This window comes from Typopeltis vanoorti, chromosome 2 (assembly GCF_054136105.1).
Source record: "Typopeltis vanoorti isolate ZY-2024b chromosome 2, IOZ_Tvanoo_1.0, whole genome shotgun sequence".
In the NCBI taxonomy this organism is placed as follows: domain Eukaryota; kingdom Metazoa; phylum Arthropoda; class Arachnida; order Uropygi; family Thelyphonidae; genus Typopeltis; species Typopeltis vanoorti.
In genome coordinates, this window is record NC_143550.1 from 64682562 (window position 1) to 64817517 (window position 134956).

The 134956-nt window shown below is 36.5% G+C and overlaps 2 protein-coding genes and 16 non-coding genes across 20 annotated transcripts; 17 read left to right on the forward strand and 1 right to left on the reverse strand.

Moving 5' to 3' along the window:
* Positions 1–5460: 5460 nt before the first annotated feature.
* LOC150109095 (uncharacterized) lies at positions 5461–94222 on the reverse strand. 3 transcript variants are annotated; one of them, XM_090411673.1, is made up of 7 exons: positions 94114–94222; positions 79198–79331; positions 21619–21757; positions 14451–14623; positions 14265–14351; positions 9208–9290; positions 5461–6196 (listed from the first exon to the last, which is right to left on the reverse strand). In XM_090411673.1, exons 4-7 carry the CDS (start codon positions 14532–14534, stop codon positions 6184–6186), a joined length of 267 nt encoding a protein of 88 aa, XP_090267799.1. In that variant the 5' UTR covers positions 14535–14623; positions 21619–21757; positions 79198–79331; positions 94114–94222; the 3' UTR covers positions 5461–6183. The 3 variants fall into 3 exon arrangements, with proteins under 3 accessions (XP_090267799.1, XP_090267792.1, XP_090267786.1); XM_090411666.1 differs by lacking the exons at positions 14451–14623; positions 21619–21757; positions 79198–79331; positions 94114–94222 and having other exon boundaries at positions 14265–14316; XM_090411660.1 differs by lacking the exons at positions 14265–14351; positions 14451–14623; positions 21619–21757; positions 79198–79331; positions 94114–94222 and adding an exon at positions 13855–13925.
* TRNAD-GUC (transfer RNA aspartic acid (anticodon GUC)) lies at positions 44466–44537 on the forward strand. The gene has a single exon. It is a non-coding gene; the product is annotated as a tRNA-Asp (tRNA).
* Positions 44641–44712, forward strand: TRNAD-GUC (transfer RNA aspartic acid (anticodon GUC)). The gene has a single exon. It is a non-coding gene; the product is annotated as a tRNA-Asp (tRNA).
* TRNAD-GUC (transfer RNA aspartic acid (anticodon GUC)) lies at positions 44816–44887 on the forward strand. The gene has a single exon. It is a non-coding gene; the product is annotated as a tRNA-Asp (tRNA).
* Positions 44991–45062, forward strand: TRNAD-GUC (transfer RNA aspartic acid (anticodon GUC)). Its single transcript has one exon. It is a non-coding gene; the product is annotated as a tRNA-Asp (tRNA).
* On the forward strand, positions 45166–45237 carry TRNAD-GUC (transfer RNA aspartic acid (anticodon GUC)). Its single transcript has one exon. It is a non-coding gene; the product is annotated as a tRNA-Asp (tRNA).
* TRNAD-GUC (transfer RNA aspartic acid (anticodon GUC)) lies at positions 45341–45412 on the forward strand. The gene has a single exon. It is a non-coding gene; the product is annotated as a tRNA-Asp (tRNA).
* TRNAD-GUC (transfer RNA aspartic acid (anticodon GUC)) lies at positions 45691–45762 on the forward strand. The gene has a single exon. It is a non-coding gene; the product is annotated as a tRNA-Asp (tRNA).
* TRNAD-GUC (transfer RNA aspartic acid (anticodon GUC)) lies at positions 46041–46112 on the forward strand. Its single transcript has one exon. It is a non-coding gene; the product is annotated as a tRNA-Asp (tRNA).
* TRNAD-GUC (transfer RNA aspartic acid (anticodon GUC)) lies at positions 47091–47162 on the forward strand. Its single transcript has one exon. It is a non-coding gene; the product is annotated as a tRNA-Asp (tRNA).
* On the forward strand, positions 47266–47337 carry TRNAD-GUC (transfer RNA aspartic acid (anticodon GUC)). Its single transcript has one exon. It is a non-coding gene; the product is annotated as a tRNA-Asp (tRNA).
* TRNAD-GUC (transfer RNA aspartic acid (anticodon GUC)) lies at positions 49190–49261 on the forward strand. Its single transcript has one exon. It is a non-coding gene; the product is annotated as a tRNA-Asp (tRNA).
* Positions 55436–55507, forward strand: TRNAD-GUC (transfer RNA aspartic acid (anticodon GUC)). Its single transcript has one exon. It is a non-coding gene; the product is annotated as a tRNA-Asp (tRNA).
* TRNAD-GUC (transfer RNA aspartic acid (anticodon GUC)) lies at positions 55611–55682 on the forward strand. The gene has a single exon. It is a non-coding gene; the product is annotated as a tRNA-Asp (tRNA).
* TRNAD-GUC (transfer RNA aspartic acid (anticodon GUC)) lies at positions 55960–56031 on the forward strand. The gene has a single exon. It is a non-coding gene; the product is annotated as a tRNA-Asp (tRNA).
* TRNAD-GUC (transfer RNA aspartic acid (anticodon GUC)) lies at positions 62137–62208 on the forward strand. Its single transcript has one exon. It is a non-coding gene; the product is annotated as a tRNA-Asp (tRNA).
* TRNAD-GUC (transfer RNA aspartic acid (anticodon GUC)) lies at positions 62312–62383 on the forward strand. Its single transcript has one exon. It is a non-coding gene; the product is annotated as a tRNA-Asp (tRNA).
* LOC150109112 (ectonucleotide pyrophosphatase/phosphodiesterase family member 5-like) lies at positions 91834–117215 on the forward strand. Its single transcript, XM_090411649.1, has 3 exons — positions 91834–92461; positions 107370–108097; positions 116729–117215. Exons 1-3 carry the CDS (start codon positions 92209–92211, stop codon positions 117038–117040), a joined length of 1293 nt encoding a protein of 430 aa, XP_090267775.1. The 5' UTR covers positions 91834–92208; the 3' UTR covers positions 117041–117215.
* The last annotated feature ends 17741 nt before the right edge of the window (positions 117216–134956 follow it).

Genomic DNA, 134956 nt, shown 5'->3' on the forward strand with positions numbered 1-134956 from the left:
AAATCTCCATAGTTGAAGCCCCATATACCCATATACTCGACCTGTACTCATTGTACTAAATTGGCGATGCATGTCTCCAGATCATCCGTGGAACTCCTTTGCCTATAGCAACAACCAACTGTATATTTTGTCTTACTGGCCTTACTCTCGCTCCAGACTTCTTCAAATGAACAGCCTGTCTCCTATTCTTTTTGGCTGCAGTTCATCCACTATCATCAGCAGTATCCCCCCCCCCCTTCCCTAATCCTATTTTCTCTATCTTCTTTGAAAATACCAAACCCTTCACATTCAATCCCTGTAACTACATCATCTGCTGTTAGCCAAGTCTTGCTAATGCCAGTATCATCCCTTTAGTCCCCAAACACCTTTACTTCCTGAAATGACTACGCTATTCAATATTTTCACTTGAGAGACTAGATTCTGCACTTGTTGGTCATTCTCATTCACCTAATGGGTGAATGACACACCTGCATCCATCCAAATTTCTTAAATTTTCCTGAATTTGCCTTCAGCATGTGTGGTCACAAAGCTCTCTCTCTAGACATCAAACGCCAAAACCATTTAGGAGCAGTCCAGGAGCATTATACAAATACTTCTTTCCATCAGACAAACCACAGGTCCGCAAATCCTACATTATTCCTGCACAACCTGCTTATCGATTCATTTCCTATCAACGTACGCCTCCTCAGTTCGACTCGATCATAGAATGGCAGAAGACTTGCAATCTTCACCTTCTTGCTCTTCATTTTTGCTTCGTCCAACTCCTTCACGTCCTCTCTCATCGAATACTTCTCTCGGACCATTATTGCCAACCAAGACTGTTAGTTCTTTCGCCTTATCGTTTTGCATTAGGATAGCACGACTAATTATTTTTTACGCCAATAAAACTAGATTGTTATAATTTCATTAAGTAGTCCTCTGATTAGTCTCTGTACATAATATTCTCCTTACCTTGTTTTCTCTTTTGTTCATGTGATCTCGATTCTTACCTCGAACCATCTGCTTCTTTCTCTTCTCAGCACTAAATTACATATCAGTATAAAACAAAAACTACAATGAGTTATATAATATTAAGTAAATTATGAAAACATTAGATATTTCAGCAGCGCTAATACGATGCAAATCCTCCTTAGTTCAATCAGTATAGACGAAGCCCTTTGGTCGGAAAGATCTGAGTTCGATTCCCGTCCATGACGTGAGGAACCTTCATCTGGTCTCTTTCGACTAAAGGTGAGTTAGCTAGACTCATACGGATGTAAGGGTTTTTCGTCCCCCCAGAACGCTCCCATGAACACACGGATCTTCAGAAATCAACGAATGTAGTAGAAAATAAACGAATCAAAAACCGAAGTCATGATAATTTCTAAAAAAAAAAAAACATATTAGGGGTTATAACCACAAAGCATTAATACAAAGAAATCAGGGAATTAGTCGCAAATAGAATGGTAATGTTGAATTAATTGTGGGTTTCATGTTTAAAAGCCATCCAGTTGAAACTGGGTGGCTTTTAAACGTGCTGGGGAAAGCGTCTTATATGAGACATTCGAGTCAAAGACAGTCTTAGATTCCATTTACAAAATCGATTAATCAAACATCCAGTGTAAAAAATTGTATGGGATAAAATCCAGAAATGAAAGGTAGATACAAACTGTGTGTCTGCCTTTAAATATAATGGATATGTTGCTGATCCTAAAGCCATTGCCGAAACTTTGGGAGATCATTTTGCTAGAATCTGAGCAACAGATTGATGTCGTCCTAAGTATTTAATATCAAAACGAGAAACAGGAAGCAAACTTTTCTACTTTGCTCTAGAGCCATATCATCAGTCTTTGGTTGAGGAGGAATTAAAAAGACTCTTCTGCTCTATCATGCCAATGAAATAAGTCCTGGCGACATCCATTATGAGATGATAAACACACTTTCCATCGATCTCCTTCTCTTACTCTCATCCCATTCATGTGCCGTCTCCTATCCAGGAGGTTAACTACCATGATGTGACTCATGGCTAACCTAGGGCATAACGACATGTGGTGAAGTCCCTATCTCTTGCACATATTGTCGTAAGTATTCAGGGCTGTAAATTCGTGTGTTCACGGGGCCGGTTTGCCTGTTTCGAGGGACAAAAAAAACATGTTTTGGGGGTGAAAAAAACTCCCTATCACCGTATGAGACCGGCTAACTCATCTTTCGTCGAAAGAGACTGGATAAAGGTTCCTCACCTCATAGACGGGAATCGAAACCAGTTCTTTCCGACCAAAGGGTTTCGGTTATACCGACCGAGCTGCGGAGGTTCTCTTCTCTTACAACAGAATACTTAGAGGAAGAGTTTCCGAATTCTTGGCTTAAGTCGATTGTCATTGCCATTCCAAAACCTGGAAAGGATCCAGCACAAGCAAACAGTTATCGTCCTCTTACTGTGATCAGCTGTCTTGGTAAGATCTTAGGAGAAAGGGTAAATACTAGATTTCTCTGGTACTCAAACAGCAACAAACTTCTTTTCAACGCACAATGTGGCTTTCGTAGACACCAATCAACCTTGGACCATCTTGTCCATTTAAGAACAAGTATAAGAGACGCTTTCTTCAAACGAGAACATCTGATTTAACATCTTCTTTGACATGGAAAAAAGCTTATGACATAGCTTGGAGATATAGCATATTAAAAGACGGCTAGGACCTTCTTGGAAGACAGAGTCTTCCAAGAATCTTCTACCGAATAGGGCGCAGATCGATCTTCATTGCTTCGCCTTTATCCCGCGATTATACGTTCCAAGCTGGATTATGTGTCTGTAGTCTACGGTTTTGCATGGCAGAATAGCTTACAATGGTTAGATCCTATCACCTATCATCATCAGGATATATGAATAGCTACTGATTCCTTTCTTACACGATCCACTCAAATTCTTTATGTTGAAGCAAATGAACTGATTCTATCACTTTAGATGGAAACAGTTGCCTCTTAACTCTGCCCTAAAATATAAAATCTATTCCATAGTATCCTATGTGGACTAGTATCGTTTTTCTGCGTTCATAAACTCAATATCACACACGTCAAGCTGCCATACGTCATTATTGAATGCATGTTAAAAGAGACCCAAGCAAGCTGTTCGTATGAATGTTGACAAAATTACCTCACCACACTATAAAAGCATTCTTCCATGCAGGTTTTGTACTCCATCTCACAATCCCTCACTTTGTCAGTTACAGAAGTCTCATACTCTTTTCTATCTACCTGCAATTGTTCAATGTCCACACAGCAACCCACTCTGATTTCTTGCCCACCTATGCTGATGGCTCAGGAACTGATACCTGTGTTGACTGTACAGCTGGGTTTCCAGATATTATTATATCCAACCAGATCCGCTTCAGTACAATAATTATACAGGAGAGTTGCATGCCATTCAGCTTGTACTTGTGCATATAAAAGGAAACCGCTGGTAAAAGCATGTACGAGTAATTTTATACAGACTCATTGGGTTATTTACAGGCTATCGCTTCTCCTGTGTATAATCCACATCTAATAATGTGTGAGGTATTACGCCTGCTGTACAAAATGAAGACCCTTAAGTTTAATGTTCGGAGCAGTGTCACCATAAATCAACTAACCAACCAACCTTGGTCATCATTCCAACTATAATATAATGAACAGTTTGAGCAGTTGTATTTTTGCATTTGCCGATGGAAGAAGATGGTTTTATCCTTCGGAAATCAGAACTTAAGCTATTTAATAGTTTATTCCGATTTTGCATTTAGTTTGATACTATTTTGAAGTTTTCATTCATACTTTTTCAATCAACAACTGCAAATTTCAATATTTTGCCTCTTTAGCATGCATCTTTTGATGATTAATGTCAGCCTTTTCAACGCTCACTTGAAGTTTCTGATCATTGCTGTTCGTTCTTAAATCAAATACAATAACACTGGCCTCTACTACAGTTCAAAGAGCTGTTAATCCCATATCTATCAAAGTACTGTATAATTATAGTAATAATAGCAAGTCTACTTCATAAAATTTTCAAAATTTCACACCGTCATGGGAACAGATGAACTCAATACTGTTTATCTGGGGAAAACATATATAATCTTGTAAAGATGATACATGTTAGAAACATTTCTAAGCCTAAGTGCTTTAAACCTTTGTTATTATTTCCTTAGTGCCCCAAAGCCTCTGTTAATTTCCTTTCATATGGTATAAAATATTGCCAATGGAATTGTTATGTAATTCACTGCTTTGTAATTCAGTGTCAATTGAGAGAAAAAAGTATTTGTCAAATGTGTGCATTCATCACGAGAATGAATCATAATACATAAAGTATTATGATTCATTCTCGTGATGCACTCGATCAGCTGCTCCACTATAGTTGAGTTGTTCGAAAACTCAGTGTGGATTGTGGACAATGTAATGTTTAGATGGTAAATTAGGTAGTGTAGGCATGGACTGCTGTAAAGTAGCCTGAATCGTTTGACGCCATGGAAGTGGCGCGTGGTAGTACTACTACTAATAAACTCACACCAAGTTGGACAACATTTTATAACAATTTCATTCGTTACTTTTTAAGTGCATTTACACGTGCATTCGCATTATCATTTGTTCGTTAATTACACGTAGATTAAATGACTAACTGTACGTAATGTGTCATGTTCTGACTACTCTCGTGTTGTTATCAAATATGCTGGAGCCTTTCGATTTAAATTATCCTTCATTTGTTGATTTGAATATAAATCTAATATCTCGTAAGAAAGTAGCTGAATTTATTTTTACATTTTATAAATAATTCATACAGAAGTGCGATTTTTATAAGTGCGGAGTAGCATGTGGTCATAATAATTTGCATAACTTTTAAACAAGCATGGCGAACTTTTTTTTTTCCCCAAACATATAGAATTAAGAAAGAGTGAGTATTTCACTTTTAGCCCATAAATAGTACATGAGTAAAAATAAAAATATAGAAGGCTGAAACTTGAAGCATTATCGGTCGCGTAGCTAAATTGGAAGGGAACAAAGGGCCTTTGGTTGGAAAAGACTTGCGTTCGATTGTCAAATGTATGGCGTTAGCGTTTTCAATTGAAGGTGAGTTAGCCGGTCACCTGCAGAAGTTACAGGGTTTTTTCCTTCTGGAAACTCGGGTTTGTAAATCCCGTATACAGGCAAACTGACCCTAGTTTACAGACAAAAAAAAATAGTGTTGGTTGCTTGTGTTATGTGATGGATGGCGGAACACTGTGTAGATAGCAACGTTGTATTGATGAAGGTTTAAAGTAGAGTGAAGTGCCCTCCTGCGGTGAGTCCTTGAAATCATTGGAGATGTCTTACAGTAATAATAAAGTATCCGTGAATAATGCACTGATGGTAAATATATCCTCTGATTCTACAAAAAGATACACACTCAAAAATACTAAAGTGTAGAATTGAAAAAAAAAAAAAAGAAAGAAAGAAAGGAAGAATAAAATAATAAATTAATTACTGATAAAACTTTTGTTTATATTCTACTTTAAATTACAAAATTGAAAACAACAAAGAAGACAACAAAACTACATGACCTGTTTGTTATACAGGAAGGAATACATACGAGTGTATAGAAATGCACGAGGTTGTGTTCTCATTAACTTAATACAGCAGAAAATTGAAACGGTTATTTAAGGAAGATTTCAGGGATCACCGCTTTTGCTGTTAATCGCATCTTTTGTCTCATTAAGCAATATCTGTATGCTGATTAATCTGCTTAAGTGAGTGGCTATCCAGTTAAACGGTCCGAATCCTGTTACTTTTCTTTCGATGTCGTTCAAATCGGAAATCCTCAAAGTACGCACCTTGACTATATTAGAAGGCTTAAATGCTTCTATTGTAACCAAGAATTCCGGATTTTTCGTGCTTATTTCGAAAGTGCCGTGCCATCCTACATTGAACACCTTCACTTCCCATTGATACGTGACGTTTAAGTAACGGAATTTGATCAGCGACGAAAGTTTAGCTGACGAAGTCGTACATTCCACAGATGCTTCTCCACTTCGACTGATTGTGGATAATCCCCTGATGTATCCATCGTGCAAAGTAATTCTGTTTTGTTTGTCTGGGAGTTTCAATGGATCCGGTATGGTCTGGCGTTCTCGTTCGATGAAGCTATCGATCTCTTCATTAACTTTCAAGCTGTCGTCGCATTCGCCAAAAGGAAAGGCTTGTCGTTTAGTTCTCGAACCTGGAAAGTAGAATGCGATTACCAAAATGGAATCTAAAAAAGTTACTAATATAAATTATCTTAAGCAATATAGTTCACTGATATATTTCATTGAATTGGTTTCTTCAGATGGACCGATGGTGTAGTTAGCCGGCATTATATAGTCCGTTCTCTTTAGGTATAGCACTATGCTACTGTAGTTTTATCGTTGCCGATCTGTTTTGGGTCGAAAATGAAATTTAAGCTCTGGTTTTCAAGACCACAGCTTAACTTTTATCGAAACAGCACCGATAATCTCTTGATACGTACATACTCTAATGATTCAATAATAATTTTCATTAGAAATATGTATACTATTCTCAATGCTCGCCTGTTTCACTAAGTTTAATCATGCAGTGCATGTTTAAGTACCGTGAATAAATGACTGGGTATGATCATCGTGAAGAGAATAGTCCATTTTGTGAAGAATGATTTGCCATTCTCTTATAGAACTTCTAGGCCGAAGTGAACAATAGCCATTCGGGACCTGACCAATTAAATGTTTTTATTGAAAAGTATATCGAAATCTCGGGAGTTGCTTCTAATAGTTTAAGCAATACTGATACGAAGTTATCCTAATTCAAGTAATATCCACATAGGGAAATGTTATCCATACTACATGTGTATTACTTTCATGAACCTGCACATTTTTTTAATCATCAGAAATACGCGCTTTAATACTAAGACGATAATGTTGTTGCAAGAATGCATTAGCTTTTTTTTTCTTGCTATGTCTGATATAAATCTGCAGAAAGATGGTTTGGAAAGTGCACGAACACAGTTCTGTGTTTAGTATTGCATCTGACCCACAGTATGTATTATTGATTTAAAAAAAAAGCCATTGATAAAGCTTTGCAGGTCATAACCTCGTAAAATAATATGTTATATTAAAAACCTCCAATATAACTGTAGTTGAGAAGGTATTATGTGCTTTCCTTCTTAGCCCCTTCATGTGGGGTTCCAAATCGTGGTAGAAGGGACCCCTTTGTGATAGTGATAGTAGTTTTCATTCTTCTTCTTCTTCTTTCCTTATTTTTCTTCTCGTATTCTTCGCTCCCCTTCTCCTGAATCTTTTATAACTTTCACTTTATTCATACCATCACTAGGATTCAATACCCTGCCGTTGTTATTACCTTGCGGTCCGATCTGTGGACATCTGGAAAGAGGAATCTGATGGTAGACATGCATTTCTTTGTCCCCCCCTCCTCCCCGCTTCAGCAAGATGAGTGGTCCTGAATGGTTCTCCCAGGATCAGTCTGTTGGTGGTATACAGAGGTGAACGGCATCTCAGTTAGTATCTTTCTCCATGATTCAGGGGAAGGGCTGAAGGTTTGCTTTGGTTCTGGTATGGTTTCAGGTAGCCTTGCTGTCACTGTTTGTAGGATAAGGGATGTCCGTGTGCATCTCCGTAATAGATGGGAGAGGGAGAGCTATCAGAACTTGTTGGGACCTTGCGAGGGCTCTGACAGAAGATCATTTATCCTCAAAGAGAATAAAGGATTCATATCCAAAGGAGATAAAGATTCAGATACCGAAAAACAGTAAATAACATGAAAATAAGAAACACAAAATAGAAACATGTACTAACAAAATGGTGTTCAATCGTACACACAACAGATGAACATCATATTGGGAAAATGTTATCTTTTTTTTTATCCAGAAAGGTTTGAAATGACTAGGAGTTCCATAAAATCAGTGATAAATTCCATTCAGGTGATGTTCTAGTTCAACACATTTAAGAAACATTCAGACCAACTCCTCCGTGCAATATCAGTTGAGGGAGTACCAATTATGGTATCCTTCACAAAATAAACTACTTTAGAGGAGAACTATTAAGATTTCACTTCTTCCTCGATGTTCCAAATTGCAAAATGAAGGGGTGACAATTATAAGACGAATTCTGATATGCAGGGATGGTGATCTTCTACCAATTAGAAAAATTATTCTTATATTTAACACTCCCTAGACTTTGAATATCAGCGAAAGCAAGCTACCTCAATTGTTTTCAGGATTTGCATTCGGAATCACTTGGAGATGCTTCAAATGCAAGAAACTGCCCCTCGTAGCTTTAATATCTGCACCCAATGAGGTAATAAAGAGCAGGAAATGAAAATAATTACACGCAAAATACTAAAATGGGTGAAAACAGCCAGCTAAGACCTGAGTAAGGCGAAAGAACGAGCAGATCCAAAAGATCAAAGCAACATAAAACATTCTATTGTTCTATGCTGCTCTAAGATCGGGCCTTATACAGACAGGTAGATGTTCTTGTAATCTTAGATTTATCAATAAATCTAAGATATATTTGTATATGAGGTCTTTTAATTCAGAAATATTATATTGATTCGATCGTTTATATTTCAGTTTTACACTATGCTGTACTTGATATATTTCTTTATGGTCATATTTTAATATATTTAACCGTAAACAATTGGCACATTATAGCATAAGGAAGCTAATACCTCATTCAAAATCATGAGAATAACAACAACAACAACAATCGCTTTCTTGATAAGACCCAATAATATTCTTCATTTGCGTACATAGAGATAAGGGTTAAAATAGTTCTAGTATACCTCATCATTTCTTTTTTCATTTAAAACGCACGATAAAAAATGATTCATTATCTGCAGACTTGATTCTTAGCTCCCTTTTCCTCCGCACTACACAAGTTTTCAAAAATACAAGTCAGACTGAAATATATCGTAACTTGAAGTTCACTGCTGCATTCTGCCAATACAAGTATCGCCACGAATTGACAGATTTGTTTGATTATATTACGAAAAGTATCTCTCGCTTGTTAGAAAAATGCTCCAAGTTAATCTCATCATCACGAACGATGGAATTTGAGAAGATCTTGAAAAAGGTTTTTGAATTTGTTTTAACACACTTATAACATGTAGATAAAGGAAATATAAATGTCATTTTTATTCCTCATCAGTTATGCCAAATTGAAGAAAGTGCAAAATACCGAATTCAAATAATGTTCTTACCGTTGATCTCCACCAGCAGCAGCACAAAGCAAAATACCAAGGATATCCAACCTCTCATGATTATGCTTGCCTTTGTTTGTAATCTATAAAAAAAATATATGCATGAATAATTTTATATCTAGGTTATTTTTAATATGTATATATAGACTATAGAATATGCGCTATATAAGTATAAATATTATACTAGTTAGGATTAGGAACACGAGATGGTAGCAGTTTTTTGCCATATCCTTTTATCACTTTCATCTGTTCACTAACTGCATTATATTTGACACAAAATTATATTCTTGTCTACATCTGTATTTTACTACCCTTGTTTACACAGTGTTTGAACCTTTTTCGTGATTAGCTGTAAATTCTTTGACGTATTTTATAAACTAGCGTTTTGTAAATCAGAGCATTTATAACGAAATGCGCTATTTTAAAAGCTTAAGGAAAGTATATTTTATTATAAGTCGCCTTAGGTGACCTATGTAATACACAGAACACATCCAGGATTCTAAGATTTATACCTGTTACGATTGCTCTCATTAGAAGTGGAAAAATATGCGAACGCCTCTTTATTCAGGTCTGTTCAGCGAGCATAAAATTTCTATTTTCATTATACAAAGAGCAAAATGGTGTATTTCTTTATAAACACAAGATGATTCTTTCCATACAAAAGAATCATCTTGTTTTTGTTCATATTCATAGTTTGCCCTACCGTAGGCGAAGGTTTGGTACTTTCTTATAAGAAATTCGACTTTTCCTCTCAAATTAATTCAGCATCTCCACTGTTGAAGCTTCCCACGGACGAAACAATCAATACTGAAGTTTGTCTGGAGAATGACAGTATCCCATAATGCACAGCGCGCTTTGTAGGACTAGTATTATATGCTATAATATGGAAAAATTTGCTTCCCACATCAGTTTCAGAATTTATTACGTCTAATTCAAACCTTTCGTTTATGGTTTTCTTGCACTAAAATAAAAGATCAACGAAAATAAGAATATAATTTCTTGGCAAATATATCTAACTTTGTAAAATAAACACTCTGAAACATCACTTCTTTAAAGTATAATAATATAGGAGAATATGCCATTTCGATATTTATATACAAGAAATATGACTTCCATTATTGCCGTTCGTTTACATTAACTTTTAGTGCAGCGAGCTGCTTTGATTTCACTAGTCAACTAGTTAATGGAAATACACCTAAACCTCTTTTTACGCGATAGATACGTTCCTAAAAATTACGCGTAAATAGAATTCGCGTAAAAAGAACTACTGACTCCATAGAAAGAGTGAAGATTGGTTCCAAACCTGAAATATAAGCAAAATAATGGGGGGAAAAAAACATCAAATTCGTTAGGATCATAAGATTTTTATTTACATTTCATGAAGAACACACATACATATAATGAGTTTTAATAACTTAAAAAAAATATATACGTTTCAATTCTAAGGATTATATAAAAAATTACGTTATTCGCTATCAGTTTCTGACAATAAACGCGAAAGCTTTCGTTTTCGTGAGACTGTAATATCACTAGAACTACTAGAAATGGTATTATCTCATCGACTTCTGCTTCAACTTGTGGAATTCTTCTTGTCATATCTTGAGAAAAAGTACCACTGGTTGTTTCAGTAGTTTTAGGCATGAACTCGGTTATTAATCGCTGTGTTGATGCTTTGGATAAGTCGCGATATAATTCTCTGTATGAAGACATTAACAACTTAAGCTCACGTGAAAACTTCCCAGCATGTTCTTCATTTGGATCATGTCGGGCAAAATAATTGCCTAAATTACTGGCCAGTTTAAGACCTTCTTTAATTATATCAGCAGTAAAAGTAGGATTATCTTGATCATCATCATTAACGTCTTCGCTTTCAGGAGTCACAGAAACAATCTCCACTATTTCGTCTTCGCTAAGAGGTTTATCAATTAACAATTCTTCGATATCTGCCGAAGTAAGATCATCGAATCCTTCTCCGCCAATTTCACACGCCAAACTTTTTATATTGGGGAATTCTGCAGTATGATTGAAGGGAACAGGAGCATTCTCTTTAACGCATGCGGGCCAAATAGATTTCCAGCATGCATTCATAGTTTCCGGTCTCAATTCAGATAACGATAACCGAACCTGATCAATACAATCCATAATTGAAAAATTTTTTCCACACTGACAGTGTTTCATCATCATTTAGCTTGTTCAAAACGTATTGAAATGTTCGTCTGACGTAATATGTTTTAAAAGTCGCAATTATATCCTGATCTAGAGGTTGTAGCAATGATGTGGTATTGGGCGGTAGAAAAAAAAATTGCACATTTGAGTGTTCTATGGTAGGATGACCGGGTGCATTATCAAGAATCAAAAGACCTTAAATTCGAGGTCCTTGTCATTCAAATTGCGTCTAATTTCTGGCACAAATTGTTTGTGGAACCACTCAGTGAAAATATCAATGGTCACCCAAGCCTTTTTGTTAGCCATCCAATGAACTGGCAATTTTTGAAAATCTACGCCTTTCATTGGCCGTGTCTTAATGATCGATTTTAACATCCGATCTCCTAAAGCGTTCGAACAAAATAGGAGTGTTATGCGATCCTTTGAACCCACCAACAGTTTTTTTTTTCATTTTTGATACGTAAGTTCTGTTTGGCATTTTTTTCCCAGAAAAGGCCGGTTTCATTCATATTCCAAACTTGTTCACGAGTGTAACCTCCATCTTCAATTATTTTAGCAAGTTTTTGTGGAAATACTTTAGCAGCTGTGTCATCAGCAGAAGCCGTTTCACCTTTAATTTTTATATTATGAAGAGCATGTCTTTTAATAAACTTAGCCAGCCAACCATTGCTTGCAGGAAATTTTTTCCTCGATTGAGATGACGTATCTGGCTGCAGTTTTTTTAATCTGTTCATAAAATCTCACTGATTGCTTGATGGAATTTCCGTCAACTGATATTCTTTTTTGTACATTATCTTCTATCCACATCACTAAAGCTTTTTCGGCCTTTTCTAGAACAACATCTCTTGTGTATGATGATAATTTTGCACTCGATTTTGTACCAGAACATACCGCATTTCTAATAGACTCTTCATTTTTCTTTATTGATCTGACAATTGATTCACGGACTCCGAAATGCTTACCCACAGCCGTTGCACCTTCCCCAGTTTGAAGACGATCTAAAATTTGAATTTTTATATCCAAGGAAACGGCTTTCCTTTTTTTTTTTTTTTTTTTTTTTCAATCGGCAACATCATGTGAGGGCTGGATTAAAATCTTCGGTTAATGAAATGAAAATTTGAAAATTACATATAGCTTACCATTTATTATTTCTTGGCAAAATGATTAATTTTATAATGCAATTTTTATTTTGATTTCACTTAAAAAATGCAAATGCAAAAAATGCGGTAACTGCGTTGTCTACTCAAACACTAAATAATTCAAACTGCTAAGAACTGCTTTTTTATGCGCAGTCAGTTATGTAATTCGAGGAATTCCCAACAAATAAAATTCGTAAGAATTTATAATTTTCTTAATAGAAACGAGAATGCAATTCAACAAAATTCTCAGAATTTTCTACGGATTTTTTCCTACCTTAGACTTTAGGTTGGGCGGGTAAAAGTGAATGAAAATCGCGTAAAAAAAATTATTTTTGATATTCCAATTCGCGTAAAAAAAATTCGAATAAAAAGAGGTTTAGGTGTACTATATAAGTATTAACCTGATCTCGAAGGGAAAATTTATCTTTATAAAACAGACTTATTATATATACTAAATAAGAAAATCTTAATATGAGACAGTTCACATGTATTCTCCAGAATTTTTAAAAGGAAGTGAAAAACGCTTTAATAATAATAATAATAATAATAATAATAATAATAATAATAATAATAATAATAATAAAAACGAATTGTGGATCCAAGCAACGCTTTCGCAAAATACAAATTTATTTAGCTGAAGAGAAATTTAAAAAATTAAATTACACGCCTTTCGTATATCTTTATTTTTCAGTATCGTGGCTGTAGCAAATACGTTAAAACATAGCTTTAATTGTCATAACAAAGAAATAAACTGTTGAATTTTAAAAACCTTCATTTCAGTGATTCGTAGTAAAAATGGACTTGCCATCTGCTGTTCATACAGCACTGAAAGTAAACTGATTGGATCTGTTCACCACTGATCTCAGAGAGATATGAAAGGAAGATCAAACAATATGATGATGACTTACAGCTTATCAATATGGTTATGCGGATGATGTCGACCAACCATAGATTAAAACTTTTGCTAAAGACAAAACAGTAGCATCATTAATCTTAAAAAATAAAGTAAGAAAAAAAATCAATATTGAGGGCTTTTGATCTTTAATCTAATGAAGCTGACTGCTACATTTTAAAAGCATATTTACCCTTTTGTGTTTATTTAATCTACCTACATTTCATAATACTATTTTAAAAGATTTCATACGTAACTTTTAAAGTGTTAATATGAACGACTTGTTTCTCTATCAGGTTCGTTGACATAATTTGAATAATAATTTATAAAAATTAACTGTTTCCATTATTTTCTCAGTTTTCTTTCGACACTAAATAGAAACACGTGATGATATTGAGATGCAATCTTTCTTGTGGTGATTTAACAGAAAAATAAATAAATAAAGCTCACCTGTACCAAACTAAGCAGTCGTTGAAAATGTTTTCGGCCTGTTCCTCTCAGAATGCTGTATATGCTTATATACGAAAATTATTATTATATACAAAAACTTGCAAAACAAGAAAGGCGCATGCTCGGTTCATTTACCAAGAAATCGAAACATATTGTAGTTCGTCAAACAAGCAGCAGGTAAAAAAAAAACGGAAGTAAGATAGTCAACACCTAAATCAGGTGTGTTTCCCAAACACCGCTACAATTCCAAGAATAAAATTATCTTTATTTGCAAGCCATCCTGTTTAAGATATTCCGATAGAGATAGCCCGATATTTATATATTTTTTAAAAATATATAAGAGTTTCTAATGGGATGGGACAATGCACAAGAACTTAAACTATTCCTACATTAGTTTTATGAATACCTACTTGAAGTAATAAACTGCTCCAAATTATCCTCTTGATGCTCTTCATACCACCATCAGCACTCGCCGTCGTAACCGTGTACTTTCCTCTCTGCAATACACAAGATTTAACCTTTTGTGATCTTCTCTGTGTTGAACTCCGTACCGATCAATCAGCATTATTTAAGTAGACGAAATAAAAGTTACTGACCTGAATATCGTTTAATCTCAATCGATGTGACCTCAATCGTTCCGTACATGAATTGTGAACTTTGCTGCATTCAAACCTCCTCATCAAAAGAAAGTAATTATTATAACTGGATTCTCATAATTTAAAGCATCAATGAAGTAAAGCTTATGTTTAAGCTGTAAAATTTTACGATTCTGCAAATTAAAAAAATAAATAAAAATAATTTAGGGCTTTAACTATAACTTATAATTATCATTTTGAGAAAATTACAACGTATGCTGAACTGAATATTAATTATAATAACTTTAATTAATACTTACAATATTACGAAAAAGTTAAATGACCATCATCAGAGAACGCAGAACAATATGGGCACGCAGGCGCTAACACTGGGTAAAGGATAAGTTGATGAAATTTTTCAATAACATTTTATTTGCACATGAAAAGTTGAGAGAGGAGAAGGGGATGCTCGTGGAAGTTAAGTTTGTGTGCGGTTAAGAAAGGGCTGAGAGCTAGATTTTTCTCTCAGAGTAACGTGAGTGAGTGAGTGGAAGTTTACCTGTTGAAGTAGTGAGTGAGTGAGTGCATCTATCGTGAATGAATTTAAGAGAAGTTTATAACACCTTGCATGGGTGATGCCCTCTCTCCACGAAGTGAGATTCATATAAAAAGTTTCTGCATTTTTAAAAATCTACTCACGAATGAAACACCGTGAGTGGTCTAAGGACTGGGTAATCCATTTTTTTCTTTCTGAACTAGAGACCGATCACGGAACTGTTATTGTGCCTTTGGGAGAGCTACTTCAAGACGCCATAAAATAAGGTGCCCCACACTGTTTGACGAAAATGGTGTACCACATAAAGACTTGCGAAGACTTGCACAAATGCCCATGCCATAATGGGATTAGAACACACAGCGAGATTTGCATTTAAGTTCGTATCATCGGAACTTAAATGCAAACATTTATTATACTTGATGAAAAAAGCAAAAGTAAGTAGGTGATGAGATATCAGCACGTGTGCTAAAAGATCATCTGAACATTCAGATGATGTTCAGATGAATTGAGCATTCCTTTGACCAGGCTGTTTAATATGAGTCTAAGCACAGAGACGATTCCTCTGGAATGCAAAGAATGCATGGTAATTCCATTGCACAAGGGTGGTGCAAAGACCGATGTATCCAACTATCGACCAATTAGTATCTCAGGAGTGGTGGTTAAGATTTTGGAAAAATTGTTTAGTGCTCGTATTCAGAAATGGGGTGACGGTGAATCTCTAATTTGCAATGAGCAACATGGGTTTACGAAGGGAGGGTCATGTTTTAGCAACTTGCTCACATTCTATTACAGTGTTACCATTGAACTAGACAAGGGAAATGGATACCATGATACTTTTGGATATTGCTAAGGCTTTTGACAGAATACAGCATGATAGACTGTTGCATAAATTGGAGAAAATGGGTTTGGGTTATACAATATTAGTATGGATAAAAGGATAGCTGACTGACAGATATCAAAAAGTGCTATATGGGGGATATGAGTCCGCGAGATTTAAGGTAACCAGTGATGTACCACAAGGATCAGTCCTTGGTCCACTGTTATTCAATCTGTACATTAATGATATTGAGAAGGACATGACAAGTGACATACAGCTATTTACTGATGATGCAAAGATAGGTAGGGTAATCAGGAATGCCTCTCATATGCAGTACTTGCAGAATGATTTGAATAGGCTGGAATTGTAGGCATGGGAAAATGGATATCGGATGTCAGTTCAATGTCAGTAAATGTAAAGTCATCCACTTTGGCGTGATCCGATGTCGTATTATATTGGTGGGATTATGCTAGAAGAAACTGATGAGACTGGAGATCTTGGAGTGTTAGCAGATAGGAAGTTGAAGTTCAGGGGGCCATGTAGCAAATATTGCAAATACAACTCAAAAGATAATTCCAATGCTGAAACGAACGTTCACATGTAAAGATAAGTGTCATTTTGCCTCTTAACAAGGTCTTGATAAGACCTCCCTCGGACTATTATGCGGAGGTCTGGTCTCCTGGTTTCTGTTGTGATTCTGATATATTAGAGAGAGTTAGGACTGGAAAGTACAAAGCAAAGTGTTAAAAATGATATCAGGATTGCGGAATACTGATTATGAAGACAGATTGAGAATTTGTAGACTGCAGACACTAGCAAACAGGAGAAAGGTGGGGGGGGGGTATGATTGAGACTTACGAACTTCTGAAAGAATCATACAGGATTTCAATTGATGGAATTTTTCAATTTATGGAGGGTGGGGAAAGGACGAGAGGGCATCCTTGGAAGCTGAGAATGAATGCTGCTAAAAAGGGGCGAGGGGTATATTTTTCTCTCAGATGGTGGTGCGTGATTGGAATGGGTTGCCATTGGATGTTGTGAGATGCAAGCAGTGTGAATGAATTCAAGAATAAGTATGATAGCCGGTGCGTGTAGTCCCTGACTCCCTGGAGGTTCTCACTTATAATAATAATAATAATAATAATAATAATAATAATAATAATAATAATAATAATAATAATAATAATAATAATAATAATCAGACCACGCAGGAAGTCAGGAAACAAACTTTAATTATTGGCTCCTAATATGGATTTAACACAGAGATAAGAAGCAAATTGAGTCAAGATCTGAATCAAGAGCTAGCAATTATCAAGAATGATGACATCATGAGGGTTGATGAATCGTGGGACAAATTGAAATCTGTCTTCATAGAGAAATGTACCAATACCTTATGTCCTAATAGAGAAGTAAAAGAGAAAGATTGGATGACTGATGAAATTCTTTCTCTCATGGATCAACGCAGATCATATAAAAATCATAATCCAACAAAATATACAGAGGTTCAGAAAATTATTAAACACAAGATCAAAGAAGCAAAAGAAATCTGGATGAATGAAAAATGTAAAGAAATAGAAATTCTACAGGAAAAGCATGACAATTTTAATCTACACAAAAAGATGAAAGAGACCTCAGGTATATGTAAGAAAAAACAATTCTGTATCCTTCGAAACAAAAAGGGGGAAATTATATCCAAAAAGGATGACAAAATGCAAGAATGGGTGAAATATGTAGAAGAACTCTTTACTGATAACAGACAGAACTCAAAATACTTGTGCACATATGGAAGGTCCATGCATTCTAAGATCAGAGGTAGAATGTGCACTAAACTCAGCTAAAAATGGTAAAGCCTAGGACCAGATGGAATACCAGCAGAAATAGTAAAGCTATTAGAAGGTGACAACATTAACATATTAGTAAAGCTATTTAATAAGATCTACGATACAGGCATAATCCCTCAAGACTGGTTACAGTCGACCTTCATCATGCTACCTAAAAAAGTAAATGCGAAAACTTGTAATGACTATAGAATGATCAGCCTAATGAGTCACGTTCTCAAAATGTTTCTGAAAATAATTCAAAAAAGAATATACAGAAAATGTGAAGACACCATCAGTGATATCCAATTCGGCTTTAGAAACGGCTTGGGAACAAGAGAGGCCCTTTTCTGTTCTCAGATCTTATTTCAAAAATGTATTGACCAAAACAAGGTAATATTCATTTGCTTCATCGACTTCGAGAAAGCATTTGACAAAGTCCAATATGCTAAAATGATTGTACTGTTAAAAAGAATTGGATTAGATGGTAAAGACATCAGGATCATTGAAAACTTATATTGGAACCAAAAGGCATCTGTTCAAGTTGATGACATTATTACAGACTCCATTAACATCAAACAAGGAGTAAGGCAAGGATGTGTGCTGTCATCTCTTCTTTTTAACATCTACTCAAAAGCCATATTACAAAAAGTCTTGGAAGGAAGAAAGGAAGGGATTAGTGTAAATGGTGAAATCATCAGTAACATCCGATAGAAGATCCTGAATATCCTGAATATTGTCAGATACTGACAATATTCAGGATCTTCAAAATCTTTTGGAACTAATAAATGAAGAGAGTGAAAAAATGGGATTAAAAATAAATATCACCAAAACTAAATTCATAGTCATAAGTAAGAAACCAATTCTTAATTTAGCATTTTCTTTAAATAGAAAACAAATAGAAAGAGTGGCAAAGTTTAAATATCTCGGATGCTGGTTAAATGAAGATTGCAATCCTGAAATAGAAATAAAAATTAGAATTGAAATGGCAAGAAAAAATTTTCTCTTGATGAAATCAACACTGTGTAACCGCAGTTTAAACTTAGAGCTTAGAGTACGCATTGTTAAATGCAATGTATGGTCTGTATTGCTGTACAGTGCAGAAACTTGGACCTTAAAAACAACATCAATAAAAAGGCTCATCTCAAAGGCTTCGAGATGTGGCTATACAGACGAATGTTAAAAATACCATGGACAGCAAAAGCGTCCAATCAGGAAGTACTGGAACAAATGGGGAAATCACGTGAACTTTTAGATACCATAAAAAGAAGGAAAACTGCATATCTTGGTCACCTACTTCGTAATAAAAAATATAAGATACTTCAACTGATTATAAAAGGGAAGATAAATGGAAGAAGAGGACAAGGAAGACGAAGAAAATCTTGGCTGGCAGACATCAGACAGTGGACTGGTATGAACTCTGAGAGACTGCTCAGAGTAGCTGAGAATCGCTCAAAATTTGCCAAGGTGGTCGCCGACCTCCGATAGGAGATGGCACTCAAAGAAGAAGAATATGGATTTAATTACTAGATGGTATCGTTCATAGAATTCATAGAAATTCACATTTCTATGCAAATGTTTTTTGAATTTCTATTCACATTGCATAGAAATTGCATTGAAAAAGAAATGGGATTCAACATGTCATTCTTATTTAGAATTTTAACGTCTTATCTTACCAATGCGAACTTTGAACAAGGAAAAGACTTCAGCGGTATATAATATTTGTGTAATATTGTAAATATTATTAGTGCAGATTTCATCTGCACTAAGATTTTGGAAAGATTGGGCAAATGATATACCCAAATTAAAATTATCTGTAACGAAATATAATTGTGATTATCTTATTTTATTAAGACAAGATGCTTGTGTAGCTCTATGGAAATGGTGTTTGCATTCATAGCATAGGTCTCCGAAAGAAAGACCATTCTAAGTTCGATTCTGGTTTCTAAGTAGACGTTTTCTAAGCTTTTCTTCGACTGGTTTCCGAATAAGTCGTTCTCTGCCACTGGGATATTTTTCTTCCCGAAAACTCCAGATTTTCATCCCGTAAATTCAAGAAAATGGAACGCCGTGCTCACACAGACAATAACATATAGTATTAGCGAACCACGAGAGCGGCAGGTTGGTGTCGTACTCTCCTTTCTGCTACCAATTAAAATCACTAATACTCCTTGGCTAGCTACTGTGTGATTGGCTAAGGGGAAGTATGTCCACTATTATTCAGAAAGTTAGTCAGGGCTAAATGGCCTTACTTATTCCCACTGAGGAATAAAAGGCGTTAGCGGAAAAAAAAATTCTTAGAGACATCTATGCAAGCAAACTTCTCAAAAAAAAAAAAAAAAAAAGAAGGCGAAGAAGAAGCGTAATAGGTTAGTGTCGTAATTGTTCAAATAAGAAACAAAACTATCCTTATGTATGCTTTTTTTTTTTTTTACCTCAAAGATGTTAATCAAGTTACAAGATTATGTTTAAGAGACTGTTTCAGTGTGAAGAGCCTTCGTAACTTAGTCGGTTTTGACGAAGCATTCTGCTTAAAAAGAATGGGATTCGAATACAGTCTATGAAGCCTTTATAGAGGTAAAGGTAAGTTAGCCGGTTTCAAATGGAGGTGGCAGGATTTTTTCTTCCGAAACTCTGGTTTTTCTCCTCCTTCAAAATATGCAAACCCGCCCCGTGAACACACACACACACACAGTTGTAGAGATATAAAATACTTTTAGAGTGACGCAGCAGAGGAATGGCAAGCCGGTTGCACTAAATTGAATAAAAACCAGTAATTAAGACTCAACCCGTCTGAGACACGGACGAGAATTGGTTGAATGGATAGTTTCACTGTAAACGATATAAAAATCATTGTAGTTTTGGAATACTCGGCAGATGGCAGGTACGATCGCGTTCTTTACAGATTTGTGATTAGCATGTCAAATAATTTCATTCACTGGACGAGACTTGGAATGCCATTACTTTTCAGTCTACTGAAATTCATTTATCGTTGTTTTAAGCCGTTGACCAAAATTACATGTAAAAAAAAAAAAAAAAAAAAATTTAAAAAATTGATCTTTATTTTATCATTATTATTTGTAATCAACTGCCGTACATATCACACGTTTCTAATCGCGAATCGTTATTATTCCTAAATTATCGAAGGTGACACATTTCCTTCGGCATTTATTTTCTGTCTATTCTTCCGCATCGTTTCTTCCTGTGTGATATCAAACAGGAACTTCACAAAGCAAGTTCCGGTTGACTTCTAGCAGTGCAATCCTGTTGAATTTCTCTCGTTTTATTTTTTATTTTTGCTGCTGATAATTTAAAAGAATAACTATTTCCGTCAAAAGATACCTTAATCGAAAACAGTTATTTAGTTTTGTTTTAATGTTATATTTCAATGCTTGAAAGAAATCGATGGCTTTCTGTATATTCCTGTGCTTCGGTGCAGTCACATGACTGCATTGTTTTTCTCAATAAATGCTAGTTCAGGAGATGAACCTTTATATATGGCGATAAAACATACCCGAAGTATTTATAATAATAATTTTTTTTTTTTTTTTTTACATTACATACATTTGTTACAGTTATTATATACATTACTTACATTTGTTTACATGTGATATTTACATTACGTTCATTGGTTTACATATAATATATACGTTACATACATTGGTTTCCATGTGATACGTACATTACATGCATTTGGTTACATATGATACATCTTGGATGAGAACTAATTTCTTTACTTTCATCCTCGAAGCTTATATGTAAGCTTATCTGAGGATGACACCAGTTGGGTATTAGGTATTGGTTTTTTTTTTTTTTTTTTTTTTTTTGCTGTGTTGGGAAGCTACGAAATCTTTGATTGAGAAATTGTAATAATAATAATAATAATAATAATAATAATAATAATAATAATCCTTTTGTCGGAGCATAAGGTAAAGTACAACTACGTACTCAATATAAAGTAAACGCATGTTAAAAATCTAGAAAAAAGGATTTACTTACGTGAGAATATCTATTAATTGATATAAGACTGTGGTTTGGCATCAAGAATATTTTGAGTATAATTGCAGTTAACTAAAGACAGAACAAATTCTGCAGACTTGTCCTGATAAAGATTTTGAGTGCAGTATGATCGAACGTGCTGGGGAAAAAAAAAAAAACTCTTGTAAACAAATCATATAAGGAAGTAACATAGACAATTATTCTAACTGAAAAAAAAAAAAAAAAAGAAAAAAGCCACTTATCATTAAAAACAAAAATTGAAAGCCTGTTCATTTCATTCTAGTCCAATTTATCACGTCTATATTTTCAATCAAGTTCTGGTGATTTTTACGAAAATATTTGTTACCCTTTGTGTGTATTAAGGCGTGTATGAAATAGTTTCATTACACACAGAAATATTGAAAAATTCAGACATTAAATTCCATTATTGTTAAAATGCAATATGCTTGTACTAGTTTTATATTTGAGGGATATTGAAAAAAGGCATTCTTTCCGGTGAACTACAATCTATCCCTATATAATGCTGCTCTTTGCACAAATAACACACAAAAATATGACATGCATGAGGAGGGAAGCCTCAATTGATAAAAAGGGCGACTGCATGTCCTTTCATCACTTGTTGCTAATAGAGACTACGACTAGTGTCCCCATCCCCTACACACACACAACCACACTCAAAAATCTTTTCTTGAAACTATCGAAAGCTTTCATTTCATCTTGTTTCGGTTTCAATCTAGTCGGTCTCTATTTCAGGTACGGTTCAGTAAATACCAAGGCCCTACGTCAGAGCATTCCATTTTTTTAATATATTTTTTTTGTAATTTTCAGAAATGTACATAATAGTCTTATACAGAATGTGTAATAAACAGAAATTTCGGGTGTATGGAAATGTTGAGTATGCTGTATTATAAGAGTTATTATTATTATTATTATTAAGCAGCCTGTGCAGTCACCAGTATTACCTTACCCCAGGTCTACTGAGGACCGTTAATGCTGTTCAACAAAGCTAAACAACATGGAGCATTCATTTCTAGTCAAAAACTCGAAGAATTTTATTTCCTTTTATTTTGTATGATGTACCCACGAAAGGCCCATAGCTTGCAGTACAGTATTACAGGTGCAGTGGGTTGACCTAAGGTTAGATGTTCCAGCTTACTAGCTTTAAGGACCAAACATAGTTTTCCCAAGCCCATTTCATGGTTTCTTTAAGTGGGTCGCCTCACCATGAAGAATGAAAATCATTTACTGCCTAATAACATTCACAAACGGCCATGACTTAAGTGGGATTCAAATGATAGCCTCTTGATTACAGAGCGCCAAAGTCTATCCTCTCGGCCATCCCGGCTTGCAAGTATACGCACCTTAGTGCGTAATGATTTATAAATAAATGAATTTATGCGATGAAAGATTCGAACGTTCAAAAACTTATAAAACACTTAAAGTCGGTTACTGTACCTGTATGTTCCGTGAGAGGATGAGGCGACATTAAAAATAGCAATTCAATGCTATTTTTAATGTCGATAGCATTGAATTGCCTGCTGGGATGAGGGCCATCCCAGCAGGCAATTCAGTCACAAAGACCTCTGTTACAAAGTATCAATTATAGGTTCGTTACAACCTCTTAATATCTGAGCCATTGTCTGCATGCTGCTCCTGAAACCTGAAAGAAAGGGACAAGAGGGCGTCCTCCCCCCCTCCCACCTCGAGGCTAGCTACCTTGAGCTGGCCTACTCTGCCCATGGTTTCATACGACCACCCTACTCTAAAGATATTACGTTATACATTGAATTACTTGCTGGTTCTTCTGAAGTTACTAAAAGAAAATAAATTGAAGTGTTAGACAAAGTTGAAAGCTGTCATTGCTTAGCTTGCATAGCATTGGTAGTTTGCGCCAATATAACTTGGAGTATAACTGGATTGCTTGCTGAATTTTGTGCATCCTGTTTCTGAATTCTTCATAAAGGGTACTTGTATTCTGTAATTAAAAAGATGATGATTTTGGCTTTGGTAGTGATTGGTGGAAGAAACTGCAGAACTACGACCTCTTCTACTATTAACATAGGAACATGCAGAGTACTAAGGCGAAACCAGTTACATCTTATTAAGAGGACAGCAATAAAATAAATGATTAACTGTTTCTGTCTTTTGTCTTTTAACTGTTTTTGTCCACATACGGAGCAAGTTCAATTGTCGGTCTGAAATTTACTGCATTCTATCCATTTCACTGGAAAATTCCGTGTGCCAGAACAAGTTTTGCCTCGATGTGTAGTAACAAAGTTTGTAGAGGCTGCTTGCAAAAATTCCTGGATCCTTTTCAAGTTCGGTGCAAGATGATCGTGAAATTTGAATATTTTTGTGTACAATTGTTTGGATTTTAGAGATAACAGATTTATTCCTTCGATGTTTGCTTAATAATATGGCAAGTAGTCACATAATGTTCGGGATTAACTTCTGCACACGTGCTTCTTTGTGGTTACTTATACCGAAGTTAGAAAATACCCAAAGTAGATTCGATCATTGAAGGGACTGAGTACTAGACCCGGGTCTAAAGGTATATCAGTGTTGAAACAATGCAGATTTTATATATATATTTTAAGTACAAATAAACAGAAAGGATTATTAACTTATAAATAAAAAAACAATGGATTAGATTTAATTATAGAAATTTTTTTTAAATCAGCTGCAAAATAAATTCTACTTGCCCAAAAATGCTCTTTTAATTAATCTTTTATTCTTGTGTTTATATAATTCTTGGCACTAAAAACTTAATCTGTGTGCAATATGAAACGCTCAACATAAAATAACAAAACAAAACATGAAAAATTAGTTAAAATTAGAATTTTCATGCACATTCGCACGAAAGTACTCTAAAATAGTTCGAAATTCATTATTGTCGATCATTGTCTTAAATGTTTTGCTACCTTTTTCTGCTAAATCAAATGCAGTAAACACATATTGTACGTCATCTAAGGCTGAATCTGAAAGATGCTTTGTTACAAGTGAGGGAGAATAAACGAAGGATGGAGAAAGTGACAATTTAAATCTTGCTTTCAATCCCTTTGCTTGCTTTGTCAGATGAAGACCAGAAAGTTTCTCAGAGCAAAAAAAAAAAAAAAAAAAAAAATGCCAGTCACGTATGAGACCTGCTAATTCACTTTCATTTTTAATTCCTCCCAAAGGGGATTATTGTAGTTAATATTCTGTCTTCGTTGATTTGCATGTGCTGAAAAATAGTATTTATTTTACTTTTCATTTTAACCTTGAGAAGAGCATCAGTTAAAAAATGGTCCCAATCACGCTCGGTTCCTCTGAGGCTCCGGATGTTCTGAATGCATTCCTATGTCTTTTACTGATTATGAGAGTCTATTTGATGGAGTGTATGACCATCAGTCATACACTCAATCCCAATTCTTCTTTTCCAATTTTTGAACTGCTAATAAAATGATTATATCCTATCGTGGAATTTTTTCAAGGATTAGTTCCAGTTTTTCATAGAATTCATCTTTGGTTTTCCCCTCTTCAGCTTCTGTAGGTGCGTGTGTATTAATAAAGGTTATCTCGAACAATTTTGTTTTTCTACTTTTAGTTTGCTTCTTTTTTCATGACAGCTTCAAATTCGATCAGCGATTATCACAATTTTTCCCAATGAAGAAACCTTCCAAATCCATTTTGTTTACAGAGTTGTTTCCACCGGAAAGTAATAGAAGATTCTCTTTCTTCAAATTATCTTCCCCTGTCTCTTTTGTATTGCTACTATTACTAAATTCATTTCATCTTTATTTATTGCATGATTTTTTGAAAGGTCCCAACTCTGTATAAGCTTCTCACATATCAAGAACCTATTCGAAAACCGTTATTTTTATTCCAAGGCTCGGATCAATATCCATCTAAATCCGAGACGCGAAGATTCCTTGGTACATGTTTTGTGACCTCGATTTTTTATGAGATGAAGTTGTCGGCCCAATGCTTTGGAAGACAGGGTGATTCTCTTTGTCTGACCCCTTACCTTTAACCTTGCTGGCTTGGAAGGCCCTGTTGAAAGCAATGCCACAGTCGGTATAGTTCACTGGATCATTGGAATGGCAACCCCCCCCCTACCACGACAAGGTGGAGACACCATTCGGGGAAGGATGCACATAAAAATAAAGAACTAAATAAAAATCTAAGAGCTTATCGAAGTTTTTCTCATCAAGGATTGGGCACATGCATACGTGTTCAGTTGTCTTTCCATCTTGCAGCTGGTCTTCTGCTTCTTCTTCCTCTCTCTCTCTTTCTCTCTTGTCTATATGTATCCACTTCTTTTCATAGCCGATATCTTACAATCCTATATAAATACTCTTTTGATTTCTTTCTATCTGGCTTTCTATTTTTATTTACACTACAAATATCTAACACTCTTCTAATATCTTTAAGTTTTAAGAGATTTAATTTCGTTCTTCTTTTAATAATCCTTAAAAATCTCATTTCTGCTGTCTCTGTCTTGCTACTAATTGTCCTTTTAAACAGTCCATATATATCTGAACCATATAATAGACTGGGAGTGGCTATCACGAGGTAAAATTTAAGCTGAGTTTGTAGTGTTTTTATTTATTATTTTAATTCAGTGTCCTTTTAATAATTCCAGAGATTTTCTGCAATTGATTTATATTTCTCATCAATATCTTTCTGTTTTAAATGTTATTATGCAACCCAAATAATTAAACTGTGTTTCACCTGTTCGCTTATTCTCTATCAAATTTCCGGTAGTTTAAAGGTTGTGCTAAATTGACGAGTCAGTAATGTAGTGGTTAATATCACACGAGAGACCGGGGTTCGATCACTTGCGAAAAAAAATTTTTTTTTGGCTCATCCTTTTCTTAGTATATTATGTTTTTTATATTTTCCCATAGTCTCCATCTAAATTAATTCATACTGAATCACTTTTAAAAACAGATAAGGCAAAAAAAAATTATTATTATATTATGCTGTTCATTTACCACAAAAAATGGCGGTAAATCCTACTGTTATCACAATGAATGTCATCACTAGTGTTGGAATGCTATTGCGAAAAGTACCTTCTTCAAGATTTTTGTGCCATCACTTCGTTAATATTCCTTCCTTTTATTTTTCTATCCATGAATTCGTACTGATAAAATTCTTACTTAAAAAAAAATAAGTAATCATCATGTTCTTCAATTTCTTTATATTCTTCAACATGCTGATACTATTCATCTACTAAAGCTAAGGCAAACCGTCTCGCCTTTTGAGTTTAATCCATTAAGTTAAAAAATACGTGATAATATTGGAGTGTAGAGCTACACATCACATTTCCACACATTTTTATGTAAGATGGAGAAATTGCAATGAATGTTTTTAAAATAATTTAATTGCAGGTGTGTCATTTCCTTGTTAAGCTCATTACATTTTGAATTAAAATATCAAATTTGATATTTGAATGTCGAAATGAAAACTCATAACAAACAAAAGATTCTTTTGTTATTTAGACTACTTTTTTTTTAAATTTTCTCGTTTAACAGCTTGCCAAGACAGGAAAAGCCGAGTTCAGTATGTAATGCCAATCAATTATAAGTACACTTCACTCTTTTCGGGGTGGGGTCAAAAAAGAGAATTTCTGAGATAAAAAATCAGAGTCACTTCTGGATAAGTGCTGGCTAACTCACTTTCAACTGAAAAGTCCTAAATATTTTCCGTGTATTCTCGGTTCTCTCAAACAAAAGACAGGTGTCATTCTTCAAATTAAACTACAGAGACGCCCTATTTTATTGAATCTTTCATGCGATAAACTGCGCGTCTAACCACAGCGATAGTTTGAGGTTTCGCTTTGGAAGTTGTCATGAAAAGAAATGCTACACTGAGATCAAGTGATTTTCGAGTGATATTTCTGTTTTCATTCTTCACAGTTAAAAATAAGTTTTATATTTCTCGCATCACACTTCTTTCTTGTTACTTTCGTTTAATTTTCCCTCTTAATAATAATTCAGACATGATTATTTTGCATTCACGAGTTCAGACTTCTGCGATAAACAAGAAGCCATGACTTTTCGCATCTCGTAATTCTTTAATCATTTTACCAATGTGAAATAATTAAAGAATTATCCGATTGTAAGTATTTCAGAATAGTTAGCCTTTTAAAAATTCCATCACATCCCATGCTTTCCAATTATCAGTCTTCTCATTGGTTGTAATTCCCCTTTTGCTTTCACTCCTTTTGCATAAATTTCCTTCGGTGTCTTTTCTAGATCGCTTAAACACGTTGAGGACTTCATGGACTTATTCACCTCACCTCAGGTACCAGTACGTAGATGAAACCATCGCCTACTAAACCTTTTCCTATTATTAACAAACCGATCCGAGAAATTCATAAAGCCACGATCATATGCAGAGCATAACCTACTTGGCATCCAGTTAGCTGCTGTTGCTCTGACCATGCATCAGACATTACATTAACAGAATTTACTTTAAATGTTTGGATTTCGTAAACTAATAAGTGTGCTAAAAATTGTTCAGTGCCTCATGTAGTTCTTTACAACACACACAGACACACACACATACACGTGTGTGTGTGTGTGTGTGTGTGTGTGTGTGTGTGTGTGTGTGTGTGTGTGTGTGTGTGTGTGTGTGTGTGTGTGTGTGTGTGTGTGTGTGTGTGTGTGTGTGTGTGTGTGTGTGTGTGTGTGTGTGTGTGTGTGTGTGTTCTATGAAATATATGAAAGTGCCGGCAAAGGTTGGTCGATTGGTAGAGCCTCTGCTACTAATGGCTCAGTTAAGTAAGGTTTGAGCGCGGTTAGTATTTGGAAGGGGAACTAATCGTTCGATGCTGTTGGCACACTCTCCCTCGATGAGTCTTTGGACTCCCTGGAGGTGTCATATAAAAATAATAATAATAACAATAGTAAATTTTATTACAGCGACAACAGCAACATAATAGAAATAAGTGTATTATGTGTTGTTATGCGTACTCGCTATGTGTGAGTATTGCGGGAGGTTGGGGAATTGCATTGATACTTAGAAGAAATTCTGCGTTTGTTACCGATGTAAAAAAGAAGCATTTCTTTTACCATAGTTTATCTCTTTGGGGAGCTCTCTCTCTATCTCTTTTCGCTCAAGGTTTTCAAGAAAAAACTCGTCTCGTAATCAACGGGTGGCTCCATCTACCGAAGAAGCATAACAACACGCCATGAAATATGAGAATTATCTTAAAATACAGTATTACGAATTCCATAATTTTTCGTTATTTTTATTTTCTTCAGTCATTCTATCTATATATATATAAGTATTTGTTATGTGCAATGTATTATTCATTGAATAATTATTATTTCTGGTAGATGCTGGATGTTTTTTGGGGAAAAAAAAATTGATGGATAATAATGATACGCACGCGCCTCCCAGATGTTCATAGGGGGTGATTTGGCGTTAATACAAAGAAACTCAACTTTAAGTTCATTTCGTCTAAGGTGAGCCTGGATCTTCCGGGTGATTGATACAACGCAGGAATTTTACTTGAAAATTATTCTCGTTATCCACAATTTAATTATCTCAAACTTCCTGATTTACGTTTTATGCATAGGTCCGTACTTTATCGCGCAGGTATTCGAACTAAAATCAGACGGAATTAGAGTGGTCAATCCTTGTTCACGTAGTTTCCTGTCGGTAGATTGCATGAGTTCATTTGGACGATTTGCCTGTTTTTAGAGAAGAAAAACCGAATTTCCAAAAGGAAAAACCCTCCACTTCTGTAAGAGAATGGTTAACTCGCTATATGATTGAAATGGCGTTTGACTGAAAGAGAGTTTCCAGGAAAAAAACTGCTTTTGCCACTTTTGGATCAGCACTGACTAATTCACCTTCAATTGAAAAGTCCTTCTAAATGTTCTCCTTCTCTTGGGCCCAGATCTCTCAAAACGAAAGACAGGTGTCCTTCTTCTGCTTGAAGCTCTGTGGTTAGATCTTGTTGCATTGATTTCTGCATATCTGGCAATACCTTAAACTGCATCTCCATTCACTCGCCTCTGGTGTTTCACCTTGGAAGTCGTCAAGTTAAATTTTATGTTTTTTCGAAATATTCTTTTCTTCTTCTTTTCTTTTTCTTTATTCCTTTCCTTTCATTGTTTCCCTCTTAATAATTTTTCAGACACGATGCATCTTATCTCGTGTTTACAGTTCACATTTCTCTAATAAAAAAACAAAGAAACGTCTTCCTTGAATACCTCGTCAATGTCTAATCCTTTTCTAATGTTAGCTTTCTTTCTTGAAATTCCACTTTAGAGTTCTCACTTCCCTTATTAGTCGTAATTCCTATCTACTTTCAGTCAGTTTCTATAAATTTCCTTCAGTGTCGTTTCAAGTCTTAAAAATTTCGACAACTTTTATGGCCTTACTCATCTCGTCGGATCGACCTGTACGTAAATGGATAAACATGATCATTCAAAGAATTTCCGATTATTGACAAGGTCGTCTTCTAAATTATTAAAGCGACAATAATATTACGAGAATCAACTATTCGAAACTAAATTGCAAAACCCACATTTACATTAATAAAAGCAGCAATTAAACTTTTGATTTAACAAACTAATATGAGTGCAAAGAATTCTTCTGTACGTGCTGTAGTACAACAACTACAGTTAAAAATCAATCTTACCTCACTAGTATATAAAAACTTCAAGGATTTTTATATACTAGATCCGAACAGTTATCTTCGCTTTTTGTATTCGTAATCCATTCTTTTAATTCTGAGTGTGAAAAACCTTCCCAGAAGCTTCTTTATCTGATAATCTGAGGAATAGAGTGATGTGAATTAGTATTATTAGAATAGCCATTCCAATAATAATTCACCCTTCAATTCCAGTCTTATTATGCTGCACTATCAAAAAAAAAAAAACTTTAAAAGAATAATAAATGAAAAATAATATTAAAAAATCTCCCTTTGATTTTTACAAGATATTAAGAAACACGAAAAGATATATCACGGGATGAGTCATTGATCTTTATCAATGATTCAGGTAAAAGGAAAGAGATCGGGGGGGAAATGACATTACATTAATAAGTATTAATGCGAGTAGGCTCTTAATAAATTTTATGAAGTAGAAATAATTATACGAGTTCGATTCTGTTGTCATTTAGTAAAGGAACCTTTTTGTACGACTTCTTTCAGCTGATTCCAGAATTATTCGCTCGATAAATATATATATATATATATATATATATATTTTTTTTTTTTTTTTTTCGCATTTTCAAGAGTAAATAAATATAAAAAAAAAATAAAAATTAAGAACCAATTGCAAAATTAAGACATGCAAGAAATTCACAGATTATCTTAATCACGCACTTCATAAATATCAAGTGCGTGATTTTGAAGAAAATGACTGGGGTTGATTTTCCATGGCTGAAAATTTGGTTGGAAAAAGACCTGGATTCGAATTTCGTCCAGGACGAGGAGAAGAAACTTTATAAGCGTGTTTTTTATGTAAAGGTAAGTTAACTTTGCTATATTACAAGATGTGTTCATAAATATGAACTTTAATTTTCATCTGATTATTTGGAGAATTGAAGAGTTTCGTTATTCATACGACTCTAGTCTGAAAGGAAACGCCTCGCAAGGAATTCACAATTATAAGAAAGCGAACAAGACAAATAAATAAATAAAATAAAAATGAAAAATAAAATAAAAGAAATTGGAAATAAAAAAGTACTCAAGGTACTTTTTAAAACGAGTATACCTGGTAAATATTGTAGAGTACTTTTCCAGCTACGTATGTGGGAAATATCAAAAACATGCAATTCCTTGGATTAATCATTGTGTGTGTGTGTATGTGTGTGTGTGTGTGTGTTCTAACCAAGACGAACTGTCGAAGCCATATAGAAAAAAAAATACAAATATCTACACCGCAGATACGGATTTTTTTAGTTTTACTTCTTTATTTTTTTTGGTTTGTTTATTTGTTTGTTTGGGAGGGGGTTTATAAAAGCACATATTTTATGAAAGTGGCAACAGCACGAATAATAACGTTATTCATAGTATGCATTTCATGTGAATATAACGTGGAGGAGGGGAAGAATGATAAACGGTACTAATATGCGGAATAAATATTGTATTAAGCAACGTTTGTTATGGTGGAAATTTAGCTGACAGGCCATCTCATGTGCTCACGTTACCTGTACGTTGGCTTAAGAAACCAGCCAAAGTTAACGTCTAGCGCCATCTATCGAATCATCATAACACCAGGTTATCAAACGCAGTGTAAGGAAGTTATTTAAAAAATCTGGAATTCCATTAGCATTAGCACTGAATATGTGATATCATAAATACGCGTAAACGTTGCAATATGATATTCTCTTTTTGAAACTTACAGGATGTTATCATGATTATTACCGTGATAAGATACTGACTAGGTAAATGTTTCGATCTGAATTATTTCATACGATATATAAACTAGAAGTTTCCGCCTGCTAGTTTTAGACAGTTTAGTTGGAACTACAGCGGAAGTACGTCAAACTGTATTATGTCTATGAATTGCGTGTATTTGGCCGATTTGCATGTAGAATCAGAAGCAAGATTTTCCGGGGAGAGAAACTGTTCGCCTCTGTATGAGATCGCGAACTCGCCTTCACTTTGTTTTGTTATTCCGCAGGCTTGTTTGATCTTGTGGAAGCGTCTCGTGTTTTATGATGAAAGACCTCTTGAGTGTTTCATCATAAAGTCATAAGGTCTTTCATCATGACGTACTTCCGATGATGAAAGACCTCAAGAAGAAATTGTCAGTTTAGGTTCTAATCTAGTTTAGTCTCCTAGACTATCTTCCAAAGGTCTTACAAATCATCGATAACATGATTTGTTATTAGTCTGTTACACAAACAGTTACTAACTGATTTAAAAAAAAAAATAGGCTTTGAATTTTTGAATTCATTGAAGCACAACTCTCTGAGGCAGCATGTGGTAGCAACAACACGAAGATCAAGGGTTCTGGATTATGTTTACTTCCCTAGGAGATAAGGAGAAGTGAGTAGATTTTATTATTATTATTATTATTTTACAGGGTGATTATAATTAAAGTTCACATTTGCAAAGGCTGCAACTGAGTAACTCAGCTGAACGATTTATTAATTAACACGATGATGTGTGCGGCAATGGAATTTTATTCTGCACAAAAAACAACGTTAGTTCTAAAAGTTGCCACTAAGGAGATACATGGCGTGTGGGTAATTCAAAAAATCTCACTCGTTGTGTGGTTACACAACAAGAACATGTTCGATATGCTGTCCTCCGTTGTCAGTAACGTGCTAAAATCGCAAAATCGTGCTCAACAACAGAACGTAGAGTTTCTCTCGAAATGTTGTAGATTATGGTGTGCGATGCTGGCTTGAGTTCCACTAAGTTGGCTATGTTTCTGCGATAGACAACGTCTTTGAGATGACCCTACAACCAAAAGTCGGAAGGATTCAAATCCGGCGAGTGTGCTGGCCACATTGTACGAAAATGGCGGCTGATGATTCTCTCCTCAGTAAAATGTGTCTGAATCAACTGCTGGACAGGGGGGTGGCAATGTGAGGAGGAGCACCGTCATGCATAAACTGTTCAATGCAGGCACTGATGCAAAAGAGATGCATATCCCTGGCCATTAACAGTGCAGGTAAACGAGACCAGCAGGACCGACCTCCGCGAAAAAGGAAGGTCCGATGATGAATTCCACTGTAAAACCACGCCAAACGGTGACCTGCGGGGAATGAAGCGGAATCTGTTGCACGACGTGTGCGTTTGCGGTTGCCCAAATTCTACAGTTGTGCGTTTTCACAGCACCATCCAGATGGGCTTCGTTAGTCCAGGAGATGTTCCATGGCCAGTCAATGGGCAATCCCTTGCACCCCACCCTTCAGGATTAAACAGTTGCTGAAGATGGGAAACCTTGTAAGAATAAAAGCGTAGAATTTGCCTTACGACTTTGCAAACCGTGCTTACGGGTTTATCCAAAGACAGTGCAATGCGCTGTGCGCTGCTGCTTCCTACCACCTTTGACATCCTTTTTTCCTCTAACTACTTCCTCGGCTTTCTGCCGTTCGATAGGCTTCCATCCTATGCTATGTTTGACATTTAAGGAATCTGTCTCTTCAAATTTTCGAATTATTTTGTAAACCATTTGCAGTCATAATACCCGTTTTTAATCCCTTTAATGTTCTGAACTTTCGCAATGCTGTCAAGGCACAGCTGTTAATTTGGTAAAACTACACGAGAAATGTGGAATCCACCTGTCATTGACTTTTAGTGACCACTACTTAGTGAAGGGCAAGCCTTTCCCTAACGTGTACACCAACAGAAAGTACCCTCTATGGAAGTTAAAGAATAGCATTATCCACACATAAATTTACAACAGAAATAAAACGAATATTAGACAATATAACAGAAACAGAAAATCCAGTGCATGTCTGGAACAAATTCAAAATACAAGTCAAAAAGGCTGCTTTAAAAATAGGGAAACAGAAAATACTCCACAAACAAAGAAAAAATAAGTGTAATTAAAGAACTAACACGAAAATACAACAGGCAGAACCCTCATAGAAGATAAAATAGCCATTAATGCGCTCGAAGGAAAATTAAAACAAATAAAAATAAACGAGACTGAAGAGACCTGGATACGAGCTAAAAATTAAAACAATGGAGCACGATGAAGGGAAGACCAAAGCTGCTTGGCTCTTTCAAGAACATAGAAAACAGAAAACCACCATTAATAAAATAAAACACGAGGGGACAGAGGTCGAGGGAGATGCAAACCTCCTTCGTTTCTTCCACTCGGAATACACAAAAACATTCGCCAAAAAAAAGGTAACGACACAATACAAACTCAGACCTACTTAAAAAGCCTTCCAAGACTTATACAGAGAGAAGCAGAAGAAACAGACTTGTCAGTTACGTTATCCGAATGCAAGACAACCATAAAAACGCCTTCGTCACACAAATCTCCAGGATCAGACGGCCTAACGGTCGAATTCTACAAAGCATATTACCCCTTGTTCGAAACACTATTTGTGAAAATGCTAACCTAAATTCAGAAATCGGAAAGCATCCCAGAATATTTCAACCTCGGCTACATAACACGAATAACCAAACACAAAGACACAACAAACAAAGAAAACCCACAATGGAGAGCATTACACTCCTCAAACACATTTCAAAATTTTATCCAAAAGAATAGCATCAAGAATTCAAAAACACATAAACAAAATAATATCAGAATCCCAAACCTGCGGCATAAAAAACAAGAAAATCGAAGGCAATATTCTCCAAGCGAGAAACCTTTACAAGCATTATAAGACAACACAGTAACCATGTTTACTGATAAGTAAACATGGTTACTGTGTCAGGGCCGGATTAAGACCCATAGAGACCTTAGGCACTTAAAAGATTTTGGTGCCCATACATATGTAATTCAAAATATAAACAATAATAAACCATAAAATAAATTTTTATTTTTCAAAATGAAACAAAACTTATAGTAAGATGGAAAATAATGTTTATTTTTGTATACTTCAACTTTATTTAGATTTGAAAAAGTTTTTCTCCTCTTTTTTTAATTGCAAACTCTTTGATCAGATCCCCGAAATTAATCTTACGTAACACATCTGCTTCTATGCTTAGTAGAGATAAGGCATTCAACTTGCTTTGTTGCATAGTTGTTCTGATGGGATTTTTAATATACTTCACCTGAGAAAATGAACGTTCAGTTGAGCAATTTGTGACCATTAATGTTAAAAATATACGAAAAGCAATGTCTACATTTGGAAAGGCACACTCAATATTGTCTTCTACAATTATTTTATAAAGTTCAGCATGACTGAATCTTGTTTTTACATTTTTGTTTGCTCTGGACTTATGGCGCACATATGAGTGAAACTGCTGAAGCTCAGCTGAGAAATTAGTGTTCAAGTCCGCTGAGTAAGCATCAATCAGCTTTTGACAACACTGAGAATACCTTTCGATTTCAGTAGATGATGAAGTCACTGAAGTAGCATTATGTGGCACATCACTTAGAAAAGAAAATCTCTCTGATATTTTTTTGTATATCTCTCCTCTTCTTCTCATCTCAGCTTCAAGTTTGTCAACAATTGTGTAAAAGGTGGTGATACGAAATTTATCTCTGGCATTCAGATATACTTCTGGAGCATCTCCTTCATTGGGTACCTTCTTTCTGATACGTTTGCGAGTTTGAGCTGCCTTGTAATCAACATCTGGTAGCACTTCTTTGTAGCTGCTTCATATCTTTCAAATTCATTTCGTGAAGTACACGATTGGTCTGCTAATGATCCATACAGATCTGCACATGTTTTTAAGTTCACATCCTCATTCTGTAGTACTTGGCTTACTCAATGAAAATATTGCAAAATCTCATCCCAAAAATTGAACATTAAAACGAATTCTAGCTCTTGCATCTTATTTGCAATATTATCTGCTTCTCTTCTAGTGTCTCCCTTTTGTGACTGGTCTTCGGCTATACAGTCTAACGCTTCTAACATTTGAAGGAAAGATTTCGAAATTGCTGCTGTTGCCATAGCATGTGCCTCCCACTGGTATCAGAGAGGGATTTTAAGATATTTTCATTTCCAATACAACCTTTAAGAATTGTCCACCGGTTGGTTGAGGCTGAAAAAAAAAATAGAGAGCAACCGCACTGTAGAGAAGAAATTAACCGCCTCTTGACAGCAGTCAACAACACTTCAGCCTAACAAATTTAGTGAATGAGCTGCACAGGGCACATATATAGCAAACTTGTTTGTTTCTAAAAATTTTTGCTGCATCACCTTATAACGCCCAGACATGTTAGCAGCGTTGTCATAAGACTGACCCCTATATTTTGAAAAGTTTAGCTGACAAACTTTACATAAGTACTGCAACAGCTAATTTGCCATTTCCTCACCGGTATGGCTTTTCATTTCCAGAAAGCTTAAAAAGCGTTCAATAGGCTGTTCATCTTTTAAGTACCTAAGCACAACATTTAACTGGTCGATATGTGACAGATCTGGTCTTGAATCAACTAAAAAACTAAAATAACCAGAAGATTTTACTTCATCAACAATAAGCACGTGGACCTTTTGAGCCATCAGTTGAATGAGTTCCTCACAGGTGGCTTTGGACAGATAAGAAGGATTTCCTTTGCCACAATTTCCATATTTCGCAATGTGACCTGCTAAAAATCGATTAAACTGACTTATGAGCTTAAGCAGCCCTAAAAAGTTCCCATTTTACAATGATCCAAATCTTTCTTCTGTTCCTCGAAAAGCCAAGCCACGTTCAGCTAACGTACGAATAACAGCTATGACAGGCCTCAGGACATGTTCCCAGTAATCACACTCTTCCTGAATTTGTTTTTCCAACTATACCTTGTCTGCGAGTTAAGTATGTTAGCATAGAGTCTCGGTGAGTAGTGCTTTTTTCATGTCAATATGTTAATATTGATAATATTACAATAGTATTTCGCCAGTCACTGAACCCTTCTCTTGTAACAAAATGTGAGAAATTTTTAGGAGCAAACAGTTTACAAACAAAACAATAACCTGATCCCGTTGATGGTGAATATAATAACCACTCTCTTGTATTCCTGACCATTGGCTTTTGTCCCAACAAAAAGTTTCTGCGAACAGTATCTTACTGGTTTGCCACTACTGAAATATCGGTAAGACTTGTCAAATGGCCCATTGTGGTGTTGATAGTCACTGGGTCCACAAGCAGTCCAATAATCCACGTCATCAGCAGAAAAATCAAGCTACAACCCTGGATCTTTTGCAGACTGAATCATTTCTACACCATCATCATGGCCCACTAAACTTTCATTTTCAGCAATTATTTCAACCTCAGAATGTTTTGTAAAGCAACTTGCATCAATATTTGCAGTAGAGATATCAAGAGAATTTAGAGACAAAGTGAGGTCAGTAGTGAGACATGTGCTAGATGAACCTACTTGTGACACCTTGATGATTCCACATCATCATATTTTGATTTAGAAGTGATCAAAGTGGTATTTGTATCCATTTCTGATGACGGAGATTGGCTCTGATCAGGAATTGGTATATAATGTTGTGGAAATTGTGTGAAGAAATCAGTCAGCTTTGCAGTCTTGGAATCTAATTCCAAAGTCTCCTCTTGTTTTCTTTTTTAGTTTTCGCTTTTGTGCATCACTTAACTGAACACGTTTCATCTTGGTTCTTGGAATCTGTTAAATCCAGAAATAAAAAGATTATTTTGTTGAATATTAGGTGGCAATCAACACAGTTACACATATATCACAGGCAAAATCATACGAACAATTTAATTTTCGGCTTACAGCTGAATCTTGTCCTTTCGTGCTTTAATTAACTCTTATTTTACCGGAGTCGCACTTCTGCGACAGCTAGGCCTTTTAACGGAGGCGCGTTTCTGAGATTTGATTTGATTTGTTCTATATTTGCTTCTATAGCCTTTTATAAGACATAATTTAGTAAAACAAGACCTAAAACAGGCAGGAAAATAAAAAATAAAATGGTTACGTTAAGTATAAAAAATTACCTCATTTGACGCAATGGTAGTGCCAGAAAGTGTCGTGAGCGATAATACGGTGTAAACGAACCGTCATGCACGTGCTTAGAGTTTTATTCGGCCTTATACACGTCATTATTTATTGAAACAAAGTAGGTAACAGTAAGAAAAGATAAAAACAATGAAAAACTAATTAAAAGTTAATTTAAATTAAATTCGTCATCTAACTAAAGCAGAAATTGTGTGGTGCACCCTTTTCCATGATGCCCTAAGCACGTGCTTATTTGCTTAATGGTTAATCCAGTCCTGGTCTAGATATAGAAAAAGCTTTTGATTCAGTTAGTCACCACTAGCTGAACGAAGTTATCAAAGCCGCAGGATTCGGGAAGAAATTCCAAACCCTAATATCAAACCTATACAACACAGCACAATCCCACTTAATAGTCAACAGAAAACTGTCTCCACCAGTAAGAATTGAGTGCTCGATCAGACAGGGAGACAGCTTTTCTATGACCCTCTTTGCCCTTACCTTAGAGGCATTAATAAGAGTTATATCTGAACACCCTGGCATAGAAGGGGAATGAAGTACAAAAGTACTCGCATATGTTGACGATGTAACACTAACCCTGACCACAGCTGAGCCATTCGCACTAGCTTGTAAGGTACTAAAAGATTTTGAAAATTCATCCGCACTAAAAGTTAACATTGCAGAAATGTCATGAGATGTTCGTCAGCAGGTGGGAAAAGAAGCCAACCTTGCCAAGCGAAATGAAAATAGACGAACATCCTCCACTTTTGGGGATCACCATAGGAGACCAAAATCAACACAACAAACAATGGAAAGTAACACAAAAAGTCACACAAATGAAAAACAGAGAACTATCAATAACAAGCAAAGCAAAAATATGCAATCAGTACTTATTATCAAACATCAAGTAATTATAATAAATTTAGTTTATTATAATTACCCAAGTGTAAGATTCCTTTATCCAAATGTAATCAAACAAAGTTTGCACCTGAAGTATCTTCAGGGCAGAGGCAACTCATAGTAAAGGAAGACCAAGCTCTCATCACTTGTCTTAGGATCTCCATTAATGCAAATACATCTTCTTGCGGACATGTATAATGCTATGCATTAAGGGAAGGGCCACTACCCAGACCGGTTTCCCTGTTTAAGTGTGGGGTTACCTCTCCAAAAACTCGTGAGATCCCCTGGATCACCCAACAATTAGCGAACCGCAGAATCAAAAACTCGGCGTTCTTCTCCGCAGTAACAGGCTCACCCTGCCACTGAGAAGAACTCTAACGTTTGCCCTACCCAGTGGCTGGATCACCCTACCACCGAGCAGAGCCCTCATATTTCATCTTGGGGGTGAGAGCAACACTCACCTCAGATAACTTCATGGGCTACAGAATTGCATTCATTACCCCCCCCCCTTACCTGGGTGATAGCAACAGAAACATCTTTTCTTTGCATCATGCTTTGTACTTAGCGGGATTGCATCATTTTTGGTTATTTGAGAAGTTCCCCGGTAGTATAGTGGTAAGTATCTACCCCTTGTTACGGAGGAGAACGGTTCGAATACCCGCCGGGAGTACTTTCTTTTTTACTTAAACCATAGATATATATCAACAACTTTTTCCTTGCAGCACACTTTGAACTTGGCGGAATTGCTTCGTTTTTTGTTACATGACAAGTTCCTCGGTAGTATAGTGGTTAGTTTTAACATAGAAGGAGAGGGTTACATTTTGCCAGATATTTGAGTTACCCACCGGATCAGCAAAATGTCATCAAGTTCTTCCACTATATAAACTGTCATTGACATTTTTTGATACATAAAACTAAACTACTACCTCTATAATTGACATATATTATGCATAGAATTACAACTAATTATAGCATAAAGCAATTAATGTACAAGTGGTTATACAGCTTAATGAAGAAGTTTACAATATGCTTTTCTTTCGCTTATATATATTTTATCGTGTATATGGTTTTTTTTTTTTTTTTTTTTTTTTTTAATTATGGTGGGTCCTTTATTTCTATGATTTGCAGTTGTTCTTCGAATTCTGAGATGAGACCTATTTGTCGCCATTGGTGTTTTGTTATTTTGTTTCTGTTTATGGTATCTGTGATTGTTTCTTTTAATATGTTGTTTATTTTCTTCAGTATGTCTGGTCCTGTTTCCCTTCCGTAAATTTTGTCGCATCTGTATGTCCAAATCGAGTACATGGTTGTTATAATAATGATTGTTTTAGTTGTGTTAATTTTCCCTTCGTTTAACCAGTATAACGTGTGTTCTGTAAAGGGTTGTTTGTGTTTTATGAATGTTTGAACTATGTTCCATATTCGGGAGGTGGGAGGGCAGTACATCATTAAGTGGTAAAGTGTTTCTGGTTGGGGGCAAAAATGACATCTGGCGGGGCCTTGAAGAGGGATTCCTTTCGCTGTGCACCACATTTTGGTGGGCAAACAAGCGTGGTGTACTTTCTAGTAGAAGGTTTTTAATTTGGGGTTTATGGGCAGATTGAAAGCTTTTTTAAGTGCCTTTGATAGTCTTAGTGTCCATCTTTCAATCTCCCGGTGTTGTGGTGGTGGTATAACTGTGCGCGTGAGTTTGATATGTGCTGCTTTAGGTCTCATCTTCAAGAATTCGTTTATTCCTATGTATTTGTTAATGAAGTTGTAACCTTCCGCAATCTCGTGGAACATTCTGAGTGTTTTGCCACTCGAGCGCGGAAGGGAACATATTACTTTGTCGGGCATTATCTTCTGCATATAATATATTATATATGCGCTCCATGCTTTTTCCTCTGTGTAAGCTCTCTCTATGATTTTTGCTCTCGCACTTAGAGTTTTTAGGTGTACGTTTATTAAGCCGAGTCCTCCCGCCTCGATGTCATGGAATATTGTGGATCTTCTGATGGGTTCGTATTTGGAACCCCAGATGAACTTTGCGCATTCTCTGTGTATTCTGTCTACTGCTTGACCGTTGTAGTTGGTATTGTTCATGAGGTACCATATCTTAGACAGTAGGTATTGATTGCATATTTTAGCTTTACTTGTTAGTGATAGTTGTCTGTGTCTTATCTGTGTAATTTTCTTGGTTATTTTTGTATGTGCAAGCTCCCATTGTGTGTTGTGTTGGATTTGTTCTCCTATGACGATCCCCAGTAGTGGTAGGTGTTTGTCTAATTTTATGTCGTTCGGCATGGTAGGCCTTTTTACCCACCTGCCGACGAACATCGCTTGGCACTTGTGAAGGTTTACTTTGAGTGCTGACGCTTTTTCACATTTTTTGAGTATGTTGTATGCGAGTGTGAAGGACTCGGCTGTAGTTACGGTTAGTATTACATCGTCGGCATAGGCGAGCACTTTTGTTTTTCCTTCACCTCCTATGTGAGTGCCCGCTATGCCGGGATGCTTAGATATTTCTCGTATCACCGGCTCTAAGGCGAGACCAAAGAGGATCATAGAGAGACTGTCTCCTTGTCTGACCGAGCATTTAATTTTGACCGGTGCAGACAGTTTCTTGTTTATGATTAGGCGAGACTCTGCTTTGGTGTAAATATTTGAAATCAGATTCTGAAATTTTTTCCCCAAACCTGCAGCTTTGATGACTTCATGTAGGTAATGATGACTCACTGAGTCAAAGGCCTTTTCAATGTCGAGACCTACCAGTAGACATGGTTGTTGTGTTGCCTGGTAGTGCTCGTATATACATCGAATTTGAAGGATGTTGTCCTCTATTTTTCGGCCTTTTATTCCGCAGGTTTGGGATTTGGATATGATCTGGTTTATGTGTCTCTGCACTCTTTCGGAAATAATTTTAGTTAAAATTTTTTGGTCTGTATTGAGAAGTGTAATTCCTCTCCATTGTGTCTCTTCGTTGTTTGCCGTGTCTTTCTTTTTGGGAATTAATGCTATGTAGCCGAGGTTGAACTGTTCTGGGATGCTCTCCGAATTATGTATTTCGGATAGCATTTTCACAAATAGTGTCTCAAACATGGGGTAGTACGCTTTGTAAAACTCCGCAGTGAGGCCGTCGGGTCCTGGGGATTTGTGTAATGATAGGGATTTTATGATTTTCTTGCATTCTGTTGGCGTGATTGGTGAGTCTATGTGTTCTGCTTCCATGTCTGTGAGTCTTGGTAGTTGTGTCAAGAAGTTTTGTGTTTCTGTTTCGTCATTTTCTTTTCCAGAGAATGTATTCGTGTATTTTGAGTGGAAGAATCGGAGGAGATTTGCATCTCCCTCGATTTCTATCCCTTCGTGCTTTATTTTATTAAATTGAGCTTTCTGCTTTTTTTTGCTCTTCAAAGAGCCATGCAGCTTTGGTCCTTATTTCATCTTGTTCCATTGTTTTTATTTTAGCGCGAACCCAGGCCCCTTCAGCCTCTTTTATTTCAATTTGTTTTAGTTTTGCTTTGAGTGCATTAATGGCTATTTTATTTTCTGGAAGGGTTCTGTCTGTGTTGTATTTCTGCATTAGTTCTTTAATTATGTTTATTTTTTCTTTGTTTGTGTTGTATTTTTTTTGTTTCCCTATCTTTATGGCGGCTTTTTTTACTTGTATTTTAAATTTGTTCCATGCCTCCGTTACATTTGTTATTTTTTTTATGTTGTCTAGTATTTGTTTAATTTCCGATGTAAATTGATCTGTGTTAATAATGCTGTTATTTAGTTTCCATAGTGGGTAGGTTCTGTTAGTGTATATGTTGCTGTCTAAGGTCTCAAGGGACAGTTTAGCCTTGACCAAGTGGTGGTCACTAAAAGTTAGTGGTGCATGACAAACTTCCTTAACAGTGGACTTTAGATGCTGGCTTATGTATATTCTGTCTAGCCGTGAGGCATTGGTGGGGGAAAAATTTGTGTACTCCCTCCGTGTAGGATATAGTATTCGAAATGTGTCCTTTATATTACATCGTTGTATTATGTGTGTGAAGTTGTTCTTTGTTGAAGTGTTTTTAATTTCCTTGTCTATATTGTTGTTTTCAGTAAAGTTCATGTCCCCGGCTGCTATGATGTTTTTTATGTTTAGCATTTTATTTCCAAGTGTTTCCCAGAAGTGTTTTTTGTTGTTATGATTGGTAGGGCCGTAGATGTTTATTAACGACACTATTTGATCTCCCCAGACCACTTCAACCTCGAGGGCTCTGTGTTCTATTATGGTGCTGTGGGATATGATTTGTATGTTGCTTTTTTTTCTTATGAGGGTTGATAATCCTGCAATGCCGTTACCTTGTGCTGGCTCGCCAACGATGTAGTAATGACATTGCAGGCTTCTGTGAAATTTTTTTTTCTGTTTCTGAGTCTGTGTTTAGTCTCGTGTCTTGTAGCATTACAATGTCTGTGTGGTTCTGATGTATCATGTTTCTTAATAATTTCTGTGAAAAAAAAAAAAATTTCAAAGCTACAAACTAGGTAAATAAACATACATATATATATGTATATGTGTGTATGTGTATATATATATATATATATATATATATATATATATATATGTGTGTGTGTGTGTGTGTATATATGTGTGTGTAGAAAGTACTTTTAAATTGGGTATAATTATGTTAAAGATACCAAGCAAATATAAGGGTATAAACGTACACCTAAATGTATATATGTAATAAAAATATTGTGAATATGTAAATAGCAACTTAATTGTATGTAAATACATATAAGTACATGAATAAGTAAATAGCAACATAAGAATGATTAGATGACTATATTTATAAGATATTGCATTCAACAGATACTGTATATGGGTAGTTTAAGACATATATTGCCAAGATACATGTGTGTTTTCTTGTATATAAACCAAAGTATATATGTCAATTGCAAATTATTACAATGTAATATGTTCTATAAAATCTACAGCATATGTTAGACCAATCGATGTATAGCGAGAGAGATGATAACAAAATATATGTAATTCTAAATGTATCTCCAAAAACAACCACTGTTTGTGTCCAAAATAAGCTGTGTATTTGAATTAAATTGAACTAATAGTACATTAAGCAAATTGCAAACTATGATATAGTATGAAAATATATCTATATCTGACTGTATATATGTATAGTTGAACTAATAGTATATTAACCAAATTGCAAACTATGATATAGGATGAAAATATATCTATAAATGATAGTATATATGTATATTTTTATATATATGTAGACAAAATCCATGTACATATGTTAACATATACCGTTAAGTTCTGTTAACATATCAGTCTTTTGAAAAATCAGCATGACAGAAATTACTAAAAACTCCGATCATTTCAACAACTTTTTTCTTTGCAGCATACTTTGAACTTGGCGGAATTGCTTCGTTTTTTGTTACATGACAAGTTCCTCGGTAGTATAGTGGATAGTATCCCCGCCTGTCACGCGGGAGACCGGGGTTCGATTCCCCGCCGGGGAGAGATTTCTTTTTTACTAAAAACTCCGATCATTTCAACAACTTTTTTCTTTCCAGCATACTTTGAACTTGGCGGAATTGCTTCGTTTTTTGTTACATGACAAGTTCCTCGGTAGTATAGTGGATAGTATCCCCGCCTGTCACGCGGGAGACCGGGGTTCGATTCCCCGCCGGGGAGAGATTACTTTTTTACTAAAAACTCCGATCATTTCAACAACTTTTTTCTTTCCAGCATACTTTGAACTTGGCGGAATTGCTTCGTTTTTTGTTACATGACAAGTTCCTCGGTAGTATAGTGGATAGTATCCCCGCCTGTCACGCGGGAGACCGGGGTTCGATTCCCCGCCGGGGAGAGATTTCTTTTTTACTAAAAACTCCGATCATTTCAACAACTTTTTTCTTTCCAGCATACTTTGAACTTGGCAGAATTGCTTCGTTTTTTGTTACATGACAAGTTCCTCGGTAGTATAGTGGATAGTATCCCCGCCTGTCACGCGGGAGACCGGGGTTCGATTCCCCGCCGGGGAGAGATTTCTTTTTTACTAAAATCTCCGATCATTTCAACAACTTTTTTCTTTCCAGCATACTTTGAACTTGGCGGAATTGCTTCGTTTTTTGTTACATGACAAGTTCCTCGGTAGTATAGTGGATAGTATCCCCGCCTGTCACGCGGGAGACCGGGGTTCGATTCCCCGCCGGGGAGAGATTTCTTTTTTACTAAAAACTCCGATCATTTCAACAACTTTTTTCTTTCCAGCATACTTTGAACTTGGCGGAATTGCTTCGTTTTTTGTTACATGACAAGTTCCTCGGTAGTATAGTGGATAGTATCCCCGCCTGTCACGCGGGAGACCGGGGTTCGATTCCCCGCCGGGGAGAGATTTCTATTTTACTAAAAACTCCGATCATTTCAACAACTTTTTTCTTTGCAGCATACTTTGAACTTGGTGGAATTGTTTCGTTTTTTGTTACATGACAAGTTCCTCGGAAGTATACTGGATAGTATCCCCGCCTGTCACGCGGGAGACCGGGGTTCGATTCCCCGCCGGGGAGAGATTTCTTTTTTACTAAACACTCCGATCATTTCAACAACTTTTTTCTTTGCAGCATACTTTGAACTTGGCGGAATTCCTTCGTTTTTTGTTACATGACAAGTTCCTCGGTAGTATAGTGGATAGTATCCCCGCCTGTCACGCGGGAGACCGGGGTTCGATTCCCCGCCGGGGAGAGATTTCTTTTTTACTAAAAACTCCGATCATTTCAACAACTTTTTTCTTTCCAGCATACTTTGAACTTGGCGGAATTGCTTCGTTTTTTGTTACATGACAAGTTCCTCGGTAGTATAGTGGATAGTATCCCCGCCTGTCACGCGGGAGACCGAGGTTCGATTCCCCGCCGGGGAGAGATTTCTTTTTTACTAAAAACTCCGATCATTTCAACAACTTTTTTCTTTGCAGCATACTTTGAACTTGGCGGAATTGCTTCGTTTTTTGTTACATGACAAGTTCCTCGGTAGTATAGTGGATAGTATCCCCGCCTGTCACGCGGGAGACCGGGGTTCGATTCCCCGCCGGGGAGAGATTTCTTTTTTACTAAAAACTCCGATCATTTCAACAACTTTTTTCTTTGCAGCATACTTTGAACTTGGCGGAATTGCTTCGTTTTTTGTTACATGACAAGTTCCTCGGTAGTATAGTGGATAGTATCCCCGCCTGTCAGGAGGGAGACCGGGGTTCGATTCCCCGCCGGGGAGAGATTTCTTTTTTACTAAAAACTCCGATCATTTCAACAACTTTTTTCTTTGCAGCATACTTTGAACTTGGCGGAATTGCTTCGTTTTTTGTTACATGACAAGTTCCTCGGTAGTATAGTGGATAGTATCCCCGCCTGTCACGCGTGAGACCGGGGTTCGATTCCCCGCCGGGGAGAGATTTCTTTTTTACTAAAAACTCCGATCATTTCAACAACTTATTTCTTTGCAGCATACTTTGAACTTGGCGGAATTGCTTCGTTTTTTGTTACATGACAAGTTCCTCGGTAGTATAGTGGATAGTATCCCTGCCTGTCACGCGGGAGACCGGGGTTCGATTCCCCGCCGGGGAGAGATTTCATTTTTACTAAAAACTCCGATCATTTCAACAACTTTTTTCTATGCAGCATACTTTGAACTTGGCAGAATTGCTTCGTTTTTTGTTACATGACAAGTTCCTCGGTAGTATAGTGGATAGTATCCCCTCCTGTCACGCGGGAAACCGGGTTTCGATTCCCCGCCGGGGAGAGATTTCTTTTTTACTAAAAACTCCGATCATTTCAACAACTTTTTTCTTTGCAGCATACTTTGAACTTGGCGGAATTGCTTCGTTTTTTGTTAGATGACAAGTTCCTCGGTAGTATAGTGGATAGTATCCCCGCCTGTCACGCCGGAGACCGGGGTTCGATTCCCCGCCGGGGAGAGATTTCTTTTTTACTAAAAACTCCGATCATTTCAACAACTTTTTTCTTTGCAGCATACTTTGAACTTGGCGGAATTGCTTCATTTTTTGTTACATGACAAGTTCCTCGGTAGTATAGTGGATAGTATCCCCGCCTGTCACGCGGGAGACCGGGGTTCGATTCCCCGCCGGGGAGAGATTTCTTTTTTACTAAAAACTCCGATCATTTCAACAACTTTTTTCTTTGCAGCATACTTTGAACTTGGCGGAATTGCTTCGTTTTTTGTTACATGACAAGTTCCTCGGTAGTATAGTGGATAGTATCCCCGCCTGTCACGCGGGAGACCGGGGTTCGATTCCCCGCCGGGGAGAGATTTCTTTTTTACTAAAAACTCCGATCATTTCAACAACTTTTTTCTTTGCAGCATACTTTGAACTTGGCGGAATTGCTTCGTTTTTTGTTACATGACAAGTTCCTCGGTAGTATAGTGGATAGTATCCCCGCCTGTCACGCGGGAGACCGGGGTTCGTTTCCCCGCCGGGGAGAGATTTCTTTTTTACTAAAAACTCCGATCATTTCAACAACTTTTTTCTTTGCAGCATACTTTGAACTTGGCGGAATTGCTTCGTTTTTTGTTACATGACAAGTTCCTTGGTAGTATAGTGGATAGTATCCCCGCCTGTCACGCGGGAGACCGGGGTTCGATTCCCCGCCGGGGAGAGATTTCTTTTTTACTAAAAACTCCGATCATTTCAACAACTTTTTTCTTTGCAGCATACTTTGAACTTGGCGGAATTGCTTCGTTTTTTGTTACATGACAAGTTCCTAGGTAGTATAGTGGATAGTATCCCCGCCTGTCACGCGTGAGACCGGGGTTCGATTCCCCGCCGGGGAGAGATTTCTTTTTTACTAAAAACTCCGATCATTTCAACAACTTATTTCTTTGCAGCATACTTTGAACTTGGCGGAATTGCTTCGTTTTTTGTTACATGACAAGTTCCTCGGTAGTATAGTGGATAGTATCCCTGCCTGTCACGCGGGAGACCGGGGTTCGATTCCCCGCCGGGGAGAGATTTCTTTTTTACTAAAAACTCCGATCATTTCAACAACTTTTTTCTATGCAGCATACTTTGAACTTGGCAGAATTGCTTCGTTTTTTGTTACATGACAAGTTCCTCGGTAGTATAGTGGATAGTATCCCCTCCTGTTACGCGGGAGACCGGGTTTCGATTCCCCGCCGGGGAGAGATTTCTTTTTTACTAAAAACTCCGATCATTTCAACAACTTTTTTCTTTGCAGCATACTTTGAACTTGGCGGAATTGCTTCGTTTTTTGTTACATGACAAGTTCCTCGGTAGTATAGTGGATAGTATCCCCGCCTGTCACGCGTGAGACCGGGGTTCGATTCCCCGCCGGGGAGAGATTTCTTTTTTACTAAAAACTCCGATCATTTCAACAACTTTTTTCTTTGCAGCATACTTTGAACTTGGCGGAATTGCTTCGTTTTTTGTTACATGACAAGTTCCTCGGTAGTATAGTGGATAGTATCCCCGCCTGTCACGCGGGAGACCGTGTTTCGATTCCCCGCCGAGGAGAGATTTCTTTTTTACTAAAAACTCCGATCATTTCAACAACTTTTTTCTTTGCAGCATACTTTGAACTTGGCGGAATTGCTTCGTTTTTTGTTACATGACAAGTTCCTCAGTAGTATAGTGGATAGTATCCCCGCCTGTCATGCGGAGACCGGGGTTCGATTCCCCGCCGGGGAGAGATTTCTTTTTTACTAAAAACTCCGATCATTTCAACAACTTTTTTCTTTACAGCATACTTTGAACTTGGCGGAATTGCTTCGTTTTTTGTTACATGACAAGTTCCTCGGTAGTATAGTGGATAGTATCCTCGCCTGTCACGCGTGAGACCGGGGTTCGATTCCCCGCCGGGGAGAGATTTCTTTTTTACTAAAAACTCCGATCATTTCGACAACTTTTTTCTTTGCAGCATACTTTGAACTTGGCGGAATTGCTTCGTTTTTTGTTACATGACAAGTTCCTCGGTAGTATAGTGGATAGTATCCCAAGCCTGTCACGCGGGAGACCAGGGTTCGATTCCCCGCCGGGGAGAGATTTTTTTTTACTAAACACTCCGATCATTTCAACAACTTTTTTCTTTGCAGCATACTTTGAACTTGGCGGAATTGCTTCGTTTTTTGTTACATGACAAGTTCCTCGGTAGTATAGTGGATAGTATCCCCGCCTGTCACGCGGGAGACCGGGGTTCGATTCCCCGCCGGGGAGAGATTTCTTTTTTACTAAAAACTCCGATCATTTCAACAACTTTTTTCTTTGCAGCATACTTTGAACTTGGCGGAATTGCTTCGTTTTTTGTTACATGATAAGTTCCTCGGTAGTATAGTGGATAGTATCCCCGCCTGTCACGCGGGAGAACGGGGTTCGATTCCCCGCCGTGGAGAGATTTCTTTTTTACTAAAAACTCCGATCATTTCAACAACTTTTTTCTTTGCAGCATACTTTGAACTTGGCGGAATTGCTTCGTTTTTTGTTACATGACAAGTTCCTCGGTAGTATAGTGGTGAGGACTTTTTGCTTGGACTCTGACCAGAACAGACGTGTTTTATTGTGCTCCGCGTCCATAGTGTTTAGTGCTTTGTTGAAGAATTAAGAGCGTCGCAAGGCGATTAGCAGTGCCCTCGCCTACGATTGCTAAATGCTTTCCGTGAAAATGGCTACTGTCTCGGGAACATCGTCAAGTAATCCGACCGTCCCTAGTCTGGCCGTTCGTCAAGAGAACTCCACCAAAGTAAACGGATCGAAAAATAATTTATCGGGAAACGCTACAGTTTCTTCCATGGATACCAATGTAGACATCATATCTTCAATAAACCTGCCAGAGGAATTGGACTGGAGTAAGGCCTGCATCTTACAGTGCGACCCAGCTGGAGCTCCGTACACCGAGGAAGACATCATCGAAAGCCTCAAATCCAAGGTAAGAGGTTCAGATGTCTGGCACCTCGGTGTCCTCAAATATAATTATATTTTCCTTATTTCCTTTAAGTCCATTGCTGTGAAAGAAACGTTTGTAAATCTTAAAGAATTGGATGTATGTAAACGTAAATGCAAAATCCTGCCAATATCTAAAAATCGTAAGGTAGATATTATTATACACTGGTTACCCCCCCAAATCCCAAACAGACTGGTGTCAATGCACTTCGAAAAATTTGGAAAAATCGAATGCATTGAACAAGTCACCAGTAACACCAGGGACAAAGAGTGGGCACATGTCCTTTCTAACAAAAGAAAAGTAACCATCACCTTGAACGAAGGCGCCAAAACTGAAGAAATACCGTATGTCATTAAAGTTCAAAAAATGACGGGAATAGTAATCATCCCAGGACGTCCCCCTGCATGCTTTCGCTGCAGGAAAATTGGTCACTTAAGGAAAGAATGCAGTGCTCCGAAATGCGAGCAGTGTAACCGAATAGGCCATAACATGAAAGAATGTCCTGGGCAGACATACGCATCGATGTTAGCCAAACGAACGGCTGCAGACCAGCCAAGCACACAAAATGAGCTGGAAAAAGCAGACGATGTTCAAGAGAACAACTTAGAAGACATGCAACTGAAGAAACTAAACGAAAAAAATACATCCGAAGATACTAGCAAAAAAATACTCCCAAATAAGCAGCAAGAAGAGGGAACACCATGTGTAACCTCTGAAGAAAATATATGTAGAGAGGACATTACAGAAGAAAAAAAAAATGCCGGAAAAGATGAACTGCAAGAAGCCGAAACATCTTGCATAACCTCTCAGAAACAAAACTGCAGAGAAGACATGGCAGGAAAAAAAGAATTTGTCAAGAAGAATGATAAAGAGGAGCTTACTATAAGTCCAGAAAATCTGGGTGGAAATGGAAAAAGTCCAAGTGCTTTCACCCCACATAGAAGGAACAAAATGAAATTTACACCTAATGTAAAAGCAAAAAGAGAAAAAGATAAAGTAAAAACTCAGAGAGGAAAGAACTGCTGATTTCAAAAATTATGAAGAAACCAATTAATATAGTGAGCATTAATTGCAATGGTCTAAACAGTCAGCAGTCACAGAAATTATTAAGAAACATGATACATCAGAACCACACAGACATTGTAATGCTACAAGACACGAGACTAAACACAGACTCAGAAACAGAAAAAAAATTTCACAGAAGCCTGCAATGTCATTACTACATCGTTGGCGAGCCAGCACAAGGTAATGGCATTGCAGGATTATCAACCCTCATAAGAAAAAAAAGCAACATACAAATCATATCCCACAGCACCATAATAGAACACAGAGCCCTCGAGGTTGAAGTGGTCTGGGGAGATCAAATAGTGTCGTTAATAAACATCTACGGCCCTACTAATCATAACAAGAAAAAACACTTCTGGGAAACACTTGGAAATAAAATGCTAAACATAAAAAACATCATAGCAGCCGGGGACATGAACTTTACCGAAAACAACAATATAGACAAGGAAATTAAAAACACTTCAACAAAGAACAACTTCACACACATAATACAACGATGTAATATAAAGGACACATTTCGCATACTATATCCTACACGGAGGGAGTACACACATTTTTCCCCCACCAATGCCTCACGGCTAGACAGAATATACATAAGCCAGCATCTAAAGTCCACTGTTAAGGAAGTTTGCCATGCACCACTAACTTTTAGTGACCACCACTTGGTCAAGGCTAAACTGTCCCTTGAGACCTTAGACAGCAACATATACACTAACAGAAATTACCCACTATGGAAACTAAATAACAGCATTATTAACACAGATCAATTTACATTGGAAATTAAACAAATACTAGACAATATAATAAAAATAACAAATGTAACGGAGGCATGGAACAAATTTAAAATACAAGTAAAAAAAGCCGCCATAAAGATAGGGAAACAAAAAAAATACAACACAAACAAAGAAAAAATAAACATAATTAAAGAACTAATGCAGAAATACAACACAGACAAAACCCTTCCAGAAAATAAAATAGCCATTAATGCACTCAGAGCAAAACTAAAACAAATTGAAATAAAAGAGGCTGAAGGGGCCTGGGTTCGCGCTAAAATAAAAACAATGGAACAAGATGAAGGAAGGACCAAAGCTGCGTGGCTCTTTGAAGAGCAAAAAAAGCAGAAAGCTCAATTTAATAAAATAAAACACGAGGGGGTAGAAATCGAGGGAGATGCAAATCTCCTCCGATTCTTCCACTCACAATACACGAATACATTCTCTGAAAAAGAAAATGACGAAAGAGAAACACAAAACTTCTTGACACAACTACCAAGACTCACAGACAAGGAAGCAGAACACATAGACTCACCAATCACGCCAACAGAATGCAAAAAAATCATAAAATCCCTATCATTACACAAATCCCCAGGACCCGACGGCCTCACTGCGGAGTTTTACAAAGCGTACTACCCCATGTTTGAGACACTATTTGTGAAAATGCTATCCGAAATACACAATTCGGAGAGCATCCCAGAACAATTCAACCTCGGCTACATAGCATTAATTCCCAAAAAGAAAGACACAGCAAACAACGAAGAGACACAATGGAGAGGAATTACACTTCTAAATACAGACCAAAAAATTTTAACTAAAATTATTTCCGAAAGAGTGCAGAGACACATAAACCAGATCATATCCAAATCCCAAACCTGCGGAATAAAAGGCCGAAAAATAGAGGACAATATCCTTCAAATTCGATGTATATACGAGCAGTACCAGGCAACACAACAACCATGTCTACTGGTAGGTCTCGACATTGAAAAGGCCTTTGACTCAGTGAGTCATCATTACCTACATGAAGTCATCAAAGCTGCAGGTTTTGGGAAAAAATTTCAGAATCTGATTTCAAATATTTACACCACAGCAGAGTCTCGCCTAATCATAAACAAGAAACTGTCTGCACCGGTCAAAATTAAATGCTCGGTCAGACAAGGAGACAGTCTTTCTATGATCCTCTTTGGTCTCGCCTTAGAGCCGGTGATACGAGAAATATCTAAGCATCCCGGCAAAGCGGGCACTCACATAGGAGGTGAAGGAAAAACAAAAGTGCTCGCCTATGCCGACGATGTAATACTAACCGTAACAACAGCCGAGTCCTTCACACTCGCATACAACATACTCAAAAAATTTGAAAAAGCGTCAGCACTCAAAGTAAACCTTCACAAGTGCCAAGCGATGTTCGTCGGCAGGTGGGTAAAAAGGCCTACCATGCCGAACGACATAAAAATAGACAAACACCTACCACTACTGGGGATCGTCATAGGAGAACAAATCCAACACAACACACAATGGGAGCTTGCACATACAAAAATAACCAAGAAAATTACACAGATGAGACACAGACAACTATCACTAACAAGTAAAGCTAAAATATGCAATCAATACCTACTGTCTAAGATATGGTACCTCATGAACAATACCAACTACAACGGTCAAGCAGTAGACAGAATACACAGAGAATGCGCAAAGTTATCTGGGGTTCCAAATACGAACCCATCAGAAGATCCACAATATTCCATGACATCGAGGCGGGAGGACTCGGCTTAATAAACGTACACCTAAAAACTCTAAGTGCGAGAGCAAAAATCATAGAGAGAGCTTACACAGAGGAAAAAGCGTGGAGCGCATATATAATATATTATATGCAGAAGATAATGCCCGACAAAGTAATATGTTCCCTTCCGCGCTCGAGTGGCAAAACACCCAGAATGTTCCACGAGATTGCGGAAGGTTACAACTTCATTAACAAATACGTAGGAATAAACGAATTCTTGAAGATGAGACCTAAAGCAGCACATATCAAACTCACGCGCACAGTCATACCACCACCACAACACCGGGAGATTGAAAGAGGGACACTAAGACTATCAAAGGCACTTAAAAAAGCCTTCAATCTGCCCATAAACCCCAAATTAAAAACCTTCTACTACAAAGTACACCACGCTTGTTTGCCCACCAAAATGTGGTGCACAGCGAAAGGAATCCCTCTTCAAGGCCCCGCCAGATGTCATTTTTGCCCCCAACCAGAAACACTTTACCACTTAATGATGTACTGCCCTCACACCTCCCGAATATGGAACACGGTTCAAACATTCATAAAACACAAACAACCCTTTACAGAACACACATTATACTGGTTACACGAAGGGAAAATTAGCACAACTAAAGCAATCATTATTATAACAACCATGTACTCGATTTGGACATACAGATGCGACAAAATTTACGGAAGGGAAACAGGACCAGACATACTCAGAAAAATAAACAACATACTAAAAGAAACAATCACAGATACCATAAACAGAAACAAAATAACAAAACACCAATGGCGACAAATAGGTCTCATCTCAGAATTCGAAGAACAACTGCAAATCATAGAAATAAAGGACCCACCATAAATTTAAAAAAAAAAATAAATAAAAAAAAAATAAAAAAAAAAAAACATATACACGATAAAATATACATAACCGAAAGAAAAGCATATTGTAAACTTCTTTATTAAGCTGTATAACCACTTGTACATTAATTGCTTTATGCTATAATTAGTTGTAATTCTGTGCATAATATTTGAACAATTATAGAGGTAGTAGTTTAGTTTTATGTATCAAAAAATGTCAATGACGGTTTATATAGTGGAAGAAGTCGATGACATTTTGCTGATCCGGTGGGTAACTCAAATATCTGCCAAAATGTAACCCTCTCCTTCTATGTTAAAACAAATACTACATATGTATATAGACATTTGCAATCTGAAAGTGATAAGGTATATGTAAACAGCGCTTAACACTTCATGATAAATTAATAATGTATAATCCCAACTATATCTGTATAATCCCAACTATATCTGTATAATCCAAACTATAATCTGTATAATCCAAACTGTATAATCCAAACTATAATCTGTATAATCCAAACTGTATAATCCAAATGTATAATGTACAATCCAAAATGTTCACAGCCAAATGTAAAAGTGTCAAGTCAAACATAACAAAGGGCTAAGTTATGTTACATTAAAAGAAAAATACTGCTCAACTCATGTAAAAAGGACTGTAGGAAGAAGCAGACACTGAGCAGATTACTGATGTTAAAAATAAATTGTACATAATATATTATTAAGACCAAGAATGTAAATCAAAATGCCAATCAAAATAAGCATTCTATGTACAAATGTATATATATTTATTTGGAATGTATGTAGATGCTTTATGGTTAATAAAATATTATAGTGGATAGTATCCCCGCCTGTCACGCGGGAGACCGGGGTTCGATTCCCCGCCGGGGAGAGATTTCTTTTTTACTAAAAACTCCGATCATTTCAACAACTTTTTTCTTTGCAGCATACTTTGAACTTGGCGGAATTGCTTCGTTTTTTGTTACATGACAAGTTCCTCGGTAGTATAGTGGATAGTATCCCCGCCTGTCACGCGGGAGACCGGGGTTCGATTCCCCGCCGGGGAGAGATTTCTTTTTTACTAAAAACTCCGATCATTTCAACAACTTTTTTCTTTGCAGCATACTTTGAACTTGGCGGAATTGCTTCGTTTTTTGTTACATGACAAGTTCCTCGGTAGTATAGTGGATAGTATCCCCGCCTGTCACGCGGGAGACCGGGGTTCGATTCCCCGCCGGGGAGAGATTTCTTTTTTACTAAAAACTCCGATCATTTCAACAACTTTTTTCTTTGCAGCATACTTTGAACTTGGCGGAATTGCTTCGTTTTTTGTTACATGACAAGTTCCTCGGTAGTATAGTGGATAGTATCCCCGCCTGTCACGCGGAGACCGGGGTTCGATTCCCCGCCGGGGAGAGATTTCTTTTTTACTAAAAACTCCGATCATTTCAACAACTTTTTTCTTTGCAGCATACTTTGAACTTGGCGGAATTGCTTCGTTTTTTGTTACATGACAAGTTCCTCGGTAGTATAGTGGATAGTATCCCCGCCTGTCACGCGGGAGACCGGGGTTCGATTCCCCGCCGGGGAGAGATTTCTTTTTTACTAAAAACTCCGATCATTTCAACAACTTTTTTCTTTGCAGCATACTTTGAACTTGGCGGAATTGCTTCGTTTTTTGTTACATGACAAGTTCCTCGGTAGTATAGTGGATAGTATCCCCGCCTGTCACGCGGGAGACCGGGGTTCGATTCCCCTCCGGGGAGAGATTTCTTTTTTACTAAAAACTCCGATCATTTCAACAACTTTTTTCTTTCCAGCATACTTTGAACTTGGCGGAATTGCTTCGTTTTTTGTTACATGACAAGTTCCTCGGTAGTATAGTGGATAAAGCAGAGTGGCGCAGTGGAAGATTGCAGACGTGTTTTCTAGTGCTCCCTGTTGTTAGTAATCCGCGCGACCCTTGCCCCGACCTCCAAGCTGCAGGCCGCAGAGGAAGACCGAAGATCAACCGTAGCTTCGCAGGCTAATGCGAAGGTTAGAAGGAACTGTAAGTACCTCTTGGTTTCAACCGTTTCGTGATATGAATAGCATAATGAATAGAAATAACAATTTTGAACCTAAATTAGATAGTGAACAAGAAAATCGGTCTGAAGGCTTTAACTCGCAGGACCTATTAAAATCTTTAAACTTACCACCCGAAATAGACTGGTCTAAAACTGTTATTCTTAAATGTGACACAAAATGCGGTCCTTACACCGAGGAGGACATAATTAAAAGCCTTACGGAAAACAAAGTTAAAGGAAGTGATGTGTGGCATTTAGGTCATCTAAAATACAATTATGTTTTTCTATTGTCGTTCAAACAACTGACCGTTAAAGAACGATTTGCCAGCATGGGGAACATCCAAGTAAGGAATGGCACCTCTGAAATTATTAATATAAATGCATGTAGAAAATTAGAAATTTTAATACACTGGATGCCACCCCACATACCAAATCACTTGGTTGCTCTCCACTTTGAAAGATTCGGAAAAATAGAATTTTTGGAAAATATATCAACAATTAAGAATGATGACTGGTCTCATGTCCTAAGCAACAAAAAAAATTAGTCATAGAACTCAACGAAGGTGCAAAAATTGACGACATCCCATATACTATAAGAGTGAAAAAGGTTACGGGAATAGTCGTGGTCCCAGGAAGACCGCCATCCTGCTTCCGCTTTAAAAAAATCGGACATCTACGCAGACACTGCAATGATCCGAAATGTGAAAAGTGCAACCGCATAGGTCATACAGCAGATCAATGCAAGGGTAGCACGTACGCTTCCATACTGAGGCAAAACGAAGAGTCCCCAGACATAGAAGGCGGAGAAGAGGATGTGCAAGACACAGATGGGCATAACAAAGGTAAAGAAGAAAATAGGGAGAATAACAAAGGTAAAGAAGAAAATAGGGAGAATAACAAAGGAAGCAACAACTCATCAACTGACAAGGAAGAAAAAAAAAACTTCACGTTACAAAACGACAACAAAACCACTGTTCCAGAAATGTCTATATCAGACGATAAGAGGGGGGAAGGCAGAGAAAGTGAAATTCCAGAAAGTCGCCCTGAGCCATTACCAAGGGAAGAGATTAGTGGAACGAACTGTACAGGTGACAAGCAGGAAATCTCAAATGAGTCACTAATAACCTGTAATCCGAAATCCCAAGGGCAAACAAGTAGCAAGTCGCCAGCAACACAAAACGTAGCTCCTAAAACACAGCGAAGAACAAAAATTAAGGTCACGCCAAATACCACCAGAGCCAGAAGCAAAACATAAAACTACCCGAATAATTGTAACAGAACAAATCAGAACCAAAATGAAGTTAATGAGCCTAAATTGTAACGGGATAAATACCAAAGAATGCCAAAACCTGATGATCAATGAAATTCACAAAAAATTGCCAGACATCGTAATGCTGCAGGAAACAAGAATTCTCGCGCCAGAGCCAATAATACGACTAGAAAAAAGACTAGCCCATCACTACATCCTAATCAATGAACCTGCCAGCAGTAGTTCTAGCGGTGGAGTAGCTATCCTTATCAAAAAGGCACCACACATGCAACTGCTGTCCCACGAAGTCTCTGTCAGGCACAGGACCCTAGAAGTTGACATACATCTCGACAATCAAATAATAACCTTAATGAATGTGTACGGTCCAACAAAACGTGAAGAAAAAACAACATTTTGGCAGATAATCAAAGAAAATCTGCAACAGAAGAACATAACAGTAATTGCAGGTGACATGAATTTCGTGGAACAGCCCTTCATTGATCAGGAGAAAGTGTCACAAGCGCCACAGAAAGGACACATCAAGACCTTTGTAGATTGCGGGCTAACAGATGCCTTCAGATTCTTGCATCCAAAAAAAAAGGAGTTCACACATTTCGCTCCTGGGAACGCCTCAAGAATCGACAGGGTTTACATGTCCCAATACAGAGGCTTCACTGCTAGCAGTGTTGAACATATCCCTGTAACTTTCAGCGACTACTACATGGTAATAGCAGAATTTCAACCCCCTCACAAGGAAAAAAGAACAAAATTCGTCAACAGAAATTTCCCACTGTATAAATTTAATCAGAACTTAACGAAAGATGAAGAATTCAACAAAGAAGTACAAAATATAATATCAGACGTAGAAAAAATAGTCAATCCAATAATAGCCTGGGAAACTTTCAAAAGAAAAATTAAAAACGCAGCCATAAAAATTAGCACTAAAAGAAAACACCAGCAAAACCAAGAAAGAGAGACAGATCTAAAGAAACTATGCAGCCTGTACTACATGGATCGGACCAAACCAGAAGTTAAACAAGAAATAAATCTAATTAGAGAAAAAATTAAGGCGCAACAGCTTCAGGAAATAGAAGGAGCATGGCTCCGCTCCCGGTTAAGAACCATAGAAAATGATGAGGGCAAAACATCCACAGCTTGGATTTTCGAAAAAAGGAATTATGAAAGAAAGAGAATAGAATGTTTACACTACGATGGGAAAATCATTCAAGAAGATGCAGAACTACTGCATGCTATTCACGAATACTTCGCAACACTGTTTTCGGAAAAACAAAGCGAGGAACGGGACAGAAACAAATTCCTCCCCTTCATACCTAAGGAAGTAGTGATTTAGTATTACTTATGAGAATGACCCAAGAAATATACCAAACACAAATAAAACCAGACAGATTCAGCACAGGGTACATCACACTTATCCCGAAAACTTCAGACACAGAAAAATTAAAAGACATAAAGCAATGGAGAGGAATAACACTTTTAAACACCGATTACAAGATCATCTCAAAAATCCTATCCAATAGAATCCAGAAGTACCTACAGAAATTAATATCTCCCGCACAGACTTGTGCAATTAAGGGCAGAAATATAGCAGACAAAATTACTCATTTAAGATCAGTATACGAGTACTACAGTCTGACTAACAAACCCTGTGTCCTACTAGGCTTGGATATAGAAAAGGTGTTTGATACCATAAGCCACGTATATATATTCAAAGTTGTAGAGGAAATGGGATTTGGCCCAAAATTTAGGAACTGGCTGCAAACTTTCTACGAGAATGAAGAAAGTCGAGTAATCGTGAACAGGAAGCTATCCGCATCTTTTAAAATGAAATGCTCAGTGAGACAAGGAGACCCCCTCTCTATGGCCCTCTTCGTCCTTGCACTAGAACCAGTCATCAGAGCGATCAACTCCAACAAAGAAATCAAGGGAACAAACATTCATGGGGAGAGCCAAGCAAAAATATTGGCATATGCTGACGACATCACATTAACCCTAGAGACGGAAACATCCATTGAAGAGTCAATGAAATTACTAGACGCCTTGCAAGAGCTTCTACCCTGAAAGTAAACCTAAATAAATCTCATTGCATGCTAATAGGAAAATGGAAAAAGAACCCTAAGATTCCTCAAGGCATAAGAACTCAGGAATACTTACCGGTTCTGGGAGTTAAAATAGGCGGCCCAGAAACGTATGAAAAACAGTGGAAAGAACTCCACGCAGCTGTTGTGTGGAAAATAAATACTATGCGCCCAAGACAACTATCTGTAAGAGGAAAAGCGCGAATATGCAATATATATTTATCCTCTCGCATCTGGTACAAAGTGAACAACATCCCGTACCATGGGCAATGGGCAGACAAGATCCACAGGCTGTGCGCCACCTACATCTGGGGCTCTCGGTACGAACCGATGAGGAGAACAACACTCTTTCACGAATTAGAAGCAGAAGGTCTAGGTCTAATTAATATCCGCTTAAAAACAGTTATCAACAGAGCGAAGACGGCAGAAACAGCAAACATCAAGTCATACCACGGATATGCAATAGCATTCCTACAGAAATGCCTTCCACACAGAATAATCAGCACAATGCCAAAGATTCACGGAAGAGTTCCCAGAATGTTTACAGAGATGGCGGAGGGATACGTATTTGTAACAGAGCGCATCAACACTGAAACCTTAATAAGCCAAAAAACAAAAGCAACATACTACAAACTAAGCAGAACAACCATTCCCATACCACAACATAGAGAATTAAGAAGAGGACAAATCACACTCAGCCCGGTATTAAACAATATCTTCAAGCTCCCAATACATCCAAAGTATAAAACCTTCTTCTTTAAAGTACACCATGCCTGCCTACCAACCAAGATGTGGATAGTGGCTAAAGGTATACCCCTTGAAGGGCATGCAACATGCCAGTTTTGCCAGGAACCGGAGACACTATACCACCTAATGTTATATTGCAAGGAAGCAGAAGTAACTTGGAAAGCCGTTAAAAGATGGCTTCCAGAAATCAAAGTAATCAATGAAGAAATGTTATTCTGGCTAAAAGGAAAACATATAAACAGGGTGCAAACAATTGTTCTAATCCTAACGATGTACGCAATTTGGGCTCACAGATGCGACCAAGCGTATGGAAGGGAAGACAGTCCCGGAACAATATCGAAATTACATCACTACATCCAGGAGGAGATCACCAATTCGGTTCAGTCCAGAAGAATGACTACAGAAGAATGGACACACTTAACCTCCAACCTTACATCAGACGAACCCTCCAACCAACAACAGAACGACACCTTCATCACTCCTAGTGGAAATGGGGCAAATCAGAAGTAAATTCGGAAGGATACTAACTCTCCACCTCCACCAGAGGAAACAGCACCTGAGTCACTTGGAACAGATCTCCTACCGCAGAAAAAAAAGTGCTCTCCTACTTCATTGCATGCGAATGTTATTTCGCTGTACAGATGTATATATGATTTATCTTGTAGAATATATAGATTGTTAAATATATAATAAGTGTGATATATAATTATATATATGGTATGTAAATAGAATTAACTGTATATTTAAAAAAAAGCTGAATTACACCTTAATTGATGTAATAGAGAAAATAATGTGTCTGTAACTAACAGATGAGATTCCCTGTTTATAAGCAAATGAAGTTAAGGCATTTTAAGAGAACAGTAATGTAACAACTACATTATAACATGATGATATAATATAAAATGAAACTTCGATTGAAATAATGGTATAACAAATGTATATATTGTATATAGAATTCATTATGATGTAAATAATTGCAAAAGTTTATAATAAAGTTGTATAAACTGAAAAAAAAAAAAAAAGTATAGTGGATAGTATCCCCGCCTGTCACGCGGGAGACCGGGGTTCGATTCCCCGCCGGGGAGAGATTTATTTTTTACTAAAAACTCCGATCATTTCAACAACTTTTTTCTTTGCAGCATACTTTGAACTTGGCGGAATTGCTTCGTTTTTTGTTACATGACAAGTTCCTCGGTAGTATAGTGGATAGTATCCCCGCCTGTCACGCGGGAGACATGGATTCGATTCCCCGCCGGGGAGAGATTTCTTTTTTACTAAAAACTCCGATCATTTCAACAACTTTTTTTTTTGCAGCATACTTTGAACTTGGCGGAATTGCTTCGTTTTTTGTTACATGACAAGTTCCTCGGTAGAATAGTGGATAGTATCCCCGCCTGTCACGCGGGAGACATGGATTCGATTCCCCGCCGGGGAGAGATTTCTTTTTTACTAAAAACTCCAATCATTTCAACAACTTTTTTTTTTGCAGCATACTTTGAACTTGGCGGAATTGCTTCGTTTTTTGTTACATGACAAGTTCCTCGGTAGTATAGTGGATAGTATCCCCGCCTGTCACGCGGGAGACCGGGGTTCGATTCCCCGCCGGGGAGAGATTTCTTTTTTACTAAAAACTCCGATCATTTCAACAACTTTTTTCTTTGCAGCATACTTTGAACTTGGCGGAATTGCTTCGTTTATTGTTACATGACAAGTTCCTCGGTAGTATAGTGGATAGTATCCCCGCCTGTCACGCGGGAGACCGGGGTTCGATTCCCCGCCGGGGAGAGATTTCTTTTTTACTAAAAACTCCGATCATTTCAACAACTTTTTTCTTTGCAGCATACTTTGAACTTGGCGGAATTGCTTCGTTTTTTGTTACATGACAAGTTCCTCGGTAGTATAGTGGATAGTATCCCCGCCTGTCACGCGGGAGACCGGGGTACGATTCCCCGCCGGGGAGAGATTTCTTTTTTACTAAAAACTCCGATCATTTCAACAACTTTTTTCTTTGCAGCATACTTTGAACTTGGCGGAATTGCTTCGTTTTTTGTTACATGACAAGTTCCTCGGTAGTATAGTGGATAGTATCCCCGCCTGTCACGCGGGAGAACGGGGTTCGATTCCCCGCCGGGGAGAGATTTCTTTTTTACTAAAAACTCCGATCATTTCAACAACTTTTTTACTTTGCAGCATACTTTGAACTTGGCGGAATTGCTTCGTTTTTTGTTACATGACAAGTTCCTTGGTAGTATAGTGGATAGTATCCCCACCTGTCATGCGGGAGACCGGGGTTCGATTCCTCGCCGGGGAGAGATTTCTTTTTTACTAAAAACTCCGATCATTTCAACAACTTTTTTCTTTGCAGCATAGTTTGAACTTGGCGGAATTGCTTCGTTTTTTGTTACATGACAAGTTCCTCGGTAGTATAGTGGATAGTATCCCCGCCTGTCACGCGGGAGACCGGGGTTCGATTCCCCTCCGGGGAGAGATTTCTTTTTTACTAAAAACTCCGATCATTTCAACAACTTTTTTCTTTCCAGCATACTTTGAACTTGGCGGAATTGCTTCGTTTTTTGTTACATGACAAGTTCCTCGGTAGTATAGTGGATAAAGCAGAGTGGCGCAGTGGAAGATTTCAGACGTGTTTTCTTGTGCTCCCTGTTGTTAGTAATCCGCGCGACCCTTGCCCCGACCCCCAAGCTGCAGGCCGCAGAGGAAGACCGAAGACAACCGTAGCTTCGCAGGCTAATGCGAAGGTTAGAAGGAACTGTAAGTACCTCTTGGTTTCAACCGTTTCGTGATATGAATAGCATAATGAATAGAAATAACAATTTTGAACCTAAAGTAGATAGTGAACAAGAAAATCGGTCTGAAGGCTTTAACTCGCAGGACCTATTAAAATCTTTAAACTTACCACCCGAAATAGACTGGTCTAAAACTGTTATTCTTAAATGTGACACAAAATGCGGTCCTTACACCGAGGAGGACATAATTAAAACCCTTACGGAAAACAAAGTTAAAGGAAGTGATGTGTGGCATTTAGGTCATCTAAAATACAATTATGTTTTTCTATTGTCGTTCAAACAACTGACCGTTAAAGAACGATTTGCCAGCATGGGGAACATCCAAGTAAGGAATGGCACCTCTGAAATTATTAATATAAATGCATGTAGAAAATTAGAAATTTTAATACACTGGATGCCACCCCACATACCAAATCACTTGGTTGCTCTCCACTTTGAAAGATTCGGAAAAATAGAATTTTTGGAAAATATATCAACAATTAAGAATGATGACTGGTCTCATGTCCTAAGCAACAAAAAAAATTAGTCATAGAACTCAACGAAGGTGCAAAAATTGACGACATCCCATATACTATAAGAGTGAAAAAGGTTACGGGAATAGTCGTGGTCCCAGGAAGACCGCCATCCTGCTTCCGCTTTAAAAAAATCGGACATCTACGCAGACACTGCAATGATCCGAAATGTGAAAAGTGCAACCGCATAGGTCATACAGCAGATCAATGCAAGGGTAGCACGTACGCTTCCATACTGAGGCAAAACGAAGAGTCCCCAGACATAGAAGGCGGAGAAGAGGATGTGCAAGACACAGATGGGCATAACAAAGGTAAAGAAGAAAATAGGGAGAATAACAAAGGTAAAGAAGAAAATAGGGAGAATAACAAAGGAAGCAACAACTCATCAACTGACAAGGAAGAAAAAAAAAACTTCACGTTACAAAACGACAACAAAACCACTGTTCCAGAAATGTCTATATCAGACGATAAGAGGGGGGAAGGCAGAGAAAGTGAAATTCCAGAAAGTCGCCCTGAGCCATTACCAAGGGAAGAGATTAGTGGAACGAACTGTACAGGTGACAAGCAGGAAATCTCAAATGAGTCACTAATAACCTGTAATCCGAAATCCCAAGGGCAAACAAGTAGCAAGTCGCCAGCAACACAAAACGTAGCTCCTAAAACACAGCGAAGAACAAAAATTAAGGTCACGCCAAATACCACCAGAGCCAGAAGCAAAACATAAAACTACCCGAATAATTGTAACAGAACAAATCAGAACCAAAATGAAGTTAATGAGCCTAAATTGTAACGGGATAAATACCAAAGAATGCCAAAACCTGATGATCAATGAAATTCACAAAAAATTGCCAGACATCGTAATGCTGCAGGAAACAAGAATTCTCGCGCCAGAGCCAATAATACGATAAAAAAAAGACTAGCCCATCACTACATCCTAATCAATGAACCTGCCAGCAGTAGTTCTAGCGGTGGAGTAGCTATCCTTATCAAAAAGGCACCACACATGCAACTGCTGTCCCACGAAGTCTCTGTCAGGCACAGGACCCTAGAAGTTGACATACATCTCGACAATCAAATAATAACCTTAATGAATGTGTACGGTCCAACAAAACGTGAAGAAAAAACAACATTTTGGCAGATAATCAAAGAAAATCTGCAACAGAAGAACATAACAGTAATTGCAGGTGACATGAATTTCGTGGAACAGCCCTTCATTGATCAGGAGAAAGTGTCACAAGCGCCACAGAAAGGACACATCAAGACCTTTGTAGATTGCGGGCTAACAGATGCCTTCAGATTCTTGCATCCAAAAAAAAAGGAGTTCACACATTTCGCTCCTGGGAACGCCTCAAGAATCGACAGGGTTTACATGTCCCAATACAGAGGCTTCACTGCTAGCAGTGTTGAACATATCCCTGTAACTTTCAGCGACTACTACATGGTAATAGCAGAATTTCAACCCCCTCACAAGGAAAAAAGAACAAAATTCGTCAACAGAAATTTCCCACTGTATAAATTTAATCAGAACTTAACGAAAGATGAAGAATTCAACAAAGAAGTACAAAATATAATATCAGACGTAGAAAAAATAGTCAATCCAATAATAGCCTGGGAAACTTTCAAAAGAAAAATTAAAAACGCAGCCATAAAAATTAGCACTAAAAGAAAACACCAGCAAAACCAAGAAAGAGAGACAGATCTAAAGAAACTATGCAGCCTGTACTACATGGATCGGACCAAACCAGAAGTTAAACAAGAAATAAATCTAATTAGAGAAAAAATTAAGGCGCAACAGCTTCAGGAAATAGAAGGAGCATGGCTCCGCTCCCGGTTAAGAACCATAGAAAATGATGAGGGCAAAACATCCACAGCTTGGATTTTCGAAAAAAGGAATTATGAAAGAAAGAGAATAGAATGTTTACACTACGATGGGAAAATCATTCAAGAAGATGCAGAACTACTGCATGCTATTCACGAATACTTCGCAACACTGTTTTCGGAAAAACAAAGCGAGGAACGGGACAGAAACAAATTCCTCCCCTTCATACCTAAGGAAGTAGTGATTTAGTATTACTTATGAGAATGACCCAAGAAATATACCAAACACAAATAAAACCAGACAGATTCAGCACAGGGTACATCACACTTATCCCGAAAACTTCAGACACAGAAAAATTAAAAGACATAAAGCAATGGAGAGGAATAACACTTTTAAACACCGATTACAAGATCATCTCAAAAATCCTATCCAATAGAATCCAGAAGTACCTACAGAAATTAATATCTCCCGCACAGACTTGTGCAATTAAGGGCAGAAATATAGCAGACAAAATTACTCATTTAAGATCAGTATACGAGTACTACAGTCTGACTAACAAACCCTGTGTCCTACTAGGCTTGGATATAGAAAAGGTGTTTGATACCATAAGCCACGTATATATATTCAAAGTTGTAGAGGAAATGGGATTTGGCCCAAAATTTAGGAACTGGCTGCAAACTTTCTACGAGAATGAAGAAAGTCGAGTAATCGTGAACAGGAAGCTATCCGCATCTTTTAAAATGAAATGCTCAGTGAGACAAGGAGACCCCCTCTCTATGGCCCTCTTCGTCCTTGCACTAGAACCAGTCATCAGAGCGATCAACTCCAACAAAGAAATCAAGGGAACAAACATTCATGGGGAGAGCCAAGCAAAAATATTGGCATATGCTGACGACATCACATTAACCCTAGAGACGGAAACATCCATTGAAGAGTCAATGAAATTACTAGACGCCTTGCAAGAGCTTCTACCCTGAAAGTAAACCTAAATAAATCTCATTGCATGCTAATAGGAAAATGGAAAAAGAACCCTAAGATTCCTCAAGGCATAAGAACTCAGGAATACTTACCGGTTCTGGGAGTTAAAATAGGCGGCCCAGAAACGTATGAAAAACAGTGGAAAGAACTCCACGCAGCTGTTGTGTGGAAAATAAATACTATGCGCCCAAGACAACTATCTGTAAGAGGAAAAGCGCGAATATGCAATATATATTTATCCTCTCGCATCTGGTACAAAGTGAACAACATCCCGTACCATGGGCAATGGGCAGACAAGATCCACAGGCTGTGCGCCACCTACATCTGGGGCTCTCGGTACGAACCGATGAGGAGAACAACACTCTTTCACGAATTAGAAGCAGAAGGTCTAGGTCTAATTAATATCCGCTTAAAAACAGTTATCAACAGAGCGAAGACGGCAGAAACAGCAAACATCAAGTCATACCACGGATATGCAATAGCATTCCTACAGAAATGCCTTCCACACAGAATAATCAGCACAATGCCAAAGATTCACGGAAGAGTTCCCAGAATGTTTACAGAGATGGCGGAGGGATACGTATTTGTAACAGAGCGCATCAACACTGAAACCTTAATAAGCCAAAAAACAAAAGCAACATACTACAAACTAAGCAGAACAACCATTCCCATACCACAACATAGAGAATTAAGAAGAGGACAAATCACACTCAGCCCGGTATTAAACAATATCTTCAAGCTCCCAATACATCCAAAGTATAAAACCTTCTTCTTTAAAGTACACCATGCCTGCCTACCAACCAAGATGTGGATAGTGGCTAAAGGTATACCCCTTGAAGGGCATGCAACATGCCAGTTTTGCCAGGAACCGGAGACACTATACCACCTAATGTTATATTGCAAGGAAGCAGAAGTAACTTGGAAAGCCGTTAAAAGATGGCTTCCAGAAATCAAAGTAATCAATGAAGAAATGTTATTCTGGCTAAAAGGAAAACATATAAACAGGGTGCAAACAATTGTTCTAATCCTAACGATGTACGCAATTTGGGCTCACAGATGCGACCAAGCGTATGGAAGGGAAGACAGTCCCGGAACAATATCGAAATTACATCACTACATCCAGGAGGAGATCACCAATTCGGTTCAGTCCAGAAGAATGACTACAGAAGAATGGACACACTTAACCTCCAACCTTACATCAGACGAACCCTCCAACCAACAACAGAACGACACCTTCATCACTCCTAGTGGAAATGGGGCAAATCAGAAGTAAATTCGGAAGGATACTAACTCTCCACCTCCACCAGAGGAAACAGCACCTGAGTCACTTGGAACAGATCTCCTACCGCAGAAAAAAAAGTGCTCTCCTACTTCATTGCATGCGAATGTTATTTCGCTGTACAGATGTATATATGATTTATCTTGTAGAATATATAGATTGTTAAATATATAATAAGTGTGATATATAATTATATATATGGTATGTAAATAGAATTAACTGTATATTTAAAAAAAAGCTGAATTACACCTTAATTGATGTAATAGAGAAAATAATGTGTCTGTAACTAACAGATGAGATTCCCTGTTTATAAGCAAATGAAGTTAAGGCATTTTAAGAGAACAGTAATGTAACAACTACATTATAACATGATGATATAATATAAAATGAAACTTCGATTGAAATAATGGTATAACAAATGTATATATTGTATATAGAATTCATTATGATGTAAATAATTGCAAAAGTTTATAATAAAGTTGTTTAAACTGAAAAAAAAAAAAAAAAAAAAAAAAAAAAAAAGTATAGTGGATAGTATCCCCGTCTGTCATGCGGGAGACCGGGGTTCGATTCCCCGCCGGGGAAAGTTTTCTTTTTTACTAAAAGCTCCGATCATTTCAACAACTTTTTTCTTTGCAGCATACTTTGAACTTGGCGGAATTGCTTCGTTTTTTGTTACATGACAAGTTCCTCGGTAGTATAGTGGTATATGTTGTTTGGATAGCGACCAGTGCAGACGTATTTTCTTGTGCTCCGTGTCTAAGCTATTTTCCCATTGTAAGTGGATTAGTTCGGCTTAAGCCGATCACCAGTGTGACTGCCCGTGTTCCCGCAAGTAATTGCTGTAGGAATATCGACCACAGTTAAATCTGTAACTCAACCCTGCAAGTCTACAGTATCCAGTATGGCCAACGTAAACGGTAATTCTAACCAAGAAAATAAAGTAAAGGATTCTACAATGAAATCTCCAGAAACGTCGCCGAATAATTCTAAGGATATCGGAATGGACGTCTTGAACTCGCTAAACCTACCTGAAGAACTTGACTGGACAAAAGCCTGCATCCTCCAGTGTGATCCAATCGGGGCACCTTATACCGAAGAGGATATAATAGAAGGTTTAAAAGCAAAGGTAAGAGTTTCTGATGTGTGGCACCTAGGTGCGTTAAAATATAATTACGTATTTCTAATATCTTTTAAACACCTATCTGTGAAAGACAATTTTGTTAAACTAAGAGAAATTATTGTTCGTAATTTAAAATGTGAAATAATACCCATTAGTAAATGCGTAAAATTGACATTGTTATACACTGGTTACCCCCCCCCCCCCAAATATCAAACAGATTGGTAGCTATGCGCTTTGAAAAATTCGGGAAAATTGAAATTTTAGAAAATATCGCCAGTTGTAAAGATAAAGAGTGGGCCCATGTTCTCTCTAATAAGAAAAAATTAACTATAACTCTGAACAAAGATACAAAAGTAGAAGATATACCGTACGTAATTAAGGTTCAAAAAATGACCGGAATAGTCATAATTCCAGGACGACCTCCGGCATGTTTCAGATGCAGGAAAATTGGACATTTGCGAAAGCAGTGTACGGCACCTAAGTGTGATAAATGCAAAAGAATCGGACATGATACGGAAGACTGTAAAGGGCAAACATATGCATCAATGTTGGTTAAACGACCAGCAGTAAACCAACCAAACCAAGAAGAAGAGCTAGAGTCAGTAGATGATGTACAAGAAAATAATAATACTGTACATCATCTAGAAGAAGAAAACTAAATAGGCACTAACGAGGAGGAATCGGAGCGGGGTGGTTCTCAAAATACATCAATTGTGCCATCACAACCAGTGGATCCAGAAGGAGAAAAAACAACGGAAGAAAGAGAAAGGAATAGTACTGGCTTAGAAACAGATAAAAATCAGGTATCTATGAGAAAAGAGGGAGAAAAGAATATGACACCTGACGAAAGAGGAAAACATGAAGCAAACGGCAGCGCTTTTACCACAGGGAGACGTAAAAAAATCCAGTTCGTACCTAATGTAAAAGCAAAAAGAGAAAAAGGAAAAACAGAAAAAAATAAAGCCTGCTAATATATATACAAAAAATGAAGAATAAGCCAATTAAGATAATTACGATGAATTGTAATGGATTAAATAACCAGGTTTCACAAAAATTGCTAACAAACACAATATACCAGACCCAAGTAGATATAGTAATGCTACAAGACACCAGATTAAAACAAAATTCAGAAGCAGAACAAAAACTACACAGAAATCTGCAGTGCTACTACTACCTTCTAGGCGAACAAGCCCAAAGTAATGGCATTGCAGGTTTAATGACTTTGATAAGTAAGAGAAGCAGCATACAATTATTATCACATTCTACCCTAATAGAACACAGAGTGCTAGAGGTTGAAATAGTCTGGGAAGATCAAATAGTATCGTTAATTAACGAATACGGCCCAGCTGACCACAATAACAAAAAACACTTTCGGGAGGCCCTAGAAACCAAACTGGCAAACACAAGAAATATAATTGCGGCCGGAGGCATGAATTTTGTAGAAAACAATATATTAGACATAGAGATAAAAAATGCTATAACAAAAAAACAATTTTTCACACATTATACAGCGATGTCAACTCAAAGACATATTCCGAGAATTACATCCAACATGTAAAGCTTATACTCATTATTCCCCCACCAATGCCTCACGGCTAGACAGAATCTACATAAGCCGATATATGGGATTAACCGTTAAGGAGGTTTGTCACTTGCCATTGACTTTTAGTGACCACAACATGGTTAAGGGCAAACTTTCCCATGAGGCTAACGACAGAAATATATACACCAACAGAAACTACCCACTCTGGAAGCTAAACAACAGTATAATCAACACAGACACATTTACAACAGAAATAAAAAGAATATTAGACAACATAACAGAAATAGAAAATCCAGTGTATGCCTGGAACCAATTCAAAATACATTTAAAACAGGCTGCTATAAAAATAGGAAAACATAAGAAATATACAACAAACCAAGAAAAAAGAAGCATAATCAAAGAACTAACACGACAATACAACACAGACAGAACCCTCCCAGAAAATAAAATAGCTATCAACGCTCTTAAAGCAAAATTGAAACAAATAGAAATAAAAGAGACTGAAGGGGCCTGGATACGTGCAAAAATCAGAACAATGGAACATGATGAAGGGAAGTCCAAAGCAGCTTGGCTCTTTGAAGAGCAGAGAAAACAAAAAAAAACACCATTCATAAAATAAAACATGAGGGGACAGAGGTGGAGGGAGATGCAAATCTCCTGCGATTCTTCCACTCACAATACACAACTACCTTCTCCCAAAAGCAAAGTGATAAAACAGGAACACAAAATTTATTAAAAACCTTACCGAGATTATCAAAGTCAGAAGCTGAAATTATAGATTCCCCCATTACAAAAACTGAATGCAAAAATACTATAAAGTCCCTGTCACTACACAAATCTCCAGGACCCGACGGTCTCACTGCGGAATTTTATAAAGCTTACTACCCCCTGTTTGAGACACTATTTGTGAAAATGCTGAACGAAATACAGAATTCGGAAAGCATCCCAGAAATTTTCAACCTCGGTTACATAACACTCATACCAAAAAATAAAGACACCACAAACAACGCAAACTCACAATGGAGAGGCATTACACTTCTCAACACAGACTACAAAATCTTATCCAAAATCATATCACAACAAAAATTCAAATACACATACAAAAAATAATATCAGAATCCCAAACCTGCGGCGTTAAAAACAGAAAAATAGAAGATAATATTCTGGACATCGAATACTCAAAAACATCCCATACCAATACTAATTAGAAACAATAGAAAAACATTCATCAGACCACAACCCCATTCAGCTCAGGCTAGGCAATCAAGAACAACTGTCATCTCAGTGCTCGTTAACAGCATGTGACAAACTCACAAAAATTCTACCAGAATACATCAGTCCACCGCCTATCATACACAAAAAAAGAAGAGATAGATATAGCCATAAACAAGCGAACAAACCAAACGCTAAAAGCAGTAGCCTCAGTAACGCTAACCACTGTCCACCACTCGACCAATAGGGTTCCAGAAGAAATCATGGACCTAATTAGAACCAAGATCAAAGCAAGAAAGAGATATCACAATACTAAAGTCCCCACAGGACAAAACAACACTAAATAATCTCAACAGAAAAGTCAGAGAAGCTCTACAAAACCACAGAAATCATGAATGGGAAACCAAATTAGCCACAATCAACTCGGAAGATTACCCCATATGGAAATTCCTAAGGAATTTCCATATGGGGTAATTTCCATACGTGGTCTATAAGGCGGAAGCCCTTATAGACCACGTTTCCCAAACTGGGGGTCGTTAGTTCTGTTGAGGGGGAAGTGAAATAATGAAAACAAATTTAAAATGTTTTAAGACTAAGTGTGCCATGTGTATGTAAGATGCTAAAAATGTAATATTTGCATTAAATATTATAATAATATATGTCTGCATTATGATTTTTTTTCGATGGGGTAGTGAAATATTTTAATTTTTCAAAGAGGTCCTTTACATCCATAAGTTTGGGAAGCACCGTTATAGACAACCTGTAGGAGCAGTGCAGCCCTTCGTACAAAAACCTAAACATTAACTTCATCTACAAAATTCATCGCCAGGTCAAGAAAGCATTAAGCCATCTCACTGATACCTCAGAACCCATCTCTCCCACTACCCCAGGAGAAATAACTATAATCATAGCACAATTGAACAACCAAAAGGCTTCAGGCCCAGATGGCATCACTAACAGAATACCGAAGTTGCTACTAAGAAAAGTAATAATACACATTATTAACATAACAAATGCAACCATCAGATTTCAGCACTTCCCGACAACCTGGAAAACAGCAGATATCATACCAATAAAAAAAGCCAGGAAAAAACCCCCAACCTCCAGAAAGCTACAGACCCATTAGCCTCCTATCAAATCTTGGAAAACTCACCGAAAAGGTTATCCTCACAAGGCTACAAGCAATTATTCCAGACGAGCAATTCGGATTCCGCAAAGAACACTCCACAGAACAACATATACATCGATTGGTAGAATATATAGCAGGAGGCTTTAACTGGAACCTCCACACAGGTGCGGTCTTCATCGATATAGCGAAGGCCTTTGATAAGGTATGGCATCAGGGTCTTCTCTACAAACTTATAAAATTTAAAGTTTCCAATAAAATTAGGTAAATTAATTAAAGCACACCTAAATGACAGACACATGCAAATCAAATTAAACGGAACAGTGTCAACCAGACGCAAGATCCGTGCAGGCGTGCCACAAGGCCCACTCTTAGTTCCTCTACTGTTCTCGATCTACGCAGCTGGTATCCCCCCCCCTCCCCAAACCTGAGAAACATCATTACAGCACTATATGCGGATGACACTGCAATACTATCAAGATCTCTCAGCCCTCAACTGGCAATTAGAAGGCTGCAAGGCAATATCAGGGCACTAGAAACTTGGCTGACAGATTGGATGATCCAGGTAAACCCCCTAAAAAGTGGCAGTACTATTCTCCAGAAGAAAAATCACCAGCAAGGACGACATTCAGCTCCACGGAGTCAAGATCCCATGGGAGACAGAAGTTAAATACCTCGGAGTGAAACTAGATAACAAACTCTCATTTTGAAATCACATTAAACTAACAGGAGTGAAGACATCCAGAGTAATTGCACAACCCTACCCCTGATCAACCGCAAAAGCAAATTAGATCTACGAAACAATCTACCTCTGTGCAAAACTGTAATTTGCCCAGTTATCACCTACGCTTCTCCAGCATGGAGTCATACCTCAGAAACCAACATACAAAAACTACAAAGAATCCAGAATAAGTGTCTAAGAATGATCCTGGATGCTCCATGGTACGTAAGAAACTCTCAGATCCATCGAGAAGTAAATGTCCCTTACATCCCTTCTCATCTCCGTGACTTAGCTGAAAAATTCTTCTCCAAGGCAAACCTGCACCCAAATCCACTGATCAAGCTAACTACAGCGAAGCAATACACTGCAAATATAAAAGACCAAAATCAATTCTACTGCAAACCGAACATAGCTAACTTCAGCCCTCAATAGAGCGAGCAGATAACTCAATAATATCTCATCCATTGTATCACTTACACAGATAAAGGGGAACAAGAAAAGCAGTTTTGCTTCACTCATCCAGCCAGGAACGTTATACATTATAGAGAAAAGAGGAGTTGTTTTTTTCGTCTTGTTGCAGTCCGTTTGTCTCGCTCGGACCTCCGTATTTCGTCGCAAGATCGTGACCCCTAGGCACGGGGAAAACCAAGGGAAGCAGACCATTCTATTGAGATGTATTTTCAGTAGAGTAACGTGGCACGTGCGACCAGATATGCGGCGCCAAAAGTAAGCTATACTACAAATCCCGGAAGAGGACTAAACCAAGACGCCCGCCAAAAGCCGTTCAGCAAAGACTAGGAAATAGGATCGAGTAAAGCAGTCAACAGAACCACCACAAATCTTCAAGACTGGTAGGACTGAATATGTTTCTACGAATTTATGAGTTGCGGAACTGCAGAACTGCAGCAACCCCTAATTTTTTCGATATATAAATATATTTATTTATTTATTTATATTTGATCGTAATATTTAATTTTATCATCAACAATCCTACACAATTCTCTTATTTTGTATAAAAAATAATAAAAATTCATCTTGTAGCACTTTTATGCAATTTGCGCCGACAGTAGAGTGTTCGTAGTGCTTATCGTGTTTACTCCGTCTCTTTAAATATTTGGACATTACAATTGAAGGCATAACATTTGTTATAGTTTTTATTTTAGAATATTATTGGGGTTATGATAATGGATTTCATATTTAAGTCATTTTGAATTAAACTGTGTAATTTTATTGATAATAAACAATATTTTTTCATGTTTATTTTTTTTTAATTTTTTATCATAATTTTGATATTTTATCCAAACACGTATACGCTGCACTTACAGTGTGTGTATGGATATTTCGAAAGTTGCAGCACCCCCACGATTTCAAGCCACGAACCGCCACTGGTCAGAAGAATATCTAGAAAAGCATTTTACATTTCCCTGAACTGGCAAAAGTAACGTAAAGAGAGAAATAAGGAGAACACTAGCAAAATTTGGGCGTGTAAGGAATACACGGGTGATCTCAATGTCCGTATAGATGTCGCGATTTTTTAGAAACATAATATCACACTTGAAGTGAATTTTTCAGTTATATAATCTGAATTCAAAAAGTTGCTAGGTTTCAGATAGCGCGAATGTTTTATAGGTAGAAGGATTATTAAAATATATAATAGAATGAATGACTTCGCTTAGTTCAATTGATGGAGAAATATTAGTGTAAATGAACAGCGCATCATTTGGTTTCAGTTCTTAAAGGAATAGTTGAAATTGATTAGACTATGAAAAATTCTTCTACTTCAGAAGGAATACGTAAAAACAGTGTTGGGAGCAGAAAATTTAATACTTGGAAAGCAGTTTTAAAAAGTAACAGTTTGAAATAAGGATGTACAGGATTGTACATTCTCAATATTATAAAATCTTAAATGCTGCATGGAGCTGCCATTGCTTGTAATCAGAGTTTGTTTCAATGAAAATTTTTCCCAGTTTTTAGCCCTATCTAAATTTTGGAGACAGAGGCAGATATAAAGGAGAGAAACAATTTTTCAACGTTATCAAGAATAATTACGCCACATAATTAACTCGTGGTACCATCTATCGGGCGCTCGTAGTAACACGTAATGACATATATGGAAATTATCTTCAACTATCGTAAATGCCATTAATTGTAATCGTTTATTTATTTATTTTTTCCAGTGATTGGTTTTCCTTAAACTTCTTGAATATCTTGAATATATACTCCCAATATAAGCGTTTACTGTATGCAATGTATTGCCCTCGTTTAAGAAAACATTACATGGATTGTTTACGATTATTACTATGGAAAGATGCTGAGAGATATTTTAGTATTAATGATTGAGCCTCTGAAAACCCACGATACATCAATGATGTATAAGTTATACTTTCATAGCGTTTAACTTAAAAAAAAACATATAAAGAAAAGAAAATAACCTCTGAATAATTATATAATCCGCAACCCCCTTTTATTCCTCAATCTAAGTTAGACCTCGTCCTTTTACCACAAACTTACGAAAATCAGTGAAGCAGAGAACCTGCACTCCTCATCATTAGAAGAAAGACGACATCAGAACCCGACATACAAGTGCTGCCATCTTGTTTTCATAATCCTAACGCTCGCCTCAGGTCGGGATCTTTTCAGATGCCTGAGACAAAAAAAAATTACCTTGACAGTTCCTTTGTAATAGACGGTTTAAGAAGAGACACACGCAATTTACAGACATTGATTACTAAAGGAATAAGGATTAACCACTCTATCTGGCTTCGAAAGCCTGCTTGTTCCACGCATAAACGAAAAACAGGAATGAAGATATGTACGTCTTCACCGGGTCTGTTCTAAAGGATGAAAAATGTATCATCCATTATGATTATAAAATGACAAGTGCTGCTCACTTAGAACCGAACTCATTCGCTCATCACGCTATTCTTAAAATACTTACGTGACACCAACTCGAAAATTAAAATAACAATTTCTTCATGCATAGTCTGTTAGTTATCCAAATACGCTTCCTTTGATTAAATATTTCTTCGTTTCCATCATTGACATCTTGTAGACGGATACGAATTGAGACTGAAAAATAAGCTCGATAAAATACACCGGAAGTTTGCATCTGTCAATAAGAAACGCTTCTGGGCTACAGAATAAAAATGCTCGTAGTGTGGATAGCAAATAACACTTGTTGACATTGTGACGTCACCAGAAGCTCCTACAATTAATGAAATGAATGCAAAGTTCAATTTTCGTATAACAATGAATAAAAGTGTTTTATTGTAAAACAAAGTCTAACGTTACAGAAATAGATCTATTGGAGAATGAATAAAACTAAAACCAAAAAGGTCTGATAGTTTTTTGTTTTTTTCTTTTTGTAATTTAGCGTTTCTGAAACTGTGTTCAGATAAATTGTTTTTAAAAATAATGCTGTTATTTTTAAAATAATGTTGTTAGCTATGCTTAATAAAATGGAGCTAAGCTATCCCCAACATTGTCATTTTGAAGGCTAACAAAGTTACTAATTTTAATATATATATTAATTAAAGTTTATTTATAGACATATGTCAATATGGTGATATACACGTCAATATTCTTGATAGAAAAGGATGTTCAGATGATACTTGAAGTTTGTAGAACGTTCTAAAATAATTTCTGAAAGGAATGAGTGTGTATATTGGAGGAAGAATTACAGAAGCAAGGATGTTTTAAAATATGTGTCTCATATCATAGCAAACTAGCGGAGAGTATATCTAGAAGAATAAAAAAAAAAAAAAAAATTAAATATGGACAGAGAAGGATTCGCAATTTATGTAAGTATGTTCAACTTAGGTTTCTCTGAAATATATTGCTGTCGTAATATTTATCTCAATGTATTGTAATTGTATTTTTATTTATTATTTTTATTTAATTTTATTATTATTATTTTTTTTTTGAGGTTAGCTAATAATGCGATGCAATCAAGTCAATATTTCCTCCCTTCTTACAGTACTAATATGAAATAATCCTTCTTTTGATCTACCTGCTCTCTCTCTCTCTCTCTCTCTCTCTCTCTCTCTCTCTGAACATGCTGAGAAAATACTTAAAGTTCCTATACTCAGTGACTAGAAAGGAAAGCATCAAATATTTTAGATATTCGATCTAGTCACTGACTAAAATTTAAAACAGAAAATTTATACTAAAATAAAGAGCCAAAAGGCTTCACTTCGGCGATGCAAAATTATATAAATTAAGTGGATATTAAATCCAACATTATTTCAAGGCCCAATACAGAAACTATAAAAGTATCATGCCGAATATATTTTATTTAGTAACCAGAATGGAAAATATCAAATGTTTCTTCTGCAGGCACAGTGTTTTGAAGGCTATGCAGGAAACTTCGAATAACATGTAATTTAATGGCCGTTATTTTAGCCTAATCTGAAAAACTTGTCAATAACCTCTCTAAGAAAGATTTCTGAAAGATGAAAATGTCCGATAAAGCCTACAGTTTTCTGACTTTAGTCTCAAGTAGGAAGAAAATAAAATAAAATAAAAACAAACACAATCACAGAGATATTTTTATTTATTTAATTTTATTTAACGGGGGGGGAACACAAGTTAGAAAAATCGGCAGAACGTATAATCACACACGGCAATAATAGGGCAAACAACATCGGATGCAGCAGTTGTCTGACATACTGTCGTGTCATGCTTCGACCAATCTCGCAAGCCTTAATGCACTCTATGATAAAGTGGAGTCCGGCTGCGTGCGGTTTCCAAAAAAAGGATAAAACGAATTCAGCCTACTTAATTTAGGAAATAAAAAATGCATTACAAGATTAATTTATTTTCGATTTCATAATCCTACTATTTTATTGATAATAGATGCACTCACTGTATCTAATCACATAAAATATTAGATTAAATGTACTTCCTGTTTCTAATATTTTATGCGATATCATGAGATTTCCATTATAAAATCTTTATTTTTGTTATAGATTCAGGAATAATAGAGACATTTCTTATTTTATGACAATTATAAAACTAAAGATGATATGAGTGAACTCCTATTGAAATAACATCGGGATGACGAAAACAATAGATCATCAAATGAATGGATCGACTCTAAAAGACTTGTTTAAAGATTTAATAACAATATTAAATTAGAACTTATATTTATTTAACAAATCTGAATTTAAACGAGTGATGATTTACATTGTATTTAATCTCCGCAACCTTCCTCAGAGTCATCAGAAGCATCCAAATTGCAGACTTTTCCAACTTTTCTGAAGACGCACTGAGACACATCCTCGTGGATGTGTCTCAATGAACGTTGCGTTCCACGATGCTATTTTCAATAACAGCACCTGAGAAAATGTCCAGAAAATGAATTTTCGCTTTTCATCTTATGACTCTGTAGGAATTGCAAAGCTCTTCTATGAATAAATTAATTCTTGATATTGAAGTTTCTGGTGAAAAGTTTTGAAAATTGAACTCTGCAGAGGTTACTCACCTTCAAAGTAATCATAAGAATGGAGCTCCCGATGATTTTCCTAATGTGGAGACTTTCAAATATCCTTTGAGTTTTTTTCCGCTCATTGGAGATCCACAATACTTTCTTTCAAGCAAGGAAACTCACAGCCGTGTCTAGTGTTACAAAGCTTTGGGTGAGTAGTGTAAAACAAAACAAAATTATAGAAAATTTAGTTTTATTTTATAAGTTTAAGTACATTTCCAGAGGAAGAAATTGTTCATTATTTATTTATTTTTATGTAATTAGTAATAATATGACCTGTAATTTTTATTTCCTTCTTACGCTTAAGTCTGTCCTCTCCCTTCATGCGAAACTTATTGTAAAACAGGGAAATGCTAAAGACAATTTTCACTTTCAAATTTTCGAGAAATTCTACCAATTTCTAGAAAGAAGGGAATCTGAAATTTCACCGAAAAGCATATAACGCGTTGAAGGTTGGTTGTTGACGCCCTAGGAAGTGATTTTGAATTCCAGGAGTTTACAGAGAATTTCTCAAGAAAGATAGATACCGACAGTCACTTTTAATCTCTAAAATTAGTGATTACTATTCATTATGTAAGTATTCATTATTAATAAGTAGTTAATTATCCCATAAAGCAATCGAACACCTGCTTTTAGACTTGGAAACTGCAACTACTAACAACTGCGTTGAATGTATCATATCTCACTTATAAACTATTAATCTCTTTTAGGGTAACTAATAGTTGACAGCTGGTTTATGTCTGTTGTCACGTATTCAGTAACTGGGAGCGTGTCATGCCTTCCATTCATGCACTCAAGTGAAACCCACTACAACCAGAAACTTCGATACAGTGCGTACGGGAATATGCTCTACCAGTAGAAAACTTGTTGAAATTGCGCTTACAAAATTGTAACTCTACGAAAACATTTACAGAAATTTTATGGGATAAAGTTAATGTAAAAAAGGCGATAGTTACCATAACTACAAATATCCCAATTTTAAAAGATAATTCTCAGTTAATGTTGATGTTGTAAATCTGTGTTTAATACATGCACGCCAGCGATCTTTGGACATGTAATGGATACACCGGAGTGTGAGATGTCATAAAGACGCTTAGAGGGATCTTAAGCACCCGCTACGTGCTAATGTTTGAATGTTGATTACTTCATTGCGCAGATTCAAAAGGCAACGATTTTACAAAAATTAAATGAGTTCTTTTTGTGGTGTTATGTGACTTGGCTGTGGTTAAAGTCCACAGCTCTAAACACAAATATTACATATAATTAAGTCAATAACATACCTTAAGAAAAGTGATCCCCAAACACTAACGTGAATGAAGAAATAAAACTCGCTATGCAAAGCTATTTACACAATTCTACGGATAATTGCCTCGTGATGTTGATGGATGCTGGTTATTATTAACAGTCTCCTGGCTTGATCCCATTAAGGAACATAAGGTCTAGATAACGCATCGTTTTGCAAACATTGATTCTTATTTCTCTCATTTTCAAACTTTCTTTTTATTTCCAAATTAAAGAAAAAGTCAATCAAATGCCATGTCAACTGTAGTCAGGATGAGGATAAAAGCAGAATAAAACTGTGTGATGTAGAAAACTTTGTAGAAAATTATTTCTACAAAGTCGTATACAATATTCCATTTTTTTTTAATAGAAAAGTCAATATATTAAATAAATCGACTAACACCTTTTATTGTCCATAAACAGCAGACGGCTTTATTTTAAATAAACCTGGCTAATTTCTATGGGGGATTATAAAGAGATAGCTGACCACACGAGCACTAATTTTTAAACGGTATCCGGTGAAGAGATGCAGACAAATATCGCCATCTCCCTAACCTTAACGCAATATATTATAAGCAAAAGGTGTTTGGAATAATTTGGATTACTAAGTTTAATATAATCGTAAGTGAACTTTGATACATCAAAATGATGTTTACCGACTTCCACCGAGGCTGGAATTTTTACTTGAAGAGAGTTTCTAATGTGCTGCAACCGACGAGAAAAATCCCAGGAATAAAATAGATTTCTTGTTTCAATTTAACTTGAAAATTAGTCCGGAATGACACTTTTTACATTGTGTAGGCCTTTAAGAAATCGTGCTTACTTTACGAAATATTATTTTTTATATTAAATGTATAGTTTTCCAAGAACATTCAGTTCAAAATGAAAAATTGGAATTGGAAAATTTCCACAGAACTCCTATTATGAATGTATAATGATAGAAACACATCCGTAGAGTCAGCATTTCTTTCTTACTGAATGTAAAATGAAGGAAGTGGTACCAGATGAAGTCGACTTTTAAACTAAACATCAAACAATAAATCCAGCAATTTCGTTCCAACCATTAGTCTCTCTACAATTCTACTTTCGAAGTATCCATGAGTCTATCATTGTCAAACATGCGCCTTAGCAGACCAGGTTTACTAGTAGGAAATAAAAATATGTTGATTTATTAACAATATTTGATTATCACATATTGCAAAATATAACTACCTGATTAAAGAAGGTATTTGAAGAGAAGGCGATGATTAAAATGCTACTGTACCATCTAAAATTAATCTTTAAAAAATTAAATTAAATCTCGTATAAGTTAAATCCGCTCCTTCCATTTTATTCACCGAGTTAGGCAACCACAAAGCTAAAATCGCACGAGCACATAACGAAGTCTTAATGTGTTACAAGACGAGTAGTTTAAATAGACAGAATCCAGAAAATATGTGATGAAACTATTTCTTTTCAGGATTAAAGTTTTGCGGATAGTTTGGGTTTCACGCAATGAACTCCATGGAGGTGCCCACACAATAATAATAAAGTCATGTTTTCTTTTCTTAATGATATTTTAAAATCGAGAGTTCAGGATGGTTTTATAGGCTCACTGACAGATCTAGGAACTGTATTGTTCGATTTCTAGTTTACTGGTAGTTGTTCTGGTTTTACAAAATACGCTTTTTTCTTTTTCAATTTAGTCCAGTTGTTTCAGTTCCCGTTTTCTGTCGATCTTTGCTTCCAAAAACTTTTTTTTTTTGTGGTATTTTTGGGATAATGAACTACCTAGAAGCAACAGACTGATGAGGACATTACAAGCAGTTCATTTTTCTCTGTCTGTTTAATTGCGCTTAATATATTTCCTGCTTGTTGACGTTACATTGTCCTTTTGACGATGTCATCATGTGATTGCATACATTTGTATACGCAAAATTAAGCATGCTTACTAAAAGGAATTTTTATTTAGTCATCATGCGGTCTCAGTTTTCTTACAAACAGAATATCCTGTTGGGTATATCCGGATATACCTGCCACGTAGTGTCAGGTGTATTTAATGGTTGAGGTACTACGTGACTATTTATTGCTTTTTTTGTTCGTTTGTTTGTTTTTTTTCCCCAGTTGTATATCGAATGTCTGTAACTAACTGGTTTCTTTTTCCATTTCTACCGACGAAGCAGGATGTTGAAGTAAATTTGTCCTTCACCTTCTTCAACTGCAGATTTTCTAATTTTAGATATCTGATGCCTCACCTTCTTTTAAACTGAAAGTGAGTTAAGTGCCTCGAATGGTTTTTCTCCTCTCTAAAACACCGGTATATTTTTCCTTTAGAGGAAAAAAAAAAAAAACAGCACAGAAATCTGTCAAAAGTTACAGTTAACAGAGACATAGTCGCCTCATTTAGTACTACAACCAGAAAGCAATTGCGAAATATAAAATTAACAACAAAGAAATGAGCAGATTTCTTTTTGTTCTGCTTGATGAAAAATACTTAGATTCTAGGACAAAAAAAAAAAAAAAAAAAAAAAAATCAGCGTTAACTTCGAATCCAATTCTTGTACAACCAGTAAATAAATTAGGTTTGATCTTTCCCTTCATCACTCTATAACATAACGTAACTGGATAATGGAAGTAAGGATAAGTAATTTTAATTTCCCTTGCTATTATTTAAAAATTATAATCAATTTGTCCATGGCAATCATTTTTTAAATAAAAAAATTATTTAAAAGACTAGCATGCGTTATTCATTTAGGATATGATATGGTCCTCATGTATCATCAAGGTAATTCGCTATTAGGTGACTCATTAATATTTATTCACCCTATCTTTAGTGACTTTGGGTTCGAGGCTTTTCCGGAAGTAAGTACCAGCTAGTTGCTAGATTCATTATTTCTCTCTTCTTTCACTGTTTTTTTTTTTTTTTTAAATCTCTTCTCTTAACTTAGAATTTAGGATTACTCTACGAACTTGAAATGGGCGATCTCTAGTGGGAAAGCCTAGAGTTTGAGCAGGAGTTTCTAAACACTTCTTTCAAACATTTTTAAGCACAATTCAGGAGTCTTGCAAACGAAATACCTCGATCGATCCCAGGTTGAGCTTGAGAAGCCCACAATCACTCCGATCATCGATAACAGAACAGAGTCCTCATATTTATTCTAAGAAACAACTGAGGAACAAGACGGGTTTTGCGAAGGCAGAAGGAGAAAAACGACGCAAGGAACCAACAGCAAATGAAACTGTAACTCCACCCCCCATGTCATTGCTGTCATTGAGGCCAAAGGTATTCCCACTCGATACTTGAAATGAATTAAAATGCATTTTTTTGACTACAATTAGGTGGTGAAATATTTTGTGAACATAGTATAGAACACCATGAAATTGTAAATGCTGCTACTTATCAACATAGATATCACGGGAGTGGAGATCCAAACTGCAAATATGGGTCAGCTGAAAATATACTCTGTATATAACTCTCCAAATAAACAGAAATTCTGCACAGAAACGAAGCAGTGTTAGTATCAAGAGACCTAAACGCTAAACACACAGTCTGTAAGAGCAAAACTACAAATGGAAACGATAGAACCCTCAATGATTTTACTTCCGCCAGGAACACTGATTTAGGACCTCCAAAACCCATGTACTACAATGTGACAGGACTTCCTGATGTCCTTGATATAGCGATACTACAAAATATTACGCATCAATTCAAATAACTGTGATAGAAGACCTCAGTTCTGCACGACACAGTTTTGCTCCAACTGAGCTTACAATATAAAAATAACCCAGATCAGATACCAACTCAACTGGACAAAACTAAGCCCCTCTACACGAATCGTTGACTCAGTTCCAGCCATCGATTCAAAGGAAAACATCTATGGCTCAATTTCGCGCCTGGAAAAGCAAGTAACAACTACATTAACAGCTGCCACAGCGGATGTGCCACGCACAAACTCCGACAGACTTCGGGATGAGATTAGAAACCTGATTCCTGAAAAGTATGTGGCCAGGTGCCAATACCCCAGAACCGCGACAAGCACTCAACAGGGCTAGAAAGAAAGTTCTATATGCGCTTGAAAACTATAGAAATCAACAGTGGGAGACAAAACTTCACTCCTTACACTCTTTGGAAAATAACCAAAGTTCTAAGCACAGACTTCAAACCTCTCCCACTAATCCATGGTGAACTTGGTCTGGTTTATTGTGAGGTAGACAAAGTTGAAGCCTTTGACGACAGCCTACAGAAGCAATGGAGTCCAAACTACACCCATTCACACGTTGTACGTTAAAATGCACAGAATACATAATCCCATCCAAATGACATCACTTGCTGAGGTAGATGAAATCATCACCAAATTTAAGAATAGGGAAACACAAGGCCCAGATGGAATTTCTAACAAAATCATCAAGTGCCACATAAATCCGTAATGCATATTTTTTCTATTATTAATGCAGTAGTAAGATATCACCTTTACTGCAAGATAGAAAGTAGTAGATGTGATTTTAATCCCAAAAGCAGAAAAAAGCAGCACACATTTCCCAAAACTATCGTCCAATCAGCCTGTTTTCCTTGAGAAGGAAAAGTAGCTGAGAGGGTACTACTGCAGAAAGTCACTAAAGAATTAAATCTCATCCCGATGAGCAATTTGGATTCCGGGCGAACACTAGTCCACAGAATAACAATCCTCAGAGTCGTGTAAAACGCCAGTTTAGGGTTCAGCTGGAAGCAGCAGCATACAGGGACGATCTTCCTGGACATTGCCAAAACATTCGACAAAATCAACGTGATTGCAGGCGTCCCCCCAGGGCTCTCCACTATCACCTCTGCTCTTCGCTATCTATGTTACTGGCATCACACGCACACAGATGATACTGCAATAGTTGTCGCTCTTCGCAACCTACATTGCCAACCGACAAACTGCAAAAACGCAGTCTCAGTATTAAAACAATGGTTCAAAAAATGGCGAATTGGTGTTAATGCAGACAACAGCACTGCAGTGCTATTCAAGAAGAAGAAGAATGTCCCCGAAGGACAAAGTTTTCATGTTTGGCACCCTATTCCATTGCAACCGGTAGCCAGATATTTAAGGGTACAACTAGATAAAGGGCTTCGTTTTACAATTCATATGGATCATGTCTGCTCGAAAGCAAATAGGGTAATGGGAAAGCTATGCCCGTAACTGAATCTCGCATAAACACTGCGACACTGCAGCACCCCCAAAGAAAAAATGAAAAATTTAAATTTTGTTTGTGTTTATCAATAATAACAATGCTTACAACATTATATAAATGCAGTACAACATGTTAAAGGTTACAAAGCTAAGCAGATTATTATCAATTACAGTATATATATTTAATGTTATTAAACATAAATAAAAATGTAAAATTAAATATAAATAAAAATGAAAAAAAAATGATCTACCCACACACTGCAGTGATGTGCTGTACGTTTTTGTGGCCTCTCGTATACGTGAAATTCATATTTAAAAAAATAAAAAAATGAACATATATATAAACCTTTTAGGTTATGTTAAATATGTTTAAACTTTTTTTTTTCTCTCAACAGATCTCCATTGTAATTACCATGCTTAATTGCAGATTTTTTATTATTCTGGTAAATTAAAAATTTCCCTCACCTCAGATATTTATCCACTTATAAATACAGTTTTAATTACTTCGTTATCCTGATTTTTTTAATTATATTTTCTTTTTCTGCCTTTCACAATTTGTTTAATCTTTCACGCTATCTAAGTCATTTAAATGTTTCCAATAAATTTCATACAATTTAAGTTTTTTTTTTATTATGACTGTACTTCCAATGAAAAAAAAACTGTACAGTTTTATATTCTCTCATAGTATTTTATTATTATTATTATACGGACATCTCCGTGGAGTGAGGGCTCATCGCCCGAGACCCAGTCTATCACTCTCCTTGAACCCATTAACAGACAAAGAACTCACAACTGATTCTGGCAAACCATTCCGCTCATTCACAACCCTCCAAGAAAAAAAATATATATATAGTGCTCACACCCCTACTAATCACACCTTAATTCAACTTCCAGGGATGACCTCTTGTTCTGGTCCCTCTAGCCAACTGCTGAAACATTTCCCCTGCATCTATCCTATAAAAATCCTTTAAGCAACTTAAATGTTTCTATCATATTCCCTCTTTTTCTCCTATCAATCCACTTCTGCAATCCACACACTCTCAGTCTATCCTCATAAGAGAACATTCCACAGGCCACTCACCATCTTGGTCACTCGCCTCTGAATCCTCTCCCCACCACTTCCTCATCCCCAAGAAACCCAGGGGACCAGACTTGAGCTGGCAGTCCTCCTTATAAAGAGGAATTACAACTTCCTTATCTCTACTTGATGTGTTCTTCAATAGCCAAATAATCTTATGGGCAACCTTAGTAATATGTCCTCCAAACTTTAACTCTCTGTCTACCACTACCCCTAAATCTCTGGCTTCATCTATTTCCTGAGTACAGTGCCATCAATATGATACACGACTTGTAATCTATTTATCCCAAAATGCATATCTTTACATTTCTCCACATTAAACGGACATCCAATGCTCTTACCATACTAGCAGCCTATTTAAATCATTCTGCAAGCTCTCCACATCGCCTTGATTAACTATTGCTCTGCCTAATTTCACAACTGAATATTTTCTTTCGGATTATTTCCTATAATATTTATGTACAAATTAAATAGTAGTGGTCCCAGCACTGAATATTGCGGCACACCACTAGTCACCTGTTTTGACCTCAATTCCGCCCCTCCATATACTACTCTATATATAAAGTAGCCACCCTCTTATCCACTTAATCAGTGTTATATCCATCCTCATTTGTTCCAATTTACGTAACAATATTCCACGGAGTATCCTGCCAAAAGGCTTAGTAAAATCCAACAGTGTCACTGTGTAGCCATTCCCCTTATCCCACTCACCTGTTACTTTATTATGAAAAAGATAGTAAATTACTAAGGCACGCTTGACCTTTCACAGAGCCATGTTAACCCTCACACAGTATCATATTTTTATCCACTCATTCTTGAATTCTCTTTTTGACATTTTTTTCAAATTCTTTTACCACCACGCCTGAGATACCGATTGGTCTATAATTTGCTACTGCAGTATTAGAGCCTCCTTTATGCAATGAAATTATTTCCCCCCTCTTTCCATTCCCTTAAACTCTACAAGAACTCTAGTATATATTACAAAAGTCCTTTTTTCTTGTTGTCAAGAGCAAATGATTAATGCAAGTGTTTTTTTTTTTTTTTTTTCAGATTGCATTACTGTAACCAACAACATTAACTAATGACCAGAGCAGTTCAGTTTTGGTTTTGGTTTTAGTTTAGAGCTACTTAAGAGAAAGAAAGAGGGGAAATCCCTTTCCTGTTTTTTTTTTTTTTCTTCTGTCTAAATGCGTCCAGATAGTGATTGATGATAATTACTATGATATGCAACACTTGACACGAAAACGGTCTGTCTGTTAACAGCAGAGATTTTTAAAATTTTTTTTTTTTTTTAAAGGCAGCTTTGTTTGTTCAGCATAAATAGAATCCTCCGAAATAAAACTGAATTTTCATATTCTGTGCAACTTTGTACCGATAAATCAGTAAAATTGGTAAATATTTCATTTGAAAATTTTGTGGTATTTTTAGAATGAAAAACTTTGAAATAGTTTACAATTAGAACACAAAATTAATTGCAAAAACTGGATTCAAGCCCATCCTAAATTTTTCTGCACTGGAAAAAAATAAATAAATAAAAAAATAATAAATATTCTTGCGCCTTTTTTTAAGTTAAAAATTTGGAAGTAATATCATTTTAAACTGGAATGACAACTGCCTCGGTTATCCATGAATAACGATTGCCGTAACAAAAAAAAAAAAAAAAAAAAAAGTATTTTATCAAATGCACTCTAAAAAAAATTAAAAAAGGGCATAAAATATCACAGGAAATAAATAAATTCACAATTTCAAAATCAACAATAACACGGGAAATTGAGCCTAGCATGAAACCACGCAGATTGTCGTTTTGTATTAATTAATAAACATTGAATGAATCAGTAAAAAGGGTGCTTCACTTAAGTGTTGGATGAATGAGTTCTGCGTTTCATCTGTAGAGCAGGATTTCTTTCTTTCATTATTTGGCTCTTTAACTCACTACACTACACTATTGCTGCTAATGAACTAAAGGTTTGCAAGTTTTCGCAGGTGGGATTCACATGAAAAGATACGAAGCTTGCGATCACGTTTTTGGAGAATGTTTGTTTTGTTGTAGAGCGGACAACTCAGATATTTAAAATTTAAAAAATAAAAAGCCATTGCTTTTGTATTTCTTTTAATGTACGCCATGGTGTGGAATTATTAGGAATACTCAATTGGCCTGGGACCGGCAAACGGTTGAGAAAGAAGGCTTCCTGTTTCATTAGAGAAAGGGAACGGCAGACAGTAGTGGTTTTCCTGCCCTCTATTTCTGCCCCTGTGTTTATTCTAAATCTGTTTAGGATATGAGAAATATTTGTAGGGAAATGGTTTGGCAGTACAGTAACGAGGGTATGAAGCGCCTGTGGCAAGTGTCTAACGTGCGCCCCCCCTAACCCAAAAACGACAAAAATTTTGAAAATTTTAAATGTAACAGGATAAATTTTACTAAATGCAATATGTTAAATATTTACTATTAACCCCATCAAAATGAGTTCCAGTGTGTTGCAGAATTTGTGTGTCTAAAGCGGCGTTATTTTTTATGTTTTGCGTCCCAAACCTAGTTGCACTCCTGGCCGGCGTCTCTTTCGCCACGCCCTCATTACTGCAATGTGGTTTGGTTATGACTGTTTTGAATTATGGTCGAAGCAACTAACACTATCCTCATATAGTCCTAGTTGCTTTTTATGCATGTGTGTGTGTGTGTGTGTGTGTGTGTGTGTGTTCTTTTAATAGATTTTTCTGTTTTGAAGATGAAAATCAAACGTTTTTGTGAAGGAAAATCCTGTACCTTTGCTTCTTTAACAGGATTGTAACCCAACTAGGGAACTGGCAGTTAAATATAACAGAAGTGGCCTCCTACAAGACCTGGTTTACCTACTAGAAACTTCAGGTTTGTCACCGACAGAATATTTTCCTAAGAACATATGCAGAAAAGGCCTGTGTAACTCAGTGGAAGTGGCGCTTGCTTTCTTCGACTGATTCCCGAGTTAGTCGATCTCCACAGGCAAGCGAGTTGTTCATCCCGTAAACTCAAGAAAATCGACCATAGAATCTACATTATTTCAGACAGTATCATATCCTGTCAGGGTTAGGTACAAAGATATGGCAACACTTCTTTTCCGGTCTCTTAGTCGGTGGCGGCCTATAATTAGTGATAGACATGGGCCAGCTATCTGTGATTGGCTACCAGTGGAGATTGAACTGCCCACTCAGTCTCCAAAAGCTATATATGGTTTAAAAGGCCTTGCCTATTCCCTATAGGGAAATAAAAAGGCGTTAGCTTATTATTTATTTATTTAGCATACACAGTAATTATACCTGCTTTATGGTGTATTTGTTGCTAAGTTGCTTTGTCCTGATCCAAAAAAAACAACAACAGATATTTTCTTCCCAGTTGAAGGCTGAATAATGTTCTTCTGCGAGCTGTTTCGAGATCTTCAGTGCAAGTTATGAAGTTGAACATTTTCATCTACAATGAAAATGTTCAACTTCATAATATCTCCAAAAATAAATTACTTTATTAAATGTTATGTTACTATTCCAAACGATCGTCCAGTGAATGCTTCTAAGAATTCCTCGAGGTGCAAGAGCATATATACCATTGTACCATCTTGCTAAAGAATGCATTGGGATTCCAGATTTCTTTCGTGCAGTTGTAAAATTAACCACGTTTGCAATGTTCAGATACTCCGCGGGATCGATATCTTCTTCTTCTAAAGATGAAGATCAATGAAGTAGTAAATGCTGCTCAAATCATGACGCAAGATGAATGCAGCCAATATCTTCAAGTAATTGACGTTTTCTTGTACAAAGAAGTAGATTGCTTACATATAAGTATATATATATATCTCCAAGTGTGCGTGCTTGCATAAGATGCATTGTTCTTGAAGTTTCACAGTTGGGCTACACTTGTATCTGGTTATGTTTCTACAAACATTCTCGAAACCTGTGTGAAGTTTATTTAAGCACGATTTTAGCTACGATTTAGTGTTTGGATTTAGCATCCACACACTTTAGGCATCTGTTTAATTGCATATATAATTGTACTTCTGGTTTTGAGCACAGGAAAGAACACACACGTTTATTGGATGATGACATGTTGCATTGAACAGCTTGTTTTTATCAATGCTAGCGTTAGAAAATCTACGGCTGATTTTTCCCGGTAAAATCGATAGTAACCTTTTCTCAGTTCTTTCTATGTGTGCCTCAAGGTTAATCTTATTGAATGGTAGTTTGTTAATCTGGTTCGGAATATTGCAGAAAAATAGAGGTGACATTTCCTCAATGACTATGGTATTTATAATGTGAAATAGTTTGTTGACTGGTGTTTTATTATCTTGGTATGTGGTTTTATTATCTTAGTTATTCTGTAACATAACAGTGTAGTGACATGGATTTATCTTATCAGCATGTCAGATATTATTTAGGATTGATTTCTTATTATCAAACTGTCAGTTGCATTAAGTGTTTATATCTTTGAAAGCAAGCAAAAATATCGCACTGTTCGGCAGTACAGTAACGAGGGTATGAAGCGCCTGTGGCAAGTGTCTAACTTGTGCCCCCTAACCAAAAATGACAAAAATTTTGAAAAATTTAAATGTAACAAGTTAAATTTTACTAAATGCAATATGTTAAATACTTACTATTATATTAACCGCATCAAAATGAGTTGCAGTGTGTTGCAGAATTTGTGTGTCTAAAGCGGCGTATTGTCGAAATTTAAAAATACAATATAAAATAGCGGACTTTTATATCTATTTATTTATTTTTATTTTTTACATTTTTTTACATTTTGCGTCCCAAACCTAGTTGCGCTCGTGGCGGGCGCCCCTTTCTCCACACCCTCGTTACGGCACTGCTGTTCGGCACATATTCTACATTGTAGTATTGTAAAGTATCTATATCTCTTATCACTTGATATATCCTTCGTGAGACAGTTCACAAAGTTCGCATAATCTGCACTGTATCGTTGTCAACTTTCTGCATTATTTTGTGATAAAACGTTGATATCTCACTAAGCCGAATAAGCTGAAAATGAAATTAAAATTCATTATTATCTACGAAAACGATACAAAGCTTAAAGAGGATTAGATGAAAATTGAAATTGTATTCAATCCCTATTTAACTTTACGAAGATACATCAAAAATACAGTTATGAAAGCCTTTGTTTCGAAATAAAATCGGAATTTTCCCCGATTCATCACTAGTTGCAACAATTTCCTTTATGCTAAATATAACTCGGTGTGATTATACGGCAAACTAAGGAGTTCGCTTTATAATAGCATTTTAATGTTTTTTATTTCTGTATCTCTCTATATATATATGCATAGTGATAGTTAAGTAATTACACTCATTAATTGCCTGCCGAAGAAAAAGAGAGAAAAAAAAAGCGGCGTTATACTAGACCAAAGAACTGCATTTGATTACAGAGCGATAACACCATTCATATATTTCGTCAATTATTTCCGGATAAAAAGATTCCGTCGCCGACAGCGCAGCAGTTCGCAAACTCGCTAAAGAGCAATGGAAGTCGCGCGCTCTACGTTCGTCCTAACACTTCTCGCCACTTTTTTATTTCCCTGTTCGGAAAGCACAGGAAAAAATGGAGGTCGTCAAGTATTACTTCTCTCCTTTGATGGATTTCGCTGGGATTACTTGGAAATGTTTCCAACTCCAAACTTCGATATTTTGTTATCAAGGGGTGTGCATGCCGAGACGGGTGTCAAAACAGCTTTCCTGACGAAAACATTTCCAGATCACTACACCATCGCTACAGGTAACGTTTATATTTCTACATCTGTTTCTTTATTATTTTACCATCAAATTATCCTGAAATTAAATAGCTAAACAACATTTTAGCTATTATTATTATTATTATTATTATTATTATTATTATTATTATTATTATTATTATTATCATCATCATTATTTATCGCGCATAATGTAAATTATGATAGGTGTTAAATATTGTTATTTTAAGCAGCATATAATTTTTAAAATTACCCATTGATTGGAAAGACATACACGTAGAATCCCGCTAAGGACGTGTAGAACAAGGACTTTTCAACTGATTGTGAGTTACCCAGTCTCGTACGGTGTGTGTGGGATTTTACTTCCCGAAACGAGTTTTTCATCATGAATAAAAGGTAAAAATCGGCCAGAAAATGCACTTTTTGATTATTATTATTAAACATAGACATAGCAGTCTAGGTGGAGATTGCCACTGAGCCCAACGCTTTAATAAAACTAAAATTTAATTTTAAAATTTTAATTTAATAATTTTGATTTAACATTAGTTTTAAATATTAAAGTATAATAATTTAATTATTTAAATAATTATTGTAATTCCGGAAAAAATTATAAAAAATCAGTTATCAAACAAGTTGAATACTTTTGCAAATATAATAAGTAGAGAGAAATCCTCAATGACTATTTAAATCTTTTATGACTATTATTCTCCAAAGGGAGTTGGTAGCACCATCCTTTAACCTTAAATGGACGAAAGTTTACAAGGTTACCGTAAATTATTGTGTTGTGTGAAATTGTGTTTCCAGAGAGAGAGAGAGAAAGAGAGAGAGAGAGAGAGAGAGAGAGAGAGAGGCCTGCGACAATGACTTAGAACGCAGCGAGAAAAAAAGAGACATTGAAAAATGTCCCGTAGACAACACTAAAAATTTCGAGTGGCCATTCACCGTCGTATCATATTTTATGTTATTTATTAATTTGTTTATTTTCTATGTATACGTAATGCATGAACGTTATAGAATAATTTCCAGTCGAATAAGATTACATGAAATCGCCTTTCTACTAAATTTTAGGTAAATTGAAATCGGTTGGATTATTAACCATTTATATAAAAGTAATAGCTACGTTATTGAAAAGTAATCATTGTAAACTGTGATGATGTTCTTTGTCTTTGAAAATTTCCTCCATTATAAAAACGGCACACTTCAATAAATTTCTAACAATAAACTAAAAATAACTGCCAGTAAAATTATCGAAATGTTATCTAAAACTACTTTCTGAGGAAAGTAGTTTTAGATAACATGCACAATGACCAGAACAGAAATATTCGAATGGATTTCCATTTCCAAAGTGGAGTGACATCTGTTGCGCATGCTATTTCAGTTCACTCTGCACCAGTAGAGGCTCATGGCTTGAAATCGTGGGGGTGCTGCAACTTTACGAAATACACATACACACTGTAAGTACAGTGTATACGTGTTTGGATAAAATATCAAAATTATAGTAAACATTTTTTAAAAAAATGAAACGTGAAAACATTGTTTATTATCGATAAAATTATACAGTTTGGTATAATTCAAAATTACTTAAAAATAAAATATATTCCTCTTGTTTTGTTTCATGAAAAAATATTGTTTATTATCGATAAAATTATACAGTTTAGTATAATTCAAAATTACTTACAAATAAAATCCATTCATTGAATTGTAATTAAAGGAATGGTTTACAATTTTTGGACATTACAATTAATCCTTTAATTGTAATGTCCATTTAAAGAGATGGAGTAAACACGATAAGCACTACTACTGCCGCAAACTGCATATAAACAACAGTCGAACAGCGCCGCATTACGCTTAATAGCTCGCATCTCACTATGACGTGTACACGCGCAAGCGTGTAGCAATATGACACTGGTAAATACAGTTAGTCGATCTCTGGCACGGGCAAGCAGGTTTTTCCTCCCGGAAACTCGGGTTTTTCGTCCTGTAAACTCAAGAAAATCGACCGTAGAACCCACATTATTTCAGACATTAAATATATTGTGTTAGGGACCACGAGATGGCGGCACATTTGAGCCGTCTCTCTTCACTGCGGACCGCTTAATTAGTGATAGCCTTGGGCCATCTGTCTCTGATTGGGTACCAGTGGAGATTGAACTGCCCACTCAGTCTCCAAAAAGTTAGATAGGGCTAAATGGCCTCGCCTACTCCCGTATACGGGAATAAAAAGGCGTTAGCTGATTTTTTTTTTTTTTTTTTGGTAAATACATACACAGTACTGCTACGTTCTTCGTCCTCCTATAATGCTATACAAGATGGATGTTTATTATTTTTTATACGAAATAAGAGAATTACATTGAATTGATGATAAAATTAAATATAACAAGCATATGCAAATAAATTAATATATATATATATATATATATAAAACAGCCTTCCTCAGGTATTCTTAAAGGACAAGAATAGTAATAAAAATTTTGAAGTATCAAAACAAATTGGAAATTACACGTAAAAATTGCCACACATAATTGATACATAAAAAACGTTGTATTTTTTCAAGTTGCTCTAACAGGCGTGCCATTGTTTATTACAAGTGTGCGTGCAGGCTCACGTGAAAGCCAATATTGAATATTGAATTTTACAACAACCGAGTAAAAGCCGATTATCAGTATATATATATATATATATATAAAGAATATATATATATATATATATATATATATATATATATATATATATATATATATATATATATATATATATATATATATATATATATATATATATATATATATATATATATATATATATATAAGCTGTTCTTTCGTTAGTTGTATTGTTGGGAAAGTGCATGCTAGTAGCATCTCGTGAACGCCAGTACATGATTACAGCTGAATAACTATCTGGGAGGCTGTAGCTCAAGTTATTATTTAGATGAACAGGATTGAAGATGATTTCTCTAGATTCCACGATTTTTCTCTCTAGTTCATCATTGCAACGGAAGATGTTAGTAGATTTTTCCCAGCAGACTTTGTGACTTTGGTTTTCCTCATTAGGATTAGCCTAGAAAAGGATATGACTAGATAATGCACTGGCTCGCTGTCTCTTGTAAGTAATGTCCCTCATCTGTTCTTCCATACGCAATTCAACAGATTTGTCTGTCTGCCCAAAATAAGAAATAAACTTACAGAAATAAACTATCTGAAAACTTCTTTCGAAGTTAATGGATATTCCATGAGAATCATTGAAAAATTCCTTCTTAATCCTCCTAGTCACTCAGAAGAAACAAATAGATTCAAAGACAATATATCTATTCCTTACATAAGTACAGTTTCACATAAATTAGCAAAAGTTCTAAGAAAATACAATATCAGAACCTTGTTCACTCCACTTCTAAAGATCCGTTTCTTAATAAGCCACCCAACACCTTGTCATCATCGACTCAAATCCCCTGGTGTATATAAAATATTGTGTGATTGTGATATTCCTTATTTTGGACAGACAGACAAATCTGTCGAATTGCGTATGGAAGAACACATGAGGGACATTACTTACAAGAGATAGCGAGCCAATGCATTATCTAGTCATATCCTTTTCTAGGCTAATCCTAATGAGGAAAACCAAAGTCACAAAGTCTGCTGGGAAAAATCTACTAACATCTTCCGTTGCAATGATGAACTAGAGAGAAAATCGTGGAATCTAGAGAAATCATCTTCAATCCTGTTCATCTAAATAATAACGTGAGCTACAGCCTCCCATATAGTCATTCAGCTGTAATCATGTACTGGCGTTCACGAGATGCTACTAGCACGCACTTTCCCAACAATACAACTAACGAAAGAACAGCTTTAAATACAACCACAACGATTTAGTGTAAATTATGTATAGAGACTCTCTCTATGATGTTCATAGTTTATTTAAGCTTCAGTGTTTTAGTGTTTTTTCTTTTTTCTTTCTTTTATAATGTCACCTGATGAAGGCTGTTAAGCCAAAACTAGTCTTGTATTTATATTAAAACCTTTTTACTTAAATCTCGGTTCTAGTCATTCAATTCTTTATAAAAATATGTATGTTAACCGAGTTAATGATCATTCTTCCATATATATATATATATATTAAGGATACCAAGTAATTTTATAAACCTGGTTTTTTTACTCCTAATCCCAAGTAAGCAAAACAGTTAAGTTTGCGCCTGAACGTAGTTCAAGTCTAAAGGTAGTGCAACACCAGGGCAACTCGTTGTAAAGGTGAGTAAAGCTCTGATCAATATTCTTAGTATTTCCCATAATGTAAAACACATCTCACTAAGACATGTATACTATTGTACATTATGGTTGGGGGGGGGTCACTACCCAGACCGGTTTCAACCTTTTTTGAGGTCTCTTCAGTGAGTAGCTAGACCCTGAAATACCAAGATTTTTAGTAATACAGAGCCTTATCAACTTTACCTATACAAGTTGCTACAAGGTGCTTTTACTTTGAATAAGAAAATTTGAATAGTGACCCTCCACCCATAATGTATAACAGTATACATCTCTTAGTGAGATGTGTTTTACATTATGGGAAATACTAAGAATAGTGATCAGAGCTTTCCACCTTTTCAACGAGTTGCCCTGGTGTTGCATTACCTTTAGACTTAAACTACGTTCAGGCGCAAACTTAACTGTTTTGCTTACTTGGGAGAAGGAGTAAAAAAATCAAGTTTATAAAATTACTTGGTATCCTTAATATATATTATCCCCAAGGTAAAAAACTTTCCCCATATAATAATAATAATAATAATAATAATAATAATAATAATAATAATAATAATATATATATATATATATATATTTATTTATTTATTTATTGCTCTTCGTGGCCATAGGTTATTGGCATTAGTGAGACATGGCTGACAGAAGATGATATAGTTAGTGGGATAGAATGTGAAGGGCATAGGGTGTTTAGGAGAGACGAAAGAAAAGAATGGGGGAGAAGTGTTGTTGATGATAGCTGATGAACTGCAGCCAAGGAGAATTGAAGTTTAACTGCAGGATAGTGAAGAGAGCACATTTGAGGGTATTTGGTGTGAGATTGAGACTAGTGGAACAACTATCTCCACCAACTATTCCAGGTGATGGAAGAGATGGTGGAGATAGTATGTATAGACAAATAGATGCAATGAATGGAAGAAGGGGAATAATTATCATGGCGATTTCAACTATGGTAATATTGAATGGAAGGAAGAGAGGACACATCGGAGGAAGGAATTGGATTTTATGCAGTTATTAACAGATAACTACCTTAGACAGCATGTAATGGAATATGCTAGGGGTTCAATAGTGCTTGACCTAGTAATTGCATCTGAGGATTTGACTATAATGAATATGACCACGTTGCCACCAATTGGAGAGAGTGATCATAAGGTCTAGACCTGGGAGTTGGCTAAGTTTGTGGAAATTTCAATTAAAAAATGGTACATGTGGAATTACCGGGCTGGAAAGTATGACGAGCTTAGGAGATTGCTTGGTTCAGTGCCATGGCATGTAAAACTGCAAGGGCTTGAGGTTGATAGTGCATGGGAAGTAGTAAAGGAGCGTTTGAAGGAGGTAATGGCTGACTGTACACCTAGAGTCCGGCTAGTAAATCAAGTAGGGATTAAATGGACGAATAACACCATTAAGCTTGAGCTCTAAAAAAAAGAAACAACTGTGGAGAGAATTTAAGGAGAAAGGTGACTTGCAAGCCCATGAACAGTATAAAGCGCAGGCCACAAGGGCAACGAGTGTGGTAAGAAAAGCAAAAACAGATTATGAAAGAACATTAGCCATGCAGGCTAAAGAGAATCCCAAACAGATTTTCGATATGCTGCAAGTAAAAGAAAAAATGTATATGGCAGAATGATTTTAAGGAATGCCAGTGGTAGGGAGGTAACTGAATCAGTTGTAATAGTGGAATTACTGAGCGAGCACTTTGCAGGAGTATATCATCCAGGTGATGATATTGCACGAATAAAGGAACTAATAGCCTATACGGTAATTGATGTGAATGAAATGGAAGCGAATAGTAAATTACAAAACCTTAATGTGGATACATCTGTGGGATTGGATGATATACCAGCTTGGGTCTTACGTGAAGCAGCTAAATAATTGTCAGTGCCCTTGACCATTTTGTTTAATTTGAGTCATGGGTCTGGGTTAGTCCCGAGGGGTTGAAAGAGGGGAAAATAGTTCCACTATATAAAGCAGGTTCCAAGATTGCTGTTGCAAATTACCGATCGATCAACATATCAGGAGTCGTTGTCAAGGTTTTGAAGAAAGTAGTCAAGAGAAAAATACAGGAATGGATAGATGAAAATGGAATACTGTATAGGGGACAGCATGGTTTTGTGAAGGGTAGATCATGCCTCGGACTTTCTCACGTTTCATAACATAGTGATGGCTGAACTGGATAAGGGTAATGGGTTTACAGTGGTACTGCTGGACCTTGCTAAAGTCTTTGACAGGATACCACATGGAATTCTAATCAATACACTGCAGCATATTGGGATGGATATAGAGTTGGTGAGATGGATAGGAGGGTGGTTGATGGAGAGATATCAGAGGGTAGTTTATTCAAGCGTAGAGTCCAAAAGACGGCCTGTGACTAGTGGTTTGCTGCAGGGTTCTGTTCTTGGACCACTACTATTTATTTGTTCATCAACGATATAGGAAAGGATCTGACAGGAACTGTTCATTTGTTTGCTGATAATACAAAGTTGGGTAGAGCAATAGTGAATGCACATGATGTCAAAATATTGCAGGATGATTTGGATAGATTGGGGGTCTGGGTTAAGGAGAATGGATGTCAATTTAATGTGGCAAAATGTACGGTTATGCATTTTGGGGTGAAAAGATTAGCAGCAGTATATCACATTGGTGGAACTGTACTCCAGGAGATTGACGAGGCCAGGGATTTGGGAGTGTTGGTGGATGGGGAGCTGAAGTTTTGGGGCACATTGCAAAAGTGGCTAAATCAGCTCATCAAATCACTTGGTTACTGAAGAATACTTTGACGAGCAGAGACAAGCAAGTTATTGTTCCTCTGTATCGAGCCTTGATAAGACTCCATCTTGACATCTGGGCTCCAGGGTTTCATCTGGATGGGGAGAAGGTGGAGAGGATCCAGAGGCGAGTGACCAAGATGATAGCAGGTCAATGGAATGAACTTTATGAGAACAGGTTAAAGATTTGTGGGTTGCAGAAATTAGTTGATAGACGGAAAAGGGGTGATATGATTGAGACATTCAAGTTACTGAAGGGTTTCTATAAGATTAATTCAGAGGATATTTTTCAGAACAGTGGTGGTGGTGGGAGGACTAGGGGCCATCCATGGAAACTGGGCAAGAGTGTGGTTAGCAAGTTAATTTAATGTGAATCAGCTCAAGGTAAAGTATGATAGTTACTGTGTGGATGTTGAATAGTTGTTCTTGACATGAGGGCCTCTCTCGTTGAGTCTAACGACTCCTTGGAGTTGCCCGTAATAATAATAATAATAACGAAAAAATTGGGGGTGCTGCAGTTCTGCAGTGCCTATGAGCCGTCTCCGCCCTGTTCTGCTCTGTCTATGTAAGAAATTATGACCACACATGGTCGCAGATTTTTAGCACGGAATGTCCCTGAAACCACAACACTCTTCCTCTTTCGATTTTTTTTTTCCCCAAAAATTCAAGTTGATGATAAAGGGAAAAAGAATTGATGACATCATCATCATAATGCAAATAACTAAATAAAATAAAATAATGACGTATCCTTAACTTTTTTTATCCCACTTTACATGCTTAATCACTATTTTTTTTACTGATAAGTGTAATGATTAATTAAAATTCACATGATGTAAATAAGGCTACAGGACTTGATGCTATTTCACCACATGTTTTGAGGGAATGAGCCTGAGAGTTAACAGCTTTTAGATATCTTTTCAACATGAGTCTTTGACTGGGTCAAGTTCCAAAGGAATGGAAAGAGGATAAATCGTTCCAATTCATAAGGGAGGTGATAAGAGTAGGATTTTGAGTTATAGACCAGTCTGTGTGTCTGGGGGTTGTGACTAAGGTATTAGAGGATTAGTTAGGACCAAGATTCAGAATTGGGTTGAGAACAGAAAAATATTCTTTGGTGGCCAGCATGGGTTTACTAAAGGAAGATCATGCTTTAGCAATCTTCTTACTTTTTATAATAAAGAGACAAGTGCGTTGAAAAAGGGTGTTCCATATACAGTGGTATATTTAGATTTTGGAAAGGCGTTTGATAAATGTCCACATGACAAGCTGGTAATTAAATTGGAACGGATGATGTTGAACTGTAGATTAGTTCGCTGGATTGGAGACTGGCTGCCTGATAGGTATGAGCGAGTTGTCTATGGAGGAGCGAGATCCCAAAAGAGGAAAGCTACTACTGGTGTACCTCAAGGGTCTGTTTTAGGTCCATTGGTGTTTAATTTGTATACAAATGATATTGAGAGAGGTCTGAATGGTGATATGCAGTTGTTTGCAGATGATGCAAAGTTAGGGAGAGATATCAGGAGCAGAGCGGATGCTGTAGTTTTGTAAGAGGACTTGAATACACTGGCTGAATGGGTAAATACGTGGGGATGTGAATTCAATGTTGCAGAGTGTAAGGTTTTGAAATTTGGAAGAGGAAATGGGATGTAGATTACACAATCGGTGGAAGTATTTTGGAAATGACAGAGGAGATGAGAGATCTGGGAGTGATCGTAGCCAATGGCCTAAAATTTTGGGGACATTACTAAAATTGTGAGGACAACACAGCCGCTAATGGGAATGATCTGGAGGGAACTGACTTGTAGAAGTAAGGATGTTATGGTTCTCTTGTATAAGGCTTTGATCAAGCCACATGTGGATTAGTATGCACAAATTTGGTCACCTGGTTTTCAAAAAGATGAAGATGTATTGGAAAAGGTTCAGAGACGGTTGACTAAGGTGGTTTCTGGTCTCTGGAATGTTGAGTATGAAGACAGATTGACAAAATGCAATTTGCAGAAATTGGTGAATAGAAGGAGGAGAGGGGGATATGGTCGAGACATATAAGCTGTTAAGAGGTTATTTCCAGATTAATGTCGGGGAGGTTTTGCACAGAATGGGTGAAGATAGGAAGAGAACAAGAGGTGATCCCTTGGAAGATGTATGAGCAAGGGAGTGAGGAGCAGGTTTTTTGCATGGAGAGTGGTGAGTGATTGGAATGCATTGCCCGAGAGTTTCATGAGCGCAGATACAGTGAATATATTTAAGGCAGGCATGGTATGATAAACTGTGCGTATAATAGTGGACCTCCCACGATGAGTCTTTGACTCCATGGAGGTTTTTATAATAATAATAAGAATAATAATAATAATAATGATGTAGTTAATCATTATCTTTTCAGTTTTAGTCATTATTTTCATTGTTGGCAAGCGACTTTCCCAGTGCTATTTATAAATTGTGTAAATTTTCTGTTAGTTTCGTTTCATTTCTGATTCATATATTTCGACTGAGCAAGACACAGTGTAAAGAAATAAATCTATAAATATAGTTTTCGTTTTAATTTCTTTATCAATCTCTCTCTCTCTCTCTCTCTCCAACTCTATCAGTCAGGGGTGGCAAAACAGTGACTTTGTGAGCAAATAATTAAGGAGAAAAAGGACTGTTGATGTATTTCTTGTACAACGGAGGTCATTGACTTTGGAAAAACAATAGTGTTGTATACACGCAAGAAATAATACACTGAACGAAAGAACATGTCCAAAGTTTTTAGAGACTAAATATGCCATGCATGTGATCTGTTGGTGACAGGAAAGGCTAGATGCGTAAATCAACCAAAGAAGAGGGAACTAAGGAAACGATCTGAGTATCTTCGAAATATTTTTTCGAGAAATAAGATGAGATTATAGATTGAAAGCAATGAAATATACTTGATTATCTTCGTCCCAGAGCGTCCGTAGCTCAGTTGGTTTCGACAAAGTCCTTTGATTGGAAAGTTCGCGGGACAAATCCCTTCTAGAACTCAAAACAAAATCTTTATTAGGGTGTTCCAACTGAAGGTGAGTAATACGGCGTCATGCGGAGATAGGTTTCCATTCGGAAACTCGGATTTTTTATATTGCAACAAGGCAAACCAAGAGAAAGCATGCCATTTACACACAGAAATATCGATTTAGGCATAAGACATTACGGATAGGATTTGCGACTAGCAAAAGATGACCATTATGCACAAACGGAAGTGTTAACGATTGCTACAATTCTGTACTGCATTCTTAGCAAGATATCATACTTGAAATAGCAGCTCGTGTAACTCGCTCAAACTGATTTTATTAACTAAAACATAGCTAGATTTCATTTGCTGGTACAAAACAGCCAGAGTTGTCAACTGGTTTGGGACTAAGCCTTGGGCAAACAGAAGAAGAATTTCCAAATTATTGTCCTTAACACTTAATACCATGAGCTTGATATAACAATCCATGTCGTGCTGATACAGGCGGAGGTCCGTAGCAGAAAGTTTTATCAGTATAGAATTCTGTAGAATGGGATTTGTTAAGGATTTCATGCACAAGTAACATGCACTAATACGTAATATTGCCTTAGTGTTACCCATAATATTACCTCACCTTTACTTTCTGAAAACGTACTATTCACATATTCCGTGTCGACATGAATGCATTCAGTTTAGGTGACTGATGTGAAATGACTCATCATTTCACACTTTTGTTGTTTGGTTCGAAGCCAGTGTATTATGATTAATTTTATGTGCTCTTTCTGGAGAGTTTCTTATCCTGTGTGATGAAAAACCCAAGTATCTAAAAAGAAAAAAACTCTGCTACCTTCGTATGAAACCGTTTAATCCTAAAGACGCAGTTAACAGACAAAATATTTTTGGTGTGGATTGTATGATGTAATGGAGAGGCTTGCACACTCTGAGGATACTAGCTATCGGAAGGGCTCCCCAAGCCAGATAGGTCTTAGAAGACAATCCAGACTAAGTGTACCTCACCCTCCCATATTTTAATTGATGAATAGAAGGAAGAAAGAAACAAACAAACAAATTGTCCATACCGAATCGGGCATTTCCCGAGGCAACAAGGACCGCATTTGGTGCTATAGATCCTGGGCATAAGAAGATAAATGGGCTACAGGACTCAGACTCTCTTGCTCAGGAACTAAAGAACTGCGATGCGACTGGAAGAAGAGTAATCAAAACAAAAAAGACATTGACTTTTTCTGGATACAAGATGATTATGGAAGCTTATTATGAATCGAATCCAGTATCAAGAAGATATAAAAGCACATGTATGATATTTAGAAACAAAAATTCCCTGATACTGCAGTCACTGAGCAGCGATTGATGGACAAACGAAGATTTACTGTAAAAAAAAAAATATCTCACTGATGTCGAACTTAAAGAATTGCAAAGAAAAATTGCCACAGAATCCCAGCAAGAACTCGAGGCAGTTGAAAGGCTCATGATGAAACAGTTCAAGAAAATTTCTTGAATACAGATAATCCAAATTATAACCAACAGGATTACTTAAATGCTAGACATTAAGACCTGAGATGTGAGTGTGGAGTAAATGCAGAACACCTGAGAAAGGCAGTGAACAAACTACTGAAACTGAACAAAGCCGAAGACAAGATCTAGCTGCAGTATTAATCAACACCAATATGGTAATAGAAGCGATTTCTACAAAAACATTTAGAGAAACAAATCAGCTACTGCTGTACATGTGTGGCAGCTGTAGTTAAACAAACTTGGATATAAAATACAATACGGATAAACCAAAAAGATGCACCTAAAATGGAAATTACGCTCAGAATCAAAAATAAACAAGCATCGGACAGATGTTAACAAGTTAAAGAATTTTAAACAAGAAAAACTTAAGCAGGACAAGATCGAGAGCAATCTAGAAAACTTATACAAGTGTCAGAAGAATTAAAACAAAGAATTATGTTGATAAAAAAAAGGGAAAAAAAAGATAATTTGCTATGAAAGCAGAATAAGTCAATACAACGAAAATATTCAGTTCGAGATTAATCAACATTAATTTATATATATATATATATATGTGTTGATTAATGTTGATATATATATATACAGGGTGTTCGGGATAAATTTGACAGTTTCGTAAGGAAAAAGAAAATCTTCTTTGTATCTATTAAATTTAATGAATTGACAAAAAAACATTACAGGCAGAGTTAATTACAATACTATCAACAAGATTTACTCAAAATAACCACCATTAGCATCGATCACAGCTTCAATTCTGCTTCGGAACCTCGAACAAGCTGATGCTACAGTCTCCCTGGGAAGGGCCGCAAAAACTGTTTTAATTTTATCCATTAACTGGGCTTTTGTATTACTGGAAGTGCGATTGGTGTCTTTTTCAACTGCGCCCCATACAAAATAATCCATGGGGTTAAGGTCTGGGGAGTTTGGAGGCCAAACATTTGGACTGGTGAAGTCGTAGAAATTTTCAGACAACCATTTTTGACTTTTCCCAGAGGTGTGGCAAGGGGCCGAATCCTGCTGCCATACATACGCCTACCATTGGCTACCCTTGTTATCCAGGGCTTGACTACAGTTAGCAACTCCACGAACAAAGCCCGAATTCCAATGCCAGGGTTCTTCAACACCTGTTCCTGCAGATTTGCGAGGAATTCTGCTGTACGAACGCAATCAGATCGTCTGCTAGGGATCTTTCTTCTTGCTACATCCTCGTAGTCACCATTGCAAGTCTCTAGTTCATGCCTGATTGTTTTTACTGTATTCAGGGAGCATTGGGCAGCAGTCGTAATATCCTTATTTTGATGGCGGGCACGAATCATCATGATACAAGTTATTCTCTTCCATGATTCAGGTGGGTTCCAGCTATCCATCCTTTCTGACATCTTGTATATGAATGAAGAAGGGTCCAAACTTTTAAATGAAGAGAAGTGTGTGTTAATACATGTAACTTATGGAAAATTATAATTAATTATAAATATGTCAAATTTATCCCGAACACCCTGTATATATATATATATACACACACACACTGCATGGGAAGAAGTCAACGGACACCATAGTGTGAGAATCAAACAGCCGTGGGGGGGGGGACCACCTTAATAACATGTAAGACCTCCTTTCACTGTAATGAATGCATCAATCGTACGGGGCATACTTTTCCACAAGTGTACGATAGTGATCAATGGGAATTTTGGACAATTCTTCCTGCAGGCATGTAATGAGATCTTGGGCTGTTGTAGAGTTCAAGGGATATCCACCCTACAACAGCCCAAGATCTCATTACATGCCTGCAGGAAGAATTGTCCAAAATTCCCACCCCGACGCTCCAGTTCATCCTACAGATGTTCAATAGGGTTGACATCAAGGCTCTGTGGTGGCCAGTCAAGTGTGTAGTGACGTTCATGTCCACAAACCACGCAGTTACAGCAGCAGACTTATGACATGGTGCATTCTCTTGCTGATAGAGATAATATTACGTTCTGTGGAAACTCCACAAAGTAGGAAGCATCGCATTGTCCAGAATGTTCAGATACCGCTCGGAGTTCAATGTTCGTGGCATCACAAACACAGCTCCTAGACCAAACCAAGAAAAATGGGACTATACCATCATACCACCACCTCCGAATTTCCTAGCTGGGGTTACGCACTCTGGTAAAACACGTTCACCGGGCATCCGCCACACCCTTCAATCTGCTCGTTAGAGTATAGCATGATTCGTCGCTCCATAACACAGTTTTCCAAGCTTCCACGTCCCACTGTATATATCCTCTTTGCACATGCACGTTGGTTCGGGTAATGTGGGGTTTGCATATTGCGGTTATACCATAGAAACTGATGTTGAGCATCAGGTCTGAATGTGTTTGTGCAGATGTATTCTAGTCGATGCCCGGTACTCTGCATTCAATGTGTCGGCAGACGAATGGCGGATTTTACATATTATCCGTCGCAGCAACCTACGGTCACGTTCGGTGAGTGTGGCGGATCGTCCATTGCGGGTAGTACTTGCAGTTGACTACATGCACTTCCATATCAGTATGTAATCATTGATTGTTGAACGGATGGCCCAAGTTGTCAACAATTTGCCAAACAGATAGTCCTGCAACATGGCATCCTATTATGTTCGGAATATTTTCTGCTGTTCCAGCATCTACGCTGTGTATACACACACACACACTCATGAGCTAAAACACTGACTATCCAATCTGTTTCCGTCCAAAAACAATTGGCCTCTAACTGGCCAGTGGTGGCAGTATCCTGATATATTACAATGGTTTCATATCCGTTGAACATACCTTGATCGCTAATTATACTTGCCTAAGGATTATTTTAGACCAAGCTCCTACATAGTAACTGTGGTCCGATGGATCTGGACTTGTCCAGCAAGATAACGCCTCATGTCACAAGCATAGTTCGAAGGACATATCCAAGCATTTTGTGTGCTCATATATCCGTCTATTTCTCCTAATTTGAATTCCATCGAATATTTATGAGATCATGTGGAATGCACATCAGCCAGTCGCTGCCAGTATTTCGCTCGGTCGCTGCCTTCAAGAATGATATTTTGTTTAGTTGGTTCAAAATACTTCAGTACGCCTTCCATAGTCTAACGGAATCAATTCCAAGACAGGTGTGAGCAGTTATCTCGGCCAAAGGAGGTCCAACTTGCTTCCTAGATAGGTAGGTGGCTGTAACGTAATATTTTGGCTCATGAGTGTATATCGTTTCACCATTATATATCTATACATCGGCATGTTTGATGGAATTGAACAAGTGTGTATATTTTGCATATTTTGATCAGTGATCATAGGCTCCACTGCATGTTGTAGGAGAATGTATACGAATATAAGAATGCTATGTGTTATAATTTCTATTTATAAATATTGTACAAATAAGAAAAGGGAAACTTAACAGTTTTTTTTAATTGCAGGTTTGTATGAAGAGAGTCATGGGATTATTGCAAATAGAATGTATGATCCAGTATTCAAAGAAGTTTTTAAAATGAGTACACTTGATCCAAAGTGGTGGGATGGTGGAGAGCCAATTTGGATTACTGCCAAGCTACAAGGACTGACATCAGGAATATATTTTTGGCCCGGAAGTGAGGTTACCCTAAAAAATGTGACAGCTGACCATGTTTTTCCCTATGATGGTAATGTTCCTTATGAAGAAAGAGTCGATAAAATCATATCGTGGCTTGTTGATGGGATAGACCTAGCTTTGGGATATTTTGAAGAACCAGATAAGAGTGGGCATCAATATGGGGCAGGTAGTGAGGCTGTTGGTCGTGCTGTAAAAAGGGTTGATGAAATTCTGGGATCTTTTATAAACCAACTTAAACAAAGGAACCTATTTGAAGAAATTGATATTATAGTAGTCAGTGATCATGGAATGGCAAACGTTTCTAATGATGCCAACCACACAATCTATTTGAACAAATTCATTAAGAAGAGTGATTTTGAAATAATTACAGAACAGGGTACTACAACGGGCATCTTCCCTAAAAACATTACATATGTTTTCAACAAACTGAATGGCATTCATCCAAATGTGACTGTTTACAAGAAAGAAGACATTCCTCGTCATTTCCACTACACAAACCACAGAAGAATACCACCAATTATTCTTATTCCAGATGAAGGATATTCCATATATTTGGTAAGTAAACATATTTAAGTCGATGAATTAAGTAATAGCAAATAGTTATATATCAAACAAAAAGAATGGGATTAATGTGTGTTTAATATAATTACGGATCATACTAAGTAATGTAGCTATCTCTTCCAACTTATAACTTGGACACTAAAAGGTCTTCACGTCCTGATGGCATCTCTCCAATTGTTCTCAAACATTGTTCTCCAGAGTTAACATTTGTCTGCATCATCTCTACAATCTTTCATACTTAGCTGGCAGCCTGGCACTTATCTGAATACATGGCAGCAATCTTATATCTAACTTATTCCAAAAAATGGAAACAGAAGTCTACCATCACTTGCTGATATTATATCCAGCATCTTCATAACACAAAAACAGTTTGTCACAGTACGTGAAATAGAAAGACTAGTTTAAAAAATTTTAACGCACAAGACAAGGAACTAAAGTTCTAATCAGGCACCTAAAGTTGGCCGAGGTGAACTTAAGGCCAATTATTACCAAGCAATCTGGCTCTTAAAAACCTAATCTTGATAGAGCAGAATTCCGCACAAGTTAAAAGAATTTCGCCCTTCCTCCTTTAAGATTGCTTGCTTCCCACAAGAAACTGAAACCTCATCAAAAACTGAGTGAAGAGCTAATCCCATAGCGAGTCTGCTATGGGTTTAGCTCTTCCAAGGCTAGGTGATCACATGGATATACTTGTTAGTATATCAACAGTATCAGATGGAGCGTATTGCCATTTTCAGAGGAGGACAAAACCTCCCCATCTCAATATGAAACCAACTACTTATTCATTCGAAAATCCTTGAACAATTTATATAACAAAGTAACAGAAAGGCCTGGATTTTCATGTAGGCAAGACCTCGACCTTAACGCTACATCAGGACGAGTTTACGTCTAGAGAACACCCAATGAAGCCTACAATCCGGAATGAGTGGTTTCAACACTAAAGCACAGGGGCAGTTCTGTGAGGCAATATCGTGGTATTCTACTTTTCATGGCAGAATTACTGTAAATGATTATTTGGGCATTTTGGGTAATCAAATGCATCCCATGATGCAAACTTATTTCCAAACAATACAGTATTCCAAGATGACAATGTCCCCCATTCAAACAGCTTGGAGTGTACAGTCTTGCTTTGAAGAGAATGAAGATGAACTTCATCTACCCTGGCCGGCACAATCACTAGATTTAAAAACATTATTGAACCACTGGTTAGTTTTGAAGAGATTAAAAAACACATTCCTACCTCCAATGTCTTTAAAACAATCTGAAAATGTTTTTCAAGAATGGTACAAAATTCCACCAGAAACTATTCAAACTTGAGTCCACACCCAGAATTCAGGTTGTACTGAAGACAAAAGATGGTCTAACACCATATTAATAAAGAAATATGTGTATATATTACAAGTGCTTTTATTATTTTGTCCAACTCTGTATTTTATCCTGTTGACATTTGTCACTGACCAGATAGCTTCAAATGTGCTACCTCTCAACCAACAGTGGAGGTTGCCATTCTTCTGCTGTACTCGACAATATTCCTTTCACCATATTTTCTGTTCTAGGTAAAATCCAAAAAACCATCGCATTCTACACATACTGACCACTGAATTAGAAATCTTTATGCAGATATATGTAAGTCATTTATGCAGCATACATGCAAAATACTTGGTCACGTGCATCACCACATCTTCTAAAGCAGTGCTTCCCAAACTGTGAACCGCAGCTCCCTTGGGGAGCGTCAGTTTTGTTGGTGGGGGCGTGAAATAATGAAAACATATTTAAAATGTTTTAAGACTAAGTGTGGCATGTCAAATGTGTATGTAAGATGCTAAAAATGTAATATTGTCATTTAATTTTTGCAATATTCTCTGTGTATGTTTTATATTGAATAGAAATACAATAAATATTATAATAATATATGTCTATCACGATTTTTTTTCCTGACGGCAGCCATGAAATATTTTAATTTTTTCAAAGGGGGGCCTTATACATTCATAAGTTTGGGAAGCACTGCTCTAGAAAACTATTTAGAAATACTGCTGTCAGTATTAATCAAGTTTTGATCACAATGGGAAAAAACCAAGGATCTTTCGGAATTCGAATAGGGCTTATTGTTGGTGCCCATCTGACTTAAGCTACTATTTTGAAAACAGCAGAGAAGACTGGTTTTTAAAAGGTGTGATATCCTGGGTGTTTAATCAGTGGGAAAACAACCTACTTTACTTGTCTAAGAGGCATAACTGTGTTTCTAACAAAATGTCAGGAACAAGACTGCCATAGTCTGAGAAAGCTTGCACGGACAAACAGAACTTCCTGTGGCTAGCAATTGACTGACGCATTTAATAAAGACTGTTCCTGACCAATATCACCAAATTATATACAGGGAATTGAAGATGGTATTGCAGTCTCATGCCTATACAGAAACCATTGATTTATGCAAAGAACCAGAAAGTTCATCTGCAGTGGTATCAGGAACACCTGACTAGACACTGGAAGACGACAAAAGTCATGTGATCTAACAAGTCACAGTAGGCAGATATGGGAGCCCATTAAGCAATGAACCTAGCATGCCTTGTAAACACAACTCAAGGTTCTGAAGGTGGTATCATGGTCCCCTTATACTGCTGAAAAGTATGGTGTCCTCCAAGGATGTTGCCAATCACAGTCATCCTGCAATGTTGACTTTTATTTGGAGGTGATGGTCCATCATGCAAGAACTGCTCAGCAATGTTTTAGCGAGCTGATGACAGCTACTTCTACCATCTTCCTTGGCCAGCACAAAATTCAGACCTGAACCTCATTGAGAATGTATGGGACATGTTAAAAAAACAGATCTGGGAGCAGTCCTTTTCCAATCTTTAAAGGTACTTGTGGCATGACTATAAACAATAAATTATACAATAACCATGGTAATTAACTGTGTATGTATATTTCAAAAGTTGCAGCACCCCCACGATTTCAAGCCAAGAAATGCCACTGCCCCAAGATCCTTTATTTCCTCCACCTCTGGCAATATATCCCCACCAATCATAAATTCTGCATCCCACCTTTGTTTCCCAAATTTTAAAACCTTACACTTTGCAACATTGAACTTGCATCCCCATTCCCGTGCCAATCACTCAATTTATTCAAGTCTTTTGTAGGGCCAATATCTTCTCTACTCTTCATAGTTCTTCCCAACTTTGCATCATCTGCAAACAACTGAATATCTCCATCCAAATCTTCGCCAATATCATTAACGTACAAGTTAAACAGTAATGGCCATAAACAGATCCCTGAGGCACACCACTAGTGACCTTCCTTTTCCGGGATATTGCTCCCCCATACACAACTTGCTGATATCCATCAGATAGCCAGTCTCCAATCCAATGCACCAATCTAATATCCAACCTCATCAACTCAAGTTTGACTATCAACTTATCATGCAGTAATCTATCAAAAGCCTTTGCAAAATCTCAATTAGCAAATCCATGCTGTCCATCAAAGATAATACCATTGTTGTCAACCCAATTCTGGATCCTAGTTCTCACAAGCTTCTCCAACAACTTAACCACATCACTTGACACACAGACAGGCCTATAATTTGATGCTTGTGTGCTATATCACCACCATTATGAAGTGGCACAATCTTGCCTTCCTTCCACTCCTTAGGAACTTGACCCAGTGCAGTACTCAGATTAAAAAAATATGTCAAGGCAGATGTCAACTCCCTGGCACATTCCTTTAGAATATGTGGTGATATATTATCAAGTCCCACAGTCTTATTAAGATCTATTTTGCTCAACTCCCCCTACACTTCTTGCTCACTTACAATCAAGTCTCTCCTCCCCATCATCAACTGCTCTCAATCTTTCCATGAAGTCGCATTCACAAGACTGAAAGACCTTTATGAAATGTTCATTAAGTATCTTCTACAACAGCTGTCTTTCTACCATTTTCCCCAATCAATGTCATTCTTCCATTATCATTCTTTTTTTGCTGGCTACATATCGAAAGAACTTCCCAGGATTCTTTTTTGGCTTCATTAGTTAACTGCTGCTCATACCTCACCTTTGCTACCCTTACCAACCACGTCACCCACCTCGCCTGGTGACTTGGTTGGAAAAATATGCTTAATTTCATTATTCATCCATTTCATACCTGATTATTTAACCTTCTGACCCCTGGAATACATTTAGACATTGCTTCTACTAGATAGTTCTTGAAAATCCCCCAAGCTGCACTGATCTCTTCTCCAGCCAACTCCTCATTCCATGCTACACTCGCAAGCAGCCTCCTGAGCTCTTCATAATCACCCCTCCCCCCTTGTAGTTCCACATATACCCTTTTCTCAGAGGTCCTCACACTGGTGGCAACCACCCAGGTAATCACTACATGGTCACTTTCCCCAACTGGTGGGTGATTGGACACCTCATTTATCCTCTGATGAGATGATCAAATCCAAGACCCTCAATCCTCGTGTGCCCTCTGTTACATACTGTTTGGGGTGGTTGTCCCTCAAAAACTCAAGAAACTCGCTTTCTTTACTTCCAGAAACAGTTGCTATCTCATCATCCCAGTCTATACTGCTATAATTAAAATCGCCCATAATGATCACTCTTTTCTTATTTGCTTGGCTAATTTGATTATACATTTCATAGTCACTACCATCCACATTACCAGGTCAATAACAACATCCAACCAAGTATTTCATTCTATTCACCTCTATCTCACACCACACTGCCTCAAAACCACTGGCACTATTTCCCTCTTGCATCTCTACTCTGACATAACTCTTTCTCTATCATCAATAGCACTACCACTCCCTTTTTACTCTTTCTATCCTCACGAAACACATCATACTCTTTGATATTTTAAAGAGTGAGAGAAAGGATCTGTCTTGTAATGGAAATTTAATGATCAAGGATGTATCTGATACAAATGCGAGGAAATGATTTCCTGGAGCAAAGATTGATGATTTCATTGTCACTATTAAAATGCAAAGATAAAAAGTAAAAGAATTTTGTTACATACAAATAGTTTGAAAGGTGAGAAGTATTATATGAGAGAGAGAGGAAAAAAAGGAGATGAAAGAAGCAAATTTAGTCAGTGCATAGGTTGTACAGGAGGAACAGTGTGCAGTTTATGGATATGTGGTTGAATTTGATAGTACAAAGAGATTGGTATATGACTGACTGCCTTCATTTAAATAAATTTAGAGTTGGTCTGGTTACAGAATCGAAGATAAATATTGTATTTTCAAGAAGGAGAAAGAAGACAAGAGAGTGGTGTATTGTTGATCAAAGCAGAATTGCAACCAACACTCAACACATTTAGAGGATTAGCACGAAGTCAACAGCAATCTTGTAGGAGGCAAGGCATCCAAAGTTATGTCAGGAGATAAAAAAACCGACAGGACAAAATATATATTTGGTTGTAGCTACAGGCCTGTGGATGAAAACTAAATGTAAATGACATGCATCAGTAGATTAGCTTAATGAGCAGAGAGAAAATAATTATGATAAAAGTAATTATTAAGTTTCGATAAGACAATTATAGAGACATTGCAAGAAGGAAAGTGCACTTGGAGGGATAAAATTTATGCAACTTTTGAAACTACAAAAAACATCATGTGATAGAGACTAAGATTTAGAGTGCTGGATGTAGTTTTAAGATCAGAAGACTGGTCCATAACCAAAACATGCATACCTGAAAACGCTGCAAGTGAAGGACACCATGGGATGATCAAGGAGTGCTTGAAGGAAGCACTGGAATGAATATCTAGTGTCAGGAAAATTAATGAGATTTAAATAAATGGCATTGTTAAGTAGGAGCTGTGATAAAAGAAAATGTTGCAAGCATAAACATTGTGTTCAAACTCACAACAGAAAGCCAAAAGCTAGAAGAGTGAACAGCAGAAGGGGAAAAATCTGAACTGAGAGCAGATCGGTTATGCATCGAAAGAAATCTTGGAGTTCTTTATGTGACAGCTAAAAGAAGAATAATTATAAATGGGCAAATATGAAAATTGCAGATGGCAGGAATAAAAGCATTTGATTTACTGAGCAATCAATTTGCAGGTGTGTATCATCCAGATGGACACAACTCTCTGCTGTTGTGAAAATAGTGGTAGAAGAACTGGAGGTGCTTAAAATTATAAAATCTTGGATACATAGTGATGGTTGACTGACAGATGACTGCGAGTTGTGAATGGGTAATAATCTTGAAGAACAGTGAGAAAGCAGTTCTGCATGGTTCTATTCTGAGGCCATGATGTTATTATATATATAGCTCGGGATTTGGAGGTGATGAAACAATTCAAATATTTGTGGATGATGCTAAATTTTGGAGAGTGGCTATTAATTTGGATACGGTAGTGCTAAGGACAGGAGAATGGGAACAACAGTTCATTGTTTCAACTTACTTTGGACAGAGGAAATGGAATGAGGTATATCATTCATATGTATATCAGGGGCGTATATTCCGGGTGTGTTAAGTGAGGTTCACATCCATGGAATAGCAATATCACCGATATTATATTTTTGCATTTATCCCATTTTTAAGAAAACTAAATAACAAAAATGCTCCGGGTCAAGATGGAATAACAAACAAGGTGCTCAAGCTACTTCCCCGCAAAGGGGTTATGCATCTGGTAGCCATCATTAATGCCATCCTCCGGATAAATTATTTACCAGAGCGATGGAAAATTGCCGATGTTTTCCTAATTCCCAAACCTGGAAAAAATACACAGTTTCCTAAAAATTACAGACCAATCAGCCTTCTTTCATGTATAGGTAAGATAGCCAAACGTGCTATTCTCTCACGCGGGTTCAAGAGGCAACAGATATCAACCATGTCATTCAAGATGAACAATTCGGCTTTAGGAAATATCACTCCACAACGCCACAAATTTACAGAGTTATCGAACATATAACCCAAGGGTATGAATGGCACCAACACTCTAGAGCAGTTTTCCTGGACGTCACAGGCATTTGATAGAGTGTGGCATCACGGACTAATTTTTAAGCTACACAAAGTTGGTATTCCATTACCACTAGCTCTACTTATCAAGTCATATCTAAATAACAGAAAATTTTAAATAAAACTCAATGGTATCAGATCCACAGAGAGGAGAATCACGGCCGGAGTCGCTCAAGGCTCTCTGCTATCTCCCCTACTTTTCTCCATATACGTGGCAGATCTCCCCAAACTGTCCCCAGCTATCACCGCTTTATATGCCGATGACACAATAATTATAGCCAGATCCCTCTGTCCACACTTGGCCATGATCAAGCAGCAGAGAGAAGTCAACGAATTGAAGACAATGAGGATTGGTACACCAAATGGCATATCACAATTAATCCAAACAAAAGCTCTGCAGTACTTTTCACCAGATGTAAAGCAGAACCGAATACAAGCATACAAATGTTTGGTAAAATCATCCCTTGGCACAATTCTACCAAATATCTGGGAGTTCATCTTGATAGACGTCTAAACTTCAAGTCATATATGGATAGTGTCGCCACTAAGGCAAGTCAGACCACAGCACAGCTATATCCACTTTTGAATAGGAACAGCTTCCTAAGCATAAGCAACAAAATTCTCCTTTACAAATCGGTAATCAGACCACAACTAACTTATGCCTCTCCAACCTGGAGTCACAAGACTAAAAGCAACATCAACAGACTTCAGATAATATAGAATAAATGCCTAAGAATGGCATTTAATGCCCCATGGTTCATCAGAAACATCCAGTTACATCAAGAAGCCAATCTTCCAGATATTAAGACCTACATGACAGGCATTGCAGAGAAATTCTTCACAATCATGGATAATCACCCAAATCAGCTAGTTCGACAGGCAGCGGACTACAAGCCCTCAGATTGTTTCAAACATAAAAAACCGAAATCCTCCATCACAAGAGAAAGCTGATTCAGCCTCAATACTCACAATGAGCGGGTAAATTCCCACAATAATCTCATCACCCACAATTTAAACTCCAGATGAAGGGATAAAGAGTCAAGGACTCAGTCCATCAACCAATTAAGTTTAAGTTCAAATCAACTGCCTTAGTATCCGATAATGTGAAGCACACCTCCTTTTGGGCATGCATAATGCTATGCATTATAGGAAGGATCATTACCCAGACTAATTTCGACCTTTATTGAAGTTTCATCAATGGGAGCCAAAGCCACACCCAGAAAAGATACCAGGGTTGAATTGATGCAGAAGTCATATTTCCCCATATTCAGCCTTGGTATTTCATCAGGATCTGGATTCCACTGATGAAACCTCAATAAAGGTTGAAACCAGTCTGGGTAGTGGCCCTTCCTATAATGCATAGTGTTACAGAATATTATAATACAAATTTGGGTGTGTGCTTTGCATTATGGAATACTAAGACAATTAATGTGAAATTATTCACTGTATACAAGTAGACCAGTTGTAAAGATACGTTATCCAAGTGTAACGCACACAAAGTTTGCTTGCACTTGGATAAAGGAAGAATATAATTTCTTGGCAAATATATTTTATTATATGTAATCACTGCAATTTATACATTCTCCTACTTATCAATAAAAAATTAAAATATCTTCAAAAATTATTTTCTACCATCAAATATCACATTTATTAGTGTTCCTTTGATTATAGGACAGATCATCTGCACAGCAGATCACAGGAGTCCATGGATATAATAATGATTTAATGTCAATGAGACCCATTTTTTGTGCTTGTGGTCCTGATTTCAAGAAGAACTACAAAAGAAAGGAATTTGAAACTGTGCACATATATCCTTTATTATGCCATTTGCTTGACATAAAACCTTCACATAATAATGGTAGTCTAGCAGCTATAAGAGATATGTTAAATTCTAGTAACATTTTGAAACCTCCTGTAATTTTCTGTCTACTGTATGTCATTTTACTCATTTATTATAGTATACGACTTAACAGATATTTATGATATTTAAATCAGTTCAATAAGCATTCACGAATGTTGTACAAATTACATTTATATGCCATTTGTCATTATAAAAAAATTAAGAAAAAAATAGTGACTTTTAATAAAATGTCATTCAAAATACTTAACTGTAAACTTTAATGAATTAAATAATAACATATATGTTTAGACACATTAATCATGTTTCTCATTTCTTATCCTGTGTTGCTTTTTCAGATATATATTTAAATAAAACAGAATAAGTTATTTTTTTCCAGAAAATAGACTTCTGAAGAACTAATTCACTAATAATGCATTATTAGCAAAATATTTCCTCAAACTGAAAAAAAAAAAAAAACATACTTTGTTCTTTCTATCAAATACTATAATAATAATAAGTATTTCTACCTATTCCTTAGTCCTATTTATTTTGTTAAAAGCAATATCATCTATCCACCTAACAAACAGTATATCAGTATTATTATTTCGGGTAACTCCAAGGAGTCGACAGACTCATCGAGGGAGGCCCTAACATCATGTCAAGAACAACTATTCGACATTCACACAGTATCTATCATACCTCGCCTTGAACTCATTCACAATCAGAGCACCCACAACACTCTCTGGCAGCTTATTCCACTCATTCACCACTCTCCAAGTAAAAAACCAAGCTCTAACACCTTTGCTAACCACATTCTTGCCCAGCTTCCATGTATGGCCCCTAGTACTAACACCACCAGTCCTATTTTCCAAAATATCTTCTGAATTAATCTTATAGAAACCCTTCAGTAATTTGAATGTCTCAATCATATCACCCCTTTTCCGCTTATCAACCAATTTTTGCAACAAATCTTCAACCTGTTCTCATAGGGTTCATTCCATAGACCTGCTATCATCTTGGTCACTCCTCTCTGGATCCTCTCCACCTCCTCCCCATCAATAAGAAATCCAGCCTCCCATACTTGGGCACAGTAACGTAGATGGGGTCTTATCAAGATTCAATACAGAGGAACAATAACTTGCTTGTCTCTGCTCGTCAAAGTATTCTTCAGTAACCAAGAGATTTGATTTAGCCACTTTTGCAATGTCCCCAAAACTTCAGCTCCCTATCCACCAACACTCCCAAATCCCTGGCCTTATCAATCTCCTGGAGTATGGTTCCACCAATGTGGTATACTGCTGCTAATCTTTTTACTCCAAAATGCATAACCTTACACTTTGCCACATTAAATCAACATCCATTTTCCTTAGCCCAGTCCTCCAAACTATCCAAATCATCTTGCAAAATTTTGACATCCTGTGCATTCACAATTGCTCTACCCAACTTTGCATCATCAGCAAACAAGTGAACACTTCCTCTCGGATCCTTTCCTATATCGCTAATGAACAAATTGAAGTGTATTGGTCCAAGAACAGAACCTTGTGGCACACCATTAGTCACAAGCCACCTTTTGGACTCTACTCCTGAATAAACCACTCTCTGATATCTCTCCATCAACCACCCTCCTATCCATCTCACCAACCCTATATCGATCCCCATATGCTGCAGTTGCAGTTTACTGATTAGGATACCACACGGAATTCTGGTTTTGTAATAGACTACTCACCTCCACTTCATTTACTACAATTCCCGTATAATCTGTTGGTTCATTCATTCCTGCAATGTCACCACCTGGATGATATATTCTTGCAAAGTTCTCGCTCAGTAATTCAACTATATCAACTGATTCGGTTACCTCCCTACCATCTGGATTCTTTAAAATCATTCTGCCATATACATTTTTTTCTTTTACTTGCAACATATCGAAAAAACTCTTTGGGATTCTCCTTAGCCTGCATGGCTAATGTTCTTTCATAATCTGTTTTTGATTTTCTTACCACACTCATTACTCTTCTGGCCTGCGCCTTATACCATTCATGTGCCTGCCGGTCAATTTTCTCCTTAAATTCCCTCCATAGTTGTTTCTTTTTTTGCAGCTCAAGCTTAATGGTGTTATTCATCCATTTAACCCCTACTTGATTTATTATTCGGACTCTAGGTATACAGTCAGCCATTGCCTCATGCAAACACTTCCTAACCGCCTCCCATGCACTATCAACATCTAGCCCTTGCAGTTTTACATGCCATGGCACTGAACCAATCAAACTCCTAAGCTTGTCATATACTTGCCAGCCCGATAATTCCACATATACCCTGTCTTAATAGTAAATTCCACACCTTTAGTCACCTCCCAAGTCAAGACCCTATGATCAATCTCACCAATTGGTGGCAATGCAGTTATATTCGTTACAGCCAAATTCTCAGATGCAATTACTAGGTCAAGCACTCTCTGACCCCTAGTATTTTCCATTACATGCTGTCGCAGATAGTTATCCCTTAATAATTGCATAAAATCCAATTCTTTCCTCCCGTGTATCCTCTCCTCCTTCCAATCAATGTTACCATAGTTGAAATCACGCTTAATAATTACCCTCCTTCCACTCATTTCTTCTATTTGAGTATAGTTAAATAATACTCAGTTTTCTAGGCCATTAGATTTTTTAATTAAAAAACATCACCTTTTTTAAAAATTCAATTCTTATGAATACTACCCTTTTCCATTGTGGAGCATAAAACAAATGTTACCTCTGACAACTAAGCCTTAAGTGTATAAGCTAATACAATGGAGAACTATAACTTGAATGGACTAGAGAAATTAATTTATATTTAATGTCAATACCTTTAATCCATTATTTATAACTTATTTAGTGCATCATTGGTGCATTTGAATCACTGGATGCTGCATCCTTCAACTGGAAAAGACCCAAGTTCATTTCTCATGATAACAACATGAATTTTTATACGGACTTTTTTCTCTGAAGGTGAGGTGAGTGAATCAATCTCATATGGAACTACCAGATATTTTTCTTCCTGGAAGCTCAGGTTTTTTTATCCTATATGCATACACATAAGCCAGAGAACATGCACAATTAACAGACAAATATACTAACAGTAGATGGCATAGTGTGTAGATGGAGGATTAAGTAGTATAGGCAATGGGTTGTGTAGCATGGAGTGCCCTCTCATGAAGAGTTCTTGAAATCCTTGAACGTGTCATGAAATAATAATAACAGTTACTGAAGATAAATGAAAAATACTGTTAAATGAAACTGTACCAAAGAACAGAAGTAGTAAGAATCAATGAAGTAGAGTGATCTCTCAATTATCCAACCTTCAAATAACCAACCCTTGAATGAGTGTGTGTCAACTAACTTCTTGTATGGCATGTAACTACCTTTCATTTAAACAACTATTCAGTTATCTGACTAACAAACTGATTTCCAGGTGCAATTGTATAATTAAGGAATCCCTAGTTAATGAATAGCAACTAATTGCTGCCCCTGTTAACAGAAGCAAATGACTATCAGAATCACAGATACCACTTTCTTCTCTGAACTAGTGAAAGAGTAAAGTGTGGGCATGTTAGATTGGTTGGAATTATTGCCACCATGACCTTTGTCTCAGCCATATTTTATGTCTGTTAATTACATCCATTCTCTGGCCAGTTTTGCCTGTTTTTTCAGGATGACAAATAGAGGACTCTGTGAAGGAAAAAATTTGTCACCTGAATGAGACCAGCCAACTCTCCTTCAATTGAAAAGTATTTATAAAAATTATTAGTGCATCCTAGACAGAATGTGAGCTCTAATCTTTCAAGCCAAAAGATAAACTGCCTACACTGTGCTTGTGTGTGTTTGCACGCACATGTAGTCTCTCTGATGTGCTATATGTTTTGCAGCTGCTCATGTGTAGGACTAATATTAAAAAATATACCGTAACATCCTCACAAGTGCACTTTAGAGAGACTGTGTTTGTGTACAAACAAACACAAGCTTGTTAGAGGAAAGTCATTAATTAAATAAAGAACACAAAGAAAAAATGTGTGCAATTAATGCTGAAGTTTTAGCAGATTATAAGGAGAATGGCAAAATTAGATGCAAAGTCAGATGAACAAGTCTCCATCTAATGTGCTCTGCAAACCCCTGAACACTAAATAAATTCATTTTCATTACACCTCTATACATTCTTGATAAAAACTATAGTTCCTGTAGTTAAAATTACACACTTAAAAATCTACACATGAAACCTCATGTGAAGGGAGGTGGGAATTATCATAAAAAGCCATGACTTGATATTGCAAAGTCCCATTTTGAGATTCTGATAGAATAAAACAAGAAATGAGGATGATCCAATTAAACATTTAATATGTTTGGTCTCTTTCACATTATCTAATCCCTGCACATGGCACTAATGTACTACAGGTTTATAACCTTTCATGCGTGAGAATGCCAATCCTTTGAACAGTTTACATAATTATGTGAGCAAAATGGGTATTGAAAATCTTCACTCCAAATTATGAAATTTTACTGTATGGATAATTTACATTTATTTATTACACAACGCATGAAATCCTATAAATTAAGTTACAGAATACAGCAATACCCCACTCAACACTTGAAATATGTTCCTAGAAAGTCAAGTGCTAACTGAAGCAGTGCTAAATGGGATCATTACAACATATTTTATTGGATAAGCGAAAATACAAATACAATAGAACAAAATTAATTTTTTTTTTAATGCAAATCACTAATTTCTAGATAAGGGACCACACAGTGGATTTTCTGCAAACTTCGGACGACCTGCTTCCAATTTTACTCCCTGATCTACTGGCTGCATTAAAAAAGTGGTATTGGTTTGGTATTTGCAAAAGCTCTTATCTCATTTAAATTTACCAAATTAATGGCTGTGTATATGTATTCTGCAGAAAGCATACTTCTGTATGTTAGCAATGATGCAGTAGTGGCTTCTCTAAGGAATAACCAAGCATAGAAGCTATAACAAAAAAATAGCACTAGATGAGGTAACATTAAGCTGGATATTACTGAATATTAATATCAGTTATTCAAAACAATGAAGAAAAATATGATAAACAAGAAAATGACTTATAAAAGGATAAGAAATTTAATTCTTCACATACATATCAAGTTTGCCTAAAAAAACTGGATCCACCCACTAAAGTTCCTATCCCAGTGATTTCAAAGTTATCATGTTATGCTATTTTATAATCAAATCGTTTGTCACCTGTCATTGTACAGATATCTTACTGCTTTTCAGCAGTAATGAAGCAGTATATATAGTTACCAAAACATTATTTAGTTGAATTGAGAGATATGTCATGATATACATATACATTTAAAACACTACACAGTTTTAATTATGATGTGATTTATGATAATATTAGTGCTCAATTTATACACTAATGTTACTTAAAAGCATACCATGCTAAAACTATTATAATAGTGAACTTTTGAGTAAATGCTAATGAGGTTAGATTACTTGCCTATACCATGTCACTTGATATTAAAGAAACCTATGTAAACTGGCCATTTTGTGGTTTAACCAAGTTGTCATATTATCCACATTGTACTATATTTGTCAAATATAGTACTGTCATAAGATTGTCAATCTTATGACAGTACAATAAAAAGGACGAACAAATGAAAGACAGCTTAAACCAGTTACTTTATTATATAAAAATTTAAATACTGTGCTATTTAAATTACTGTGTGTGTGTGTAGGTAAACACACATTTTCAGTTCTGAAAATGAAAATTGATATTGTTTTCATGAAAAACAACTACTGTATAATTTCAGCTGACAGTAAAAACTAAGCAATGAAGAAAAGAGACTAAAAAAAAAAAAAGGTTCATTTTGGCATCAAAAAACTATTAAAAGAAGAGATGACAAATGCAATTATTTCAGCCAAACATCAAAACAATGCTTGCCTATAAAACTTTAGTTTCAAAACCAAGAGGGATCCTACAATATTAAAGCCCTCATGTGACAGTTGCCTTAGTACTAAATTACTTTTTTTAAAATATTACAATCTAAGCCCACAGTATGCATTTTTCATATCTTTTAAGCAATAGCTTTGATAAAAAAAAAAAGGTGAATATATATACTTGGCACTGTGTGCCAAGTTCATCTTTTAAATAGGAATGCAACTCTCATGAAGACTATAATCTTGTAAGCTCTCTCTCTCTCTCTCTCTTCACTTTTTGATATTTCAAAGCCAAAACATTCTGCAGTCCAGCTATAAAACAATATATATTTATCACCCTTTTTTTTTAATAATTAAACACTAGGTTTCAGGAAGTATAAAAATCTATAAAATTCAACCAAATAATTCAGAATCCAAAAACAGCAATATATTCATTAGAATATAAATACATCAATATGTTTATAAATTAACTTCAGCTAATTTAAAAACACCATGATTCAATGTTTCAAGAAGTTTCACCTAGAATTATTTTCCGTTTTCCATCTTCCAAATTGCAAAAACATTCTACTATGGTATGCAAAAGTCTGTTTAATTTTGTTGTAGGAAATGTTTTATTCACTTCTTTATCAAGTAGAATCCTCAAATATTCCTCTTTCCATGGAAAATCATAACAAGCTAATCCCTTTTCTCTACATAACTGAAGAATTGCAAGCAGTAAACCTTTGCTCTGAAGTATAACTGAAAGTTCTGCAATTGATATCTTGCATACTTTTTCAATATTTCCCCAGAGTAGTTCCTTTATCAAAGCAAGTAAATGTAGATAATCCTGAAATGTGCAGTTTAAAATACTTAAGTAGTGGCCAGGTGATAGCAACTCTTTTAATTTTTTGTAATGAATCTGAAAAACAGCATTATCAGTATAAAACCCAATTAGTGGGACAACAAATTGGTGACACCAAATTCCTCTCACCACTCCGAACTTTTTAAGATCTAGAACTTCAAGGCACTCACCACTATATGTGTTATATACACTACACATTGAATCTGAAAATTCAAATAACAATTTCTGATGAACAAAATATTTATTTATGCTTCCAAAATAAGCATTTTTGAGTTCAATTTTATTGCTGATTTCACCAGTATGGCCAATTGATATGAATGTGGTATCAGAAATAAAGCATAGTTTTGCTATGTTGGAATCAAATGACTTGCATAGGCTTACTGATAATGCAGATTGCCACAAACCAACATTTTTCATCATCACAGATAAAAAGTCAACTGGATATTCCATTCTTGGATTTCTCCACAAACATTTCCCATTTGTATCAAATAAGATTAAATGAGAAGAATATAACCACAGCATATATATTTTAATGGAACAAGGCAACGAAATCCACATGCATATGCCATTTTCTAAACACATAAGGTGCATTTCTGGGCAATTATACATTAAAAGTTGAGCCTGTTGAGCATGTGTTTGTGCCACTTCACAGCGATTTGGTAGAGCACACCTGTACAAGTTATAGCATGACTCTTCTGACATACCATGATTTTTTACCAACCAAAAGACAGCCTTTTGAAAACTGTGAAAATGCACATAAGAAATTATATTTTCGCTGCTGGTTCCTGCAGAATTGATGCAATCTGTGGGATTTAAATTAAAATGTCCAATATTGATCCATTCGAAAGTAGTGTCTTTAAACTCGTATATTTCTACATCACCATTACACAGAACTATATACAATACTGGTAATCTCCTTTCCTCGTCAAGAAAAACATCAACGATATATAGTGGCGTATTGAACAGTTCGCAGCCTATGTGATCTGAGGAAACTGTAGGTCGAGCACTGCAAGCATATAACGTTCGACGATCAGAACTACACCCGAAAATATGTCCTGGGGTTACCCATAGAGAGCCACCAGCCTTTGGATCCCATCCTTTCTTAAACGCCTGTATGTCACCGCTTCGAAAGACATTTGAAACTCCCTCACAAATGATATCTACAAACGAAAACATTTGCACTAAACATAAATAATGTCCCAGAAGCTATTCATATTCTATACGATGCCACACTTAAGAAAAAAATTATATATATACGTGACTCACAGCATAAACAGAATAGCACACATCGCTTTAGCTATTTAGAGCCTTAGCTACACCAGTTAAAAATGCAAAATGACAAACAGCGACACATATCATTTAATTATTGTCATATTTATTTATCTGTAATGAAAATCTGAGTATTATAATTGCGATTGGGATTTTAAAATGCTAAAATGACAAAAGGTGAGCTTGATGGGTAATATCAGAAATTATCCATGCAAGATGGGAGATAGTTGCTCATAAGGAAGAGAAAGAGAATATTACAGTCAGTTTGAAGCTAGATAGATTGAAGAGAAAAAAAATAATGACAGGATGGTTGGATGCTTCATACCATGAAAATATCATCCCCAATTTGTAATGAAGGCAATACATCTGAAATCAATTAATGGGTACTTTTTTTATTCTATTATGCTAGCGAAGCATCAGATAATCCTATTGGGGCAGCGTATATCGGAAGTTCAAGCATTTTACGATGCAAAATCGCATCAGAACTACTGCAGGACTCACAAAAGAAATTGTCAAGAGAATAGGGATGAAGGTAGACACCATGAGTGAATACAAATGACCTTAGGGATGGCCACATGTATTCATTCACCCTCAATCGTTATATTGTCATAATAAATTGGCCCTAATTTCAGTTTCCCAGTTTCCAAGTCATGATCTTTGAACAGCACTATTAATTTCTCTCTGCCTGGTGTTATTTTGCAATATATGCAGAATTATTTGAAATGTGGTAAGTACAAAATGAAAAAAAAAAAAAGATATTACTCAGTTACTGGAAGAATAGAAGAACAGAAGTGAGAGAACTAAGATCAGAAACTTCTATGTTAAGAGCAAATCATAGGTTTTGTAGAAAGAAGGTTGCACTTGATGTGTATGTGCACTTAAATGATTATTGCATTTGAATAGATTTGGCGTTTGAAAGTGCAAAGTCTGGAAAAATTCAGCTCTCAGGAAACAATACCATGAATGAATATGTGTATATATGTGTGGCACTCATCAGGCAAGTGAGTGTGACAATAAGAATGCTCATCAAAAATTAAAAATCAGCTAACGCCTTTTTATTCCCGTATAGGGAGCAAGCGCGGCCGTTTAGCCCTATTTAACTTTTGGAGACTGAGTGGGCAGTTCAAACTCCACTGGAAGCCCATCAGAGATAGCGTGCCCAAGGCTATGACTAATTAAGCAGTACACAGTGAAGAGAGATGGCTCAAATGTGCCGCCATCTCATGGTCCCTAACCCTAACACAATATATTTAATGTCTGAATTAATGTGGGTTCTACGTTCGATTTTCTTTGGTTTACGGGACGAAAAACTCGAGTTTCCGGGAGGAAATCCCGCTTTCCCTTGCCAGAGATCGACTAACTCGGGAACCGGTCGAAAAAAAGCTCAGAAAAATTTCCTCTAGTCGGCGACCAGACTCGAAACCAAGTCTTCCTTCGTGCGGCCAAGCGCCATGGTGTGCAAACGCCACATCCACTGAGCTACACAGGCTCCGTGGTGATAAGTAGCGAATTTATATTCGGGAAAATGCTCTTTAGCACGAATGCACGTCAGTTGTTTACTGTATAAACTGTCTTTTGTTGAACGTTGTCTTCGTTTTCTGCTAAGAAAGCGCATTAAAAATCATAAGTGTGTTCATCTCAAGCTGAGCACTTTATTTTCTGGTGAGTTACATACAATATGTAATGCTTGTTTTATGTAAAAAATGTATTTTTATAGTAATGGTCACGTTTTGCGATAGTTGAAAACCAAATTAGCGAATTATTTGATGGGGAAACAGATTTAAATAAAGAGGAACAGCTACATTTAATATACAACGTCGAACCAAATGGCGGGGAAAGTTCTGCCGAAGATTCTGATTGTGATGAATCCGTTAAAGAATTCAGTTTAAAGAAATTAACAGATGGACTGGACTTGACTAGAAAGTTAGGACGTTATTTTATGGATAATGATCCCTCAGTGGAGCGCTCCGTAAAATTCAGGAGACAATTGGATATTTGTTTAGCTCCATATTATGAACTTAATAAAAAAAATTGCAGCATTGTGGTAAGGAAGATCTTATTACTGACTTCTTGATAATAAACCAGCCGAAGTATGCAATGAGAATTAGACAAATGATGTCCAAGACATTTCAAGTGATGACGACGTCCAGCCCCCTCGTAAATAAATAACATCTACGAAATGTTCGTTTTGAAGACTGATGACGATTAAAATATGTACTTCATTTTATTTTGCCTAAAACATTTATGCATTATGGGCAATGAAGTTTACTTACAATTTGTATTTTTATAAGTTTATATACTATGTATTTTGTTTCATAATTTATGGTTTCTTAACTTACATGAATTACCTGAAGTAAATAAAAATATTTTTTATTGGATATGTCATTGTTGTTTATATAATTTAAAAAATAAAAAAAAACCATTTCGGAACATAACCCTACTTTTTCTATGTGATCTGAGTCTCGCATAACGCGATTTATATAACGTGGCATTTCTGGAGAACCTAACGTTATACGAGGGTTACCTGTAGTTATCCATGCTCAGATATTGAATTTCAATGGAATAATCATTACAAGAAAAGGTGTAAATTCCAAAGAAAGGTACGGACATGAATCGTGATGAACCTGTGGCTATCTCTTGTGCGAAAGCGGAGAGTAGGGTTAAATATGTAGTAAATGGTTACTATAGATCATGGATGCAAAGGAGGATGCAGGAGACATGCAATGGCAAATTATCCCATAAGTGCAGTGAGAGTAATTATTATTATGGGAGGGCCATAACTAGGTAGAATGAAATTTAGAAAACCCACTAAGAGATAATTACTGAAACTGCATTTGATGTTTTGGGGTGATGATTTGAGAATAGTACTGATTTGAATATAGCATCAGAAGATTTCTCCATAACCAAGATAGCCATTATTACCTCTGATTATACAAGATAATCATGCAGTCTTTAACAGGGAGGCAGCTAAATGCTGCAATTTTCAGTTGACAATATACGTGTAGATGAACCAATGATCATAAGAAACTTAGGAGACAGTTGCAGTAGTGCCATGATATAAGGACTACAAGGAAATGATGCTGTGCATGAAAAATTGTACAGGTCACGTGAAGGAGTTTTTTCCGACTCAACCTACAACGAGTTGCGTCTTTCAGAAGTAGCTGCAGGGAGAAAGAAATGTTGTGGAGGTATATCAGTAGAAGGCGATGAGAAAGTTCAAGAGCAGTGCAAGCACAGACCAGAAGAGTAACCGTTATGACAAAAAAAAAAATAAATAAAATATATATATATACGAAGCAAAATTAGATTCTGGAGAAAATTAGCAGAACAGGGTAATGGAAACCAAAAGAGTTCTTTGACTACTTGGTAAGTAAAAGGAAGAATGACAATGGAATGAATAATTTAATGAGTGCTGATGGTAGGTGCAAAGTGACAGAGAAACAAACAAATTAGCTTAGCTACCTATGGATCTCTTGAGTTACGAAAAGTGATATCTGAATATCGTCTGAGTAGAAATATGACCGAGACAAATAACAAAGTCTTACGTGAGAATAGAGGTCATTTTAATTTAACAAAATCGCAATGCGAATATGGGAAAAAAACAGAATACTGCTGACGTGTTTCAGAAAGATGCAAAAGAATTACCTATCACCAGGATGTTCAGTTTATCAGCTATGAAAATTTACCAAGAGAGTTAAAAGAGGCAAAATAATTTCTTTGCATAAAAGGGAATCCAACGCAGAGGTAATAACTAATTATAGACCAATCAGATCTCAGGAGCGGTGGTCAAAGCACTTGTTTAACAGAAGAATTAGGGAAATGGTATATGGCAAACAGCACAGCTCTCTGATAGGTTTTGCTTTAGGATTTTTTTTTCTTTCTATAATAAATTAAGTAGATTATTAAATTTACTTACTTTATTTTAATAAGTTATATTTGAGTTGTTTGAAAGAAAATCGCAACCATGTTACTAATGAAGTCTGAAAAAGGATTTGACTAGATATTACACAGAATCCTATTACATAAATTAGAATAAATGTGAAAGCTAATGACATAGATAAGTGGGTGGCTGAAGAACATAATTCAAAGAGTAGTAGATGCTGGTGTCGAATCAGGGAGAAGGCAAGCAAAGTAGTGGTGTGTTGTAGAGCTGGGTACTTGAAACCCTGCTATTTAATTTTTACATTAATTACATTGGGAATGATTTGAAAGATATATTCAGTTGTTGCTAATGATGTAAAACTGGGGAGAGCAGTAGCTACTAAAGATAATATGGATAATAATTTGAAGTTTAATGTAGAGATGTGTGACGTTTATGCACTTTGAGGTAAAATTATTACAGACTGTGGATTACGTTAATGGGAGTAGACTGGACCGCAGGAAATTCACAAGATGTGAGAATTTCTGGAGAAGGTGGACTGGGGCTTGAAATTCAGAAAACATTGCAAAAGTGTGCCAAATAGGAAGGGATTTAGAGATGAGTGACAAAGGTGATGACAATCTCCAGGATGTTCCCTATGAGGACAGATTGAAGATGTGTGGGTTGCAGAAATTTGGGTTGCAAAAATTCTGATTTTGAACATGCCTACTCAAGAAAATTGACCACAGAACACATCTTTCTATACAGTATTATTATTATTATTATTATTATTATTATTATTATTATTATTATTATTATTATTATTATTATTATTATTATTATTATTATTATTAGGGCACTGTGTAAGCATATATACGGGCACACGGTGATATCGCTGCCCCCGTTTTTTATAGTTTTAAAGTGGTTCCAACTCCTGTTTTTAATTTGAAAGTGTTCCCAAGTAACTCAACCAGTCACGTCGAAGATAATGATATAAAATTCACCGATATCGGCTGAGAAGAAACCAAATTTTGAAGTGTTGAAAAGTGAACAGAGAGGACCGCTGTCAAGAACGAGCAAAGAACAAAGGACGTCGCCATTTTTATAATCATGCCACAATTACTCATGAGAAGAAAGGTGAGTCATGAAGTGTATCAATTGCCTGGAGGATTTATAGTCCGATGGAAATCAAATAACCTGTACGAAATGCAGTAGGATTCTTTGAAAGATATTTTGATAGAAAAATGCAGGTGAGTCCTATAATTCAACTCTTTAAATATACTAATAGAAAACGGTCTAAAGACTATAATAGCCAGCTTAGTTGATCTTGTGCAAGAACTCTTCGACAAACAGAACGAACAAATAACCAAAAAATCTAGCGAATATGAAGATTTGATCAAAAATAATAATTTAGCAGTGATAGAAATGTTGGTAAAAGACATCAAAATCAGCATTAATGCACTAAATTTGATGAAAGAAACATCAGAACTCCATCAAGAACTTCATTCTCTTAAACTACAATACGAACGTTTAAATCAGCAACAACATAAAGAAGATCTTATCATAAACGGTCTTTCTGAAACTGCACCTAAAGAAAACCTCAGAGACGTAGTTTTAAAATTAGGCCACAATTGACATCCCCCTACAGCTTAACGACATTCAGACTGTAAATCGGATTCCTAGGAAGAACAAAAAACAAGGCTTGTCACGACTTACACCAGTCATAGTTCGTCTTACAACCAAGTCCACAAGAGACTATCTCATAAAAGCCAGCAGACAGAAAAAAATCAGTTGACAAGGACTTGAACACATTGCAAGACAACATACCAATCTTCCTATCCGAATATTTAACACATTCAACCAGAATCTGTTTTACCAAGCAAAAAAAAAAAGCAAAAACAGAAAACAAATTACCAATTTTTGTGGATCAGATATGCCAAAGTATTCTTGAGGAAGTCACAAACTTCAAAACTGATACAAATTAAAAGCTCAGAAGACATAGAAAGGCTGCCACAGTGAAAAAAAAAAGTCTTCTAATTAGTTCAAAAAGAAGACCACAATAAAAATGAATGTGAACCACCAAGACGGATGCAATAACACCAGAACATACCAGTAATTTCACCTTGATCAGACCTTTCAGATAATTCATTTGACCTCCCAAACATCAGCCTACTTCCAACACAGCAATCAAATCAATAATAAATAAATAAATACATATTTCTAACCGGTGTCATCCTCAGATAAACTCATATCGAGGATGCTAGCTGAGACATTACATCTCAACTGAGATCAACAGAAAGAAGGAAAAAAAGGGAATTATTTATTACATTGAGTGCTGTAGTTACAGTGGTTAAAAACATTAAAAAGCAAAAATTGTAAAATATATATAACTAACTGTTATACTATAAACTCTGTTAAAAAAATGTAACCTCATCCAATTGCAGACTATAAATTACCATCCATAGTAACTATCATTAACGCATTTTAGAATACAAAAAACGGAACAATTTGTATGAAATTCACTACAAAAAAAAATTTTCTAATATGTAAATTATGTAAATAGGTGTATATATGTAAATGCTCTGTAAGATGATAAATAAAATATTAATGTTAATGTTTAAAAAAATTTATTATTCTTATGTGACACCTTCAAGTAGTCCAAAGACTCATCGAGGGAGAGCATCTACTGTACAACTCTCCGTCTCCACCACTCGATCTACCAACTACAGCGAACTCCATCATCTACACCAACGCCATCTGCTGCCCACCACTACCACCATTAGTATTTTAGCTGACAATCACAATCATCGCTGCGCACGCAGGGATTCGAATCTGCAGCCTTTTGGCTGGAGAACGGATATATGATAATCTCTCGGCCAGCTGTTGAAGTTATACTGTGAATATGTTGTTGCAGTTAGGCACCACCAAGTAGGGAAGAGAGAATGGCAAAGAACTACCCTTGCATGCAATGCTCTCATCCTAACATTCCTAGAAAAATCATTGACAGCATTGGGACAGCTATTAGTGATGGCTGAAGGTAAAGTTGGCTACTCAAGTCTTCAAAAGGTTAGGACTAGCCTAATTTGCTGAATGGGAGGAATTAAAGAATATCATATCCATATGAAGCCTTTATAACTCAATCGGAATCTGTCATGGCCTCCGGTTGGATTGAAATGTGTTCGATTCCCGTCTAAGAAGTGAAGAATCTGTTTCCATCTGGAGATGAGTAATCAGGATCCTACTGAAATCGCAGAGCTTTTCTTACTAGAAACTCGACGAAGCAACTATACCTTCAAATGTATAGTTGCTTCGTCTGTGAATCCATACAACCACAACTACGTTTCTTTTTGTATAATATAACCAGTTCTATAATGCAAGCTGTCAGTTTAGAGTATTTCACGTATCTGAATTCCAGACTTTACTGGCTATAAAATCTGTTGCATTTATGATTTTGAGCAACACAGAATTTAATTATTGTTCTTTTGTTGCAGAAGTTTAGCATTTAACTATTGTTATTGTCTTAAAATGATCGGACAATAGGATGGATAAATGCAACCTCCCCATTTGTGGTGAGTAGAATGGGTACCGAAAATGGCTGAGTCATGTCTGAAACTGTTGAAAGGCACTTCACTTTTTTATCCTCAAACTTCAAACTGGACAAATCAATCAAGCACCCATAAAACAGATCTACCAAACCATGACAGTGAGAGTTATGACAATTCTCGGGAACGTTAACAGATTAAGAGATCAACTTCCTTCCTCTAAGTAGGTAATTTTTTAGTGCATCAATGCATCAAAAAAAAAAAAAATCAAAAACGATGGACTTTAAAGGACAAGATCCAATAAGAACCAAAATAGTAATAGATAACAAGATTTTAGAACTGGTGAATTCATTTAACTATCTAGGATATGTGATTACATATGCAAATGAAAAAGATATAAATCTAAAAATTGCGAAATGTTTAAAAATAACAGGCGTAATTAACTCTGTATTTAAACCTTATCCAGTTCAAAAACAAACCAGATGAAAAGTATATAATACATTAGCCCTACTATTGTATGGAAGTGAAATCTGGACTATAAAACAAAAAGACAAAAAAAGATTAATAACAGCTGAAATGAAGTTTATGAGAAAATAAAAATGGAAAGTATACTTTATTCGATCACAAAAGAAATTATGAAACAACTAAACCAAGAATCAATATTGAAAAAATAAATATAAAGATAAATGGATGGAACACTTTGAAAGAATGAAAACAGAATGATTACTAAAACAAGTATTAAATTAAAAACCATTAGGAAAAAGAAAACCAGAACGTCCTCTAAAGAGATAGATTCAACAGTCACTGTAGGCCTAAATCCATGAAAAGTATTATTATTATTATTATTATTATTATTATTATTATTATTATTATTATTATTTCATAGGCAACTGCACAGAAACTCTTAGTGTCCTTATACTCATTTAAAGAGGACCTAAATATTATGCTGAGTACTATCCAAATTCATTCAGTATCTATATATCAAACTTTGCTTTGAACTTATTCCCCGACATGACACTCATGACCGGCACTGAAAACTTATTTTACTCATTCGCCATTCACGAAGTAAGAAATTTAGTTCTCACACCCTTGCTAAATTTCAAGGAATGATTCCTTGTTCTTTCTGATTAGACCTCTTCCAAAAAATATCCTCCTTATCAATCCTGTAAAAGCCTCAGTAATTTGCATGGCTCTATCATATCGTCCCTTCTTTTTGCCAATTAACCAGTTTCTGTAAATACGCATACTTATCTTCATAACGCGCATTCCATAGTCCTTACCACACACAGGATTCTTGCTTCTTCATCCTCCAAGAAATCCAGATGACCAGATCTGTGCGCAGTAGTGCAGATAGGTTTTATTAAGTATTTGTAAAGATGCTTAAAAGCCTGCTTATTGATTTTAGTAAATATTGTAGGAAACGATAGTCATAGTGCTTGATCATAGGATTGAATGACTCTCAAATTGTTGAATATTTATTTATCCTGCAAACTTTATTCTCGCTTTTTTATTATCGATAGAAATAGAAAAACTTGAGTTTAGAATAAAACCTGTATATTCATTTAGATTTCCCGGACATTTAATATGGCAAACACTAAAGAAAAACAAGGTACAAGCTAACTTAATAGAGGCCATACAAAGCCTCTACAAAAGTAATAAAAATTATGTAAGAACCTGTAATAATAAATCAAAAGAATTTGAAAGAAATATAGGAGTGAGGCAAGGCTGTATCCTCAGCCCTCTTCTTTTCATTATAGTAATGGATGAAATTTTAAAGGCATGCCAAACAAAAACAAAAAAGTTCCATCTAGGGTATAGGAAACTGATAGAAACCAGGATTTCACATATGGCTTTTGCGGATGATGTAGTGATTCTGGCAAATACAGCTGAAGATTTGCAGTACAACGTTAACATTTGGTACAAAGAAACAAAGAAAGGGAATATGATCATAAATAAATCTAAAACAATGATCATTTTTAGAAACCAATCAAAACACACAATAAAATAGAGAATCGTCAACTGAAACAAGTTCACTTCTTTAAATATTTGGGACCATATATACAAAAAGATGGTATACTAGATACATAAATTAACAACAGGATAACTGGAGGAACAAAGCTATTCTATGCAATGAAAGGCTATTCTTAGATAAGAAATGAGTTACCCAGAATACCAAAATGGCTAGGTACCATTCAGTGTTTGTACCAACATTAACATACAGTTGTGAGTCTTGGTATTTAATAACAGGAAAGGAAACGCAAATAAACTACAAACAATTGAAATGAAATATCTTAGGAAAGTGGTGCAAAAGACAAGATTAGACCGAATAAGAAATCAAACTATAAGAGACAACCTTCAAGTTGCACCTCTGCGCCAATTCTTAACACAAGTCCAAATGAAGTGGTTTGGAAATCTTATTCAATGAAAGAAGGAAGAAGAATAGCAAAAACTGTATATGAAAGTCAGAAAATAGGGAAAAGAAAAATAGGCAGGCCCAGGAAAGGTCGGCAAACGGAAATGAAAGAATAAATTAGAAAAGAAGGGAATTAACTGGAAAGAAGCAAATGAACGAGACTTGGCATAGAAATCTCTTTGGAAAACTCTCGAC

Coding starts and splice junctions, on each gene's coding strand:
- LOC150109095 (XM_090411666.1), bottom strand. CDS start 9,265: ATGAGAGGTTGGATATCCTTGGTATTTTGCTTTGTGCTGCTGCTGGTG. Junction 6,197..9,207: donor GCTGCTGGTGGAGATCAACG/GTAAGAACATTA, acceptor TCTACTTTCCAG/GTTCGAGAACTAAACGACAA.
- LOC150109112 (XM_090411649.1), top strand. CDS start 92,209: ATGGAAGTCGCGCGCTCTACGTTCGTCCTAACACTTCTCGCCACTTTT. Junction 92,462..107,369: donor TCACTACACCATCGCTACAG/GTAACGTTTATA, acceptor TTTTAATTGCAG/GTTTGTATGAAGAGAGTCAT. Junction 108,098..116,728: donor AAGGATATTCCATATATTTG/GTAAGTAAACAT, acceptor CTTTGATTATAG/GACAGATCATCTGCACAGCA.